The sequence below is a fragment of the Cydia amplana genome, chromosome 11 (genome assembly GCF_948474715.1).
Source record: "Cydia amplana chromosome 11, ilCydAmpl1.1, whole genome shotgun sequence".
Classification (NCBI taxonomy): Eukaryota; Metazoa; Arthropoda; class Insecta; order Lepidoptera; family Tortricidae; genus Cydia; species Cydia amplana.
Window position 1 is genome coordinate 12,594,791 of NC_086079.1, and position 121,896 is coordinate 12,716,686.

The following is a 121,896-nucleotide window of genomic DNA, read 5'->3' on the forward strand; positions in this document are numbered from 1 at the left end:
TTACCTGTGCATAAAGGTGATTGCGAAGCATAATTTCACGTTCTCTACAGGAACCTTCTAGGTGTAATTTAGCACGATAAACCGTCGTACAATGCTGTATTATTTCCTTGGTATTATAATATTCGTCGACAATGGCTTAATACGGTTTATTTTGTCGTCGTGGTTCAGGCTTTTGTACTGTAAACATCGTTTCTCTTTCTTTAATATTGTACAAAAATAATATAAGTCATAAGGGGAGTAAGTACCTGTTTGACTAACATGTGTACCTAGTATAAGTATATAAGGAGGGTTACAATTCTATTAAGATCTGATTTGATCTGATTTATTAGAAGACAGTAACCGAAATGTATACCTAGTTAACTCATGTAAATATTTGTTCCACTGTTTGAATGCACTCTTTTAAATGTACCTATTCGCATTTAATTTGCAACTGGATATTTATACAAGTACATTTAGGTTAATAGGCTTAAATAATTGTAAAATTAATGTTGTGTATTTATAAATTTAGTAACCTTTTCATTAATTAATCCCCTGTACTGTACATATTGTTTTTGTTCCAAGACATCGTGTTGGCAGTTTCAGGCATCCGTAATCATTTCCCTAATTAAAATAATAAAAATTGAACAAACGAAACTCTAACTTTTTCATTGAAGTAATTTCACCGACTCATTCGATGAAATTTGCTCATTTCTATTAAAAAAGTTCTTCGTAACTCTGGTAATTGGTACGCAGGGAATTTTACGTCTGAAACAGATGCCTTAATTCAAAAGCAAAACTTTTTACTTATAAAAATTTTAATTACCGAAGCATTTTTACAAAATTGATTATTCCGCACGTAACTTAAACAAGTACGAGGAAGAACGTAGACCTTCTCAAAAGGTTTAGATAATTTAAATTTTTGATAGGTATTTACCTTTATTACTTATTACAAATGGAGTTTTTTAATTGAAATTAATATTTTGTCTTGATCGCAAGAAGAAATTTCTTTTGAAAGTTAATAATATAATATACAGTTTTTGTGCTTTACCTTTCAATGTAACTACTAAACTAAATATTGACTAAGGTAATCAGCGTTTACAATCCTGTTTTTTATCATTTCATTTATAGCTGAGTATCTAGAAATTACAAACGAAAACAAATACTTTTCGAAAAAAAAAATCAAGAGATAAAATTCCCTAAATTTGTTATTTTCTTGAGCCGTATCGTGTAAATAGTGTAGATTTTCTACTTAACTTTGTTAAATTTAAATGGAAAACCAAGGAATGGAATAAAATACTGTTCCAATTAAAAGGCATCGGTCCTTCGATGTCCGTTTCTAACAAATGCCCCTTCGAGATTGTTTTACTACGCCTTCATTATATTTCAATTAGCTTTTTATTTAAAATTTAATGAAATTCTCTTCCCGATTACGAGAACTGCGTCGTCGAAAACAGCTACTGATTTATATATATTGAATTTACAGTAGGCAGAGAGTGCTCTGAGTTTAGAATTAATCTACGTAAAGTACTTTAATTTTCGGTTAAAATATTCATGTAAAACAGTCTGTATTATTGTCTGTAATACAAAACGAACAGTTTATTCTGTTCGCAACTTTACTTACATTATATAATATGTAAAAAACAAATGTGTCCTAGCTGATTTTTGTCCTAGCTGCAAATGTACCTACCACAAAATCATCTATATAAGAAATTAATAAGCAAACTTTAAACTTATTAAACTTAATATATATCCTTGAACCAGCTAGTTACAATTAGGTACCTACACATAAGTCGGAAAACGTTATTTTCTGTACAAATATTTATCCCAAACAGAGTTTGCCCTTGGTGAGCACAGAATTACCCCCAAAGCTACACAAAATAAGGTAAATTTAATTTTCCCTGAACGAATTGGGTCCTAAACTTTCTTTTAATAAATAAGTTTGAGGATATTTAATAAAAATTGTATAGGTATTTACATAACCTCCTTTTAACTTTATTTTTCAACTAAGAAAATGATAATATAAAAAATACCTTCGCAAAACGTCAATCGTGTGTCCTAAACTTTCTTTTAATCTACATAATAGTTTTACTTAGTTGAACTCAGAAAAGTAATATTATCACTTTTCTGAGTTCAACTAAGTAAAACTGTTAATATTAATTGACTTTCAAAAATATAGGAAATTAATGTATGTTCAGCAAATACATTCACCTTTATAATTTAAAGTTTTTACTAGTATTTAATACCTTTTACAAGTTTGTAACCTAAAACGGGAATTTACAAGTCAATTCATAAGCGGCTATGTCCCGTTTTAGTTAATAATCACCCCGGGTTTAGTAATTCTACTTGATTTTAACTCGTCACACACAAATACATATCCGAACCCGTTACATACGTAACAACATAGACTATGTAATCATTACACGTGCGAGGATTAAGTTACTTTGGGATATTTACCCATGGAATTCAAGTGGTAAATTTCCCAAGACCCTAACAGGAGCCCTTACTAATTTTGCGGAATACCGTCCTTTTCCCTGAGAGGTAACAGCGAGGTCATGGGAGGTCATCCGTCATTTTCAAGCGTCTTGCTCAGTGAAGTGGGAAATACATTTGGGAATATTCCCTTTAGAAATTATATATTAATAATATATAGTTTGTCAAAGAACTGTCTCGTTTCAAACATAGACAGAGAGAATCATACTATCTTTGTCTTACACTAGTAATAGCACCCAAAAGAAAAGGATGAGTATAGTTTTTTTTTGTTTTTATTTACTGACAAATTGGTTTGACCAACTATATTATAATTTCAAGCTACCGTGAAGATGGTACAAACAATAGTGTCAAAAAATCCAGAATTCATCATAACACACTAATAAAGTATAAGGCAGCACTGGTAGATAGGTATATACAGTGGTTCTTTACAATCTTGAGTAGATTGGTGGTTCACAATGATAACAAAGTAGGTAATATTTTTATTATTTCGATCGACAAATATTTTAATCACATATATTTTACATTCACAGTATTGTTTTTCATTGATAAATATTATGTTGGTATAAAAAAATACACGGTAAAATTTGTTTTTACTGTGCGACGGTTTTCGTCTGTTAACAAAATAACATATTTTTCAATTAGAGAGATATGGCAAAGTCCCTGCTTACGGTACGACTGAGTAATTAATTCTGGATACGGCTGCTATATCAACTAAGCTACCGAGACTTACTCACGATTTATTTTATAATATAAATGTTTCTCTGCAAACTTATTTTGTTTTTTTTTATCCTCAACGCTAAAACAGTAGAAACGAGTTTTACAGTATGTTAAAACATAAATCCCGGGAACGCTGGGACTATTACCTTTTCTCATCACTACATCCGTCTCATTAAGTTGATCGTTGTTTGTGTTGTCGCGCAAACGTACAGCTCTTGATTGTACTAGAGGCAACCCCACTTGTCTTGGAAGATAAATTACCAATCGAACACGAGTATTACAGGCGTGGTTTTGGACATTATACTCGTAAGCTATTATACGGTGACAAATGTTCAATAAATAGACTTATTTGGCACGTGTGTTTTTATTCTATTACGTAATAAGGTGATATTTTATTATGATATGAAACTGTGCTCTCAGGCACACAAATAGAGTTGAGCGAACAATTGCTTTGAATATTTTTTTAGGGTTCCGTACCCAAATGGTAAAAAACGGGACCCTATTACCCTTCGCTGTCCGTCCGTCCGGCCGTCTGTCACCAGGCTGTATCTCATGAACCGCGATAGCTAGACAGTTGAAATTTTCACAAATGATGTATCTCTGTTGCTGCTATAACAACAAATACTAAAAATAAAATAAAATAAATATTTAAGGGGTGCTCCCATACAACAAACACGATTTTTTTGCTCTATTTTTTGTTGATGGTACGGAACCCTCCGTGCGCGAGTCCGACTCGCACTTGGCCGGTTTTTTAGAATAAAGCAACATGAAAACTCTTCAGACTGTAAGTAAACAAAAACAGTAATGTTTGCTATTTTCTTTCCTAATAATAAGAAATCTGCTTCCGTTGTATCTACCTAATATAAGGATTTGTCAGCACAAATACGATTATCGGATTTAGGTAATATTACATTACTTTCGTGCATGAACTACGTGCATACCTATACGTAGGTCGGTACGTCTTTAGCTTCTACGGGGACTAACGTCAGGATGGATGATGTCATCCGCTGAATAGTTTGTAAAAAAAATAAAACGTTCTCCGATCTAGCTTAGGTCTAGAACTGGAACACTATAATACTCGTAATATAACCTGCCTGTTCCTATCTATATACAATATATATCACACGCGTGTAATTATGGCTCGTCAGCCCATAATGCCCGCGGTCAATGTCACAGTGCAAACGAAACCACAATATAATTTAAGCGCGTACGATAGAGATAGGAAATGGCAGGTCGAAGTACGAAATTTTTCGTGCTTAACGTTCTTACTTTAGACCAATAATTATATCACTTACTCACGTTTTTTTTCCTAGAACCGTTCCCGCAACGTACGTAACTAATGAACTTTAAATTTACGATCATACCGGCTCATTGTGCGGCGAATGTAATTTATTTACTACACCGTTCTTGGGGCAGTAAATTATAAATACTGGGCCGAGTGCTGTAAAACAATTCACCTTCTGTTATGATTATTTTATGCAGCAAATGCGCATATTGCATTTTAGACTTTGCGAAGGGTTGTGGCGACATTCTAGATTTATCCTTAAAATAAATCTTTGTCTGTTGCTTTGTATTTTTAGAAGATTATAAAATACATTGTTGAATTATTTAAGGAATTATAGTAAATAATTAATTTTTTTAATTTTATTTTATTTGACGACTGATCAAAGATCTTGCCTAGTGAGTCACTACACCCTCCCTAATGATGGTCCCGGGTTCGAATCTCGTTAATTTGTGTGATGAATACGGATATTTGTTCCTGACTCATGGGTGTGTTCTATGTATATGTATTTATCTATATACGTAAATATGTATATCGTCGCCTAGTACCAATAGTATGTATCCTTAAGCTTTCCTTAGTTTGGGGCTAGGCTTCGCCTCAAATTGTTACTCACGCCACTCGCCTTTTTTGACCTCTCTTAAACAACGGTTGCATAAAATACTATATCAATATTCCAGCCGGGTCTCTATTGTTTCGCAAATAGTTTTAAGCCATAAATGTATTGTTTGCCCGCATTTTCGTTAGTCATAATTCATTTGGTTCAGAAACGCGTCACTTTTCAGGATAAAACAAACCTAACCTAACCTAACCTATCTATAGGATAACCTAACGAAAATCCTGAAATGTTAAGGGTTTCAGTTTTATGACTAATGATAATATGACAAATAATACATTATGACTTAAAACTTTATGGGAAACAACGGGATCCCATTCCAGCCGCCTACACTCTAAAAAAAATTTGGTTGGCCCTATCAATATCTTGATAGTCGTAATCAAGCATCTTGATTCCATACGAGCCTAACAAGAACTTAGACACATCAAATAAGGTAATTCTGATTGCTATTACTATATCTATGTAACTGAACCAATTAAGATCTTGTTCAATATTTACACGAAAAATAATTATGCTAACTAATTGATCCTAGCAAGATCAACTAAGGGCTTGACAATTATTATCATGATAAGTTACTGTACCAACTAATACAAACAAGTCAGTTTAACTAAGATGTAGGTCAATATTAACATGAAGAATTACTGTATTAACTATTTGACCCAAATAAGTTCAACTAAGTACATGATTACCTCGACTAATGCACCTTATTAGCCTGAACTAAGATATTGTTAAATTTGAATCTCAATTGTTTAATCATTTCAACTAAGATGTAAATCAATGTTAACATGAAGAATTACTGTATCAACTATTTGACCCTAATAAGTTCAACTAAGAACATGATTGCATCGACTTATGCATCTTATTAGCCAGAACTAAGAAATTGTTAAATTTGAATCTCAATTGTTTAATCAGTTCAACTATGAAGCTTGTCTAGTACAATATACCATTCTTCATCAATTGTACTAGTACAATAAAACACAACAACAAACAACAAGCTTCATAGTTGAACTGATTAAACAATTGAGATTCAAATGTAACAAAGTAAAGTTTTATGAAAAGGGGGTAAATGAATAAAACAAAAAATATATATAATAAGATGTTATTTATTCATCTAAACATTTAGAAAACTAAACGTTTTACATTTACAAATCGAACTTTCTTTTACATACCTTACATATATATTATAATTAACATTTAAAACGGGCTACAAATATAAGGACCGTTTGGCGTACAACCGTCGATTTCCCCCTTATGGGTACCCGTTGGCGGCAGGCTCGGGGACGTCTGTCGCCTACACGAGGGTCCCTGGGATGGCCAATGCGCAAAAAATAGCGCACTCTTAGAGAAGTAAAGGGAAACAGTTCCTCCGAAGTCGAGTCCGCAGTTCGGACAGCCGCTGGCGGGGTTTCGGAAGCATGGTCCCGTTCGTTTCCCGTGCCTCGCCTTAAAGCCTTGAGGCGGCCAACAGGGGTTTTACTGGGTAGACCTGGGGTCTCATTAGTCCACAACAGGAATTCCCACATAACCATCCCGGCCCGTCCCCGCGTCTTTTATTCCCGTCGCCGCGATTATCACTTGCTCCATGTTGCACATACACTATTATACATTAGGTACACAAAGCAAAGGTAACACGTTCACTGTTCCAGGCTTGCCGTGAAATAAAGGCACAAGTAAAGTTTATTTCGTTGACGCGTACTTGAATGACTAAGTAGTTGAATGTTGAACGTCGAGGCTGAGACTGACTCCCCACTCGCACGGTCACAGGCGCCGCAGGGGCGCGGGCGGGGAGGACCGCGGGTGCACCGGCGCCCCCCTACTTATCTCTTGATTGAACGGATTAACTGATTATTTAATTTAATTATGAAGAAAATCGATTTAACAAATAATTCTTAATAGAATGGAATATTAGTTTCGTAATTAATACAATAACTTGATCATAATGGCATTGAATGTTTTATCTTCGTTGTTCTAAATATTATATGTTTAGTTGATTAAAATACCAAGTCTTATGTAAATCAACAAAGAGTAAATAATCACATAAACTATTAAAATGTTCATAACTATTAACATATTTATCTGTTTTAATTAATTTGTTAAGGATTGAATCAACCTACGTTACATAATTATGCCAACAAGTTAATGATAGATGCAAAGTATACAATTGTTAGGATTAATAACATACCTACTTTATTAGTTCAATCACAGATACACTTATTGTTTTAAGTAATCAGGTTTCTTTGATTTATATAAGATCGTTATTGTTATAATTAACTTAACGTCAACTAAGAGAAAACTGCTCTTAGTTGGTCTTCATTTTTTAGAGTGTATACACAAGTCGCCTTAAGAACTAAGAGCCATTCGATATCAAATCATAAAAAACAATTTGTTGTCAATTTAGATATGTAGGTACAAATAAGATCAGTATGCAGCAAAAAAGCAAACCCTCGTACGCCAGAAAACCCTTGGCTCAATAAACCCCCATTTGATAAGTAAATTCCGGTTGTTCTGTTGAAAACCTTTGTGTGTTCGTATTGTTATTACATATTTTCCTTTCATTTGATTATGAAAATGGAGGTAAGCACTGATACATTGTTATTAATTCAATGATAATGTGGTGAATTGTGTTTACCTACAACCTTTTTAGCGTTATTAAAATGAACGTTTGTATATATGGATATTTATATTCATAGTTGAACATGATGTCTTTTTTACCACCAAGATTTTTTCGTAATTTACGTAATTATGTTGGTGATAAAATATTATAACGACCACTGGATGTGTTTTCTTAAAATTTAAACTAAAGGAAAACTAAAAATACCTAATATCATCAAGCGAAAGATTCGAACTCCGGTCTGTCTTATGAACTGAGCTCCCGTGAATTGCCTTTGATTTATTTATTTTAGAATTAAAATTTCGCTACCGAACATCTCTGTAAGTATGCAATGTTTGAGCTCTAATTATTTAGACTAAAAGACTCAACAAATGTTAAAAGTTTTAAATACCTAAGTAAGTTTTCGACAGAATATATCAGTTTATTAATTTAATTATATCTTCATGCATCTTAGATATATGTCAAAACTTAAACAGAACTATAGTGTATTCCGCACTAAATTTTAGTAATAGCTAAGTAATAACTAAACCGCACAAAGTTAAGATTAAAATCTTGCACCAAATGCAGCTAAAACTGTATTTAATGCAATAAAATTAAGTTAGACGTAGCTTCATTTGCAACGCTTTGTAAAACTAAGTACTGTTTGAAACTAGGTCGTAATACAGATTCTACTAATCTGTGCTAATGCGCCCGCTGAGGATTTGTGTAAGTATTCGAAACTTTTACCAGGCAAAATAATGAATAGTATGGCTGAAATTCGATTTTAGTTTATTCACTATAGTTACGTAAGACTATTGGTTAACTACTTTGTAAGTTGGCTCAACCAAAATGCTGATTAAAAATTACTTACTCTTTTTTTGGTACATGCCAATTGCAGTCGAAAAAAAAGGAAGCGTGTTTTATATTTAATATTTTTTTTATTAATCACTTATTGATAGTAATAATAATTAATGAAGATAATTTATGAATTTTAAGTATATTTTATAGGCATTGAATCAACACCGTGCACCGCCAGCGCTAGTGCCAATCCCACTTGGATTAAATGCTTTCGCGCGGACACGCAAGAGCGCTGGTGGGTATGAAATCCCATCTAGCTACATAATCCTACAATTTTTTAGGAGCTTACAGGTTATTTTTGAATATTTTTTCCATAGCCTACAATATACTGTCGATAGCCCGATTTGAAATTTAACATACGTCTAGTATTACTGTTGACGTACCTATCTTCGTATGACGTCAATAGTAATATTATACTAGACGTAATATTTGACGTATCTTAAAATTTAAATCGGGCCGTGTCACTCATCACGGCTTAATGCTTTTTCCTGCTAGTCGCTACAAAAAAGGTTCAGTTTGTCCCGCCAACTTCTTCTTGGTTCTGCATGCTGCCCCGACTAACGAATAGTTTTTACCTACATCTGTTAATTTTTTATGTGGCTTCAACAGCCTAAAATCGCCTATTCTGTAGGTATAGTCGCATGTTTTAATTTATGACCTACTTTTGTACCTTGTCACAGTGAAAGTCGCTAGAGACCTAATGCTATTGTCACTGTGACAAGGTACAAAAATGGGTCATAAATTAAAACATGTGACTGTACTATTTAGATCATAAATCATAAACTGAGGTGTTATATATTTAAAATAACGTGACGAAGCCCTCCGGTGGTGAAGGCCAGAAGGTGTAACTACGTAAACAAAAACACAAATTTAATTGATAAAATGATTTGATTTGTTCCGAGATATGTGTACGTCGCACAAAAATATAATATATACAACAAACAAATATATAATATAATACAATATAAACAGCAGCTTGAACTTGACACTTAAAACAACGCTTGACTTGACACTTAACTCGAAAATAAAATTATTTTCAGGTATTCGTAAACATTGTTCGCTCTGATATATCTAATGGGGACGTCTAATATCAAACTAAAATTAAAACAATGACAACAACTAGCACAAAATTAACACTTCCCTTATTTTCCACTCAAATCTAAATCAACCCTCGATTAAACCGTTCTATTTTAAAGTGAATTCACCATACGGTTAAAAATAGTGAAGTAAGATGCCTTTTCTAGTCCGCTTGAGGCCGAGCTTAATTAGAACTGTAACAAAGAACTTAAGCCTCATGTCACATTCACGTGACTTCGAATCGCTGTAATTACTGCTTCACGGGGCTTAAACTGTGAACTATATTGGCCCTGGAAACCTTTATAGTGTTGAGGATTTCTATAGTTGAAGTTGGGGTTGGGACTCTTTGTTATGTGCAGTGCTCGTGAAATTTACAATGGTAGGAAAATTACAAAGGGCAGAAGGAAGATAATGTAAATGTAAATAAATGTAAATACCTATGTATTTCAAGCAACATAAACAAACATAAAAATTTAAAATTCAAATTCAAATACAAACTTAATTTAAAATATCGCTAAAAAGGGTAAGGGTTATAATGGATTGAACATTACGGCTAAAGTTTAAACAATTGTTTTGAAACGAAAATAATAATTGTTTCATAATCTGTGCTGTCAAAATCGCTGCCAACTTAGTTTGATCTAACTCTATCATATTGGGATCTCATGTTTTACTCTTTACCTACCTTAGTTGTCTAAATAATACTTTTTTTAAGTTGGTTTTTCTTTTTATCTAACATGGTTTTGTGTGAATTGTTAGTTATCTGTTTGTACCAATGACACAGCGATCGTCTTATGATGATTACGCATAACTAAGTTCAATACCTAAATGAAAGTTATTTTTGTGTTGACCTAGACTACCTTCATTCGACATACGTCAAAGTCATGACAATTAGGTATATACCTTTTTAATTAAACCGACCTAAAATGGCTTTATCAGATCAGATTGCTTTGAACCCTTAAAAACAATTATTTTGACTTTATTTATTTTATTGTATGGCATTGTGATACATATTTAATGATTGTGTATATACTTAGTGTCACCTTAAACGTTCTAAGAAATTTATTGTGGCAGTGCCTTACTTTATCACGTCAAAGTATGTGCTTTGTTAGCTTGATTCGACTACGAGGGGCGTTCAAAATATTCTCGGTATTGATATCTTACGACCTCTTCTAAAATTTCTTTCGTTACTGGCCGCTAAGGTTTATTCATTGACATTAAAAAAAAGTATAATTCGAACCGAGATAGTCTTTTGTTTTTCTGCAATTGCTGAACAAACATGAACATCCTGTGCGAATTGACAATGTTAACTAAATTAGAACATCGATGCGTGATAAAATTCTTGACAAAACAGGGTAAAAATCAAAAAACCATAAAAGAGGAAATGGATTGTGTTTACCGTGAGTCTGCTCCTTCTTTATCTACCATTCAAAAGTGGTCAAGCGAGTTTAAACGCGGAAGGGAGAGTATTGAAGATGACCCTAGACCTGGCCGGCCTGTAGTAGCTACTTCACAAGAAAATATTGATAAAGTGGAAAAACTTATATTGGAAGATGGTCGAGTGAAGGTAAAATCTATAGCACAAGTAACCAATCTCTCTATTGGTACCGTACATGATATTATACATGACCATCTTAATATGTCAAAAGTAAGTGCAAGATGGGTTCCGCGAATGCTGACTCGGCTTCAAAAAGACATGCGTGTAGCTTGTTGTTCCGATTTTATTGACCTGTGCGGTGAAAATCCTGATGAGGTGCTGCAAAGAATAGTTACTGGAGATGAAACCTGGGTTCATCATTATGACCCAGAGAGTAAACAAGAGTCCATGCAGTGGCACATTAAGGGTTCAGCTCATCCCAAGAAGTTGAAGGTCATCCCTTCAGCTGGCAAGGTCATGGCCACGATATTTTGGGATTGTGAAGGAGTATTACTAATCGATTATAAAGAAAAAGGTGTAAATATCACAGGACAGTACTACGCTAACATTCTACGTCAATTAAAGGATGTAATTAAAGAAAAGAGGCGAGGAAAGTTAACCAAAGGTATTCTGCTTCTGCATGACAACGCCCCCGTCCATACTGCTCATATTGCCAAGGCAGCTATTGTTGAACGTGGGTTTAAAACTGTTACTCACCCACCGTATAGTCCGGACTTAGCCCCCAGCGACTTCTTTTTGCTCCCCAATCTTAAAAAGGATCTGCGTGGAAATAAATTTTCTGACGATGAAGCATTGAAGGCGGCAGTGGAGGAGCATTTTTACACGAAAGATAAAAAATATTTTTACGAGGGATTAAAAAAAATAATTGATCGATCTTTTAAGTGTATGAACATAGGGGGGGAGTATATTGAAAAATAAAAATATCAAACTTTTCGTACTTGTTTGTTTTCATTCTCATACCGAGAATATTTTGAATACCCCTCGTACATCTGTGTTATACAGCTGCGTTTTTATGAAATGACTATTTAAGTACCTACAGATAACTTGCATACTGCATATTGCTGAATATCAAAAACGGAATTATTTTAAATTAAAAATGCTCAAAGTATCAACGGAATCGGGCAATTCGGCTAACATCCTCAAAAGAACGTGAACAAAAACTAATTCGCAATAAAATGTGAAACGTTTGTACGAAGCGTGCACCGTAAACACACCTGTCAGAGTGGTCACGAATTGAAAAGCAACTGCCGCGCCACATGCGAGTATGGGGAAAACATTAGCCGTTCCGCCTTTGGGGAAATTTCAGTTTTGTCGGGGCAATGAATTATGCAGCTGTTGCGCGGTCTTGATGAGTTATATTTTCGTTTGCTGATGTAGCAAAGGTCTTTTGTGGTTCTAATGAACCGGGGCTAATTGAAAATTTGCTGTTTGAGTCGTTTCATACCAGTTGCATAATTATACGAGTATATTCTTCTCGCACTCGTATTGTTTGATCCGCTGGACGATGACTCACGGATGTTCATTTTTTTTCAATGTATTAGTTATATTCATTAAATGATGGATGAAAGTCATACGATTACAACTTTTTTTTTTAAATTGAGCTAGTAAAATACTGTTTTCGTGATTTATAACTAATAACACTATGGCAATATGGCAATTAAGTACAAAATAACAAAATGTTTTTTAACCATTGAACATAACATTTTTTTTAAATCTAAGTGCAGATTGGAATTCACTTTTAATGTAACAATATTTGAAAAATGCTTAGGTACTAATTACTGGTAGTTAGGTATATAAAACATAGTCTAGACATAGGCTTGATATCTTAAATATGTATTTCAATTCGGTGCGACTTTATAATAATTATATTTTGATTCATTTTCAGCACAATAATACATTTTATTCTCATAAGTACATTTGGCAAAATACAATAAAATATAATAAATATAGCTGTACTCGTATATATGTATAACTTACAAAAATTAACTAATTTTTCCCAGATTAACGGCCAGGCTGCTCAGAAGGCTGGCCCTATTGTCAGCATAATGTTTTCAGACCGAAAACAAAGTAAAGGTTTTATGAAATGTGTAAAGACTTATCCTTTAATTATTCAGTAATGGACAAAACTATTATAACATGTCAAAACCATTTCCATAATTAAGTTTCGCTTCAAATTTATTTTCTAAAGCGCATTAATTGAATAACATCACAGCGCGCTTCATACAATCAAGCTTGCATCGACTGAGATTAAAATTGCATGCGATGCCGTGTGTAAAATGCATTATCTTTGAAGGCCTTAGTGTTTATTGTTTAAGCATACCTAGGCTTAATGTGAAAGTTGGATGAGGGAATTTACAGGTGAGTTAACAATAGCAATACTCACTAATTAATTACCTACTATAAGTTATTTAAGTTACATAACTAGAGCCTGATGACCCTACAGTCAAACTCATTGTTGAGTTTTGCGGGGCTATGACTATATTTAAGAATACCACTGTATTTTATTAAACAAATAAATATTATTAACCTTTAGAAATGATACTGCTCTGAAACTTTGCTCGGGGCTTACGTGATAAGATGTTAAAACTATTGTAGAGAAAAAAGAATAGGTACCTATGCCAAAGCCAACCAATAAAATACTCGGCCGTCAATGAATGATGACAAAGTGACGTCATAAATCAGTTTGTAAGGAATCTCACACTATTTGTCATTTTGACATGGTGCCATCATGATCAGGCTTTTATTTTGCTGACTCATCTTCGTGTCTTATCCGATTTTGAACACGACTATCCAAAACAAGGAGTGCATTTATATGTAGGTTAGAAACATGATAAACCCAGCAATTTCCGTAGTAGTAGTAGTAGTAAACTCTTTGTTGTACAAATATACATATTAAAAATAACATACAAGTAGTGAGAAGTACAAAGGCGACCTTATCCCTATGAGGGATCTCTTCCAGTTAACCTGTGAGTAGATGAGAGGAGAAAGTGAAAAGAGGGTGACGAATGCAGCAAAATGTACAACAAGGTACCAAAAAGGTAAAGGATATAAATACATACAAAATTTATAGGAAAAACAAACATAATATTACACAAAAAGAATGGGGAAAATACACTAATTAAAAATTGGAAAGAATTAGAAAAAAACCTCCTTTACCTATCGAAATTTTAAATCTGTGTAATGGGAATTTGTTAAGTGACAAAAGATTGGTCCATCGCGTCATTGTCGAGCACAAAGTGAGCACGAGAAAGAGGTTGTGCGTATTGTCAAAAATACAAATAACGTGTTATTTTCTAGCGTACCGTACAACCCGAGCGTGACTAGCAAGGTTGGTATTCCTACTTCTTACCACGCACAGGAGAATAAAAGCCCAATCACTTACCACAGATCTCATAAAAAGCAACATCGAACAACGTCATACTCTACGAGCACAGTTATGATTTTGTGAAATAATCATCTGGGGGCACGGCAGTGCCCCCGCCAAGTCGAGAAAAACAAAGAGATACGGCCGTACCATCCTTTTCTCGAAGCGATTCAGGCCATTTTCAACGTCCTGTAATTTTGTGCTGGCTGAAGCTAGAACCCTGAATTTTCAGTGATATATTTTAGCATATTTTAGATATATTCTCAAAAACATTAAATCGGAACTTGTAGTTTAAGAATTATTGTACGTCAAAGTTCCTTAGTTTCGACACTGTCACACTCACTTATTCACTCATGGGCCAAGTCATTATACGTATTACAAATTAAAGATATCTTATTGATACGGTTTTAACACCCCCTGGCACTGATTAAAATAACCGACTTGGTTTCACATTACATCTCAAAACTTTTTTATCGTAGAAGCGTTGCGAGACTTGCACATTTTTACATGTAATGTTTTTGATGGGATAAATTTGATGGAAGCCATTTTTAGTGTTCCGTATAAAACTTTGTTCACGAAACACTTATGGGATCACTTCGGTCTTGTTTCATCATCATCATCTTACTCGCGTTGTCCCGGTATTTTGCCACGGCTCATGGAAGCGTGGGGTCCGCTTGGCGACTAATCCCAGGAATTAGTACAGGCACTATAGTTTTTACGAAAGCGATTGCCATCTGACCTTTCAACCCTGAGGGTAAACTAGGCCAGTATTGGGATTAGTCCGGTTTCCTCACGATGTTTTCCTTCACCGAAAAGCGACTGGTAAATACTAAATATCAAATGATATTACGCACATAAGTTTCAAAAAACTCATTGGTACTAGCCGGGGTATGCGGGGCAAGCACTTCAGTCTTTTTTAAAAGAAGAATAACTGAGCTTCATCCAAGGGGGGCCTTGTTTTTTCCCCTGCTCTCGCCAGGCAATGGTAACTTACCAGGGATCCACGTGAACGCCTTTCATTGTTTATTTTTATTGCTCCGGCCAAATTCACACCCGAATGAATGTGAAGTAAAGCCGGGACGTTAATTAAGTTCTTGGCTTTTACGGGCGAGTCGCAGGCTGTAACTATAGCGCTCATTAAGGTACCGATGTAAGTATCGGAATTGTTTATGTGCCTTATTTGTGGGCAAAAATTGTAATTAGGTTTAAGGTGCGTGTTGCGGTCGTAAAAGTTCTTTATAATATTATACATATGTAGGTAATATACTGAGACTAGCTATACAGTTTTGAAAGCAACCTGCGACAATGCGTGAGAATAATTTTTAAAGATTCTGTTACCGACAGGGTGATTAACAATGTCCGTCTGGCTGTCTGTTTTTCACAGCGCTGTGCCTCAAGAACCGTGATGAATCAAACAGCTGAAATGTATATAATGTGTAATTCTATTGTCGTCAAGCAGATGTAGTCAGTAGAAAAAGGCGCCAAATTTGAAAAATGTAGGAGCGAAGGGATATCGTCCCATAGAAAATTGGAATTTCGCGCCTTTTTTTACTGACAAAATTTGCTTGACCAGCTATAACAATTAAGCGGGGCTCCCAAACAATAAAAATATAATAATTGGACAAGTGTGAATTAAGGAAAGACTAGCCAGACTAATTGCTTGAAAATTTGATTAACCTGCATTCTATAAGCAATTGGAATAACATATACCTACCCCTGAACTGCACTAATCACGTTTGCGAAGTAAATTGCACTATAATAATAGCGTGGGTATGGACTATAAATAAAAAAACAAAGGTCAGACTAAATGAGTCTTGTAACCGTCCATATTGTCCTAGTGCTTAAGTTTACCCATTGAAACTTATCGGTAACATTGTCTGAAGAGCTCCGTCCTGCCAAAGCATTTTTAAGGAATATCTGGATTAAACCTATTGTTCTCTATCAAGAACATAATTTTGCTTTAGGAAGTTTTGGACAGAAACCACACCTTATTAGAGACAAACATACATTATGTCAAACATTTTATCATAAAATGCTACACCAAAGTTTTTCTAAAAGTGGTCTTTGAACCAAGTTTTGTACTTAAAATAATAGTTGACAGTTATCAGAAGAACTGATAAGCCATGCAATATTCCATTAGATCCAATATAAAGCTGCCTAATTGATTTTCTTCTACAAACAACTACATATTTAGCTTTTTTTATTAGGAAGCAAATATGTGCTAAAAATACACCAATCAAAACAGCCTCTGTGAAAGCGTCCGCGAGGCGTTAAAGACTGGCGGAATTTCATAGAAGAGTTTCTTAAACATACATTTCGCCGCTTCGTAAAAACGGAACCCTAATAAAAAGTGTCCGTTCCCGTTCCTTTTCTGTCCGTCTGACAGCAGGCTGTACCGCGTCCACTATCACAGGTCGATTAATGAAATTTGAGACTGTTCGCTTCTAGTCGTAGGTACTTATATTAAATTAAATTAAATTATGACGACTGAGAAGAAATGTGATTCTCGCGGCAGTTTTTGCGGGTAATTGTTGCCGTTAAGGACATTACAACCCTAACTTTGAGTAAATAAACAAAAATTAAATAAAACTGCAAAATTGTACTCTCGGTGTGCAATTTCAAGGCGCACTTGGCCAAATTTTGTTCACGTGAGAGTATCGACGTTGGCACACATTCCCGCTGTTCCACTCAACGCAACATAATCGAATCATTATTTACAAGAGTCATTATCATGCGCGTAAATTTTTATCCAAACTCGTTTTACGGCGCAAATGAAAGGGCAAAATGGAACACGGGCCTTATTCTCAAACGTACATTTGGCGTCACAAAATGATAATGAAAACATAGTCTGGCAACCCAATTTTGTCAATAGTATACAGTACGGATATGATGGTCGTTCTTGTCTACGTGACAGTGTGATAAAACGGTGTCCGTCACTTTCTTTCCCACGGTGTTAAACAGTGACAGTTATTTTATCACGTGGATAAAGATGGATAAAGCTATCCATAATAGGCTGGCTGATCCCTTTGTTTGGGGTGATAGTTAATAAGTACTAGTGTAAGAAAAGAGTAAAGACAGTAGGTATGTATGTTGGATGCCGTTGTCGGCGGTGCCTTTCTCTAAAGCACGGACACAAATGGACAATTGGACATGGAATGGACACAATGAAATTTATTTTGTATCATATTACAAGCACTTAATTATTTAATTTTACTTACCAGGGGTCTAGTGGAGATGACAAACGTACATCGACAAACGCCAAATAAAACAAGCAACAACACTATCGGCACTCCCGGAGTGCACTCCGGGAGTGCCGATAGTTAAGTGAAAACTCACTTCACTATTTTACCGACGCCCGGTAACACGGTACATACGTTTAGCGGAGGTATTTTATTTATTTATTATATATTATTATCTCAAATAAGATCACACTTTTTCATTGACATGTTTATTTACATACTGCCATGACAACGTCAAATTATTTGAACATAGGTAAAGAGTCTTGAAAAGGAGTCCGCAACATAAATGTCAAATAACATTGAGTTTTTCTTTATTGATTTTAATGCCATCTAAATTATGAGTGGCCACCCTACGCCCCTTACGGTCACGTGATCGCCTTACGCTCAAAAAGTGCCCAGCGCCGCTAAAGAAGTGTTCACTTCAAAAAAATGTATCGGGGTGACAATGTCACGTGACTAATTTCGATTGGCATTTTCTATCAACGATTGTTATCTTGTGGCCTAGTGCCCAGCCCCGGTTTTCTGACTACAAATGAAAACAGGCCCTTCTTCGCTGTTGTTTGTCAATTTAATTCGGTATATTTAAAATGTCTATTATTATTTTAATTATTGTTGATCATTGTATACTTTATGTATGTAAATACTAAATAGGATGACAATGCAACATTATGTATAGCGTCAGTGAGCTGGTATTTTGTTTGTATTTCTGAATTTGTCCCCAAATCCAATTAGTCGTACACCGGCTCGCGGACGCCGGGGCTGTAATTAGCGAATTGCGGCATCGAAGGCATCGGTGTCGCTTTAGCTTAGCGCAAAAATACTCACTTTTTTTGTCATTTTTCCGGCTTTTATTAGGATTTTGCATTCAAAAATTTTGCATCTGGGGGCACGGCAGTGCCCCCGCCAAGTCGAGCGCGAAGCAAACACTGCCGTACCATCCTTTACTGGAACCATTTCGCCGCATTTTCAGGCCCCTATTTGAGAACCTCTGGATAAGACCAGAACGCAGAAATTTTCGTCATCCAGTAAGCTATAGTCACATACTTAAAATCCAAAATTTCAAGTCTGTAGGTCATTTAGTTCCGAAGTTAAGCGAAAGCAAAGTTTCGCATTTATGACACTCATTCATTCACTCACTCATGATCATCAGAATAGAATTAGTACTTCCCATAAACTCAGAGAGCTGAAATTTGGTACAGAGTTAGGGTTTAATGGCCACATAAAGGGTAAACCTAAAAATATTGCAATATCAGTCACGTTTTAAAGATCTGATAACTGCATAAGTAAGTTTGTAATCCCATATAAATATATGATATTACAAAGTTACTGTTGCAGTTCCTACAACTAGTAGGTAAAGTAAAGGTACAATACGATGTACGATGTGAGTATGAATGAAGATATGTTTAGTTATGATATGTGTATACATAGTATGGGTATGAGTACCCAAAAAGAAGGACTGCCTACAAAAAGAGATGAGATCCCATCAAAAACATTACATGTAAAAAGGTGCAAGTCCCGCAACGCTTTTACTACGAAAAAGTTTTGAGATGTAATGTGAAACCAAGTCGGTTATTTTAATCAGTGCCAGGGGGTGTTAAAACCGTATTAATAAGATATCTTTAATTTGTAATACATATAATGACTTGGCAATCGCACATAATGCTTTACTCGTACCGTACTCGTAAATATGTGTAATGCTCAAACTGCCATTAGCGCTAGCGTTATGTTCAATTATAATTATTTTTAATAGGTGACGATGATCCTTTTGTCATTATGCAGCCGTGCGATGGCCAAGTCATTATACGTATTACAAATTAAAGATATCTTATTGATACGGTTTTAACACCCCCTGCCACTGATTAAAATAACCGACTTGGTTTCACATTACATCTCAAAACTTTCTTGTAGTAAAAGCGTTGCGAGACTTGCACCTTTTTACATGTAATATTTTTGATGGGATTTCTTATACTTACCAGCCTCTGACAGCAACTCGTTCGAATTTAGGAGGTCAATTCAAACTTTAAAATGTTGTCATTTTGTTATTGTTCGTATTATTTAGTTCGTACGAAACGCTCGGGCGAATGATAACAAAATGAAGTCATTTTGATATCAATGTGTAAGTTGGAATTGGCCTCCAGGAATAAACATAAAAACATCTAAAGAAACATTCAAGGGTTCATACAAACAAACTTTCACGTTTATTCTTTCTAGGTAACTAGTAGCAAATATCACCGGTTGCATGGATTGTGCGCTTTCACATTGGTGTTTTATAGTGATTTATGTGCAAGTATTGTGACTGTATTGATAATATTTAATGCATATTCATATTTCAAGTTTCGGTTATATTCTCAATAAATAATTAGGTACAGGTACTCAGCCGTACGTAAATTGGCCCCAGTTTTGTATTTGGACGCAATTTATCGTATTTTATTTATGGTATTATGTTTGATACTGACATACTGTTAATACTCGTACCGCAAAGTACTTACATTATAGACTAATTTAAATTATGAACTGAAATGGGACGATTATTGTTCATTATTTCACAGACAATTGTATTATTCATAAAGCGCAACACACAAAGGCTTTATTGAAATTGTTGAAAATATAAAGAGAAAATATTTTTATGAATATGCATTGTAAGGATTTTATCATAATTTAAAGATCTTCGATTAAAATTACCGCTTAAAATATCAATGCAATAATATTTAATAAATAAAAATACAATATATTTTTTTGAATATTTAATTGTTCCCAGCTGTAGTAGAAAGTAAGTCATTAACCATTCATTCAGTCATTCGTCGTTATTGTCTTTTTTTATTTATTTTCCGAACAACCATTTCATAATATCTTCATTTCGCGGAACTTGAATTTTGTGGAAAACTGAGGAACGAATTAATAAAGAAGGAAATAGTTAAAACATTTTACAGTACATATATGGGGCTACTTTTCCGCACTAGTGCGTAAAATAGCACTTTTCGTGCGTATGTCGAAACTTTAAAGTGCCATAATTATGTACTGTAAAACGTTGTTCGATACACGTGCGAACACGTGCCCCATATGTACTGTAAATAACTATTTTAATATTACCATGTTCAATACTAAACTTATAAACACATAATAATACGTACTATAAATTGTTGAATTTAAATAGATTAAACTATCAACTGCCACAAAATTTCCTAGCAAACAAAGGGGTATTTTGTGCCCTTAGAATAGACAATCTATCTTACCCTTCGTCATTAAATACCATCTCGATTCATTGATCACAAAAGGTGACGAAGGGTTAAATCTGTATCGACATTTACGCGAGATTGGCGCGATGAGTAGAGGGCCTACCGCGAATCACGTTCGACGTGTTGCCTCTCTGTCGCACTTGTGAATTCGTACGTAAGTGTGACAGGGAGGCAACACGTCGAACGTGGTTCGCGGTAGGCCCTCAGAGCTGCTAAACCGTGATCTAACTAATTGATCTGAATCCAATCACTATTAATTATATTTTTCACTATAATTAAAAATAATTCATGTAAATTCCATTAGAGCTTTATTTATAGTAATGGAATCTGTAGAAAAACTCGTATTATCTTATTAAAAAAAAAACAACCGGGCCTCTTGGCGATTAATACCTAGATGACAAAAGTGAAGTACCATTATGGACGTTCTCTTTTTTTTTTAATACCACATCGGTGGCAAACAAGCATACGGGCCGCCTGATGGTAAGCAGTCACCGTAGCCTATGGACGCCTGCAACTCCAGAGGTGTTACATGCGCGTTGCCGATGCCGACCTTTTTAAAAACCTGTACACTCCTTTTTTGAAGAACCCCATACTGTAGACCCTCGGGAAAACCTCGGAAGGGAGCTCTAAGGAAGGCTAAATACAATTAAAAGTCTTATTAATATTGGTACTTTGGAAGTCTAAAATGATCTACTCGTACAATGTTGTAACATTGCATCCGTTGCATCATAATGAACAATTAACATGTTGAAAGTATTGGTGGTTGTTGTTGTATAAAGGCAACATGCGAATGTTTTAAATTGTGGATGTCATGGGAAAAACCGCATAGAATAGACAACGCTGTTCCTGAAAGTCGATGTTTTTTATACCTAGAAAAGCCCATAACTTAGATCTAGTTAAATTAATTAAAGATTATGTTTTACATACACATAATTATGATTACTATTTACAGTGTAGATCCTCACAGAATATTATGTGCCTAAGTAATATAGGTAGGTACATATGTATTCTTTTAATTAATCTTGGGTATGCATATTTTATTCATCGAAATGAATAGGTGTAAACGCTCTTATAATATATATGTAAACGCTCTTACACTAATACATGTTGACTTCAATATACATTTTTTTAAATTAGCCCATTAGTGTGTCCCACTGCTGAGCAAAGGCCTCCCCTCTTTCCCGCCACTTGACTCTGTCCAATGCACACTCCCGCCACTCCGCACAGAATGTATCAATCAAGGTTGTCCCGCCATCTTCTTTTATAATATACATAATTATATTAAATATGATTCTGATTATGATTTTTTTTTCGATGTCGACGTAATATAAATACTTTTAATTTATCAATATTTTTTCATCAGAAATGCTACTGAATGTACTGAACAAAGTAGTTATTTTGTTACCGAGATTCTATATTAGTGATTTAAAATAAAATATTCTATACGATGTGTACAAATTCTTGTTCACTCGAGATGCTTGGCATGCCTCATGAGAAACTCAGCGGCTCGATATCTGATCGGTATGCTGAATAACATAGCATCTCGATATTATTATATACCTATAGGTATTAGGTAGTTAGGTAAACAATGTCATCCCTACTATTAATAATACATATTATAAATACGTAAGTCTAAACGTAGCTAGCTGGTAAAACCATTGTCAGTATAACATAATAATCGAAAGAAGCAGGAATCATTAAAAAGAGAGAATGGGCGTTTTTTTTTGTCCCCTACACTTTTTTTTTAAATTTGGGATTTTATATGTTATTTCTACTCAGAATCACGAGCTCTTCCTATCCTAATAGGAGAAAAAAAGTGTCCCAAAATTTCCATACATTTTTCGATCTTTCCATTCCGCGACCGCCATATAAAGTCTATGAAAAATGGTGACGTAATGGAAATAAAAACCTTAAGACACTTTTTTTCTCCTATTAGGATAGAAAGAGCTCGTGATTCTGAGTAGAAATAACATAAAAAATCCCAAATTTAAAAAAAGTGTAGGCGACAACAAAAAAAAAATGCCCGAATACCTACTAAATATAAAAACACAATTTCTCCAAACAATAACAATTACAGTGAACAGCGTCTGCATTAGGCTTTAAATCCAAGTTTTTGTTTAATTTTTATTACTTAAATAGCTCCACAACAATAAGTCCATTACACTACAGGAGATTATCGAGGCTACACCAATTTAAACGAATAACTTACCATTTATGCTCTAATAAAATTGGAGCGTATTTTATCATTGTACCCGAAATTTTATTAACATTAAATGGCCTTTAACACAAACGTGTATTTTGATTACGTTAAGCTGGCTTACCTTTATTCACAAGTTTATTTTGTCGATGTGGGTAGTTCAATAATGTTACTGATACCCAATTATTTTTAACTAGCTACTTCCCGCGACTTTGTTTAAAAAAAAATCAAATGTTTTTTGATATTTCTAAAATAACTTACTAAAATCCTTCGAATAAATTCTATTACCATATTCCTTTACAATAGACAGCATTCACGCGACACCATAATTTATTAGCGTCTACACATGAGCATGAAACATCCTTGACGTCGCTACGATCGTGTTCAGCGCATTTATCAAAGCTACCCCAAGCAATTTCAGATAATCTAGCTCGCCCTGGCTAAACTTATTTACAATCAATTTCCTAGCCTATTAAAGTGGCGTTGAAAACAAGTGGATTATGCAACGGAGCGTACCTTGCTGTTAGATAACGTAGATGTTTAATAAGATGTATGCCATTAGTGGTAAATATGGAAATGATGAAATGGTGCTAAGACCATGAAAGATGCACTACTAGGTGCCACTGTTGGGCACGGTTGTCCTCTAAGTTTACATTTGGTACATGATGAAAATAATGAGAAAATCAGGTGAAACACCTCTACTTTTCTTGCGACACACCCGTTAAAAGGACCGCACGGCCTGCCGTTTGTTCAATGAGTGTCCTTCATCTGTGCTATCTAACTTGCCAGAGCGAGTCAGCGATAGTCAGAATGTGAAATAGAGAACTATCTGTTTTTAACAGCTATCTGGATTTCACCCTTCTTTCCCCCACGACTGAATATGGTATCTTTAGGAATTATGTATTTTATTGCTATCAATGGAAGAAAAATAAATACATCCTCCCATTTTCAGCATAAAGGATTACAATGCCTGCAAATGCCATTCTCTGAAAATAAAAGCCTTAAGCACGTAAACAGGTTAATTCTCCCGTAAAAGTACTCTATAAATCTACATTAGGTACAACCTATGGCCTATAAAACTAAAGGTCGTTGACGATGGCGTTGTTAAATATATCCATATAAAATGCTATATATAGGTATCTATGCTAATAATGCTTTTACGGTAACTTACCTACGAGTTTTTTTTCTACTTTTAAAACTCTCTCTTCTCTTCTCAGTCCTATACTCTTGCCAGAGTAGTCGTGGTCATTGAGATCGTTGGGGCTCAGAACCGTTTTTTTTTTGTAAAACCCTAAATAGCCCAATATTTTTAATAATTTATGCTCTTTACGTAGGACTGAATCATGTATTTAGGTCACAACTTCGTATTATTAGATAGTCCCATTAAAAATGAAATAATAATAAGCCAAAGAACGAAAAAAAGTAGTTATGATTGTACTTACACAGTTAACATAATTTATAATTTATGAACCTCCAGGTCTTTTTTATTGTACCTTTTGTTACAGTACATCTTTTGTATTGTATTTTTGATACGTTTATATGACTGTTTGGTTTTCTAAATAATAATAAAAAAAGTTATAATACCGCTATGTTTTGTATGAAGAAAAAACCGGTTCCGAGCCTTGGTTGTACGGCCTTTTTCATTGATTCCCGCCATGCTTCTCTATTTATTGCATTCCGCACGCAAAGATTTAATGGTGACCCGATGAGAACTTTAACTATAAAAACTAGGAGGACGTTTATTCGTCGAGTACTTTATTTAATTACAAATGTTTTATTTTGAAATGCAAAGTCGTATTTCTTATTAAATATAAGTAGTTACAGATTTTTTATTTTAGTAAACTTTATACTTATGATAAAGTTTCCACTTATCATCTATTGTCTTTCAATTCGCCGGTGCAGACATTTAGAAAAACAAACATGTTAAAGTGCAATAAAGACTCGAAACGACAAGTTCATAAACTGCAAATTGCTGAAAAGCACGCCACGTCTACCGCGATTTGCTATAAGTATAGACTAGCTTTGCCGTAAATAGCTTAGTCTAAAGCTAGTCAGGATAATGAGTGTGCTAGAGAAACAGTCTGAAAATATGTTATACGCCTGTAAATTGCTTATTTTGTAGTCTACTTACTTTAATTGTGTTTTGTTTTTAAATAGGTATTGATGTACGTCTAATTGCGATAAGCAGTGTTCTACGCGTATTTTATGCCGCAACACACGTGGTCGAATTATCCAAAATATTTGCGTTGCATTTCTTTTTTTATATCACAAATACGAACACGAATTACGCCATCAAAGCAGAAACCAATCGCTACAATATTGAGTTTTGTTTTTAATGCAGCTGAAGTTTAAAAAAGAGCTCATTACAAAAACGGTATGGTTAGCCAATGATATTATATAACCATAGATAGGTTATATTCGTACTCGAGGAGCACAAAAAGTACTTCCATATTTATTTCTGTACCTACGAAGAAATCTGTTATTTTTGATTAATTTTCTCATTCCATCCATCTTTGTCACACTCGTTGTTAAACATAACCTCGTATCTTTCTCTTTCGGTGTGCGGGAGCTCGTTAGCACGTGCACATTTCTCACTTGTCCAGCCGCGACTAAAGGCAACTTGTACAATTTGTCACAAGGTAAGCGCTTTAATTTTGGTACACCTATAACCTATCTTGAGTTATAAATCATTGATGCGTAGCACCCACTCACAACTACGAAATATAATATTAGAGAGAGATTGTAAAATGAAGCGCTATTTATAACAATATATCACTATGTCTTAGGCACTATAGTTTTGATCAAACCTAAGTTTAATATCAAACCTTCGCTTTTCTTAGCATCTCTATTCATGGAACAGATAGGTATCAGTTTCATGACAAGGTCATTATTCGAAGATTACACAGTTTCAGTCATTTAGCTTAAATTTCGCCGTTATAAATTATTAAATTAAATGCTTCTAACGCTGTACTGTGTCCTAAATGCATGTTTGATACTATTATTACATATAAAATTAAAAAGATAAAATGCTTATACACATTTTAACTTTTTAATTTCATAATCCGCTGCCGCTGTGGCCTAGCCTATACAAATTTTACCTTTCCTAACACTACACAACCTAACAGCTTATCAATAAATAATATTTTAAACAAGTATCGGCGTTTCACGCCGCGTCCGTTACATAAGCATCGCGTAGTATACTTATAGGTAGGTATGCATAGCGTGCCGCCGCGCGCGCCTATGAACGAAAGCCAAACCAGTCGATACTCGCCCTTCACGACGTAACTACGCGGCTCGCCTGCGCTCGCGCGGCCGTGTTTTGATTTACGTAAATCTGTAATTGTTATTAATTATACTAACGTTACTAATATGTTTGTGCTTGCGACTGTGCATATCAAGTAACTAATAAACTCACAAGTGTGTGATATAAACTAAACTATAGACCTAAGGCTTACTGACTAATCCGGTGGTTGTGTTTATAACCTTAAACCTACGTAGACTTATCTATCCTGTGCAGCGCCTTCTTAATTTTTATTTGGGGTATTTCTACCGTTCAATAATAGTGACTTTTTACATATGTTTCTTCATGTGCCTGCCTGTTTAATTAAATAAAGACAATATAAATAAACAGTGTTATCAGTTACTACGGAACCTCATCATCACCCCCTATACCGCCAAGAGCTGGCGTGTTAAATGACTAGTATTTTTGGTGCGTGTTTGTGAACTATACTGGGTCAACCAAATCTTGTCAGTAAATAGGAACAACAAAAACTATACTCATCCTTTTCTTTTGGGTGCTAGTACTAGTGTAAGACAAAGATAGTATGATTCTCTCTGTCTATGTTTGAAATCAAACGAACCTTTGACACACTATAACTTATTGAAAGTTAGTAATAATTTATAATGTAATACTATTGCTCTTAATAGTATGGGATTTCCACAAAAAAAAAACACCTAACAAAGCACCTAACGCCTGATAAAAAAAGCGGCCAAGTGCGAGTCGGACTCGCCCATGAAGGGTTCCGTATTTAGGCGATTTATGACGTACCTATAAAAAAAAAACTACTTACTAGATCTCGTTCAAACCAATTTTCGGTGGAAGTTTACATGGTAATGTACATCATATATTTTTTTTAGTTTTATCATTCTCTTATTTTAGAAGTTACAGGGGGGGGGACACACATTTTACCATTTTGGAAGTGTCTCTCGCGCAAACTATTCAGTATAGAAAAAAATGATATTAGTATAATGAATCCAAACTCGGTTTAGCAGTACTCAATCCTTTTTATTCCAATCATTAACACTCCAAATGTAGATGGACAAGCTTTCACAATTATTCTTCTACACCACGTACTCAACAACTCCTCTCCTTCAATTCTCTACCCAGAATGCCCCCCCCAGCGGCTGGGGCCCGGCCGCACAACCGATAAACTTTCTCACCGGTTGGTCAGCCGTGCTTGCACCTGATTGGCCGGTTTTGCAACCGACCAATCACGGCAGTCGCTGTGTTGTCATCATCAAATCTGATATTTAAAAGTATAAGAACTACTTTACACGATGCTACATGATAAACCATAGACAACGATTTGTTTTACAGTAAATACTTAAAACTGGTCTACACCATGCAACATAAGTGACAGCTAGCTGTATGTTTCTTAAAATAACCTACTCGTAATTAAAAATCATCACATTCGGCCATCCGTTCGAGTGCAACTCCCGGTGCATGGAGCTTATTACTAGCAAAGAAAGCCGAAAACTTGTTACATATTTATCGCAATTTACCACTTTACTATGAATTAAAATTACACTTAACAATAATCATCACATTCGGCCAATAATTACTTTTCATTTACAGTGGCCGATTGACACTGTTGTTGCAGTTTAGCCAAAGGGACATTATCGTCACTGTCGTAATCGGACGACTCCACAGAAGAATCACTTGATTTTTCTGCCGTGGTACTGGAGGATATAGTGTTTATCCACGGTCTGACTCGATCTGCGGCAACAACAGTTTCAAACGACTTACTTTTTTTGTTGAATCCTGGAACATTACTTATCTTGTACCTATCATTACCAAGAGCTTTTGTCACTTTGTAAGGTCCAATAAATTTAGACAATAGCTTACTACTATTACCTTTATTATAATAATTGGTACGTGTGATCTTAACTAGATCTCCCTCTTTGTAAACGGCAGCGGGTGCTCGACCACTGTCATGACGCAACTTTTGTTTTTGTTGAGCGGCCTCTATATTAGCGCTGACACTATTTCTGATTGATTGTATGTTTTCTACTGACTCGTCAGAACCGATACCGAGTTTATTAGCCAAACCATCTGGGAGCTTGCAGCCAAATAGAGCCTCCGATGCCGTTTTTTGAGTAGACGCACTAACAGTGTTATTTATACCCCACTGTATTTTACCCAGCCACGTGTCCCAGTCACGCTCATCCTTACCAGAATTGTGTTTTTTTAACGAATTTAAAATGGTCTGGTTGAAGCGTTCCGCCTGACCGTTTGACCTAGGGCACGCGACTGCGTTCAATACGTGTTTTATCCCATGTAGATCACAAAACTCTTTAAATGTCCTTGAAGTGAATGAGGTCCCTCGGTCAGATATGATTCGGGAAGGCAATCTAAAATCATAAAATATGCTTTCGAGAACCTTTATCGTACTTTTAGTTTTTGTATTCTTCACGGGTTTTACAAATACATATTTGGTATAACCATCAACCACAGTCAGAATGTAAGCGTTCCCCCTTTTACTTTTAGTAAACGGCCCCAGATGGTCGATGTGAACTGTATGGAAGGGGACGTCCACCTTCTGAATGGGGTATAAATGGCCAGCTTTCTGATTCTTAGCACTATCCTTATTATATGCGCACTGTATACATGAACGTACATACTTTTTTACAAATTTGCGCAATTTGGGGAACCAGTACTGTGCCTGAACTCTCTCAATCGTTTTTGTTTCACCTAAGTGTCCGATGTCATCATGATTTGCCCGACAGATCTGAAACCGGGCGGCACGAGGAACTACAAGACATAATTTGTCTTCTACCCGTCTGTAAACTTTGTGCTCCTTCACGACAAAGTTTTTCTTTATGTCCTTCGACTCCTCGTCATTGCCAGGTTTTAAAATCTTAACTATCCTTGCGATATCGGGGTCTGTCATTTGTAGAGTTAAAAGCCAATGCTGGTCAGTGTTAATTTGATAAACTGTCATTGTCGAGTTGTCGTTAAGGTCCGTTAAGTTAGTATTGCGGCTTAATGCGTCAACGTGTGCCATTTGAGCACCGGGTCTGTATTCAATATCAAATGTAAACTCGCTTATCTGAAGCCACCAACGGGCAATGCGTGGTACGAGATCGCGTTTGGTTAGTGTAGTCCTAATTGCATGACAGTCGGTCACTACTTTGAAGTTGGTCCCTAAAAGATAAACCCTAAACTTTTTTAAGGAGCATACTATGGCTAAGGTCTCTAACTCGTAAGAATGCAGGTGTCGTTCCTCGGGCGTAGTTTGTCTACTGAAGTACGCGACTGGCTTCAGTACTCGAGGGTTCTCCTGCCATTGTAATAATATACCACCTACGCCCAAGGAACTGGCATCTGTATGGAGTTCGGTGTCTAAATTAGGGTTGTAGAGGGCTAAAATCGGACGCTCAACTAGTTTATCTTGCAACAATGTAAATGCCCTCGATTCTATCTCAGACCACTGAAAAGGAACATCCTTTTTTAATAGATTGGTAAGAGGTCGCGCTATCTCACCGAAACCCTTAACAAATTTTCTGAAGTATCCTGCTAGCCCTAAAAATTGACGGACTTCATGGACAGATTTTGGAACTGGGAACTCCTTAACGGCCATAATTTTATGCTCGTCTGGACGTATTCCATTGGAGGAAATCTCATACCCCAAATATTTTATGACGTCATCAAAAAATGTACATTTCGACAGTTTTAGAGTCAATCCATATTCTCGCAAAAGTTTCAGAACCTCCTCTAGTCTTTGGAATCCCTGTTCAAAATCTTCCGATGGCACAAGAATGTCATCTAAATACGCTAATGCTGCATCAAAACGTTTTGAGCCAAGCATCTTATTTATGAGCCTCTGAAAAACCGCGGGCGCATTAGCGAGGCCAAACGGCATCCGTTTGAACTCGAAATGACCGTCTGGAGTCACAAATCCTGTGTAGCGACGACTTTCCTGTGCCATAGGAACCTGATAATAACCTGAGGCGAGATCTAACGAGGTAAAGAAACGATTACCGCTAAGATTGTTCAACTGGTCCTCTATAAGAGGGAGGGGAAAACAGTCCTTTCTAGTCTTATTATTTAATGCCCTGAAGTCTATGCACAAGCGCTGTTCTCCGGTCTTTTTCTTTACCATCAAAATGGGGCTTGCAAACTCAGATTCGGATTCCTGAATAATATCATTTTGTAGCAGCTCATCTATTATACCACGCACTTGCTCCCTTTCAGAAAAAGACAGTCGATAGGGTCGATACACTACAGGCCTATCATCGTTCAGGTCAATGGTCATCTCAACGTCTTTTGCGAGCCCTATTTCACTGAGGTTCATAGCGAAGCAGTCGCGGTACGATTGGAGCATGTTATAAAGTCTATCTACATTTTCATCGCTAACACCTTTTCCGACTTTAATTTCTGCGCGTTCTAACGGCTCCATAGTAGTCACGTCTTTGATTATTCGATTGACCCTACAAAACGATTTTTCTACAAAAGGCGCAGCTCGAGCTAATAAGGTATCGTTAGAAATTACCAATTTGTCGGGTCGACAATTCGTTATGACCAGGTGACCCTTCCCTTGTTCGATGTGGTAAACTCCCTGATGCAAGTGATACTCTCTGCCCGGTTCTGTACAAGTATACCCTTCCATGTAAACATCACCAGAGTAAGCACCGTCGTTAGTACATACTTCAACCAGTCCTACTACCTCGATCTCATTGGAGCCTACACTCACAAGCTTAATGCTATTATCTTGTCGGGGTAAGTCCGCCGTAGACGGGCTTTTGTAAAATAAAAGCTTGCGACAGTCTTTCAATACAGCCACGCCGGGCAACTCAGTAAAATCTTGGCCAACGAGAAGAGGGGCGCGTAAGAATCCATCTGGGACTACAAGTACTTCAACCCTAGCTTCGACTTCATCAAGTTTTAACGTAATAAAACTCTTGTATAGTGGAATCACCGAGCCTTCACCAAAGCCTATAATTGCAGGGAGTTCACTAAAACATTTCGACAAATTTAACGTTTGGGCCTCTGTTTCGCGCATAAGAGTGCTCTCACTACCAAAATCGACGTAGGACACGAAGGTTCTATCGTTGACTAAAACCTTCCTATAGAATTTGTCATTAGGATTGTTGGAGGTGGATATCGTCAAAGTTTTTCGTTCCCCGCTAATAGTTTTATTGTCGTTCGACTGTGGTGGGGTTAAGGGATTGAGTTTGCATGCTGCGGAATCGTGTCCCACCCTAAAACATTTTTGACATTTAACTAAAGGATTTGGGCACTTATAATAGGTATGTCCCTTCGCTCGACAGTTAAAACAGGTTACTCCTACCTCACTGGATTTGGACGTATGATTAGAAGCACGACTAGGCTGAAAATTATCATTGCGTTTCCTGACATATGATGGCATTTCAGTGGCTCTCTGAGAATTAAGAAAGTTCAGGAGGTCCTCCGGTTCTTTACAGTTCAACGCTTGCGCGCCATTCCTAACGGATTTGTCTACGATTCCATGTATCACACAGTCTACTGCTTTTTGGCCTTTAATCTCGCAGCGATTTAACAGAGTAAGTTTATCATAGAAATATTCACGCAAATTCTCGTTATATCGAGTGGTGCGTGCAAGCATTTCCTCCAGAAGCCGACCATAATTTTGCTCATTGGGGAATGCCTTTCGAAGTTTCACTTGCCACTCATCCCAGCTATAATTAACCGAAGGCAATGCCTCAAACCACTTTTTTGCAAGGCCAGCAAATTTTTGGAGAGCAAAATGTATGGTCTGCTTCTGATCCCACTCATATATACTAGAACACTCATTAACCTTCCTTAGCCAACTCTCCGTACTTTGTGCTTTGCTAGACGGGTCGAACTCTGGTATTACGTTGTTCATATGATTATTATTCAGATGATGCAATTTCACTTTATCACTTCCGCGAAGGGTAGACACAAGTTTAAGTACCTCGTCAACAGTCAAGCCCGCAATCGGTGGCTCGCCTACAAGTTGTGTCGTCGTCTGTTCAGGCTGCGACGTCGTCGGTCCTGGCAGCGATGTCTCCAGCTCAAACGGTGCCAAGTCCTGCGCTCCTGTTGTGATCTTACTTGGTTCGACCTCTTCAATTACCCACGCGGTTGCAGCGACATCATGTGCGGTTTTGCGAACCCGTTTAGCGGCGGACAGCGGCGGCCGGCCGTAACCTCCCTTCCGCTTACGACTCCGTCCCTTTTGCCTCGCGTCATCGCCGTCATTATCCATTATCTCGGAAAAGGAAAAATGAAGTTAATAATATTGCGAATAGCATAATTGAATTAATTGATAACGGATGTGATGAGACACACATGGCCTCCCTAAAGGTTTGGAGCATACATAGCTCCAGCAGACATACATGGCTTGTAATAACTAAGGAATATACATAGCTCCCTTCAGACGCACATGGCCTGTAATAATTATGGAACACACATAGCTCCCGACACACATGGCCTGTAATAATTAAGGAACATACATAGCTCCCTTCAGACACACATGGCCTGTAATAATTAAGGAACATACATAGCTCCCTTCAGACACACATGGCCTGTAATAATTAAGGAACATACATAGCTCCCTTCAGACACACATGGCCTGTAATAATAAAGGAACATACATAGCTCCCTTCAGACACACATGGCCTGTAATAACTATGGAATCAATCAATCAATAAGTTATTTGTATTATAAATGAATATTTCGCAACAATTTGAATCGATTTAGCTAATCCCCTATATAGGTAAGTATCGTTTGAATGTTAAATTAAGGTTTCGAATAAATTTAGAACTAAAAAACATTTAGTTATTTAGTTTAAGTTCAGTTCGAGTTGAGTTTTAGTTACTTTATTTTATTTTAGTAATTATAGTTATTTAGTGATTTTAGTAATTTTAGTGATTTTAGTGATTTTAGTGATTTTAGTAATTTTAGTAATTCTAGTGATTTTAGTTATTTGGTGATTTTAGTTATTTAGTGATTTTAGTTATTTAGTGATTTTTAGTGATTTTAGTAATTTTAGTAATTTTAGTAATTTTAGTAATTTTAGTAATTTTAGTAATTTTAGTAATTTTAGTAATTTTAGTAATTTTAGTAATTTTAGTAATTTTAGTAATTTTAGTAATTTTAGTAATTTTAGTAATTTTAGTAATTTTAGTAATTTTAGTAATTTTAGTAATTTTAGTAATTTTAGTAATTTTAGTAATTTTAGTAATTTTAGTAATTTTAGTAATTTTAGTAATTTTAGTAATTTTAGTAATTATAGTAATTTTAGTAATTTAGTGATTTTAGTTATTTAGTTATTTTAGTTTAGTTTCGTAAAGTTTTAGTAAAATTTAGTTAAGTTTAATTAAGTTAAGACAGAACTCTCCAACCAAAGTTATTAATGAAATTAAGTATCATCAGTGAGGTGAGGAGACAGACACTCCTCACTTCGACAAAGTCGTTCGGCTCAGCATTACTCCGAGGAATTATTACGGTTGGCACCACTTGACGCCCTTTTGCATGCACGACCACAGATAAGATAATGACTTGAATTTTGACAACCATAAATAGCCGAAAGGGATAGTGACATACATTAGAAAGGGATAGCACGATTCATCCCTGAATGAATCGCTGCCAAACTTCGGTCATGTAGGAAGTGTCCTTTCCGCACAGTAGTACCATTATTTATTCTGTGGTATCATATAATATATAATTATTTTAATAATTTAATACAATTAAATGCAATGCAATCTTGTTTAGTTTTATTTTATCTCATTTTTATTACTTTTACTTTTATCACGCATCTGTTACGATTAGGACAGATATGACCGCTAGGTGGCGCAGGCGCCACGCGCGGTCATAGCTAGTCACCAAAACTGATGTGGGACAGATGTACTTGTAGCTACTTGTTGCGACGCGACGAAATCGCGGAGTGAGCCACGCCTGACACAAGCCAGTTCGGCTACTTTATTGCTAAGACTGACTAAATTTGACTTAAATGAATATAGGGTTCAGTTTACATTATGCCTTCGTTGATCAATTTTGATGTTAATGGATTGTCACAGCCTGCGGCAATTGGTTTAACGTTGTATTTACTCATACTTGAACCGGATCGAATTGACGATCCTGTAATTAAGGTGAAATCAAAGAACCATTAATAAATATGAAAGGTTGTAGCAATCCGGTAAATCATAAGAATAACAGAACAATAAAATCACATTTCACAGTTTAACGAAATATTTTGAATGAAACTTTTCAGTAATGTACCTTATTGGCGCGTAGATAGTCCAACTTCTGAGTTATAATGAATCCAAACTCGGTTTAGCAGTACTCAATCCTTTTTATTCCAATCATTAACACTCCAAATGTAGATGGACAAGCTTTCACAATTATTCTTCTACACCACGTACTCAACAACTCCTCTCCTTCAATTCTCTACCCAGAATGCCCCCCCAGCGGCTGGGGCCCGGCCGCACAACCGATAAACTTTCTCACCGGTTGGTCAGCCGTGCTTGCACCTGATTGGCCGGTTTTGCAACCGACCAATCACGGCAGTCGCTGTGTTGTCATCATCAAATCTGATATTTAAAAGTATAAGAACTACTTTACACGATGCTACATGATAAACCATAGACAACGATTTGTTTTACAGTAAATACTTAAAACTGGTCTACACCATGCAACATAAGTGACAGCTAGCTGTATGTTTCTTAAAATAACCTACTCGTAATTAAAAATCATCACATTAGAAACCTCAATATCATTTTTGAAGACCTATCCATAGATACCCCACACGTATGGGTTTGATGAAAAAAAATTTTTTGAGTTTCAGTTCGAAGTATGGGGAACCCCAAAAATTTATTGTTTTTTTCTATTTTTGTGTGAAAATCTTAATGCGGTTCACAGAATACATCTACTTACCAAGTTTCAACAGTATAGTTCTTATAGTTTCGGAGAAAAGTGGCTGTGACATACGGACGGACAGACAGACGGACAGACGGACAGACAGACAGACAGACATGACGAATCTATAAGGGTTCCGTTTTTTGCCATTTGGCTACGGAACCCTAAAAAAAACTCGAGCGGCTAAAGCGGCTCGACTGCGACAGAGCGGAATGACTCCGTGTGGCCTAGGTATTATCATGCGGTATTTTTCGCTTTGTAAAGTATATTAGGGTTATAAAGGGTAAGTTTATTTTAGGGGTTTTTTTGCTAGTAAGGTTTGTTTAACACTTTCACTACCAGACAAAAAACGGCGCACTACCCCAGAAACCGGTCGTCTATAGCTGTGTATAAAACAACCCGCCCAGCGGGTTGTCCGGCATCTGAGCAAAGTTCACGAGCGCCCACCAGGCGGGTTCTCGGTAGTCAAAGTGTTAATTTTACGTGCTTAGCTAATCTTATTTTTAGTGCTTCAAGATCTTTACTTACTTTGTGAAATAAATTCATTTTATGAATTAAATATAAAATTCACATAATTAATTGTATAAACTATTATACTATTTACTATAATAGTTACTATTAAATAAATGTCTATTGACATGATTAATTTTCAAAAATAATTATCTATAATCTCACCACAATCACAATATACCTCTCATCTCACACAAAACCTCTATCTGATAAACTGCTTACACAATCTCTAAGTATATCCATTTACTTTTAGTCCCGTATTATAGAGACATTTACATAATATAAACTTAATTAGATTACCAAGAAACGGCTGTCTAGACTAGATATTATTACTAATAATCATAAAGTAGGTAAGTAGATAGCTGGAATTTTACGGTAGGTTTTTATATTCATAATTTTCACTTAATTCTCGTCATAAACCTGCATATCTGGGCAAGGCTTGCACGCTACGTGTGCCACGCCCTTCAGGATAAGACTTTCTTACTTAAATGTTGCTTTTAGGTTAAGGAAACTAATTTGGGCGTAGTAAATTTTTTATTTATTTACGTTTAATGGCGAGAGTTTTTTTTTAATTCTCTAGGTAAGTACAGGCTTTCACAGGGTGGCAACGCGTATATATGTATACGGCTAGGTGTACATACTGTACATAATTTAAGTATGTTTTATGTCTATTTCTATGCCATGAAATTTCCCCATTGAGTACCTAGCTAGAGTTTATTAAAAGGGAAATGGAAAAATAACCTGTAAGTCATTTTAGAGCTCCGCACAAAACTGTCCGCGGAGATCACTTCGGTCTTGTTTTTAACATGTGTTTATTTTCGCTTCTTAATATTTTAGTATTTATACTCTATACTGTATACATTGTTGTGGGTTGCTCTTTTTATATATCTACACAATACATAACAAAAATTGCTCAAAAGCCTTTTAAAAGCAAAATAGATTTTATTTATGCAATGTGAAATTGTTAAGTAGAAAATGCCCTTTACTGAGTACCGTGAAGTGAACAAGTATTCGGTCTTTTGAATATAAATACAGTTATATTCAATAAGTGTGCATAAAGGTTGAAAAACATTTATGTATGTTATCTGTTAACTCTTTAATATTTGTCATGGGAATTATTTGAATAAAAATGCGTTCAAACTAGCTGTTCCTATACTTTCCAAATACTTAACACTAACTTATTAATACACGCGTCTAAAAGTAACCTCTCCGTTGCAATTATTAGTCTTCAAAAATTCCCATTTTTAATATCACTCTTATTATCTTCAAAATATAGTGTATTTTTTACTGGCAACACGGGGAAACTTTGCAATAAGACCCATTTTGTTTCAGGTTAAGTCTCTTTAAAATTAACAGCACAAGTCAGATAGCGAGGAAATGAGTTGGCGTAGTTTATCTATTTTGTTTTATAAAAATTGTGTTTCTGCAGAACTAAGAAACAATAAGAAAAATGTTTACGGGAGATTCTAATCTTGAACGAAAGTCATTGTAATGTTCTCTTCGGTTACCTACCACGATAGTTCTCGCCTCGATTTCCATGAGGTCGGTGTAGAACATGTTAACTCTTCAGGACAAGAGAGCCAAAACAGAATTGTCACATTTTCACGCCAATACAACACACTTATGCAGACTTAGTTTAGGCAATACTAAAATTGCTGCAATAAATAAAATTAGCTTTTACTAAAATTATGGGAAAAAGGTCGTATCTTACTTATACAAACCTAACAATATTTTTGCATTTTAGATTCATATAGTCTCAAAATATTTACCATTATTTTGCGCCTAATATTTGCCTAGCAACAAACAGCAAAATATAATGTGTCAAATCTATTGACTAACTGACTAAACTTTAGTCACTAAACTGATAGAACAGAGCAGAATTTTTGTAGCAGTACCTATTTTAGACTATAGGTACGAGTAATCTAAGGCAAGTGTTCACATGAAAATGTCTTATCAGATAAAACTTAATTATTTAATTTATTAACTTAATTCGAAATGTACTTGGGAATGTAGCTTTAAAATTAACCGAGTTAAAAAAAATCACGGTGTATGACCTGTTATGCAGATTACTCCGTACTTACTTCAAAGTTATTAGTACCTACCTAATAAATTTGACCTGATACTAATTTGTTTTCATAAAACCCTCATATACTCGTACCTAATGCACTAAAGAAAAAATGAATTGTATAACCCTATTTTTATACGAAATAAAACGTCCCATAAAACCATTAAACTCTTTGATAACCTCGAATACGCCATTTCTTATTATTTGTTTGTCGTAGCGGACCAGATTACAATACCTAATACTATGTGAGATTCACCATGTCCGATCTAAAACGAGCAAGGCGTTAGAGTGCTTGTTCAGATATTGTGAACACCTTGGTCGCTCCGATATATCTGATGGCGACTGTACACACTTGTACATCAGTCTCGTATAAGTAGTTAACAATTGAAACTAGATTTAAAAATTGATTTTGTTAATCATGAACCGTGCATGAACAACCTAAATGGAGAATTACTTATTTTGGCCATTATTGGCCGCACCATTTTTCATCATCGAATATGCTAACGGACGTCATAATATTGGGTTGTTATTCGGCTTACATGTAGGTATATACCTACACCGTGTTTTTTTTTATTTCCGTTAATTTCAAGGGTGCATTCCTGAGCTTAAATTAAGTAACTTTCTCAAAGACACCTATATTCTAATTAACTCCATTTCGGAGATAATCAATAAAAATTATTTTTTCCTATAAGGCCTCTACAAGCGTGTACACTTGCCTACACGGAGTATATGTGATTTTATGTGACTAAAATATTGAGTAAAATCTACGTAATCACCAAATCTCTTTCTGCGAAAACGTTCAAACAACGTTACGGGTCGCGGACATTATCTACCATGTTACATTTTCATGAGTGGCGTACCTGCCTGAAAACTATTTAATCTATAGTCGCGGGTTATTTTAACAAATGGGCGTGCGGTGACTCGGCACGATGGATAAATGTTTCACTATATTATGAACCAGTTTTTGATTCATTCTCCTTTGACCTGTTTGAGTTACTTTGCCACAATACCTACAGTTTTAAGGTAAAGCAATATAAACTATGAAAAAGGGTATTTATATATCACGTCTCCAAAATTACTGTGTTTGAAACCCTCTCGCCGTCGTATAGGTACCTCGAGGACACGTCTGATGGTAATAAATAAAACGATATGTTAAAAAATCATTTTATTTTCAAAACAACCTGTACTCATGAAGTACAATAAAATTCACCTAGCGTCACATTTTTAACAATGAAAAAATTACAAGGTATTTTTACATAATTGATTCTACAATAGGGCGTAACGTATAAATATCTTAGTCGAAACTTATTTCCGATAAAATGGTTATTTTAAACAAAGAAATAATGTAGATATTTTACACTAGTATTTTTTACAATTATTTCGGCAATTGCAGGTCTGACAATACTTCAGATGAAGCTAAAACATTAAACAATTTTGACATATAGAGTTTCACAGATAATTCATTTTTTATTTACTATACTATTAATTTACTACAGCCAGAATAAGGATATGCTAGAAACCGTTAACATACGCATACGGCCAAGTACCAAAAGTAGCAGTTAAATATAATTATATTATTTCAAAAATATTAAAACATCAACAAATTACAAACCATTTGCATAAGTTGTTTCCTAATTGTGAACGGAATATTTTTCTGTAGGTATGTAGAGTAAAAAAACAATAATGAAATTGATCACGAATATTTCTAAAATGAGCTCCTAAGATAATTATATAATAAATGAACAGATTGTATAATATAGTTATAAAGTTTTATATAATTTATGTGGAGACAACATAAATTATATAAATCTTTTAAACTAAGATAAACCGTTTATGCGTCGAAAATTCTTATAAAACATTATCACAGTTGTTGTATTAAAAATAAATTAAATTAGAAGCACTTCAACTATTTTAATATTTTTTAACAAAACAATTAAATAAAACTCCTAGAAATATGCTTTTGAATTGTTTTCAATTTAATATTTAATGTCAAGTATTTTTCATATCATTTAACTTTATCTGGAAAACATGTAATACCGTTTGTCAGATTCAATTTAAATATGTGAGACTTACCTATCGTTCAATAAGTGACATTATATTACACTCAATATTTACAACTTTAAATACATGTTGAATTCCTGGTTTGCCAAACATTTTTATGAAAAGAAACCTATATTTACAATTCTACTTACTTAAATTTAAGATTGCTGACACATAAATATATTTTTCACTTCTTATGGTCGTCATAATGGATGAGTGAAGGTTGCATATAGATGTTTAAGGTCTAACTAGTGCAATTAAGTATTATTTCCTTTAAAAACCTATTAGGCCTTAGATAAGCCATAGAACCAATAGCCACAACCCGCCACATAGACACCACGGGAGGAGCCTAATTGCCGCTACCGTGGAGAACTATGCAATAACGGTAATTAGGTATGAAATTCCTCGCCAGAATATAACAACAATATTTTATAACAACTGGTAAATATGATGTTTGCTCGACTTGGCGGGGGCACTGCCGTGCCCCCAGATAAGTGATTGACAAGAAATGACAAAAATGAAACTGTTTTGTTTACATTACCTAATTAATAATAAAAATCTAATAATATCTAGGAAGTAACATCGGCTATTACATCATGTACCTTTTCAAGCAAGAACTCTTTATGAGCAAGTAGGAAAAAACAATAGAAATGGTGAGAAGAGAATTTGGCTATATGTTGTAGAGGTACACATTATTATGCAGATACAACTTACGTACCATATTTGTATCGTAAAAAGTAAACTATTATCAACAAAATTAGTTGTGTTCATTTTTACAAAAATGGAACTTTGACTAATGTTTTGACATCTAACTAAATTTTAATAATAATAAATTTGTGGTGAATAGCATTTATTCGACTTTTGCACAATTTTCAATGTCTTGTTAAAGTGAGAACAACTAAAACAAGCCTATTAAAATAGGCAATGACAATGGCAAAACAGCAAATTATAAGCAAAATGTAAGTGTTGTTTGTTTTTAATTGTAAAGGTAGGTAATTACTCGATATTCGTATATTGTCGATATGCTCCACATGGATTGCTTCAAGAAACGTCTCTGGGCGTTGTTTTTTAAGTTGTCCCCTACACATTTTTTTTTTTCAAATTTGGGATTTTTTATGTTATTTCTACTCAGAATCACGAGCTCTTTCTATCCTAATAGGAGAAAAAAAGTGTCCCAACATTTCCATACATTTTTCGATCTTTCCATTCCGCGACCGCCATACAAAGTCTATGAAAAATGTCGACGAAATGGAAATAAAAACCTTATGACACTTTTTTTCTCCTATTAGGATGGAAAGAGCTCGTGATTCTGAGTAGAAATAACATAAAAAATCCCAAATTTGAAAAAAAAGTGTAGGGGACAACTTAAAAAAAAAACGCCTCTCTGGCATTTACTAGTTACATTAAAAATATGTACAGTCTTCACAATTGTTCTTACGTTCTATATGAATCTATGAGTCTGTATCTATTATGTCGCTCTTGTATCATTTCGTTGATCGTTAATGTCTTTTAGGAATCGTAGCTTATCCGCTGTTCGGTACCTGGGACAATAAATATATTATTGTTAAAATTAACAATATCTAAAACCAATTTTCTTTAATAAATGTCATATACTAAGAAAAAAAGTATATATAGTAGTGTGTCTACTTAAAATATTTTCTGATAAGAATTTAATTTGTTCTAATACAAAAAAAATGTTGTTTATTAATAAATTTAGTAATGCATAACTAGGGTTAGGTGGGGTAAATATAAAACACGGGCAAAAATAAGACTAAGTTTTTAACCATATTTAATTACACAAACGGGTCTACCGCGATATAATTTCATTGTTTTTACCTTTAATTCCGACGTTCGCATATCGCGGTAGACCCGTTTGTGTAATTAAATATGTGTACAAAACGCGAGAGTTTAAAGTGTTATAAGTTTTAAACTTCTTATATTTCATTCCTAATTCAATTTAAAAAGCAGTCTACACACAAGGCTTCTTTTTACTTTACTTTACTAAGTTTAAAAAGAAGCCGTACCCTGTAGCCTTGTATTTACCTCACCTGATCCTAACTTTAACTTTGTCGGTTTATTTTTTATCGCATAGATTGTATTGAACTACAGTGTGCACTCAAGCTCCGTGAATTTTCACGTTGTGCGTGTTTTCGTGTAAGAGTTGACCGCCGCGTGAATGTTGGGGGTTAAGCGGGACTAGGGTGTGCACGACGGATCTGAAATGTATGGGAAGATCCGCGGATCCGGATCCAGATCCGGATAATTTCATAGATTTCGGATCCGGATTGCAAAGCCTAAGCGGGACTAAAGCCACGTATACTCATTATTGTTTAGAAACACGGTTTACAAACAATGTTTCGTAATCAGTACCTTACATGTTCTGAGAAACATTGTTTTGAAACAGTGTTTCTATACAAAAATGTTTATAGTGAATACGTGGCTTTAGGGCCGTTAAAATGTCTACAAATGATATTGTGACAGTATTGCAACACAATATTGCGTCAGACTGATTTAAAAATTTCTTGCAGTGCCTAAACAATTCACAGATATATTCAAATTCATAAATATTTTATGTTTCTTGTAATTTTATTAAACTACTTGAGCACCAGTAAAAATATAACAACAAAACTGTTAATCTCGTCTTACGTAACTTTGTACAAAGTGTATCCAAGAATTTTGAACTCGTGAAACTACATAAATACGAACTTACTTTAACTAAATTTCTAGTTTCTACGAACAACGACTTTACCTTTTTAGAGTAACTTTGTAGAGCAATTAAAGTTGGTTTGTTGACTTTAAAAGTAAATTTAGTAGGTATGTCGGGATCAAACGTTTGTAGCGAGTTATTTAATTCAACATTATTTTCAGCTTTGTAAAGTAAAAATGAGTAAATAATTTCTTTGTTCCGAAAATAATTTAAACTGCACGGAACTCAAATAATTATTTTTATTTCATCCATATTTTATACTGATGTTTTGGAATAAAGGGTTATAAGTGATAACATAATATATAATGTGAAAAAAATATTTAAAATACTTACTTGGATCGTTTTTTTCTTCTGACCGTGTCCACTGGTGTTGCCTCGACACATAGCACGATTAATTTGGAACTGCAAGAATAACTGTAAGGAAAAGATTATTATAAAGCCTTGATTATAAAAAAAAATCATTAGTTATTAGGTCGCTTCTGAATTATTTCGGCTCAACGGAAGTCTCGTAAAATCTCATCGTTACAAAAATATTTATACTAGCTAATTCCTAAAATTATAAAATATAATAACTATAAGGAAGAGATTATAAAGCCTATTCTTAAAAAAAAAACTAATAGACGCTTCTAAATTATTTCGGCTCAACGGAAGTAGTAAAGTGAGATGGCAGCTTCCATAACACAATGCTCCAGAAAATTGGTAGTCTGTTCGGAAAGAGAAGAGTCGTGGAATCTATTGGGCCCCATACGTTCCACGACTCTTCTCTTTCCGAATAGACTATCTATCCATAAGCCATCTTAATAAAAAAAAATCGTATGACATTTAAAATGACGATCTTCATTTTTTCAAACGGTTATTTTTAAATAATTTATCTTGTTTGTTTTTTTGAACAGCTAACAGAACTTTTTGCGCATGTGACTGGATCTCAGAAAATTCAAGAAAAGACTAAGAGAACATGTGCCGGAAATAAGGGCTCATTTAGACGGCGCGCGAACTCGCATGCGATTTTATTAGTTACATTGCGGGCCATTGAGGTTACAACAATTCAGCCGACTGACCGAATAACGCAATGTGATGAAACTCGCATGCGAGTTCGCGCGCCGTCTAAATGAGCCCTAAGAGTAAAAACGACACAAAAAAATTACTACATATGTCTCATCGTATCGTTCTATAAATTACAATTCTCGACGCGAGGTTACGTTGGGAAAATATAATAGGAGTGTTTGAAGATGTAAAATTAAATTAGCTCGTGTTTGCCTCTGGCTTGTTGTCAGAAGTACAAAGAGTAACGATGATATTGCGGCGTTGTAAGAATATTGTGTAAGTAGGACAGGGAACAGCGGTGCGCTGAAATATTGTGAAGGGCGAATGTATTTTTACAGTTACATTATGAATTTTGATAACATAATTGACATTAGCTGTATATGTATAGTGATATAATATATGTTTACTATAATTTATGACGTAAATTGATTTACGCTGATTTGTACTTACAAATTGACATTTTAGTCTCGTTTCGACATCACTAGCTAGTTTTCTCGTAGGTACTCAGCATGAGTACATCATAGTAAATTAATACTCAATTGAAAATGAGTAACAAGTTTTTAAAATCGGAATCTCACTTAAATATCACTTTTTTATCTACCTATACTAATGGAAAAAATATAGAGCAAGTACTTATACGAAAATTTAAAATATTGATTTCAGTAGTACGTAGGTATGAATAAATTAAAGGGTATAAATGTTTCTATACTAGCAAAAAGATAACGATTAATTATATATTAATCTTAATTTTTCAGTTGATTCTGTGCTAAGTATTCTCCCAACAACGAAAGTTACTTAAGTTACAGACGTTAATGTCAAATTTCAGACTGTTTATTAAAGACAATCGATATGCCTTGTCCTCGAAGGTTTATGGAGGGAAATTGGTAACTTGGTATTGACTCATTAAGAATTTATTCAATTAAAATCTTTAATTGCGTAACGTATATATACCCCAATTTCCTTTTCATTTCCCGCATATATATATATTTTTTTAAAATTATAAATGGGCTTACTCATGGCCACAGACTAGCCGAGGCGAAGACGTGGCCTACGATAGAGCGAGCCTGCCCAGAAGGTGCCTGTTCACCCTATATATATCATACCATATCTATGTATATATCACTGGTTCGCAGTTGTTTTAAAATGAAAACCAAACAAACAACAACACTAGATTGTTCATACTACGACGGAAATGTAGCGTAGTGTAGTATTAACATATTAGTATGATGCCATTATCGTCAGGTGACAAGCAAAAAGTCACTAATTACTATAAAATATTTAAACAAAAATCAACCTTCTTTTCGTACTAATATGGTTCACTATGGCTATGAACTTGTGGTGGTACTTAGTGACTTTTGCTTGTCACCTGACGTTATAAATTTATAATAAAGCTCCGCGCAGTTTGCGTCCACTCCACGCGGATTCCGCCATGTCTGAAAGGGGCCTTTAACCTTTCAAGTTAGAAAAACACTCACGTTTCTTGGTCCAGCAGTTTGTTTGAGCGCAGTGACGAGGCCAGCCCGAACTTATCCGGACTGCCGCTGTGCCAGGCGTCGCAGTACGCGTCCATTGCGGGCTCGCCATTAGGACTGGCGCCGTGCCACACAGCTTTGGTTGGCCTGAAAGCAATGGAATATGTATTTTCTCTTATATTTAATTATTGTCTAAAATCGGGCTGGACACTGCTCCAGAAACAATAAAAAGAACAATGGGATTACGCCTAGGCGATGGGATTAACTAGAGTGTCCAGCAAGGTGCTATGGATATTCACTTAACTTTACTGCACGATCAAAATTGTACAAATAGCGGACTTAATGGCTTATGGCATGGTCTAAATAAACGTGGAGATGAAGTACGAATCACGAATCAATATATCATCAACAATAATATATTGTTATATTTATACATTTACAAATATAAAAAAATATATAAAATAAAACATTTATAATTTATTTTACATTTTTTTATCATAAATTTGAAAGTGAATGAAGCCAAAGAATGTCTGATCATCTTAGCAAGTGGAACGTTATAATTTCTACTCTGTTTGAATTTTGAATATTGGACCCAGATTAAGTAACGAAATAGCCTTATGTTGATTATTAGTTGAAAATAATGAGCGAGCCGAGCAATACATTCAAGCAGGTTTGAAATCATACTTAATTTAAATATGGCTATTGATTCTTACAGAACGTGGAAAGAAAGAATGGTTGAACAGTAAATAAGCACTTAGAATAACAAAAATATCTTGATCTGAAAAAAAATATAATAAAATTGTAAGGTGCCTCACCAGCCAGAGTCCATAAGCACGTTTTTCCCACTGAAGCTGTAGATCTTAGGCGCGTGCGCAAACAAAGCACCAGATCCGTCGAACATTTCTCCCCAAGAGTTGAAGAGCACGTCGCCACGGGTGTTGACCACCGGGATCCCACGGTCCACCCAGCTCACGATCGAATCCATGGTTTGAACCCTTGATAAAAAAATGTGAACTTAACGGTTTTGAATGATTCACGGTTAGTTTCACTAGACTTATATCGACCGGGATAACCGGGACCGGGGGTGTATGTAACTGCGTCGAAATATCCGGAGCTCGAAACAACACAAAAGGTAATCACGGTTCATATCCCGGTTGATATATCCAAGTCCAATGTGAACTGAGGCAAATCGTTGCCCTCAAATAACAAAAAACCTGATATATGTATAGGTATATCAATCGGTAACAAAATGTCGTAAAATTAAACCTTTTAATTTTATTATTTATTCCAAACCACCAACAATTAACATTATTTATGTAACAGTGGTTTACGCTTAATCAAATGATTTGTAGAATAACAAATCCAAACATTACGCCTACTATCCTGATGTAAATCTTCCAGCAGGAAATGGATCCAAAGTGGAAAAGCCATTAGCACTACAGGCTCTATAGCGAAGCCACAATGTCGGGCGGAACTGAGAATATTCAATATTTTCGTTTACAGAATTTTGCACATTTGAGTCCGGCGAGTGATACGTATTGATACAGAATTATTGAATTGTGTAATTGTTTCCAGTGGGGTTTTAACTACTTGTTTGCTGCCCTAACTGTGGTTGGAATAACTTGGCATGAATCTATCAATAGTATTTATTGTTTTGTGTTATAGAGATCATATTTTAATTGTTTGTATTTGCTTGAATTGTTACTAAAGTTTTTGTTTTTCTTCTTATTTCTTCTTATTCTTGTATTTTGTATTCCAAAAGTATTTTTATTATTACTGTTTTCCTCGATGTTGTTTTAACGTGTTTTGTGTAAAAATGTCCTGTTATATTTGTTTATTTATTTTTCATTTAAAGTGATATATTTGAAGGTAAAAAGCTAGAAAAATATGACCACATATTTTTTAAGTATACCTGGAAGATATGAATGCTGTGAATGTGCCGCCAAGCCCGGCCCTCTGGCCTTGTCGGAGGCACTCGTAGTTGGTCCCCCGAACGCCGTGCATGTCACCCGTGTGAGGTTCGTTCAGCGCCGCCAGTCGCAACTAAAGAAGTTCACAGTATTATTACTATTGATATGTTTTCGTAATTTCAATAACAGGATTCTTTTGTATTATCCTCGTCACAAAACAAGTTGTGCAATATACATAGTTTACGCATCGGAGTTTTTTCACTGTCTACAAACATACTTACTAGCGCTGCTACACAGTTTTCCCGACCCTGATCCTTACGATAAAAATTATTATGCGTATGCGGTAAAGTAATATATGCGGCACTTATCAGCCACTCAATTTTAATGTCTGTGGCAAACCTGCAGGTGTATTATGGATCGCTTTATCCACGTGATAAAAGAACTGTCACTTTTTAACTCCACGGGATAGAAAGTGACGTTTTATCACGCTGTCACGTAGACAAAAACGGCACAAAATGGCATGGCATTTATTAACATAATATACCTACTTGGTATAATTTTTAATCCAAAATTAATAATTCTATATCCTCTGTAGTTGTCTCATTAATACCATTCGGTTGTTTCCCATGAAATTAAATTGCGGCCTAACAACCTATATTATCACTATAATTATTCCATTCTTATTAAAATTAGACCGTTTTTTTTTTCAATGATCGGCGGGTATATTATTATCTGCACGTGTTTCTAATTACATACAAGAGTAGTGAGCAGCAAGAATTAAAAACATTTTAAGAATCGTTTTTCAAATTATAAACGTAATTATTAATTTGTCCAAATAATCACCTCGGGTTAAAAGGACTCCTGACCTCCCTTATACTTAAACTTACTTTGCCGTTGTTTATTTTACATAGGTAGTTAATCAAACAGCCAATAGCCACTTATTAAAAGCATCATTAGAATCGGGTGAGGCTACAAATTTTGAGAGTATAAGCAATACAATAAAGAATAGGTATACGGATAATATGGTGTGCCAAAAATAATTAGCCCACGTCATTATTTTCCATACATAGGTATTAACGTTTTTGAACGAGTTAAAACAAGATGAAGTAAATTCTTGATACAAATTTTCAATAAATAAAATATACTCACAACTGGTCCTTCGCCCGCCGGGTTCTTATGGTGTACTAAACTAGATGTTTCTAGAACGTTCTGTAGCGGCACTCTGGTTGGTCCATTCGTCATTGGAGCTTGTATCGCTAGCAGTGAACCCATCTGTTGACAAAAAAACATTTTTTTATTATTGTGAGCCTATTGTATCCCACTGTTGGGCAAAGGCCTCCCCCCTCTTCCTCCATTCATCCCGGTTCCGAGCTATATCTGGCCAGTCACTCAAAAAGGAGTCCAAGTTATCCCGCCATCGCCGACGAGGTCTGCCGGATCCGCGGTTTTTTTTAAATTAATTTATTTATCGAAAAAAAAAACTTACAGGGTATTTATTACATATTTATGTTCCGCCAAACTGAGGACAGTTTGCTGGCGGAGAAAGGGCTCTCTATCATTTTGTGGTCTACCCACTTAACTTACCACTTAAATCTAAAAGTTTTGCTTGCAGCTTTTTCTTAAATATTTGCTTACTGCTAGACTTATCTACTGTTGGACTTAATTGGTTAAGTATTTTAGGAATCATATGTTTGCGCGTGCGTTTGACTCGTGGGGCACCCACTCCGTGGTTATCTTGGCCCACAAGTCATATAACCAATAGTTTTGAATTATAAATGTGGTAAAAATTGTTACGAGTAAAGTGGATACCTACTATTTCTACGTCACATTTCATTATATTCGAGTAAGGTACTTGTACTGTAAATGGAAATGAGGCAGGGTAGATGTAACATGTCGCAGCGTTATGTCGACCGCTCTCACCAATTATATAACCGCAAGCGTTAATTAACTATTTATTAAAACCACTTTTACCACTTCACCGTATTAGCACCATAGTAATGGGTTTTAAACATTTATACTAAGTTGTTATGCATGAACTGGAAATTCATGCGATGTGAAACGATTATTACTTTAAATCGTAACTATTATAAAGTAATACATCAAACGTAAACACGAAGTGCCAATTTTATTATGATACCGTACTTAGAAATGTTCCAACTGATTCTTATTTTTTCAGTCTATATCAAAGCAAACAAAACGGTTGTAAAAAATAACCCCATAGGTGTTACTTTTTTTAAATGAACAAGTAAGAATCAATTGTAATCATCCAATACCTACCTACTTTAAATTATAATTAATAAACATGTCGTAATAAAATGCACTCTGCTACCATGGATTAAGAGTCACCAGAACCCGTTGCCAAAAGGCCGCTCCCACACAATCAAAGTTACGCCCTAATTTGTAAACGACATGCTGAAATAATAATATATTATGCTACTTGAATATTCATACCAAATTTATGTCATTCTTAATTATAAAATCATTAGCGTAACTTCTCCGTTGTTTTCGACTCCGTTGGCTTGGCTACCTCGAAAGGACGGTTTAAGATCGGGTAGACAAAAGGGCCTACTTGGGTCAACCAACTGGACGCCGTCCTGTTGGTCATCCTAAATGTCGTTGGGCGGACAGAGTGGAGGCAGATCTCCGTGAGCGTCGGCGAAAGCTGGCGTGATACCGCTCTGGACCGAGCAAAGTGGCGTGCTCTTGTGTTGGAGTGGAGGTCAAGACTCATTTTCATCATCTGGTCATCGTGCCAGCCAAGTAAGTAAGTAAGTAAGTAGCGTAACTTCGATTAAATGGCAGCGGGTAGGTTCTTGAGACTCTTAACAAGTCAAAACTCGCTTACCGCTACATATTGCCATCCATTGTTGACTCGGACAAGCAGCGCCTGCTCCTGAATGACGTATGCCAGTGTGCCCAGTTGGCTGTTTCTACCTAACTGAGAAGAAATAAAACGGATTACTTTTCATTGGCTGCAGTTTAAGTTTAGTTAATAGCCCAGTGGTTTAGTCGCTAAAAATACGCCTGCAAAAGTTACACGTTTATCCGCTTTGAATTGAAATTTGTTAAAGTTATTTTTTTTATAAAACTAGTAACTCAATTTTGCACCATATTGATATTTGAAGTCGAATTCTTTTATTATGTACCAGGTCATACTCAAGAAATGTAGAAAAAATGTAGCAAAAGGTCAAAGAACTTTTAGTGGACATAATTTCAATCTATCATTTGCCAGATTAATATTGCACGGGGCTCTCAATCATTTTAACGCTTTGATTCTATCAAATAATGGAAAAAAATTAAACAAATTACAAACATTTACTAAAGTGATACATTACAATAAAAGTTTTTGGAAACTACTCAAAGACACGCTACCGTCACTAAGTGTAATTCCATAACAAATTATTTCTATATATAAACCTCAAGCAAATCCTTGATTGATTTCCGTAATTGTCAGGAAACCATAAGCAATCACGGATATTAATATACGTGTGAGGGTTTAGGGTGACTAAACTACACACAATAATGCGTCACTTGAATTAGAGCAAACTTAGGCAGAGCTATTATATAGGTACAGTCAAGTGTAAAAATATGGGTAAGTATAGACAACTTACTCAAAAATATGTCCCATAATTCTTAATTTACTGACAAGAGCTATAGGACATATTTTTGAGATGATTTGTGCACCCATATTTTTACACTGGATTGTACTACGGCTCGCTTAGCTGTTATATTCTTATAAATACTTTTGTTCACAATATTAAGGAAAGAAAATGAATGAAATGAAATATTCGAGATATTTGACCCAATAAAGCAATAACAAAGTATCTGGCCGGCACGAGCAAGTTTAATTCGATAAAATGACAAAATTTTCTAAAATTGGAACTAAATTAATTTCATGCGATACCAAACCTTAAAGTAAATTGATCGTTTGTATCCAATATGTCTCAATGGATAAGTATTTTATTGAAATGAATTGCGTATCGTTAATCATGATGGTACTTACTCTCAGAAGAGATTCCGTTGTCTTAAATATGATAGTTCCTACGATAGTCCGTCCATCTTCGTCGTCCTCGAACTCGCCGTTGTCCCCAAGGGGGTCCAAGCCATCACGAAGGCCTGCGAGGTACAAAATGTTCTCTCTAAACTCATAAATATTTTTCGTTATTACTTCGATATTACACTTAAGTTTTCTGGTTTATACTATTTGACAACGGAAACTTTTAGCGAAATTGAAAATCGTCCGAGTTCTGTTATATGTTTCTCAGAATATTTCATGGTTCTTGTTTATTTCGAAGTGCAGCATATGATTTTATTGGGAATGCAATATAAAATGTACAAAGATTTAACTTATCTAAATTTTATTTTATTGTGTACCTACGTTACTCAATATGTCTATAATGTTTCGTTTCTCAAAGTAAAAATAAAGTATTATTAATTTAGAAATTGATCAATTATTTATACTATTTTATTATGCGTTTTAATATTTTTAATTATTTAAAAAAAAAAAAAAAAAATGCGTTTATTTCGGACAGCGTATCCATATTACAAAAACTAGACAACACAAATAAATTTACAAAACACACAAACAAATCAACATGCATTTAAAAGACATACCGTATGATTCTGGTCGGTACTGCAAACCCATTTGGTTCAATATTCTAAGTGTGTGGAGAGAATCACGCTGTTTTCCTGTAAAAAATGTAGTTGAAGGAAACGTCGACATATTTAATTAACCACTAATTATAATAACTTTACTACGGTAAATTTAAAACTATAACATGTAAATACCACAAAACATTATTATATATCGGTTTGCGATGTATGTTGTACCAGCTCTTAGCTTCAAACATATGCCGTCATGAAGAGAGCATACATCAACTTGTCATGTTTGTAAAAGCTACAATTGTGCTAAAAGTCATGCTTTATGTTAGGTTACATGGAACCATATTCTTCAAAATTTGTTGAGGTTCTAGCCATATAAAAATAAGAGTAAGTGTCATATAAGTTTTTTTTCTACGGTTAATGTGCAGCGTAGAATTTTCGATTAAAATCTCATTACATATCGTTCAAACCAGGCCTATAGCGTTATCCATTATTGGAACGTTATTGCTAATTCCATCTCTAGAGCAATCGCACTTACCTGTACCGGGTTCCCGGCGATTAATCCCTGGGCTATCGGTCAACATGTCAGGTAGTTCGTTCAAATATCCCGGCGGCCCCGGGGGACCAGGCGGGCCAGGCGGGCCGGGTACCGGCATGTACTTGGTGTTAGGGACCGGCGCAACGGCAGGCCCCGGCGGGCCTCTCGGACCCTCCTTGCCCGGCGTGCCATCGTAGCCCCGATCGCCTTTTTCACCTTTTATCTTTAGGAAAACAAATAGGCTGTTGTAGCTTGGCATGAAAAGTTTAGATTTATTTGTTTAACTTTTAGGGAAAAGGACCTGCCTGATCTTTAATGATGTAAATGGTTACATAATTGCAAAATTGGTATTTTCTACACACAGATTAGACAGAAAATATGCTCAGTGTATTTTAAGTAATTCTATATTACCGCATGTAAAATTGTACAATGCATGATGTTAAACCGTCATGTGGGACAGAGAAACCGAAAGTAATATTACCTAAATTAATCAAAAATGTCAGAATATTCTTACAGCTGAGATTCGAGTTCTTTGAAAACTTTTTATTTTCTTAAGGCAACTCGTAGGTATTCCTAAATAAATATAAATTTAACTTCACAAAATCATCTAAATTATATGACATCTTCAAATTATATATCTGATGACAAAGTCCATCAAAAGTGACTTATAAATAAATATTAAATACGAGGGTGGAATAAATCGGCCTAGTCCCTAGCGGCGCGTCATTGTTTTGTTTTTTGTTCCGCTAGGCCATTTGTCGTGAGTGATTACCTTGCCGAGGTCGAGCGGGCTGAGGCCAGGGTCGCCTTTTTCACCTTTCTGCCCTTGAGGTCCTGGCTGGCCCGTGGCGCCAGGTGGTCCCTGTAAAGATTATCTCGGTTGACACATCTAATTTAAGCTAACATAAGGCGCAGAACACACGGCGCGGCGGTCACAAATGCTTTACAAATACGAACATTTAATATACTCTGTTATAATTATGTTACCGTAAACACTCGTCGTTAGTGAAAACGCGGTTTTTCTAATTAAATCTAGTGTTCCGTATCGCCTCAGTGACTAATACCATAATGCTGCGAGATTAGTAATGAATTGGTAATAGGTACATAAATGCTGTGTGAATATTAAAGTGATTACAATCTATCCGGTGGCGAATGCACTAGTCCCAAAACGCACTATTAGTCAATACACTCTAATTTCGAAAGCCCCTCTTCTCATAAGAAACTAGGCCCAAAATACCATATTTCCAAAAAGGCTCATTCTCGATTTACACGAGAACCATTGAGAACTAGTCCCAAAATACACCTTTCCCAAAATACCCCAAATTGTGTTCACCTGTGCGTGGCGTAATACTTTATTCTCATAATGCGTAGGTCTCAAAACACTCTAGTTCCAAAATACCCTATTTTTTTGGAATGTCTCTTTGTGACTGCTTTCAGCCGTAATCATTACCCGTTTGATGCCTAAAATATTTTTTTCAAAAATAGGATTTACGTATTTAATTATTATTTTGAGCTATACAGGGTGTAATCGTTAAGTGTTGCTCGGCGATAGTTCCGTAAATATAGCAGATATCAGAAAATTTCAAATTGATATCGAAAGTGCATATAGTGAAAGTGAAGGGCAATATACACACGAGTGTTTTAATGCCTGTGTTGATAAAGCAGTGTATGGAACTATCATAATTAGGTGGGCGAGAAACTACCCTCATTTATGGCATTATTTAATTATTTAATGCCATAAATGAGGGTAGTTTCTCGCCCACCTAATTATGATAGTTCCATACACTGCTTTATCAACACAGGCATTAAAACACTCGTGTGTATATTGCCCTTCACTTTCACTATATGCACTTTCGATATCAATTTGAAATTTTCTGATATCTGCTATATTTACGGAACTATCGCCGAGCAACACTTAACGATTACACCCTGTATAGCTCAAAATAATAATTAAATAAATCCTATTTTTGAAAAAAAAATTTTAGGCATCAAACGGGTAATGATTACGGCTGAAAGCAGTCACAAAGAGACATTCCAAAAAAATAGGGTATTTTGGAACTAGAGTGTTTTGAGACCTACGCATTATGAGAATAAAGTATTACGCCACGCACAGGTGAACACAATTTGGGGTATTTTGGGAAAGGTGTATTTTGGGACTAGTTCTCAATGGTTCTCGTGTAAATCGAGAATGAGCCTTTTTGGAAATATGGTATTTTGGGCCTAGTTTCTTATGAGAAGAGGGGCTTTCGAAATTAGAGTGTATTGACTAATAGTGCGTTTTGGGACTAGTGCATTCGCCACCGGATAGATTACAATAATGATGATTGAATTATTTTGAGGGATTAAAATAATAATTAACATAATGAAATGAGCGGGTGATTACAATATTCATTTGTTATATATAGCACGACACAGTCCGCTTAAAATAACATGATTTCATCCTTAATTACTCGTATTGAACTTTGAGCCGTGTACATATAGATTAATGTAATATTTAGTTGATTGATACTGAAGTACCCTGCAGCGTATTTCTGTGCCACAAATCGAATATACCTTAAGTAATCGAATATACCACCAATCGTTCAGAGCGTAATATGCCCAGGGCGATTCGTGGTATAAGTAGGTACCTATTCGAATAAGTTGTCTATCGAACAAACTACCTGAACTTGTAAGGGTAACATTCCATTTCTGACCGCAGCTAACTGACCGCAGCTGACTGGTACTGAACACGTCGCTGTTACTGTTAATTTCCATAGTAAAATGAACAGTAGTGCAGCGCGGTTGGAAATGGACTGTCACCTTAAATTTCAATTGAGACGCATGACTTAAATGTAATTACATTAATAAATTACGCACGGCTAACAGGAACAACTAGAATTGAGGTAAAAAAATCTCACTTTATACCATTGTTTTCTATATATTTATATATTCAACCTGTATCCGCTGAGTACATATAGGCCACTTCTTTATTACATCACTCCTCGGTCCTGTGCTAATCTAAATCAGTGAATGCTTGTCGTTCTGCAGATTATCGTTCTTTTATCTTGCTAAATGTCAACATTTCTAAAGCAATATTAGTATAATCCTTACCGTCCAGCCAGGTAGTCCGATATCGCCTGAGGTGCCATCCGTGCCGGGAGAACCCGGAGGCCCAGGGGCTCCCGGTGGCCCCCTAGGGCCTGGAGGCCCCGGGTGTCCTCGCTTGCCTCGTGGCCCTGTTTCGCCTTTCTCGCCCTGAGATGAAATACGTAGTATTAAATGTGCAGTACAGTCGCGGCCAAATAGTGAAAGTGCCCAAGTAACACTTTTTGTTACCATAAAATAAGGATATCTTCCGACATATTTGCCACTTTGGCTGTTATTATCTATTTGATGTTGACTATTAGAATTAATCTGAATTAATAAATTAACATTTTTTTTACAAAGCTGAAGTTTACTTCGTGTTGAATTTTGTTACCGAAAAAAGCATTCAATATTTAAAAAATAAAAATTCATAGTTAAAAGTAGAAAGTTCTTTATAAATATCATTTTTTTAACTCTAATAAGCAAATTGTGCACGCTTGTTGTAGATTCTTCCTAGAATTTCTCCCTTTACTGCTCTTTTAACACAGAATTTGATCTTATCAAATTTTCCAAGAGAACGCTCTTGAACAAATTTTCTACTAAACTTCTATTTGCTACGAAAAGCCCAGACTTTTTAGATGTTAAATTGCTGCTGCTTGCAATATTAAGTGTCAAAAATATGGCTATGGCGGATAGAATATATTAATAAAATTAATAAATAATATTAAAATTAACTTTACTTAAATAACTCGTAAAACTAAACAAAGCCTACTACTACTCTTAATCTAAACTAACAACTAACAAATTCAAAACCTATTCACAGAATTCGTGCGCGCCCCTCCAGATGCAAAGGAGCCCATCACGCTCGCCGCGTTGCCACGTTTAACCGCGATGGTCAACCTTTGCACAAGGAACGACCCGGAGCGAGGGTCATGACCACCACTATTAATAATAAAGGATCTTATTAGATCCTAGTATTCGAACAATTCACAAATTAAGTCCAAAAGTAAACTTTAGGTAGATTTTTTGGTTAAATTTTGTAAAATTAAGTTTACTGTAATGAACTTTTCATCAAGCTGATTATTCACTGTTAATTTATTATCATACCTATTAGAAAAGCCTGATTTAAACAAAAACAAAATCAGTTTAAAACCCAGAAAATCAAATGTGTATATAAAAAAATATCATTATTACGAATATAAAATTCTGGAAAATGAAATGCTATGAATTATGGTATAAACCAGATGTTATTTACCTTTGTCCAAACAGAGGCTTCCTCCTTCGAAAGAGCCACCGGGCCGGGTGGGCCAGCTTCGCCCCTTTCCCCTTTCGGCCCTGTAAGGCCAGGAAGTCCTTGCGTCCCGGGCAGACCTGATGGTCCGATGTCGCCGCGCTCTCCTGGCTTCCCGTCGTTTCCAGGGAAACCTTGTGGGCCTTCCATGCCCCTTGTGCCTTTCTCACCCTATTTAAAATTTCAAACATTGAATATCAAATCCATCAGTTTATTGATTTTATGTAACTAACATTTGAATATTTAATAGTCCATTCATATTTTATAGAGATATAATTATGTTGTTCTCAGCTTAAAGTTCAGGTGGATTTGTAAGTTATTTGATTCCATTTTCTATCAAGTGAGCTATAAATTATAGCGTTACTGTTTAACATTACCACTAGTTCAAAACTTTAACTTGTGCCATATCTCTAATGGGAATATTATAAATTTTAGAAATGTCTTATACTTTATTCTTAGACATTTCGTAGCTTATAATGCTCATAATTCATAATATATAATTTGTGAAGTCATGCGCTGCTGATTTCGTGTTACCTCACAATTGTCAGGTCAATGTTCTAAGCTATAATTTTCCGGAAGCTACGGATGACATCGAAAATTACCCTCTTTATTTAAAAAACAATAATCTATTTGAGCTAATAGTTGTTTTGTTTTGTGTGTTACGTACGTGTTTTTAATGCGGGCTTTATACAGCTGACCTCACAAAATAATAGATGTAATCAATACCTATCACTTTACTTGTCATATACGTTAAAACTATCCAACATTTCTGTCGCTTGAAATGTTTGTTATACGTAATTCAATTGTTTGTCAACAATGGGATTTTAATGCTACATTAATTAGGTTATCGGTATTGTATTATTTTATTATACGAGAGGCATAAAAAAGGTAAGTTGCGTGGGTTCATTTATGAACGGGCTTGGATTGCTTTCAATATGGAAGGCCTATCAGTGAAAGAACTGAAATAAAAAGCAATAGCTCATTACAAAAAAAATGGAATCATAAAAGTGAAATAATATACCTACAGTACCTTAACTGAAGCATATTGAATAATGTTTCATTTCACTTAATCGAGATGATAAAAAGATGCCTGCTACATGCAACTGAAGAATTTCATTTTATTTTTATGAGATAAAATATATAGGTATATTAAGTATTGCCTGTAAAAATACATTATTGGTTCTTGTTCTCGTTCAAGACCTCATTTTATAAACACATTTGTTAAGTGGGCGTTTTTTTTGTTGTCCCCTACACTTTTTTTTTTCAAATTTGGGATTTTTTATGTTATTTCTACTCAGAATCACGAGCTCTTTCTATCCTAATAGGAGAAAAAAAGTGTCCTAAGTTTTTATTTCCATTCCGTCACCATTTTTCATAGACTTTGTATGGCGGTCGCGAAATGGAAAGATCGAAAAATGTATGGAAATTTTGGGACACTTTTTTTCGCCTATTACGATAGAAAGAGCTCGTGATTCTGAGTAGAAATAACATAAAAAATCCCAAATATGAAAAAAAAAGTGTAGGAGACAACAAAAAAAAACGCCCAAGTACAATGTAACAAATCTAACCCGCCAATAGTGTTCAAAGGGGTTCTTACCATTGGCTAAGTTTACGTTGATCGTGCTAAAGTAGCCGATTAACACCTAAAACTTGTAACTTTTCGCTTTATATTATGGGGTTCAGGCCGTAGACATTGTTTTATATTTTCATAGGGTGAGGTGAACCAAGGTGAGGCCGATAAGTCAGGTGTTATCGTCAGGTTACGTAATCTGTACGTCAAAATGTGTTAGTTGATATCGTGGTTACTGATGTTATTGTGTAGTCGCATTAGTTATGGTGGGTACTAGGTGTTTATTTACCTGTAAGATTAATTATACTAAACTATTTCATTAAACTAAAGCTCGATTTGTGAAGTAAATAGAAATTAAGTGCCTCTTAAATTAAAGTTTATGTTAATCTATTTACAGCGTTGTTCAGTATGACCTTATCTTATCAGCACTATGACATAAAAACATTATAAAATTATAAAATTATAAGGACACTTAGAATCTGGAGATTTTATATCCACACTATGAGCCAACTTACCATCAGTTGCTTTGATTTAGTTTGCTTTATACAAGGCCATAAAACGGGTACGACTTAGTAAAATGCTAAAATTTACATCGACAAGGAAGTAATTACCTTTTCACCCCTCTCCCCCTTTACCGCCTTCACGAGCGCTGCTACTTCTCGGGGGCCTGCGAACATTACGTATACATAACAATTTATATTTCCCCCCCAAATATCACTATTTTATAATAGATGGAGCACATAGGACTAACGTTTAACTCACAAAGTGTAAATAAATAAATATTATGGAACATTCTTACACAGATTGACATATAAAACTTATCCCATAGTCTCACAGTACAGCAGCTTAAGCAGTTATACATCACTCAACGGGAGGCCGATTCGAGCGAACCATCAGCCGTAAAAGTGCATGGCGAATTTATAAATGAATTCATTCATAATTTCTCCATGCAATTTTGCAGCTCACTGTAAATTGGTATTTTCTGCGAGACGCACAGGTGAATTATAGCAAAATTACATAAAATTTAAGTTCAAATTGGGTGACGGGAGGCATGCAATCTTACACGACGAAATGCGCAAAGATTTACTGAGACGATCTTAGTTAAAAAGGCATAAAATCGTGTGATACAATTTCTGGTGAATGTAAAAAGAAGATGAAATATTTGAAATGCGTTGCTAGTTACAAGTACAACCCAGTATAATGAGCGGTGAAGGCGAATCTTCAAGATGAAATCTGGAATTCCCGCTAAGAAAACTCAAACTTGCATCGTGCTCAACGTTTTCAATGAAAATGGAACCTTAATTTGTGGAAACAGAGCACAAAACCTAGCCGACAAACAAAACTGAGAAATACAAGAGGCTTACAAAGGAAATGGTCTTGTTCTGTTATGGAAAACGTATAAAATACAACAAGAGTTATTCGTTACACAAACAAGTGTTACCTAAGAACCTAATGTACCGGTAACCGACATCATTATTTCAGAATTTTAAAATGAGATTTTGTATTGAGTAAAACGGGACTCACTGGAAAAGGTTTCTTTAACGGAAAAGCCTATTGATTATAGCCTGATGCTTGGCTCCACTCAAGATCGTGGTTAATATATTAAATAAATAGCATAAATAGATTGGTTAAGTATATTTGTACTTCATTTTTGTCGAATATCCTCATACTCTTAAATACTCGTAAATCCATCGCTACGCCTTGCGTACTAGCGCTCTGCTGTACTCGTATGTCTAGGAATGTATTCTGAAATAGCTTTGACACTAAATAAACTGTTGCAAAGCTGGCTACACGACGCGGTATGCATCCAATAACAGGAGATAAGATAAAATCAGAGACAGGTAAGGTAAAAAGATAGACCTTGCAGATGTTATGTATGTGTTCTATCGACTTTATTATAATTTCATTGTGATCGGTCACCTCTAGCTACCACATACCGTACCATATAGCTTAGAACTAGCAATCGTTGTACTTGTACCTAGTTACTACACACTACACACAACTACTGTAGTTGGACTTAATAAAATTAAAAATTATTCGTTATATATAATGATTTCTATTCATTTATTACACAATTATTTTGCAAAACTACCTGCGCCTAAAACGTAATGCCATTATTTTTTTCTTTCTTTGTATCATAAATAGACGTAGATACTAACGAGATATCAAAACGCTATAAAATTTTGCTACAACCTCAGCTAAGCACTACGCTACGCTGTGATAAGCGCTACGTAGTTACGCTAATAGTTACGAGTATAAGGACCACTTCTTTGTCTAAAGATAGACAGACTTTATTAATAAACTAGTCTCTTATAAAATCTAGGAAATGCGCAAGTTTTGTTCTACCACTAAACGGGAGGAGTTTCTCATTTCTTACCAGTTTGTCAAACAAAATATGCTAAGGAAAATATGTTTTTCTATTTTCAATTTCTTTTGCACATAGACGTAAATGGGTTGGATTATTAGTAGCTATGCTTTTATGTTTGCGCAAGTTGGCTAGATTTTTTGCACGTTTCATCGTACTTTTTTGTGGACATTACTGCATTGTGAACAGCAAAGACAAAATGATTTTGTATAGGTAAACATTGTTGTGAGAACTGGAAGGTAAATGAAGGGTTTTATTGTCTTACAAGTTTTTAATTAAGGTTTTAAACTGACCATTCGTGTGCCAAATAATTTAAATCTGTTTAGCAATTTTTAGATAAGTAATTAAGTAACAAACTTTCGAACAAACAATCTTACATTCATAATATCGTCGGTATACTTCCAAAACATGATAACTGACAAAATAGTCAAAAATGAGTTATATATACAGTTTTGTTCAAATTTTATTGTTTTATATATATATATGTGGCATTTTTTAATTTATATTTATTATTTAGAAAGTTAGAGAGTGTAAAAACGTACTAAAAGACAAGAAATAAAATATAATGTGCACGTAAAAAATAATAAGGGCATTTAAAACTACATATTTCATAAAACTGGTCACGTAACCTTTACATTATTTGCCTGAATGTAACTATAATTAAGAACCTAGTTACAGCAACTGGTAAAACTCTATAACATTATTCATTACTATTTACCTGTAGACATTTCTTTTAAGACGTTGTATAGTTTACTACTAGATAGTATTAAGTTCACTTAAAACTGATTAAAATATGCTCATTAATCGCAAGAAAATCAGCAATATACGTTTTTTGCAGTTATTTAATTAATAAGGAGCGTATTGTGCCTATTTTTCTTCACTAATGGAGGGAAAATTCAAAAATTGCAAGAAGAATTCACTTATAATTGTTTACCTGTAAATAATAACACGTTGCATGTCATTTATTACTTTTTATTGCTACGTTAGTTTTTAGAATTTACTTATAATGCCGTGTAAAAAGATCTTTTTCATTTTTCTCATTATTTTCTATCATTGATATTCATTTTTTATATAATTTTTACGTAATCCACAAAAGTTAGTCCATTTTGTGTACAGGTAAAACATGATAACTAACACATCCCATTTTATTGTCGGCCAATATTTTACATTTTCCGAATTTAAAATATCAATTTTACCAATTTAAGGCAATAATAACATCCCAAAAATTTCATGTATAGAACTAAATTAGTAAAAAAGCGTTTCTAAATTCCCATATTTGAGGGTCAAAGTTTCAACTCGTGTTTTCTCGAAACTACGCTCAATTGTTAAGTAAAGTGCTTAATTAAGTAAATCTAACTTACTACTGCTTGCAGTACCCGTTGCTATTGAATTGTCAATAATGGCAGGTGCAGGGGGCCCGGGCGGGCCAGGAGTTCCTTGGGCACCTGTTATAGTAAATGATTTCATAATATTAAAGATAAAAATGCAACTGTCTTATCAGTTTTTGAATAATAAAGATATGAAAACTTAGCTTTCATACGCAGATAACTTAAAGGTAAGAATATTATAGTTAATGACGACTAAGTACTTCAATAACGATTTTCGCGGCGTTGCCATGGGGGATGTCAGTCTCTTTTATTTACTAGACTGCGATAACAGAAAAACATAGATATAAAAGGGACATGTGATGTTAATCCAAGTATAAAAATCTCGAAATAAACAACAAAAACAAATGCCAAATACGAATAAAAGAATATAGTTCGACAAATTGAATAAAAATAAGACCTGTGAACTATGTCAAACAGCAATGGAACTTGTAACTACGGAATAACAAAACTCATTTTCAGAAAATAACGTCATTTGCAGAAAAACAAAATGTCTCTGCAGAATAAAGAACAAAAGTTACGTTCGAAGGCAATAAAAGTCGAGCAACCTGTACGTTTGACACTTCAAAAGGTCCGGCGTAAAAAATAAAGATTTTCCAAATCGTTGCAATATAGCCCTAAAATCTTGCAAACGAGTTCCCCGCGCATAAATAAGGGTCATAGTGTAACATAAAATTTGATGGTTGAGTTAGTTTGTTACCTTTCTCTCCCTTTTCTGCTGGCCGGCCGTGAGGGCCAGGTAGACCGGGCGTGCCATCGCGTCCGGGCTGTCCGCGCTCGCCTTTCGCTCCATGAGGGCCCCTCAGCCCCACATAACCCTAGTAACACAGTTATAAGCTCACGGGTTGAAGTAACATAACGTCCGTTACGAGGGTCAAGCCGGCGCTTATTGCGTTAGCCCCGAATTTATTCTACGCGTACCTACTAAATTAGCGAGGGTCGTAAGAGATTTTATTTTAATTTCGCTTCTCGTGACAAAGTGTTTTATGAAGGACCGGTTAATCTTATTTTACAAAATCGACATACAACTGAAGTCTTGTAAGTGGACCGTACCACAAGTAACAGGAACATTATTGAAGTTACGAGTTTCACTTTAAACGCTTGCTTAATGATATTGTTATTTATATATTTAAAATTAAAAAAGGATGTTTCTATTTGAGTGTAAACTATCGTAAAATGTTTTCAAAGCCCAAACAAAAATGTTAACGCATTTACCAGCGTTACGTAATTTCACATAGTAAATAATAGTAGTTTATGTGACTGCTACATAACGAAAGGCATTAAAACACGAGTGTGGGTTTAAGAAACGAACGTTAGTGAGTATCTTAATATGATCACACGAGTGTTTTAAGCCTAATTATGTACAGTTACATACACTACTTTATCTAAACACATACTTAAAACTAATTAAAAGATAAAAAAGATAAACTGTACGTCAAATGGCGGTGAATAAAAACTTTTTTCACGCATGTCACGCATCCATAGTTTTTTTTTATGCTCTAGAATTATTCAGTATGCTTCGTTTAACTAGAGTTCACCGAGAGATAGACTACCCTCCTTTTTCTACCTGTAGTATATCTCGCACATGATATATTGTCGCGGCGGCGTACTCGTGTTAAGCCTACAGGTGTGTTGGAGATTTAATATTATCTATCTAATCATCACACAAGTACACTTACCCGTTCTCCTTTGTCGCCCTTGGACCCGTGTAATCCCCTCTCCCCTTTGTTACCCGGATAACCCCGGTCGCCTTGGGGGCCTGGGGGTCCCATAGGTCCTCTCTCGGTCTGTAGACCGGTTACGGTTAATCCGGTTGATTCCTGACAAATCAGAATAGAAATGATTATGTTGTAACTATTTTAAACCTCACTATGACTATAGTATGTCTCGCCTTGGCGGGGGCACGGCCGTGCCTCCAGATTATGACAAGGCAAAAATATGTAGGTACTTAAATTATTTAGAATACTTATTTCGGAATTGTCAAAAATGCAATCTACGCAAGAAAAGTGTGATTTTCAGATTTTGTTAATTAAATTGAATTCTGTTAGAAAATTGATACAATAAACATGCTTATTTTGTAATATTTTTTCAGTTAAGTGTAATTTTTTAAATATCTAATATTTAAAGATTCTATTTATTACCTTACAGAATAAAAATACATTTACACAAAATATATTTATGTTTGATAATACTATATTTAATTTACCATGATAGCTGCTGCGGGTCCAGGAGGTCCAGGGGGTCCTTGTGGACCGGCGGATCCATCCACTCCTGGCTCCCCTTTTGGCCCGGGCTGACCTTCTGGGCCAGAAGGGCCAATATCTCCCCTCTCTCCTCTGTCACCTTTTGGCCCTATTGGGCCTGGAGGACCTGGATCACCCATTTGTCCCTGTCAAGGAATAAAATACATTTGTCAATAAGGTAATTTTAATAATTATTTGTAATGTTTATAATCGCCTATAAATAAATTTATAGTTATTGTATAAAACAAAGACGCTTCCCGTTGTCTGTCCCTATGTATGCTTAAGGGGCCCACTGATTAACAGTCCGCCGGACGGCCTGTCAGTTAGAACAAAAAGTTGACAGTTCCGAACAACTGACAGGCCGATACTGTCCGGCGGACTGTTAATCAGTGGGCCGCTTAAGATCTTTAAAACTATGCAACGGATTTTATTGCGTTTTTTTTAAATAGATAGAGTGATTCAAGAGGAAGGTTTATGTATAATTTGTTAACCCGTGCAAAGCCGGGGTGGGTCGCTAGTTACAAATAAATCAATGTGAATAATCTTACCGTTTTACCCGGTGCGCCGGTGGTGCCATCCGCGCCTGTTGGCCCTTGAGGGCCCGGGGCGCCCTTTAGGCCGGGCACCGTCGACAGTAGCCGAGACAAGTCATTCACTGTGCACTTGCATTGGCCGGACAAGGGGATCTGGTTTAAATATATATTCACATTGAAAACATAAGGATGGTATAGGTATACTACAGTGAACTGGACACAGATACTGGACATCTTCTTAAAGAAAATACTTTATCCGAGGTTATGATTTATGATTATCGCATCGCGTGATATTTTGGTATAAAACAAACGAATTTTTCTGTTGTTTGGACAGTAACGGATAAGTACTTACAGTACGAGTAAGAAGTAATTAAGAAATAAGTAATAAGTACAGTGGTTTAGTTTCTTAAGTTTTGTACATATTATTGTATTACTGCCTTTTCTATTACAATGTTGATTGAAAATATAATTAATTTAATAGGCTTTGGAAGGAAACTACTCGTAAAGTTAAATATTATTTGATTCCACGAAATTGTTCGGCGTAATTAGCATTATAATACAATTTCTAGAAACCCATTGAAACAGTTATATAATATGTGGGTTAAGGTCGTGCAAAGGAGATTAGTTTAATATGCATAGACAGACAGAATATATTACTGTAAAATGTATACTAATGAGCGGAAAGCAAAATACATAAATGGAATGATATGCTGCAATTGTTACTAATTTTATAATACCGGGTTTCCTTTTATTAAAAACCATAAATGAAAAATAATTACTTAAATTTTTATTTTTTATTATCCTTTAAGATATTTATTATGAGAACAAAAAGGGTTTATTTCAATAATATAAATACGTAGGTACATACAAAACTTAAGAACTAAAACCCGTTCTGAGCCATGCCGGGTCCAAAGGTCCCCAACACTTGCAGCGTTACCCCGCTGTATGGCGATGGAGACCTGTTGGACAGGCCATGACTCAGAACGGGGGTCATTCAATAAATTATAATGTCGTTTATTATAACCACCTTTCATCTTCTTTCTTTCTTTTTCTTTCTTTCATCTTTGATCTCTATGTAGATACGAATGAATATTATTTATATTATTAAATTGTCATGGAAATTGTATGAAAGTAATACTACCTAGGTAATATAGGTATCTATAATTTATTACTTACAAGCGCCCCTTTCTCTCCGGTTTCCGCGAAGTCTGTAAAATTAATAAATCCTTTAGTCGAGGAATACTTTTATTACTCTTTCTGAGTCAAAATGATAATTTATACGAATAATGGAGGAATCTCATTCTTATACTACTTATTAATGACGCACGTCTACTTATTAAGAATTTTTCACCAAGTTAAAATGATAAGTACTCTGAAGTTCTTCCTACAATTCAAATATCTTTATAATCTAACTGCACCTACAGTAAGTGCCTTGACGTTAATACCTATACGTTTCCATATTATCTAGCTCCAAAGAAAAGTGGATTCCTAAATACCTATGTTATGGAACTGATTGTACGTACGTAGCTAATAAGTACCATACTATCGGAAGCTCTGATATGCCAAAGAGTCTAGTACTATTGACTGGTAGCATCTATAAATATTATAAATCACCTTTTACGTTAGATTTGTATCTGATTTGATTTCAATTAGTGTGCTCAACAAATACATATTTTATTAAAGCTCAAGCAGTAATTTATTGACAGCGGCATAACAATTTTCAAACATGCGACAAATTATTGACGGAAACCTTTTACATATTCATTAAATTATATTTATATGTATCTTTCCAGCAGTACCCTCGACCCAATTTCTTTGATCGGTATAATTATAACTTCCTGTACTTATATAAAATTTTCTTTTATATATCATAATATGAACACCAGTACTGAACCATTTGATGTGTTGTTAAATATGAACGTTTCTTTCTGTTTATTTTTTCCGGCTTAATTTTTTTCTCCGTCAGAGTTTTGATTTAAGTATTTACATGACTGGCGAGGCGTGCATTGGTGACAACTTATAAAATATATTACATTAGGTACACATCAAAGAATGTATCGAGCCGTGTTCAAAAGCCCACGGACACGTGCATAACTTTGAGTATGACATTTTTATGAACATACGACGTTGTCATGGTATAATAATATACTCCGCCTGGTACTCTCTTCCGAGATTCGCGAATGACCTAACTGTCACTTGCCTACGTCATCATGCTGTTTACAGGTTCTCAAACTTTAAAATGTGGGAGAATTTTAACCAACGGTGAAAATTATTTTAACGGCATTAATCTTAAGTTATTCATGTAGAAACATAGTAAAATAAAACAAATGTATACTGCCCTTTTCACCCCTACTCTTACAGTTCCGAATAGAACAGCCAACCATTTTCGTAACAAAACATTAATTACCAAGCTTACGACGTGAAAAGTTTGGAAAACACTGCGACTGCTGACACTGAGCGAGAAGGAAATAACAATTAACACGCGTTCGACAAGGATGACGGTCAGGGACAAAATGGCGGATTGTCAAATGTGACAGCGCTATCCTGTGTTGCCAGTAGTGTAAACAGAATTACCCGAACGTCTGAAATTTCTTTCGTGAATCGGAAGATATTGCTAACGAATAATTAAAAATGACGTGTTATTGTAAAATTTAAGATAAAATACAAATAAATGAAAATTATAAAATTATAAAGAAATATTTTAACTTATTAACCATAGATATAATGTACCCATGTAACATGTTATGTTGAAATAAAGTGGCAATGTTATTGTGACGTAGGCAAGTGACACTCTGGGAAGAGAAGACCATGTTTTATTAGACCACGGACGTTGTTGACTTGTACACTGCGATATCGAGAGCAGAGCTACGAATGCGTACCGAATTCCTCGCCACGCATACTTGAGCCTTTATGTACAAATTGTATTCGCGCTGTGCCAGGTCAGATTGAGTGGGGTAATCCTTAGTGGAGAGAAAAATGAAACGATCTACTTACGTGGAGACGAATGGGATATGACGGGTAATCGGTTTTCATCTGGGTTTACCTGTAAAATAACAAATCCTTATTAAGTTATTATTTATAGACATGTATAGTAGATTATTGATATCAGAGTAGTTTAGGTGTCGTTAGGTACTCTATGAGTAAGTTTTTTTCAGCAATTAAACACTGTTTTTGAAGTAGGTTAGTATCAATTTCAAGAAATATTTTGGCATAATATCGATTTAAATCAGCTTTTTTTAAAGATTATTTTACTAAAATAATGAGAAAAAAAGAAGGATTATTGCCATACCTATATCCATACCTACTTACTTACATATAAATTCAAGTCACCTGATGAACAATATATGAACCTTTCCAATTATATATTATGCAGCCCTATTGTCTACATAATGGGCCGTACAATATAATGTACAGTTTCTATGAACTATTGTCTTGCTTAAGCTCACTATTATGCTAAGGATTCTCAGAAGGTAGGATATCTGTCTGCTACCTATCTACACAGACGTGTAGAGCTATGTGTGTATGGACGATAGACGTAGGCACTTAAACTAACTCAGTATTTTAGTGATTACTAAACCTAATCAATACTCTGGGCCCGATTCAGATTTTGAAATAGACATCTGTTAGATATCTTTTAGACATCGCCAAGATACGATAACGATATGTTTAAGATCTATATAACCTGTCAAATTTGACATCTCCGCGATTCTGGAGATACTCTTGAACGATTTCCACAAGATATGACTTAGAGATCCAATTCACATCTAATAGATATCTAACTCTATCTAACGTAAAAGTGACATTGGTTGCTCGAATTGCACTGCAAAAGAGAACTAGTTGAAATCTAAACTATAACGTATCTAGAGTGGATCTAGTACGTGTCGTCTCTTGTGAATATTTTGAAGTTCGAATTGCACATTCTTGCAGTCTTGCACATTATTACAAATCGTACAAGAAATACATACATCTACTTCTAGAAGTTCTAGATAAAGACTTCCTCTGAGAATCTTTACAACCTTCAATCTGGCGGTTTACTTGATTTTGAATAAGAGTCTTATTTTGATTAAAATCACTGGTTATGAATTTGATCTGGATTTGTTATTGACATGATCTTTCAGCTGTCAACAGTAATTTCTGATGATTTCTGGTTGAAGAAATGTCACTTGACTATTGACAGATTATTCATAACCAGTTATGGCAATCAGAATATGGCACCATTTTCCGGTATACCGGTTCCAATGTAATAAGACTAATAAGTTGTCTGCAAACTACGTGTCCCGTCCAATGTCACTTAAGCCTGAAACTATCTGTGAGCTATATGAATGATCTTGATTTTTTTTGCGGATTTCCTCATTTCAGACTCGGCAACCATCTGTTCTACGAAAAACTTGTCCCGCCCACTGTCGCTTAAGCCTGAGAGCCTGATCTGTGGGCTAGAAACGACTTTGATTTCTTTGCTTATTTTCTATAAATAAGTTAGTCAAATAACTCCCACGAGTTGTAACGGAAGCAAACATATTATTACCTATCAAACTGTTGCATTACCAAATTGGTTGACGATAGACCTTTGCATAGATAGATAGATAGATAGATTTATTTATTGGTACTGATCATACACTGTCAACATGGGTTAATATTTACAATGAGATTCAAGTGAATTACAATTAATGATTTCATAGTAGGTATATAAAACTTCAATTAAATTTCAATTCAAAAAATAAGGTAAGAAACGGCCCAAAATCCTTAATTCCCACTTTATGCTATACCTTCAGAACCCCAGCTACTTGCAAAATCAAGAGGTATAGAGGTAATTTCTAAATAATACCTACCTCAGACAAAAGCATAATATTTGTCCCATTTTCTAACCATCTTCAAAACAAAATTTCTTGTTTTAATTGCCTGTTATACTTAATGTTAAAACATTTTCTTCTATAACTTTTTACTTGAAAGGTAGGTATTCGTAAATAGGCATGATTCCTCTCCAATAAATCTAAACGATTAATGATGAAGCTGCTTCCAGCCCTCAATTTTCTTTGATCCCAGTCGTAATGAATGAAATGAGATACCTTTATTGATGTTCACTTATAAATATAAAATGGAAATTATTTTAATGAATATTGAACTCCCGTACACCTTCAACGTAAAGTGTAAAAAATGGTATACAAGGTAAGTAATTATTACGAAATAAAAGAAATCTACATAATCTACTTACACAAAATGTTAGTTCTATTTTTGTTGAAATTCTTAGTACCATTAAATTTGATCTGTATAATAATTCAATGCGTATAAGGTGACGGCACCAATCATGGAACAAACAATTTGCAATATGTCAATGTGAATATTACTCGTATTATTTATCATTTATTTCTTATCACAAATAAATAACAGATGAGGGTACATATTTCTTATAACATTCCAGTCAAAAACAGGAAGCGCTGGTGGCCTAGCGGTAAGAGCGTGCGACTTGCAATCCGGAGGTCGCGGGTTCAAACCCCGGCTCCTACCAATGAGTTTCTCGGAACTTATGTACGAAATATCATTTGATATTTACCAGTCGCTTTTCGGTGAAGGAAAACATCGTGAGGAAACAGGACTAATCCCAATAAGGCCTAGTTTACCCTCTGGGTTGGAACGTCAGATGGCAGTCGCTTTCGTAAAAACTAGTACCTACGCCAATTCCTGGGATTAGTTGCCAAGCGGACCCCAGGCTCCCATGAGCGTGGCCAAAATGCCGGGACAACGCGAGGAAGGATTCCAGTCAAAAACAGCCGTTCTACTCAGAGAGATATACAGGGTGGAAAGATAAGTCGGGCCCTGGAGGGAAACTACCTTAAATCCTTAAGCTGGCTCATTTTACTTAAAGGCGACATTCCTTTACTTTTAAAAAGAAACAAAATTGCATTCAAAGATTTTCTAAAACTCGCTTGTCTCGCCCGGGAATCGAACCGACTAAAAATTCCAAAAAATAAAAACTCGCAATTTTATTCTACTAGTCGATACAGTTAATGTTAAAGATAACATTTCTCCAAGAAACATTAGATCTTACACTCGTCTGTCGTACAAAATAGCCATAAAATCTAATATTTTAGTACTCAATATTTTTTTAGGCAAGCCAAACTGAAGAAAAAAAGAAAAATACTTTAAATGCAGTTTTGTTTCTTTTTAAAAATAAAGGAATGTCTCCTTTAAGTAAAATGAGCCAGCTTAAGGATTTAAGGTAGTTTCCCTCCAGGGCCCGACTTATCTTTCCACCCTGTATAAAAAACTACATCATTACATTACAGTGGCAAAGGTAACAATAACAACGCATATTATACCGTGAGTATGTTCACGGCAGCAGTTACACTTAAAACAATGTAGCATTCACCGTTACATCACATAACACTCCAGTCAAGTGGCTGTAAAGCGATGCAGTGCAACCAATTCCGCAGTCGACTTGCAGCATTTGACACGGGCGCGAGAACAATCGATATTCGGGATTATTCGTGTTATGTGCGGATCATCGGAGCGTTAATTGCTGGCAGACGTGTATTGAATATGATGAATTATATCAATAGTTAGTGTAAGGCCTGAATGGACGCTCGAGTTGGGCGTGCAGCGGGGCAGGGCGTGCGGCGTGCATGTTAAACAAATGCAAACGTATAGGAGCGGCCTTAGTACACGCTGCTCAAATTACTTGTGAGCCCGACGCCACGCTGCACGCCCCGCCGAACGCTCCTCTTCGAGCGTCCACTCAGGCCTTACACTTAGAGAGGTGTTATATTGAACTTAGTTACTACTGCATAGCTGCAGTATGCTTACTTAGTATGGACATCATTATTGGTCGTAGAACCGATTGCCGCTGGGACAAAATGGTTTTGAAGGACCTCGTACCAGAAAACGGACCATACGAAAGCCTTTCATAAAGCGGAGTACCGAGTCAAATTACAGACTTTTTATGTGAGCAGCGCACGACAGGTTGTTAAAAAGATATTAGGTACCTATAGGGGAGACTTATATCTAGCAATCTTTCGGCTGACTGAGAATAATAATCTACCATTTTATTCTAGTAGACGCATAATAATTATCAATAATATAGTAATGTATAATAATATTATTTTAGATTTTTATATATCATGTTGTTCATAGTGTGCGATATAATGAAAATACGAGTATATACCTACCTACATATTTATAATTACCTACTCCGCTATGTCGCGCTAACTTTAATAGTATTCACAAGCATTCAGTCAAAGGAAAAGCCATATAACAATACTCAACCAATATATTTACTTAAGCGCCGAACTAAATAATCATCAATAAAGCTCGGTAGCTATTATTATACTATCGTACCTGAAGGTATTGATTTAGTGTAACATAAATAGCAATAGCCTGTAAAGTTCTCGTTTTAACCCGTTGAAACCACCACGGCAATAAGTACGCTCTCAGAGGCAAAAATCAATTTGTTATGCCGGCTGCAGGAGCAGCTTAAAAGGTTTCTGGCGTGGATACAAAAAGAAAGCATGTATTTTGTGCACAGTATTTATTCCTGGACAAGGAACATCCTCCATATCCTCGTTTATTTTCAGTTGGACCGGTGAGCTAAATTTGTTTTGTTTACCTGTTCTTTAAGACATACCTATGTCCTTTTTCTAGCATGTAAAAAAACGTAAAACTTATTCCATGATCCTTCAAGGGACTTTCTGAGGGCCTACCGCGAACCACGTTCGATGTGTTGCCTCTCTGTCGCACTTGTAAATTCGTACGTAAGTGTGACAGGGAGGCAACACTCGAACGTGGTTCGCGGTAGGCCTTCTGAACTCTGAATCGTCTGCATTTGCACCATAAAGTAAACAACAACAATGATATTTACATTCGGTAACTAACAATCATATGCTTGTCTCTTAAATTTCTATGACATTTTTTTTCGCTCAAATGTAAGGCTTTTGTAAGTATCAGAATGTATCCAGAATGTACTACACGCGTATTATGGACGTCACTAATCGCGCTTGACACGACATTATACAGCACTGGTCTTTTACTCATGAGCGTTGTAAGAAAGTGTTGTTATACGTGCAATGAGTAAATGCAACGATGATACTCGTACGCCAGCTTGTTACTGCAATACCAAGTAAACATTGACTTATATTTATAAAGACGGCCCGTTACGTACGTTACGGGCACTAAGAATCGTGCTAGTTCAGACTGAACGATTGGCTCGAATTCGTGTGCGTGACACCGCTGTACTGGCCCCATTCTTAGTGGTAAAAATTAAAATTGCACATTATGTGTGATGACCGGTGCTGTTTGTAAACGGTGTAGTCTGTGCGTTAAATAAAGCAAGAATGCAGAAACCAAAAAGCCATAATTTCAATTAATTGTGATTATATTGAGAATTTGAAAGTTACAGCTGTCTTTGATATTGTTAGTTGTTTCGCACTTTTCGCGCTACAGTTAATCGTAAAACAATGCCTAAGTAACTAATGTTTATTCGCCAATCCGAGTAAAAGTTGTAAGTAAGGTACTTAGTTAAAACATTTAACAGTAGGTATTTATCTAAACTTAGGCTTAAGTCCCGCTAACGCTTTTAAAGGATTTCATTCCAGAGTTTTTACATTAGTGAAGCCTTGGAAATATCAATTTTACAATTCAATTTTACCTCTCGCTCGCATTTTTTTATGTTGTATATTAATCAAGAATCTGTATAAGTTTAACATAGGTACATTTCAGCAACACTTCATCTATATTTCCAAACAGTTTCAGTAAGAGTTTCTCACAATAAATTTATATAAATCAACACTTTAAAAATTTACATTAAAAATACATTAAAATAAATTTATATAGCATATAAATCCACAAATAACATCGAAAGGTCGGCTATCATTCCACGGCAGGTAAACGAACCTGCTTTCATATTTAATGCAAGACTCATTTGAATAGTTTCTTGATATTCTTATCTAGGCTTGTAGGCGAGGCACGCTTCCGAGCACTCTGTTCAAGTCTAGATAGTCGCGAAACATATAAATAATTCATACGTGCCGTGTCGATATTGGAACAATCCGCTCGAGTATGCCTTTTCGGGTGTTTTCGGATTAAGGAGAAGCGAGTGAATCCCTGATATGCGGGAAAGCGATCTTATTCTCGTAAGGGGTATCGCTAGAATTGAATTTGATTTCCACGTCTCATTGGAAATATTTCAGAGTAGGAATATAACCGAAAAATAAAAGCAAGCAATTAATTATCAAAAGCGGTATTTAAACAGCATATTACTCAAGCATACAGTTAAAATAAAATAAGTATTAAATTAGTATAGTCATATTTATATGTTTAAATTTTAAGATTTTTAAGTTTTATTAATTACTAGCACAATTGGGTACTTTCTTCTACTTAAAACAAATTATTTCACACCGTGCACGAAATAAAGCACCCAATAATTATTAGATAGATAGCAGTTATTTTAAAACACAATTTATATTTAATTAATCGGATGAAAGTGTAAAAAGTAGGTAAGTTGACTGTGACGTCACTACACACGTTTTCATACAAATTCCATATTAGCAAATCGTTCTAAAAAGAAGCTGATTTGTCTAGTAGGAAAGTAGCAAATTAACGTTGTCATTAATACAACATAAGACATAGCATTTTTTTCTTATCCAATTACTCAAATGCTTACCTAACCTCACGAACACACGATTCATCTCCAACCGAGGTGATCGATCTTATTTTTTCATTCTACTGAAAGGCTATCATTAAGCACTCCCCTTTAATATCTAGAATATCCCAGCCCCACACATTGCTTCCCATGAACGACTTCACGCCGTATTACATTATACAGCATAGTTGTTTATTTTTCGTGAAAATACTCGGACTGAAGGGATAACCAAGTTTCGCCGAAAGATTCTCATGTCAATTTCGGTTTGAAGTGAGGGGAGTTTTCCTGTGGAGGCTCTGTATTTTAAGTGGGATATCTATGGCTAATGGATTCTATACAATGTAGGTACATAGTACCTACGATTTTTATTGATAGATATAATGTACATACTTAAAATAGCCATAACAAATTTGTAACAAGAGAGAGTAAGCGTCCCTATCCGTCTATTTACGTACTTATTTATCGAGCGACGTTAGAAAGACATTTATGCTTCATCTTATCATTGAAGAACGATCCAAGATTACTGATTATGAAAACGTGAAGCCTTTTATTAATAAACACCTGGAATCTAAAACACAGGTACGGATATTTTTTACTAAAAAAAGCTGCGCACGATAGATGTTCTTAAAATAACCCCTATGAGTTAGAACGGTAACAAGTCAGAGATTTGCTAGCTATGCAGATGTTCTGAATCCTAATATTTTCTTGATAATGTTGAAAACCCAATACCGATTTCAAATACTCTCAGAAATACATAAATGTAACAAACATTATGTACACATGGCCTATAAACATGCATTGCAAATACCATGCTGATTAGCTTCCGGCCGTTTGTCGGATCGTTTCCGGTTGATTTATTATGCGGTAAGTGTAATGAGCCAATCTTTCATTAACGAGGTTTTCGAATATCATAGTTTCCTGTAAACAACCGTTATCTCAGAGAAATCATAAGTACATCATAAGAAAAATATTATGTTTATATCTTATCTTAATATATGAAGTCAGTCTTCAACACAAAATATTTTTGAAGTGAAAACTTCTTTAGCGGCGCTGGGAACTTTTTGAGGTGGGGAAAAAATGATAAACTCGAGACAGCGTAAGGCGATCACGTGACCGTAAGGGGCATAAGGTGGCCACTCATAATTTAGCTGGCATTTAAATCAATAAAGAAAAACTCAATGTTATTTGACATTTATACTTTTCAAGACTCTTTACCTATGTTCAAATAATTTGACGTTGTCATGGTAGTATGTAAATAAACATGTCAATGAAAAATGTGATCTTATTTGAGAATGATAATAATATATAATAAATAAATAGAATACCTCCGCTAAACGTATGTATCGTGTTACCGGGCGTCGGTAACATAGCGAGGTGAGTTTTCACTTCTATCGGCACTCCCGGAGTGCAACCGTTGTTGCTTGTTTTCACACATTCTATACAGTACACCTGTACATGTACAATTTATATATGAATATGAACAACAATAACAACATTTCAATTATAGTAGTGGAGTAAATATTATTCTGCAAAAGATCTACGTTAACACACACACACACACACACACAAGCAATAAAATGGTGGACGGAAAGAGGCGTAAAGCACATATAAATATTAGGCTCATAAATAAAACAAATACTAATACCAAATGTAAGTACCGATGAAACATAATTATGTTTTCAATCATGTAGAAAACGTGAATACGTAATGACTGGAAAATGTTGTCGCTAAATAATATTAATCAATTCAGTCATTATCATTATTTAACACTACTGGCTGTTACCCGCGACTTTCTATAAAATATTTTTTTTGTTGGTTGTTGTATAATTATATTTTACATGAACATCAACAACTGAAAAAAAAATCTCTTGCGCGTAGACAGTAAAATAAATTAAGCGTATTAGAGAAGCAACATCTCCGTGTGGTACAGATAAATGATATAGATCTTTATACAGGTAAAGTTGGCCGATCATTGGCAAATTCGTGTCTCAACCTAATTAAGTATTTCATTATGTTAAATAATCTTTAGGCCGTTGAACTATTATTACTACGTAGAACCGGCACAGAGAACGAGTATTTTGCGCCGTGAGTTGTTGACGGCCGGCAACAAACTGGAACTGGAAGCGGAGCGTCAATCTCGCGACCTAAACGCGTAAGCGCCATGAATTTCGCGCCGCTTACGACGTTTTGGTAGCGTCGTACAGGTTGCGATTGCGACAATTTCATTGGACAACGATATATATAATATACAAATACATAAATATCTGTGCTCATCACACAAATAAATGCCCTTACCGGGATACCTTCTCTATAGTAATGCTAACTCAATGTTTCAAGTAGATTAAAATATTTGCCGCGTCCCTTATATCTTGGACCGTAGAAAAACGTTCAGTTCTGAGTGATACACAAAAAGGAAACTTAACGATGCCAGTCACGAAAGCCGTTACACTAAAATCAGTAAAGCCACACTGATTTTAATAAATTATTAGTGTTCTACCGTTACTGATCGTATTTTACACGCGTTTTTAAATTATGAGGATGGTGTTATTTGTGTTATAAATTTTGGTATTACAATTGATGTTTGATAATAACTGGTATGAATGAATAGTGTCAAGTAATACAAATTACATTCATAAATTTATTTATTTATAAATAAAAAGAAGCCAAGCAACATCACTTGGTAGTTGTGGAGGACCATTTTGAAATGACAGAATTAAAGGTGTAATTCACAGTTTTTTATTTTATTTATTATAATCCCAATCAAGGAATTCACAATAATGATTTAGGTAAGTATTGAAAATATTATGTAGATGGTAAAATAAGAAATAGCTCTTAAGCTACTATTTCCATCTTGCATATAATATTGTAGGTATCCAAACAAGGACGCCGTATTGAATAAACAAATGGTAACATTATTCAAATGGAGTAGTAAAGGAGCCCGATTCAGATTTAACAACTTGTTACGTTTTTAATCTTAATTTGATACGATATTGAAGATCGCTCACGCTGATTGACGCATGCGAAATGAAGTAAATGTCGTGCGTGAGATGCACGCCAATCACCAAGATACATTTATACCTCTAAATAAGTTTACATTTTATTTTTATCCATGTATCTGTTTTTTTTTTAAACTATAATAATATTATTATATTATTATAGTTTTTTATGTAATTCGACATTAAACATACAATATATCTCTAAGTAATTGTAATACGTTAATTAGTTGCTGTTAGTTGTATTTTACAATTTTATTGTTGATGTATTTTTTTTTGCTTGTATGTAAATTCAATGTTGAATGTTTGCTGAATAAATGTTGAAGTTTGAAGTTTGAAGATGGTCATCAATATCGTATTAAAACGGGCTCAAGACGTATAGAGACTGCTCGGAAAGAGAAGAGTCGTGGAATGTATTGTGCTCCATACATTCCACGACTCTTCTCTTTCCGCACAGACTCTACGAGAAGCAATTACTGAAATCATAAAAAAAACCTTCGATTGGATACAATGTGTACGTATAAAGTGTACAATCGATCTGCTAGCCAGTTCGGGAAAGGTCTGCTTTTAATGGCCTCCTCGAAGATGCGTCCTGTGGTATATCTTAACCGAAATCCGATATAAATGGATTGTGCTCGTGTCAACTTGTCCTTTTGGTGCGACTGTTGAGATAGTGACTTCTAAATGTTAATATTTCCAAGCAAATATCGAGAAATAAAAATATTTGCGATAAAAATACCGAGGTCAAAAGAAATAAGTAGGTAAATTAATTATTTTTTATAAATCTTATAATTTTCATATACTACTCTTATAATACTTATATAGGTTTTATCTACTGTCAGGGTACCTTTTGATTTCTCCATTTAATATAATTAAAAATAAAACGTAGTGAGATTCGGAAATACTATTCTCAATAAAATTCGTGTCGTTGTACAAAATTATTTCACTCATTTCACCTAAGTAAGTACCACTCGTTTGAAATCACTCACTTGTTCAACTTGTAACACACGTAACTATTATGTGAGTCTTTTTTGCAACCTGATGTTAAACAAATTGGAATGTGAAATTAAAACACAGTAACTTTCATGAATTTTCTCTCAAGGCATTGCACAGATTATAAAAAAAGATAAGGTAAAGCGGAATAAGCGTTTCCTTTCGTGTTGAACCCTAGAAAGTAAAATTTGTATGCTGACCGCAATCTGGGTAAAACTCGTTCGTGTAATAGCGCATTTTAATTAACAGGACTCACGAAGTTTATAATTTGTATTCAAAACCAAGGCTCAATTTGATTTCGGTATAAAATTGCATCTCCATTTTTCTGCTGTTTAAACAGTTAACTGAAACAAGTTGGTAACTTCAATAAAAGAAGCCCCTAATCATTTTAGACTCCAGATTCTTGGTTGTGAATTTATATTGTAACATTTATTAATTCATTTTTACTTACATTTTATAATTTAAGAATAAGTGGTCCATGAAAGTTATTACTAGCACTAGTGCAACATTTTTTTCCTTATAAAACTATTCACAAGTGTAGTAGCAGTAGTTCACCACTGTTCATTTTAACTAAACGTTGAAAATCAAGATTCTAAATTCTTCTTGCCCCTACCTAATCTTAGGTTGGCGTAGATAAGTCATCTTTGAAACATTTTCACGAAAGTTAAAACTTTTAACTTCGAATAAATTCTTAATGGCTGACGTGCCACTGACTCGACTAAAATTAACCTGAACTAAGCAGGTATTATCAGTTTTCAACGGTGATTTATTACACCAGAGAATAAAACCTTTTTCATTGAGTTAAGCTCTAAATTTTACAATCTAAAAGCCCTAACGTGTATAATTTTACTCTTAAGTTATATTTTGTAACAAATGAATATTAATTTCGTTGAAGTAAACGTAAAGTTAAACACGACACATTACTATGTGAAATATTTTTCGAAGTCGATTAAATATTTCAAATTTGTCAAAGGGAACGTGTCGTAAAATACTCGTAAATGATAGTATTATCTTTGCCTTTTGATGTCATTGAACACTCCATCGTAGTTAATTTAAATAGGTACCTATGTATAGCTTATCTTGTTTCAGTCTTAGGCTGCCAAAAATTTAAGGCTTTCGCTGCCGCGCCGGGCACATGTGAGCGATTTTAGTACCTATGCAAAATAAAAACGTGGCGTTCAAGATAATGTTTAAATTAAATGTGTTAACACGGGTTAACAAATTATACATAAACCTTCCTCTTGAATCACTCTATCTATTAAAAAAAAATTGCATCAAAATCCGTTGCGTAGTTTTAAAGATCTAAGCATACATACAGACAGACAGACAGGGAACTGACTTTGTTTCATACTATGTGTAGTGATTTATAATTTTAGACGTATTAAATAAAGATCTGAAACGTATTCGTGGGCATGTGATTTCGTTTATCAAATCTAAAAGTGTAAAATTTAGTAGAACAGTTAAGCTATTTATAAGCACAAAAATAGCCAAGGGAATATTATATACTTAACTAATAAAGCGCCACTTTGAATTCATACCCGTAATACCGCGGCCATCATTTTCCATTATACTTTTTCTCTTGTGCCATCATACTGCTGGTTAAATTTTTAGACAGCGGCAGGCTAAAATTCCATCCGAATTTTTAAGCATCAATGTTCAGAATACATAATCCCAGCGGGTTGCATGCCTTGCCAATGTGCCAACGTTTATTATTTGGCAGCAAACTTATCGCTTTAGACCACCAGGCTCGTTGCTTTTGGTTGTTTATGTTGTCAGTCAGGAGAATATCCTAGCGAGTAATAAAGAGAGGTTAGCGAGAAAATAACGAACCCAAAAAGAACTTTACAACGAAATATCATGGGGTGCAAAGTGCTCCTTGATCAAGACTTTTTGCGGCGGTGTAGTTCTTTTTTAAACAAACCACCGTTAGTCGTACACCAAAACAAATATCCTGTCAAAAACACAAAGATATTTTCTTAGTTACTCATAATAATTGGCTCAAATTACTTATAATTTTTTTAATGTTACTTACGACTCTACAAATAAAAAGTAGTTATAATATTTGAACGTGACTATATTGCACAATATTAATCTTCTTAAACTAACGCATATTTTTCTCTTTGACCAGAAAGCTGAAATTATTTCAGAGAATCTTCTAGACTGCCTTTTTTTCCAGCTACAGTATAAGCTATAAATTCCCGCGGTGCGACAAAAAGGAAATGAAGTGTGGGCAAAAAAGAGACACGAGATACTAGAGGTATAAACTAACATGAATTTGTTTCGTTCCTTAGGCACTCGTCTTAGCGTGGCTTCTGCTTCAAGAACCGTGTTAGATTTTTTATTACTCTTTATAGTTTGCAACTTTATTTTTGCAAGATCTGCATTTCAAAGGGTTCACTACTTTCAAAGTGAGACTCGCTCGTAGTTTAGAGTTTGTGACGGAAAAAGAAGTGTGTAATTTGACACACACAAAGCCGTATGCTGGTTTAAATGGTGCATTTCTGTTTGTCAGAGACGAAGTGACAACAAAGCTTCAGTTTGTGTTGTTTCGCATTATATTATTATATCTTACGCGAGCTTGAATGACGTCGAACACATGATATTAAATGAATATTGGGAGATGATTCTTATAAAGAAGCAAGCACAGTTGTGTTTAAAATATCATAATCTTTAAGATTGTGTTTTTATCATCTAATCTGTATACATAAAGTTACCTACATAAAGCATTATAGTGATATTAATGTACTCGTAAATAAATAAGTACCTATTCATTTATATTTGTCAGAAATGATATATCGCTCTTAGCCGCCGACTAAACTGGCTCGACACCTAGGTCACACCTCGACGCCATTTTATTTATTTTTAGTACCGTTCGTAACAATTAAAAAGTACTAGTGAGATTACTGTGCTGTAACACAATCAAATAAAGGATTCCACCTTGTAATGAGAGAAAATAAGTTGAAATTTCGTAAGTACCTTTATAATGGCGTTCTAAAAGTTTTCATAAAAGACAGATAAAATTTTGTGTCTGATTCGGAACGTTATTTTCTCAAATTTTAAAGTTTCTATGACTCCAATGAGTGTTACCATGTATATAAAAATTGTATGTCATACAATTTGCGACAAATTATATTAAAGATTTTTTTTCTTCGTTATGATGTTGTTGTAGAACACAATAAACATATTTCGTATACACTGTACTTCCATGTTAGCGTTCAACATTGAATAATATTTTTTTCTTTGAAGGAATCTAATCATTTAAGTCATTAATTTTAAAATTAGTTCAACAAAGAATACTTACAGCACGATGCGTGACGTAAGACGTTCTGCCCTGCAGCCTCGCACTGATCTTCGCCGGAGAATCCTCATCTTCCCTCCTAGGGTCGAACCAGCCAAACGCTGCCCCCACCACCAGCACAGCGCCCAACACCATCAGCGCCAAAAAACCCCCAATGGCTGCTTTCGTCGCTTGAGATATCACCATAGCCATTTTGAAGAGCACTTATCACCTCAACGCCATTATTTGATTCTAGTTCAATCTTGAGACTCTAAAGTTCGCACTGTTTTGTTTGGTTTTGACATTTTTTGGACACTTGTTTTGAAGAAACACGCATTGGTTGTTTTTCTAAGGGTTACATCTGAAACGGCCGAAGGCCGTTAAAGACATCTGAAACGTTTCCCGTAGGTATTTATCTATTTTATTCTAAATAAAGGCATAAACGACCTTACTCTTATTCGGTTTTACCTGTTTTTGACAGTAGCGAATAACTTCAAAAGCTAAATATATCAAAGGATCATAACATCGATGAACAGGAAGGATATTTTCTGTTTATGTACTTTGTATGACCCTTTCTATTTCTGTTAAACTGTTTTATGCCAATTCATGAACGACCGCACTGTTTGCGTACCAATACAAAGAGGCCGGAAGGACAGAGCTGACGTCGAGCTATTGAATGCAAGCAAGGAATACGATAACCCAGATACCCGTTATATAGGGTAAATAGGCGTTTAAACGTGACAAAGAAGACTCTATGCGACGTAACGTAATTGTATGATACATAATAACCCCTGATAAGAGAAACCATTGTTTCTGATTGTATTTCATAAGCTCAGTCGACAGGGGGTGTTATTGTCTGTAAGCGGTTTGGTTTCATGGGAAATGATTAATTGAATACCCTCATCTGCTTTGATTTGTTTCACTTTAGTGATGGTGTAATTTACGTCATTTGTTAACTTTCATTAATAAATTTAATTTTGAGTTGTAGCACTCAACAGAGACACCTTTCACTTATATTAAATGAATTGTTTAGGCTGATTTAGACGGCGCACGAATTCGCATGCGATTTTAGTTACATTGCGGACTGTTGGTTACGTCCAATTCAACCGACCGATCAAAACCCGCAATGTAATGAAACTCGCAGTTCTCGCATCGTCTAAATGAGCCCTTATTATGAAACTTTCTTTTTATCAGTATTCTCCTTTTGCTTTACGTAACGTCAGCCGGGCTATCACATGATTGGCGCGACAGTATCTCGCGGCGAGATAGACTACCTGTCCCTCTTTTATTAACACAGTTAGAAAAAGACGGATAGTCTATCTCGCCGCGAGATACTGTCGCGGTAATCATGTGCTAGGGGTGCAGGCGTGGCTCACTCCACGATTTCGTCGCGTCGCAACAAGTACCTACTAGTACATCCGTCCCACACCAATTTTGGTGGCTAGCCATAGCCCGCGGGTGGCACTTGCGCCACCTAGCGGTTATATCTGTCGTAATCGTAACAGACGCGTTTTGTTAGAGAGTGAATCTCTGTACCAAGTACTATGATTTATTCTGTGGTAACGTGTAGATTAATGCCATGAGAGTCTGAGGTTGAAATATGCAACAAACTTTTTTATGAAACAGACGCAAAGGGATTATGTTTTTTATAGGAATACCCTATCTACCTTTGTAATTAATCTTCACATAAAAACTTTACGAAACCCCAACTCAGAGTGGAGGCGTAAAATGGTATCAGAACTTTTTAGGTATTTAAGACAGAAGGTTCGCAATGGATTTTGTTGGATTAGTATGGAATTTTACCATTAAAAGGTGTGTTTGAATTTAAATTTTCCAGATAAAATTATATTTGCGAAGGGATAAACTGAGGAACTCGTAAATAAAGTACATCAAAATGGAAATTTACTTTTGAAAGAAAAAACTTGATATACCTATACTTCATTTTGTTGTACTAATCAAATTTCGTCAGCGTTATCTGCGTTTTATGTTAAACTAAAAACATCTTCCGTGTAAAAGTTATTAAGACTACGTTACAACTATAAACCTTCAATTAATTCCTCATAATTGTCGTTTACGGGTCATTTGCAAATTTATTGTATATTTGTCTAATTTTTTCTTAACATTCTCAGTTTCGTAACGAAAATTAACCATACAAAAATGCAAATTTGTATAGCTAACATTCGTAACTAAACTGAGAAAATTAAGAAAAAATTAGATTAAGTTTCCTTAATTTTCTCAGTTTCGACATCCAATCGTTTAACATTTACTTTTAATTTGACTTATTTTAATTTCAATGTTCGAACTTTTACATTATAATAAGTAAGGTACTTATTTCCTAAGAAAACATAACTTCAACCATTCGCTGTTATGTACCTATATGATTTTATTCTCAAATGGGCTCGTACGTTTATGTTATCGCGGTAGGAGGGGTTTTACAAAACGTTATCCTGGGCTTAATAAAGCTAATTAGGGCGGGAATTATGTGACGCGTGACGACACTGATACCTGGAAAATGGTAAAGGCAGGAGTAACAAAATAACAAACAAAAAAATATACGTAGATTATGTTATCCTTTGAGACTGAATTGCGAGGACGCTCGTGAGCCTTAGCAAGTTTTATAATAGGTACAATGTAATATTAGCTGTACCGAATACATCTTTTATAAATACTTACGCACCATTTAGGTAGGTAGTTAGATATTGTAAGTAGGGGGAGCCCGGGAGACATAAAAAGTGCCTGTGTATATGTCACCGTACAATTGTAAACACTCGTCATATTATAATCTCGCTAGTTACATTATAAACTGACGGTAGGGAGATTATAATTTAACCTAACCTAACCTACGTTAGATTATAAACTAACGGGTTCACAATCTTACGGTGTCATATACAAGCGTTGTGGACCTATTTATATTTATATTTATACAAACTTATCATTACTTGAAATCGTGAACTAGTTTACATATATATCTTTAATAAAATACAATTAGCTTAAAAACTAGGTCTTTGTTATGACAAGACACTCAGCTGCTTACGTACGAGGCTCTAATTCGAGTAGCTTCTTAATGTTACGAACCTTTTCAAACAAGGAAATCCAAACTTCAAATGCTAAGTCATTGGAGCGGATTACTTGAGTTTGTGTTCCAAGTTAGTTGATCCCTGCATGATTTTTATATAATTTAGCAAAGGCAATAGCTTGAAACGCTCACAGAGGGCTTCCGATTGCCCTAGAAAAATCTGCAGGGAGAGAAAACATTTGTTTCCCTTTTATGAAACCTACTTACAGTTAAGTTTACTTTTATTAAGGCATTCTGCTGTCGTGTTTTCGCTCCCATTTTACTTTCATTGTATTTTGTTATTGTTTGTTTGCCATGATGATGGTAAAGAAAATATTTTTTATTAACAGTAAAGAAAAAAATGTTCTTAAAATAGGTACCAGGTTGAGTTCTAGTGTTGAATTTGTAAAATGAAAACATGAATAAAAAGCGGCCAAGTGCGAGTCGGACTCGCCCATGAAGGGTTCCGTATTTAGGCGATTTATGACGTATAAAAAAAAACTACTTACTAGATCTCGTTCAAACCAATTTTCGGTGGAAGTTTACATGGTAATGTACATCATATATTTTTTTTAGTTTTATCATTCTCTTATTTTAGAAGTTACAGGGGGGGGGACACACATTTTAGAATAGAATAGAATAGAATAGAATAGAAATAATTTTATTCGTGAGCACAAACACAAAATAGAAACAGATATAACAGATATAACAGAGATATAACAAGAGATGACAAGAGATATAACAGAGAATAAAAGGATAAAGTGCCACGAAATGGTCTCATCTCAGCATGTTGCTGGCGACTTCCAGCGCTGATCTTCCGATGAGACCATCCGGTGAAACAATCACGACAGGTAACATGAATACAAAACAAAATTAATATATAACATACAAAAGACAAAGACAGCAAAAAGATAAAAATACATTACAATAAATTACTATGTACAATGTTGGGTCGAACCCGTCTTGGCCGTGCATTACGCCTGACAGCTAGCGCCATGCGGCAACTATGCAGACTAAACTAAAAACTAAATGAAGAAGACAGGTCGATTTCATGAGCAACATCAATATTTTATCGATCTCACAGATTTAACTACGTACAAACAGACAACTGATGGCAATTTCTAAAGTAATGTGCCACTTTGGAAGTGTCTCTCACGCAAACTATTTAGTTTAGAAAAAAATGATATTAGAAACCTCAATATCATTTTTGAAGACCTATCCATAGATACCGCACACGTATGGGTTTGATGAAAAAAAAATTTTTGAGTTTCAGTTCGAAGTATGGGGAACCCCAAAAATTTATTGTTTTTTTTCTATTTTTGTGTGAAAATCTTAATGCGGTTCACAGAATACATCTACTTACCAAGTTTCAACAGTATAGTTCTTATAGTTTCGGAGAAAAGTGGCTGTGACATACGGACGGACAGACAGACGGACAGACGGACAGACAGACAGACAGACAGACAGACAGACAGACATGACGAATCTATAAGGGTTCCGTTTTTTGCCATTTGGCTACGGAACCCTAAAAATGTTGCTCGTATAAGCGGTATTGCTTTTCTACACTTTTTAATTATTTATCTTTAGTCAATAAAGTTTTGATCAAGCCTCAAAATATGCACCTATCAATAAAATACATATCTTTGAAATTCTGCAGAAAAATTTTCAATAAGTTATTTTCTATTGGAATAGATAAAAAAACGACAATAACTACTACTATGCTGCCAGCTCCAAAGACTCGTACCTAACATTACAGCGACAAACGCGCCATCCAAAAACATGAAAAAACCGCCATAATCTATTTTATGCGACTTGTTCTATACGTTAACACAATAAAGTACAATATAAAGGACAGTTTTTGCACGGGATTAAGAATAAAGCGGGGCTTTGAGAATATTTCTTCATAAGCAGTGGTTATTATAGCTTTCTGTATTACTTAGGCTGGTGTTACTGTCCTTTTGTCTCGTCTTTTTATTTGTGGCTTATTGTAACCAGTGCTTAATCGTTCTTTGTATTTGTTTAACGGCTTTGTTCTTGTTTTGAATACAAGATGTGGATATTTGCATATATATATGTCTAAAACCTTTAAACGAGCAATTCTTGCATATTTATATATTTATTTATATATATATATATCAATGATCTCGGAAACGGCTCTAACGATTTCGATGAAATTTGGTATATGGGGGTTTTCGGGGGTGAAAAATCGATCTAGCTAGGTCTTATCTCTGGGTAAACGCTCATTTTTGAGTTTTTATATGTTTCCCGAGCTTTGCTCGGTGTCCCAGATATTATTGTATTATGTATGAAAAATACGTTTCATTATTATAATTATATTATTATGACGCGTATTTATTTTCTTAAAGTTGCACACAGCATAAATTAACTCATCTATCCATTTTTTACCTACCTACATGTTATGCGTGAGGTGTATTATTTATAATTTTTGATGACAGTGATTATTATGTATGTCAGTAGTAATAATAATCGTAGAAATTTACAAGAAAAGTCTCTGCTCTATATCTCTGCTGTTTTAATAGTTAAATATATCTAGCCTGATGCATAAACTTTCATGTATTGGATGGGTTTCAAATACTAATGTTTCTTATAAACTTATGCCTTTATTACAAGGATATATTTTTTACTTGAATGGGGTAAATCTAGAACGATGTATTATTGACCCTACGTTTTCTTGAACGGATACAGTTGTTTATTTAGACTTGGCCGTTATTTGTTTGTTTGTACAACGAGACCAAATAAAATTCTGGATTCGAAAGTGGATTGGATTCGATCGTCAGAATTGCACCTGAACTACAAATTCAGGAAGACGATCAATTTAAAAGGTTCATTCCCATGAAATTGGTAAGTATTGTGACTAAACATGTACCTAGCTTTGTGTATCACCTTGTTATGGACTAGATAATGTAAACTCATGTTATGTACTAATGTAAAGACTGCCAAAACACTTAATTAATTACTTAATCTGTGTGCTAGATATACAAACAGCCAAAATCATTTATAAAACCAATTAATTTATAGCACGTGATCAAACGTGTCAATATTAGATCTTCTATTTTTGAATTAAAATTGAATCTCAACATTGTAATTGAAACATCCTCGTTCTTAAATCAAATTAAAATAGAAAAGGATACAAAGGAAATCGAGGTGATATCGACCAGGGGGCCGATTTTTGAATTTCGTTACTCGAAAATCGGTAGAAAACGGCGAAATGGTGATTTTTGAAATACGAGCGATAGAAATTTGGAATCTAGTGGTATTGGCCGCTCATTTCCAATTCTATTAGTGGAATTTACATGCCTACTAGTACTAGATATTACTGAACGAAATACACGAAATCGAGCGGTCGAATTTCAAAAATCGGCCCCCTGTGTGAAGTGATTACATCAGACCATCGAAAAGTTAATAGAGCGTCTCTTTTCAATAGTACTTGTACAAACGCTCTTTTATATTGAAAGATCTGTCTTTTGCTTCTTTTTAGGCTTCCAATGAAATGGCCGATTAACAATTTTAAACAGAGTTTTCGAGTCTCAAGTATAAAATAGTCTACTCTAATTTTATTGTAAATAAATCAATTAATAAAAGAGTCGCGTTGAACACCTTCTGGTACACAAAATTATAACTCGTTTCCGTGTAAACCAATATTTCAAGGGATAAGATGAACATATGTGTCATTTTTTATTATATAAATAACTACCTTATGTCAACTGTAAAAAGTTTTGCTAAGTTAAACATTTGTATTTCTCTTTTATCCTAAGCAAAAGTTCTCAGTACGCTCTTGTAAATGTACAAAATGGCCTAATATTGAGTTTTTAATTTTCATAAATCTATCAATTGTCAAGAACGTAAAATTAATCAACTTATTATCAATAACGTACAGCATGCATATACAATATACACAGTTTTAGAAATTATAACGGACGTTTCCTGCCATCAATCTACCTAGCTTTTTCCGGTCTTTTTTTGTAGTAATAGTATTTTTCTGGGATTTTTTTACTCATAGGTACAGCAGTGCTGGACTGTTATCGGTAACATAGGAAAGTGTAAATATTATTTGCCCCTAATCTATAATATTCCAACACAAAATTTTATTTTTTGTTTCATGTCGGTTTCATCGCAACACTGCTTATTGCCGAAAAACATTTAATCCTACCCCAATAAGTTTGGATTTGGCCTCCTTATGTCGTAATAAAAAATGTACAAGGCATGGAACGCCCAAACCCGAATTTTCACCGGCGTATTCGGCATTCATAGATTTAATTCATAATATAATATAAATTTATGTTTCTTTTTCAAAAAAGCACAAATCAAAATTTTTAATTTTATTAGATTTATAATAAAATAAGTCCTGTCGTACAATAAATACTACCAATTTCCTCTCGTACCACAAAACTTGAAAACAATTGACTTTTTATCAAAATATTGGCTCAAAAGCACGCATTCGTTCACAATAGAAACGGATGTCACAATTCATTTTAAGTGTGCTTCGATGTAAATGCACACGGTTGTAGGCTGCAGAGCAAACTAATTGGTATTAGTTGGGTGCGCCAATACCTCTGTTATGTTTGAGTTTAGTCATTTGTTTATTCCGTTTTCACGGCTTTGGATATCAGATTTCCACGAAGTTTTGAATCTATTTCGATTGTACCGGAGAACCAACAGGACAAATATGATTCCGTAGTAATTACAAAATGTATGTAAAGAAGTCGATAGACAATTTTGGAATTGGTCTCAAAGTCTCAATGCGTTCAAACCAAGGGATTTATTTCGAGTTTTTCTGAATTATAATCTAACATTGAGCCGATCTAAACTTTTTAGTTGAGAAAATTGTTACAAAAGAAAATTACATCTCTGAACAAGACTAAAACGATGTGTCAGCATTGCTGACCCTCCAACATGGACCCTAAAACTGTCATCTACACAAACAGGGAACTCGTAAAAGTCGACACCATTCGGACAATCGATTGGTGGCAGGGATCGTTACGGTCAACAGTGTGGCTATAATTTACTTTCTTATCTGTAGCCCGATCCTTCCAGCGTCTTGGATGCTATCTGTACTTGGGATTACGAGTGCTTTTCTTGGAAAAAGGGGCATTCGCGAAGAATTGGACGATGCAAATTTCGGACGGATTGTTGGGAGCAGAGCTGCGGATGCTACTGTGAATTTAGATCTTGAATTTCGTCCTTTTTTACCCAGTTTATATTCTAGTTGGCAATGATTAATGCGTTTTTTATTTATTTTCAATACTTCTAAAAACGGTATTTACCTTGTAATTAATTTCTAGTTGTTGTTGAGAGAACTAACATTATCTGTTACGTAATCTGGGGGCACGGCAGTGCCCCGCCAAGTCGAGCAATTACTTTTTTCCCTACGCCACCACCACTCCAATTTACCCTGCTTAATTGTAGCAGTCAATTTTATTTGTGGCAACTCCTTTCTGCCTACTAGATGACTGTTATTTAACTTTTAAATAAACGATTACCTTTTTCCTTCTTCCTCGCGTTATCCCGGCATTTGCCACGGCTCATGGGAGCCTGGGGTCCGCTTGACAACTAATCGCAAGAATTGACGTAGGCTCTAGTTTTTACGAAAGCGACTGCCATCTGACCTTCCAACCCAGAGGGGAAACTACACCTTATTGGGATTAGTCCGGTTTCCTCATGATGTTTTCCTTCACCGAAAAGGAACTGGTAAATATCAAATGATATTTCGTACAAAAGTTCCGAAAAACTCATTGGTACGAGCCGGGGTTTGAACCCGCGACCTCCGGATTAAAAGTCGCTCGCTCTTACCGCTAGGCCACCAGCGCATAAACACATAGCGCATAAATAAACGATTACATTCGAATAATTAAAGTTTCGGTTCTTGAAACATTTGTAGTGTATAGAACTATACATGCTTATATACGTGTATTTCAATGCTATATAATCAATGATCTTATGAATAAAGAGTAGTCTTATTTAGAATCTGGTTGTGTCAATACACCTCCCGACATCCATCCTCATATGGCGACCCTGCCATCGCAGCGCTTTGCGCGCTGCCTATCGCGACGTCCGCGACCGTGACTACCGCGCGCGAGAGTGTTACATTTATTTATCAAGGACTAAATCTTTGGCTGTGAAAAACAAAATTAAAGACGGTGCTCGACATGGGACTCATTGCAAATATGAAATTATAAGTGTGGAACGAAGATGGGGTCTTCGCAAACAAAAGAAGAGGTCGTTATAGCCCAGAATGCTGCCGGGGGCTCCAGCAACAGCGCCGAGGTGGTTAAGAGTATAAATACCACAAATATTCTGCTCGTCGTGGTGGTATGCATCTTTGGTATCATATGCTTGGGTGCTGCATACTACTTTTATAGAAGATGCCACAAAAGGTGGATACGTGAGGAGATTCGCGGGCACGCATTGAGGAGCTCGATTTTTCGCCGGACGCCGAAATCGGAAAACGAGGTTTAACTACGTGCGTGTTTGAACTTTTGTAGCGGAATACGGACTATATACAGCTCAATGAACAAAAGCGTCGAAATAAAAAGTGCAGTGTAAAGTGTAGTGCGCGTTGTAACCGTCTGTGCCATGTGTAGCCGTCTGTACCTACTCACCGGACAATGAGTAAGATTAGAACTTAATTGGTTTATAATTAGCATATCACGTAGCAATAGCTTAAGGCGAATATATGTTTTAATTTTAATTATGAATTAGTATGGCAGATGAATTATTAGATTTAATTAAGCAGCTAACTGTTATAAGACAATATTTAATTAAAATCGGTCCTAAGAGAAGAGTAGGACAAATTGTTAAAAATAAGTTGATTGAAGCACAAGCTGTGCATGCTGATTATTCTACTTTTTTGGATAGTTTAGAAGAAATTGAGGAGAGCATAAAAAACGACGATCTTATAACTATAAAGAAATTTTGTAGCCAGTTTGATGCATTGTATGCAGAAATTTTAGAATTGTGTAGTGATACTAATATGTCCGAGATGGAGAAGTTTAACTTAAAAACGGCTTTGAGTTTATTACCAGTAATGAAAGATGATATTAATGAAATTCAGAATTTAATTGACGGTATTGAGTATTATCAATCACTTCTCGATAACGATTCAAAAATGAAACTGGTAACCTTCGTCTTAAAAAGTAGGCTTTCTCAGTCAGCTAAACTAAAGCTGCTACCAGAATATACTACCGTTGACGCTTTAATCACGGATATGAAAAATGAGCTTTTACCAAAAAAGTCAGTGCCATGTTTACAAAAACAACTTTTAAGTTTAAAACAAAACGAAATGTCTATCGATGACTATGGTAAACAATTAGCAGAAATGTTTGTCGATCTTACTTTGTCGCAGGCGGGTGATAATGCCGATAATTATAAGGTATTGCGACCCTTAAATGAACGCCAGGCTATTCAGAGCTTCGCTGATGGGCTGCGAAATCGCAGACTCAGCACTATAATCGCTGCGCGGAATTTTACCACCCTAAAAGATGCAGTTCAAGCTGCCATAGATTACGACCGGTCCACTCCAAGTACGTCTGAAGGGATTTTGACAATGGCACGTAATCATAATTATAATTCGAGATATTTCAGAGGCCCATCATCCTCATACTCTAGGGGACACCGTGGAAGGTCGTACTCAACACGCGGCCATCAACCGGCAAGGTACGGGTTCAGTAGCCGACAGCGAGGCACGGGACGTGGCTTCCAACCTGCGGCTGCCCGAGGAGCAACGAGGCCTTACCAGCAGAATAGAGGTAGGTCCCAATTCTATTCCAACAGAGCTAGGAACAATGGGATACGCAGTCAACAGCAAGTACATGTAATGACGGATAGTAACGTGTCGAATAGTAACGAGAATCAGTTTTTTCGTGACTGAAGAATATATTTTAATTAACAGCAATAAGAAACATAGTTATGTAGAATTATCTTTTGGTAACGGTATTTCGACTCAATATTTAATTGATACGGGTTCTACCATATGTGCTATAAAATATAAGTACATACATAATCAGAATATTCCAATCCATAACGATAATGTAGTAGTCAGCGGATTAGGCGGCAAAGTCCAACCTATCGGATATGTTTACTTAGACCTTAATTATGGAGATCATAGCCTTAATCAAAAGTTTTATGTTTTCAATTCTTTGCCATGTACGGCTGGCGGCATCTTAGGACATGACTTTTTCAGAAAGTACACGTCAACTATAGACTACTATGATAGCACTTTGACTTTAAGGAATGGCTTAGATTGTAAAATAATATTACCGCTATTTATAGAGGATAGCAACCGTTTGACGGTACCGGCTAGGTCGGAATCTATACGTTACATAAAGACGAATATGGAAGAGGAATGTGTGGTGTGCGCGAATGAGATTCAACCCGGATTGTTTATGGCTAGTGCATTAGTGAAACCTAACAATGGAAAGATACCTATTCGTTTGCTTAATACGACTGAAAATGATTTGACTATTAACAAATTAAACCCGACTATTCACAAAGCAAGTGATTACGATGTATGTATGTTTGGCGAAACGCATAAAAATGCGGAACGGGTTAAAAAGATGTTTTCTTATTTAAAAATTAGTCACTTAAATAGAGAGGAACAAATTTCTATTGAGAAATTGTGTGCTAAATACTGCGATATTTTTTATTTGCCAGGGGACAAATTAACGACAACGAACATTTATAAGCATAAAATTACTTTAAAACAGGATGTACAACCAGTGTACTCTAAACCGTATAGGCTGCCACATTCCCAACAAGGTGAAGTACAAAGACAGTTAGATAGTATGTTGGATCAAGGTATTATAGAGCCGTGTAGAAGCGAGTGGTCAAGCCCAATATTACTAGTGCCTAAAAAATCGGATAGCAGTGGAAACAAGAAATGGCGATTAGTAGTGGACTACCGTAAACTTAATGATTGTATTACATAAATGTAGGTATTTTTCATTAGGTCGAATATCTACTACTCGTTAAAAAAAAAATTGATTGAATTAATAAATAATATAGCTTAACATCTTTAAGCAACTCAAACCTACTAAGTGTTTTATTGCGTTTTTGAAAACAAAATACAAAGTCTACATTAGGTATATTAGAATATTAGAATAAACAAAATCCGTGATGCGTCAAATATTTTATTACACCTATTACGGGCTCCCATTCTATTTGAAAGACAAAGTTACTCTGCGGCTAACGTTTCCTCTCAAAGTTTACGAAGTTCGCGATAGGATATCCTGCACTTAGCCGAGAATGATAAAGACTCACCGCGGAATAAAACTTGGTGTCTTTATAAATAGGTACCAAACGGGATAAGGTTTAATAACATGATTATATTTAGAAAAACATGATTTCAAATTAGCTTGTATTAATTTAGTAGCATAATACGGAGTATTTCTTAACTCTTAGCTTAATTTTGCGAGGTGAAGAAGGCATTTGACTGACTAGTCAAATCAGTTTATTTTTTAAAACAGTCAAAACGATTAGCCACTATTTAATCTATACGAGTAGGTACCTATAAATCACCCAATGACTTCACGGTCAAATTACAGGCTCTTTATAGTTTTTTTCCGATTTATTAAATACATTTTTTATCAAAAAATAGCGGTCTACGCTTGATTCGCAATAATTTTCTGATACTTTATTTCGTTCTTGGTGTGTGTTTTTTTTAAATAAAACAGTCAACATCCTGCAACTTTGAAAAAAAAAATGGTTTTCCCATGGAAAACTTCACAATCTGATTAGACAATTTTATTTAGCGGTTCCTAGGTTGATCCCATAGAAAAATGTTGCTCAGTATGACCTATATTCGACTCGTCAAATATAGCTAATGGTTGGTAAAACCACGTGTCACATTAATATTTATTAATATTATTACAGCAAACAAAAGAGCTCGCACTTAAAACGTTTTAAATAATGCTAAATGAAATAAAAAATTAATGCAAAAAAAACAAATAGGTAACAATAAAATAGGTAACTGCGACAGCAGTTATTAAGCTTATAAAATAACCATCTCGAAGAAAACGGTTACATTAAAATGTCAAAAGCACTCAAAGTTAAATAATTAAGCACTCAAAGTGTTCTTACTTTTAAGGGTCGTTCACAGGAAAATCTGGCGGATTTCTGTCCTAAAACTGTTATGAGGTGTGTTTTTATAAACCGCGGATATTATGACAGGCATTCGGGTTTATTCGCGGTGTAATCTGTTTTACGTGACAGATATTACTGGATGAGGGGAACAAAAACCGGCTTGAAATGTGTATTTGGTATTCTGTAGGGTGGAGTTAGGTCCACTTGAAAAAATACAAATGTATAATAATGTGGTTGTGTTTATATACACATTAGGAATAAATATACTAGTATTGTGTAATATGATAAGTCCAGTTGTATTTTGAGAATAAAGTTTTAAGTAATGACATTTAATTGATCGAACGTTATAATGGAAATGTATTACTGCTACTTTGAGACACAGTCAAGTATACAAACCAAACATTAAGTCTCAAAATTCTATTTTAACCCGTATTTCTCCCTGCAAAGCTCTCACAAACGGATATGTCAAAACATAAACTGCAAACATACAGACGTTCACTGAACGGTATTTTATTGAGCTACTTAAGATGCCAAACGGCAAGTATGTTACGTGCAACTTCGCGGTAAGAAGGAGTTCAAACTCAAAACGACCAGAATTCACAGAAGTGTCTTGTTGCTGATAGACGGGCCGTATGCTTGTTTGCACCCGATGTGGTATAAAAATACTTCACTGACGAATCATAAATTACGGGCTATTTGGTTGACATTTTGTATTTGAATTAAATATTAAAAATCCGTGGTTTTGTCAAATATTCATAAATTTAGGTAAATATATTTTGAGAGCTTTATGCACCGTATTTTTATTGAATTTGGTTAACATCAGGGTATGAATAGAAAACTAAATGACATTGTAGTAAATCAAAAAATATTTCTCTATTTTACAAAAAGTAATTTAATGTTGCATATAGCGTTGTTGCAACACGGGCATTACATTGAACTCAACCAAACAATTGAAAACTGTGACACATCAATGTCATTTCGAACATCGATCGTCCGAGATAGTACCTTGAGTTTAGTAGCAAAGGTATGAACTCGTACTAAACACTGAAATAAATAAACACTAATCAATACGTTTTACGTAGGTATAATAGCTAATGTAGTAATTATAGCTATTACTACTAACAAATTTCATTTAATAGCTCGTTGAAAATGATTGTTGTTTGACTTTACGCGTGTCATTATGTTCCTATCGATTTCTGTTGGAAGAAATAATTGAACACACAAGAACAATTGCGAATGGATAAAAATTTACATAAAATGTATTTTTAGTGCTCCGTAGTGCTAATTTAAACTTAAAGAAAGGAACCTATTATTTATTATTTTGATGGTATTCAAGGAAAATCAGCATCATCATCATCATCATCAGGCTATATTAGTCCACTGCTGGACATAGCCCTCCCCTAAAGAGCGCCAAAGCGCCCTGTCTTCAGCTTGCCGCATCCAGCATCTGCCTGCAGTCTTTCGCAGATCGTCATCCCACCTGGTCGGAGGGCGCCCTACACTACGTTTGCCGAGTCGCGGTCTCCACTCAAGAACACGTTTACCCCAGCGGTTGTCGGTTCTTCGTGAGATATGGCCAGCCCACTGCCACTTCAGCTTGCTAATTCTTTGAGCTATGTCGGTAACTTTGGTTCTGTGTCGGATGTATTCGTTACGAATCCTATCCTTCAGAGAAACCCCGAGCATAGCTCTCTCCATAGCTCGCTGAGCGACTTTGAACTGGTGGACCAACCCTACTGTGAGAGTCCATGTCTCGGCTCCGTAGGTCATGACGGGTAGGACGCACTGATTGAAAACTTTTGTTTTCAAGCATTGCGGTATGGATGACGAGAAGACTCGGCGAAGTTTCCCGAACGCTGCCCAGCCCAGCTGGATCCTCCTCTTGGCCTCCTTCTCGAAATTGTTTCTACCTAACTGTAGACTCTGCCCAAGGTAAGTGTATTCGGAAACGATTTCGAGAAGGTGACCATGTACGACTATCGGTATTGGATCAATGTGGCCATGAACACCTCGATATAACGATAGTCTATTTGGCATCGCTGTAGGGATTCCAGAACAGCCCAGGTGTCGACAGAGTCAAAGGCCTTCTCATAGTCCACAAAAGCTAGACACAGGGGCTGATTATATTCTTCGGACTTCTGTATAATCTGCCTCACTGTGTGAATGTGGTCTATCCTCCGCCATGGTGCCATATCCTCCGCGAAACCCTGCCTGCTCTGGCGGCTGAAACTCGTCGAGTCTCCTGGCGAGACGATTCGTGACCACTCGTGAGAACAGCTTATAGACGTGGCTCAGGAGCGAGATGGGTCTGTAATTTTTAAGGAGAGTTTTGTCTCCCTTCTTAAAAAACAGCACCACCAAACTCCCGCTCCACGTCTTTTGAGTTCTCCCACTGGCGGCGTTGAAGAGATTCTGTATTTCCTGTATAACAGGGGCTCCTGCAGCTTTCAAAAGCTCTGATGTTATTCCGTCCTCACCGGGGGCTTTTCCATTTTTAAGCTGCCTCAGAGCTTGCACGATCTCGTCTCGTCAAGGAAAATATCCGAGTTAAAAATTAGTGTTTTTTTTTTTTTACTTTTAACGCCCAAATTTTTCAATAAACAGCGGATAAACAAATATATAGGCGATCCAGAATAGCAATTTCTACTTCCAGGTTATAAATAATGTAAATACATTACCACCATTGACCAAATAATCTTTCTATAACAAGCAAATATTTTGTAAGCTAACCAGTAATTGAGTCTTCGTCTCGCTGTCAATTTTAATCTTTAATGAGACAAAGGTTAGACATTTTGCAATGTCTATTTACGATTTCAATTATTTCCAGGCATTCGATAACTATAAGAACAAAAGCTATACAATCGCCCTATAGCTGGCGCGTGTCAAGTAGATGTACGAGTATTATTTGAAGAACTTGCGTGTTTGAAAACCAACTAGGGAATATCACCGCGCGACGTTTGTTAGTTATTCTTTATTTAACCTTGTCCGTATATTCTTTTGTATTATTTGTTAGTCCAGTTGAATGCCTCAGTACAATGATTTCAAACCTACGTCTTATGTATTATGTGTATTTATAACTACGATTCTTGCTATTTTTGCCAAATACAAAGTCGTAAACCTAAAGAAAAACATATGTTCATTAAATAAAATGACGCTGGCTTTAAATACACATACCTACTTTTATTTTTATCGTCATTAAAGCAAATCATTTTGCTGACTTCATATCTAGCATGTAACGTATTTATAACTGACTTCTGTAACACAGGTCTTTACCTAGCTCAGAAGTCAGGGACTTCAAAACCCACTTTGTAACTTGTTTTTTGTCAATACAAATATTTTATTTTTATTTTTTTATTATAGCGGTTAACGATTTATCTGACAGAGCCCTTGAAGCCTACTTGCAAAAAATATATATATTTGTATGAATGTTTTAAATAGGTACATCAGGAATTTAGCTCTCGATATTTTTAACGGATAAGCAAAACCTCAATCGCATGATTAGGAACCATGAAAATCACATATTTATCAGAGTCATTAAATCACCATTCCACGAGGGAACAATAACGCAGTGCTTGTTTACCATATACATTGAAAAACAATAAAAACCACATTAAACAAATAACAATCACGAAGTAATAAAACAGAAATATGTGTGTAATAATACGAATCGTAAACGGGGTGAACCATGTTGTCTTTGTGTCGAATTTTTCGCTCGCTCGAGCATATGTTGTATTATTTTTTATAGGAAATCTGTTATCCTCGTTCCTCTCAATGAATTTTTTGAACGTTATTATAAGTATAGGGCTAATGCAGTTGAAATAGCATCGTTTTATAAACAAATTCAAACCGAAAATATGTATATATATATGTATATATTAGTTATGGAATTTGTTCATTTTAATTTGATGCAAATGAGCAATAATAGTGTCTATTTTATCTTCTACCAAGATGCTGAATTGGATAAGAAAAAACGGAAAGACAACTCTGGGCTGTGACGCAGAACCTGAGGGTAGAACCGAAATAAGCGGTAAGAGGATATAAAGAGGTAGCAAGATTATCTGATACTTACTTCTTGAAATATGATTTTTTTGCCCGAAATACTGCTACCGGATTTAAGTTTTTTTAGGGTATTTGGGTCTGTATTGCTTATAAATTATGTTAAATTTGACTAAGATTCTCAAGCCTATTGATGTCAAGTTCTCTTTACCAGATTATCTAAAATCAGGACAAAGAGTACTGAAAATGCTACGCAAGTATTTCTATTACGTACAATTTCATTTCACTTGCTTCCGAAAATAGTTTTTCAAAATTCTCTCGCAGTGCAAATATATCCATTGACCCGAACAGTGCTAGCGCACAGTGCAGGTGCGTTATTGCAGTTTTCGGATTTTTGCCAAATGTGTTAGTTTATTTTCAATGATTTTTATCCTTGTTTGTTTTTAAATTACTACTTTACGTTAACAATAATACGTTACTTTAAAAATGATAAATATAAATAAATATTAGGGGACATTTTACACAGATCAACCTAGCCCTAAACTAAGCAAAGCTTGTACTATGGGTACTAGGCGACGATATACATACTTATATGGATAAATACATAGTTATATACATAGAAAACACCCATGACTCAGGAACAAATGTTTGTGTTCATCACACAAATAATACAAATATGCCCTTACCGGGATTCGAATCCAGGACCATCGGCTTCACAGGCCTCGCTACCCACTTAGGCCAGACTGGTCGTCGAACAATGTGTTCTGCAGTTTAGTTATTTCATTATCTTTCAATAAAACAATGATCTAAATGTCTCAATTTGTACACGTTATTATTTACTTAAATGGCACTTAATCGCGTATAATCAAGTTTAAGTAGGTATTTCTTTAATACCGTGGGCTGTGAAGACAATTGAAACGCCGTACGTAATTTCAAAACTTAAATTATACCGGGATTAAGTCATGGAGGCCAATTAAAACTTATATTTAACATCATAATTATATCTAACATAATTATGTAATTTTGTTATCATTCGCCCGTGTGTCATGCTTACACCAGTACAATTCAGTACATGTACGTACAAGTATGAGCGAAATGCACGCGCTAATGATAATTAAAATGACATTATTTTGATGTCAGTGTAACAGAACAATTCGACTTTCAGTTATCCGATCTGTTTCCGATATGATACTTATCTGTCAGTGTCAAAATCAAAAGTGACGGGTTGGTTGCAGAAAAGTCACTTTTGACACTGACAGATCGGAAACAGATCGAATAAATAAAACTCTAATTGGCCTGTACGTTCAAATTGGCTTCCTGTTTGAGTAAATAATAATGTAAAACTTCCAATAGTTCCAATTAACATACAGATATTAAATTGGTATGGATAAACCGCCAATACCATCATCCATTAGTAAACATGTTGTTAAAAGCAATGCATCTAAATATGTGTCAAATATATCAGGTCGTAAATATTTCAAAAGGGTGCTTTTTGTTTAAAAGCCGCAAACCATTCACGTCATAGTCGCACCAATATATTTAATGGGACCCTTTTGTACATAACTATACGTAGGTACTACGTTTGTGGCTTGATTTAAAATATTCTGATAATTTTTCAACTGTAGGTACAAATAATTGTAATATTTTTTTTAGTAAAAGTACGACAATACGCTAATATCTGCATAAGCTAAAACTTACTCTACTTGTTAACATTAAGTTACAATTAAAGACTACTGTACCGTTATGTGATTTTGACACAAAGTGTAGGTGTAGATTTTGATGAAAATTGATAGGCGAACTAAGTACCTTCGACATAGGTTTTCACAGTGCAAAGTACAATAATTGGCAGTAAGATTTTATGCCAAATATGAATGAGTACCTAACCTAGCGGTGTATGTACCTTATGTATTGTAATATGTATGCATGTATGTTTTAATACTGTATTGTATAGAACACTCCAGTTCATATATAGAACTAAATACTCAGCATAAAGGCTAACGTATCCATTTAAGGGATCGCTTTCAGTTAACATTTGATGATAGTGTTTTTCCAGTTACATCCAAAAAAGCCTTGGGACCGCTATCCAACCTAAACCCAATATTTAACGTGATCACTATTGCAAAACCGAACGCCATGTCCTTAAAAGCCCAGACAGGAAACTAGGTTTCATTGATTACTTCGCAAGCACTAGAAATGATAATTGGTACGTACTAAGACTCGAACTTACGACCTCCAGTAAGTAAGGCATGCGACTTATAGTCACGCAGTCACACAACAACTAAATAAGAACCTATGTTAAGAAATACCAAACTTTCTTAAAATGAATTATCTTACCTATTTATCTAAAATCAACACCATTCATTAATTTAGAGAAATATCAACATGTTATGTTATGAGACTTAAGACGAATACCTAAGTTATTTATTACTTCAATTGGTATAAATTAGGCTATATGGATAAATATTCCCGAATTGATTAAATATTAATATGAAATTTAGCTAAAATGATGTCCATTAAGTTAAGAATCAACTTATTAACATAAGTGATTTTTTATATATATTTCATAGCACCAACCCAAATCAGGAAACGACTTAAAAATCCTTCAAACTTACAGCCTTAATTTAACTTTGGGTTGAATTCGTGTGCTGCTATCTTAACAGGCTATTTGTTCCAAATGGTTAACGCTCACCGAATAAAACAAAATAGACCTTAAGTAAGAACGTTTGCGGGTAACATTTTACGACCACCCTAAAACGCTACCTGTGCTTAGAAAAACAATCACGGCATAATAAATAAAAGTATGCCCAAAGTCACGCTTCACAACACACACAAGAGTACACTGTGCACGGTTGTTTTTTTTTAATATTTTATTTGAAGGCTCGAGATCTCAGCTGGCTCGAGCCGCGCGAGACAGTCTCGTAGCTCGTAGCTGTGCGTCCGACTCGCAACGTCGCTACGGCGGCACTGGCTACGCGGGGTACTACAATCCGCGCTACAGTTTAGATTACTCCGTAGCACAGATTTCGACAATCGATTATATCACACAATTTATAGAAAACCATGAATATAAATCTGATTATAGAATAATAATTTACTTAATTTGAATATGAACAAAGCTCGGATTTAATTATTTTCTTCTTTCGGTGCCATCATGCGAGAGGATGAATCTTGAAATGTTGTTGTCTGGCTTTATTAAATAGAAACCTGTCATAACTACTTTTTGGTTTGTTTATTCTGATCAAGTGTTATTAAGATAGGTACCCAACGATTACCTAATCAACCATTAGCAAAATTAACACCTGTGCAAATAGAATATATACTTACTCTTACAGCTTAGGTGTAAAAGGGCATATGTTACGTGGAACTTACACCATTTTTCACCTTCACTGCGCGAGACTTGTACACTTCTTCACTAGGGCTACAGAAATAAATATATATTCTTGGCATTAATTTGCTTGCTTGCGACGCTAGTAAGATGATGACCCCAGTTAAGTGTCCCACGGCTGGGCAACAGACTAACTACTTTCCTAAAATCCGACACTGTCGAGATTGTAGATTTTGTATTCATAGTAAGTATATATTTATCTTTGCTTCATTTTATTTACTTTCCATTCCTGCTATGCCAATGTTTTTATTTCAGCATTTTTACGAGACCTAAAAAGATTAGAAGAACATATTTTCATGATACCTACCATTTAAGAAAATAAGAAAGATTTCTTTTGGAAACAATGAAAACCTTCTTCAGTATTAATAATCATTCGCCTTTGTAATTCGTACTAATTTTATGTTATTTTTAATATGCCTTTTTGTACAATACAGAGTTTACTATGTACTACTACTACTACTAGTAGTCGTACTTATTTAAATATTTTAAATTACAACTGTTGAGTTATTTTTTTTTTAATTGCTCTCTAACGCCATTTTAATTTAGGTATCACAGTAATTGTAAATGCCTTTTGATTTTTCTTATTTTTTTCTTATAAGCATCTTCGTGACATAATTCTCATTTTTAGGGTTCCGTACCCAAAGAGTAAAAACGGGACCCTATTACTAAGACTCCGCTGTCCGTCCGTCCGTCCGTCTGTCACCAGGCTGTATCTCACGAACCGTGATAGCTAGACAGTTGAAATTTTGTATGTAAATGATGTATTTCTGTTGCCGCTATAACAACAAATACTAAGAACAGAATAAAATAAAGATTTAAGTGGGGCTCCCATACAACAAACGTGATTTTTGGCCAAAGTTAAGCAACGTCGGGCAGGGTCAGTACTTGGATGGGTGACCGTTTTTTTGCTTGTTTGCTTTTTGCTTGTTTTGCTCTATTTTTTTGTTGATGGTGCGGAACCCTCCGTGCGCGAGTCCGACTCGCACTTGGCCGGGTTTTTTTCTGAGTCACGAGCTTAAATAAGAGCTTTCCTTTTACAAAAATCCAGATCATTATAACTGGAATGTAATACTGGATGTCTGAACTGTGGATCCCATTACAAAGGTCAGCCTGGAATTACGCAAAACAAGAAAGATTGCTCGAGCAAATGGAATAACTGAATAAAATATCAAGTATTTTGTTAAAATTACATCGGAACTCTGAAATAATATGAGGAATTTGAATGTATTTATCAATTTTACTTAGGTATTTGAAGTACTTCTTAGCTTGGGAAAATGAGTCGGGCCAAGGTAACTCTGCATGTCTTTTGCAATGATAGAGTCAGGCAATGCCATGATTATTTACATAAGTGTTAACTTTAGATATGCCGTGTGATGGCCGGCTTTTAGAATAGCGCCAACCCTCACATGGGATAAGGGTGTCGTACGAGGCGACTAAGTCCACAAACGAAGCAAAAAGCTGTTTCGTCACAGGGGAGATGGACCTCTTAGCATTGGCTTGCAATCCATCTAGGAGAAGGATACTCCCAAAATTAAATCCCGGTATGGAGTTACCGTAAGGCGCGAGTAGGGTCCAACCTGAAATAAGCGGCAGATTCCTGCAGCCGACCTGCCTCCACACGTATTGGCTCGCCTTTCCTGTGGGATAAGACATAGTGAAGCCGAGAGGGTAATGCAGGTGCTGGGCATCCCTGCGTTTCCTTAATTCCGTCCCAGGCGGTGTTAAGTCTGGAGAGGTCATTGTCTCTCCGATTTGCACCATAAATCGTCTGCAATAGACGCAAAGGCCAATTGAACTTTAGATAGCAGCAACTAGAATATAACTATAGTTATAAACAAATACTCATAACTACGGAGATGATTTCATTTGTTACGAAGTTTATTTTTTGTTTCATGAATTCGTTACATTAAATAAAAATGTTTACGATATATAAAAGAATACTGTTGCAAATGATTATTCACTTCAGATACCAGATGAACCAGAATAAATATGTGGATTGAAATTCTACACACAGGTTTTTAACATGTTGTACTGAGAATGTTTCAAACTTTCTGCCATTAAGTAAGTAGTTCTTAAAATTACTTATTGTTTTTGTAATATTAATCAATCAATCAATCAATAGAGCTCTTTAATATAAAAGTGAAACATCTTCGACATGATTATTTATAATAATACCTAAAATATGCGGTTTTCTGATCCTTTTATTCTCGCTCTCTTCTCTTTGAACGAAAGCACCCTCGAATCGAAAACTTAAATCAATGTACCCAAACCCCAATGCTGACAAACCTCAAAGGTAATTAGTTTAATAAGTACCGTGTTAACTAAATAGGTAACCTAAAATTTCCAATGATTATATTTTGCCAAAGAAAAATAATTATGCCGTTTCAAATAGAATTGGCACCTATGGCAACAAGGATTTAAATTGAGTTTGTTGAAGAATGGAATTCATTTGTGGGTCACAAAATAAAAGTCTAAAGATAAAAATGTTTGTATGAACTCTTGTTTTCATAATAACTCACATTTTATAGAAGACGGGATTGCGAAATTTATTTATTTTATTTATTATTGTTTTAACGTCGGTAAATAAAGGTAATAAAATAAATTTCGCGATAGATCTGTCTATAAATGTGAGTTAATATGAAAGTGAGTGAGTGAGTGTTCAAAACGCGAAAGTTTTAAAAATATTAAACTCATGTTTTGTTATTGTAATCAAATATCTATGAAAACCATACAAAAGTAAGCCCATTTATTCAATGGTAGTATGTCTCACAACAGTTTAAATTCGAAAAATAAGCCCGTTTGAAAACACACTCCTCATTGTAAATGTGTTATTAATACACTGTATGAAAATAGGGTTGTGCTTAAAATGGCTCGAAATGACGCAGGGCTACTTTTTATTACCGTGTGCCTACGTACAACGCGTACTGTATCTACATACTTAGAAGCCTAAGTAGTCAGTCGGTCAATGTGTGGTTTTAAAAGATTTTTTAAGGCCAGTATGATGTTACGCAAGTCTTTACTTGCGTAACATCATACCGGCCTTAAAAAACCATACTCACTCACCCACTTAACCATTACTCACTCTTTAGTGAGTAATGGTTAACAAAGGGTCATACGCACATATTAGATACACTTGGAATTGTAAGCGTGCATACCGTGGGCTCCGTACGTGTCCCCAGTTGGAGGTCGATTCTAATTTAACAATTTGTTGTGGTTTTAATAAAAACCACATACTGGCATCTTTTGAGCGTCGGTGTCTTGTCAGCACTGTGGAACATGGCGTCGCTGCGCAGCTGCACAAACGCTCGAGCAGCAGCCATAGAGTTGAATACTGGCCCTAATACGACCATGCCGTTTGGTGATTTGCGCGCATCTCATGCACGACTTTCACTTCATTTCGCATGCATCAATCAGCGTGAGCGTACATCAAGGTCGAATCAAAATAAGATCAAAAAGGTAACAAGCTAACAAGTATACTTAAATATGAATCGGGCTCCTAGTTGAAGTCCCCAAGGATCTTCACCGCTGGTCGTATGCTGCCGTCATCCAACGGGTCTAAGATCTTATCCAGATCCATCTCCACCTTAATGGGGGCATTATCACGCTGCGTTACCTGGAAAGAAAATTCTACAAGCTTTTTAAGGTAGAAAGGGTACTAAAATCTTGCATACAAATAACTGAATACAAAACTTGTCAGTAATTAGGCGACCAGGACTTCTATTGCAATCTTGCTCTTCACGAAGTCTGCCGCGACACTCCGTTTCTGGACCGAAACAATGCTAAATGCAACGCGATTGCACCAAACTTTGGGCCAGTTTTAACCGATTTAAAAGTTGCCTGTTAAAAGTTATAACGAAATGGATTCTCGGGGTTTGTTTGCTGCGTCCTGACTAGTATTAATGGACTACTTTTTGAGTAGCGGAGTTTTTCGTACATTGAAAATAATTGATTATAAAGATTAAAGAAAATGATACCAATATAAATAGGTACTGCAGTAAGCACTAAGGTTTGAATTGTTTGCTAGTTAGTACATACGTCGTCTAGTGATAGTATAGAGTAGATCGGGGACAATTGAAAGAAGATATGATTGAATTAATTCAATTTTTTGGATACGTATGACGCATTGCGAAACTCGGGGCAGACGGTAAATCTGTTTGGAATCCAGACTAAGAGCAATAGAGCGTACGAGCACAGTGGTCGTGTTAAAAATCCATTTAAAAAGCGGCCAAGTGCGAGTCGGACTCGCCCATGAAGGGTTCCGTATTTAGGCGATTTATGACGTATAAAAAAAAACTACTTACTAGATCTCGTTCAAACCAATTTTCGGTGGAAGTTTACATAGTAATGTACATCATATATTTTTTTTAGTTTTATCATTCTCTTATTTTAGAAGTTACAGGGGGGGGGGACACATATTTTACCACTTTGGAAGTGTCTCTCGCGCAAACTATTCAGTTTAGAAAAAAATGATATTAGAAACCTCAATATCATTTTTGAAGACCTATCCATAGATAACCCACACGTATGGGTTTGATGAAAAAAAAAATTTTGAGTTTCAGTTCGAAGGGGAGCCCCAAAAATTTATTGTTTTTTTTTCTATTTTTGTGTGAAAATCTTAATGCGGTTCACAGAATACATCTACTTACCAAGTTTCAACAGTATAGTTCTTATAGTTTCGGAGAAAAGTGGCTGTGACATACGGACGGACAGACAGACGGACAGACGGACAGACAGACAGACATGACGAATCTATAAGGGTTCCGTTTTTTGCCATTTGGCTACGGAACCCTAAAAATTGGGTAAAGTTTTTATAATTTTGATTTTTTTATTTACCTAAATATTTATATTTTTGTATATTTTTTAGAAAAGATTATAGGATCAAGGTTTACCACTCAATTTACGGATCAAATCGAGTCACCAATACAATTGTGGTCCAATAAAACATTCATGGAGGCGCGTGTCAGTGGCGACGATAAATAATGCTTTATCGTGGACGCCGTACGTATCGTGTGTCGAGCTGACGGCCGCGCTGAGGGCGTCCAGACAATACAATCGTGTGAAATACATAAGCCTGTAATCGGAAATAAGATGAGGCTTTAAATATTATGGTTTGAATACGTTCACAATCGTGGGAACTTACGACTTTATAGCCAGGAAGTGGTGCAAAAAGTACGAGTACGGCTGGCTGTGCTTAGAAAAACAATACACTCTTTTTTTGGGCAGTCGTGTAAAAATATTGTGGTTTGTGCCTACAAGGTGATACATTTTAATGTAGTAGAAGAGGAAACATTTAAGCAGGAGTTAAAAGGGAAGATCTTGATGAACTTGAGGTTTTTTTTTACATTGGGGAACTCCTAAAGTTTAAAACGTAGTCTAAGCCGACGGGCATGTATCAGAAATACTGTGGAAGAAAGAGGTATGCCTGGATCGTTGCAAGTAAAAATCCGTGATCTCTGCATACCACTTCGAAAAACAAGCCTACATATATTATACATACACTTCTGATATTGCTGTCGCTATGCTCTATTTACTCGCGAGAATCAACTTACTTGCTCGGCTCAAAATCAGCTCCTGAGCAAAATCTTAGTTTGCTCGCTTGGTTCACAAAAAACTATTGTAACTCTCTCTTTAGAGCAATTAGTTCAAATAAAAAGCAAGATGTCTCTGTGTGATCTTTTAGAAAAAAAGTATTGGCTAAAGTTTCGTAGAAAATTAAAAAAGTTCTCAAAGTGCACGACGTACGAGTATAAAACGTGCGGGTTCAGACGTTTTCTTTAAGACGGAAAAAGTTTCACTCCATTTTTTTTCCTGTACATGTAGCTTGTCATTTGAGTTAGAAACTTTGCTAAATTACATGCTTTTAATTCGTTTCAATTAGAACAAGGAAAACTGTAACTTGGGTTACACAGAAAAAATCTAAAAAGTCATTAATATTAATGTTTTTTTTAATTGGATTTCGGTAAAACACAAGGAGGAGCTACGCATAAAATGCCAGTTGTCAACGATATGCCAGGACCAAATGCTTGCATACTTCGGACACCTCTCACGTCGCTCTCCTGATAGCCTGGAAAGAGTAATAATGATGGGCAAAGTTGGAGGCTCGAGACCTCAGGCCCCTCGCCCTACGAGATGGTGTTCTCAAATTACGGCACCTATGCAATTAAAACTGCACGAGGCCATGCGCTTGGCGGGGAACAGAACCCTATAGAGGAACCTGGTCTTCAATAGAAGGACATGATGTCACGATCCTCAGTATTGAGGGACCGACTGAAGAAGAAGAAAACACAAGGTTTCCTAACCCGTAATGGAGGGTATTTTTAATATTTTTATTATTGAAATAATAGATTATAAAATGGCAAACCAGACAAAAAGATTGCAAAAAGCAAACAAGGGAGTCTTAAATCAGAGATCTATTCTGATAGTAATTTCTTGTTATCAAATGGATATAGGTTGATCTGTCAGCCAGAAACGAGACATTTTCAATGTTGACAGGTGATAGATTATTCGCTGCTTTCTTTTCTAGTTGCAGAAATGCCGCTGTTGACAATAAGTGACAGATCATACATACTCGTACCCATAACCGTTTGTTAAAAAAATAATAGACTCCCAAGTTAGACTGGGACCAAGCTAACTATGCACTGACTTTGATGTGACAAAGTGTGGAAGTAGGTACTTACTTATACTGACAAGTTTTATATAAATTGAAATTTAATGGATAAAAACCGGCTTTTTCGGTATTAGTATGCTAGTAGTAGCTTTAGTAAGAACAGTTACGATGAGTCCAACATATTTTGATAACCAGGTATATAATCTTACATAATGCTATACAAAAAATATTTCATTATAATAAAAATAGCACTCTCACACTACACCCAGCGGAAATGAATTAACAAAAATCCCAAAGACAACTTTGCTCATATAAAGTTTTCTTTGGCTTTCGAATTGAAAACTGCATTTTTCAGAGGGCTTGCAAACTCGGCTTAAAAGCTACGAGTCAGGGACAACGGAGTGATCTTTGTGAACCCTATGGTTATTGTTATAGGGGCTAGTTTTGCGTTGAACAGGATTGGGCAGCTAGTTTATAGTGACGTGCCTTAGGAGTTATTCCTGTTCTTGGGAATACTGTATACGATTCATTATTTTATCATTGAGTAGTACTTTATGCCAAGGCGAAATACTAAGCATGCCTTTTATTTACCTATGCTATGAACATTAAATTAGTATTGGTATACTAGGCTATATAATGATACTCCCCCGTTACGTTTTACGGTCTCTTAGCCTTAGTCAGTAGTGAGTCTGCCTAAGAATAGGAGGTCCCGGGTTCGAATCCTGGTAAGGACATTTATTTGTGTGTTTGTATCACAAATATTGTTCCTGAGTTATGGATGCTTTTCTATTGTACTTATATAACTAGGTATATACTAAGTATAAAAACATATTACTGACCACGACTCAAATGTCACCCTGTATATATCGTCGTCTAATACCCACAACACAAGCCTCAATAAGCTTACTGTGTAGTGGGACTAAGTTGACCTACAGATCAAAATGTAAAATTGTCCTGTAATATGTACCTATTTTTTTTTTAATACAGGAAAAATTTACAGGTAACAATTAGGGTTTCTAATACCAGGATACCGCAATACCGCGATGCATTAAGTATACACTGTTCGTATCGTGGGGTGACAAGTAAAAGTCACTAACTAATATCCTTGAAATTATTGGACAATAAACCATGTTACAAGTGTAATAAAGTGCATTGTTAATTTAATTTTTCGATAGTACTTAGCGAGTTTTACTTGTCACCCGACGATATATGTCCCCATGAGTTTAGGATTATTACAGTTATTCCTGTAGTGGGCGGAATAATATTTTAAGCAACCGTTGTTTAAGAGGGGTCAAAAAAGGCGAGTGGCGTGAGTAACAATTTGAGGCGAAGCCGAAAATTGTTAATTAAATAAAGACGCCACGAGTATTTTTTGACTCGGTTAAACAACGTTGCATACAATACTGCCACGAGTATTTTTTGACTCGGTTAAACAACGTTGCATACAATACTTTTTCTACGACCAAGTACTTACTTTGAAATAAAATTGTAAATTTAACAAATATTTTTACTTCAAGAAGTAGCAAAAATGGAGGGTACGGGCGGTAAAAGAATGAAAGAATGAATGAAATAAAAAAACATGTCTATGGTTCACTTATTTGTCAGAAATGACATTTAAAATAAGGTTTGCAACACTGTATTTCATTCAATATTTTTTAAGTGGTCATTACACGAAGTATCGTAAAATCGCCAAAAAGATACTGCGTGTAAGCACAAATTCTTTTTTGGGAATAGACTAAAGACCTGTCTTGACAGCTATAAGGTAGGGTTTTAAAGGTGTGTGCACGACCCTTTAAATGACAAATAAAAGTACCGGAGTAGAAAAAATCTGTAACACCAGCATCCCTACAAGTGTAGCGCGGATGCGGGAAATGAGTTCGGTACGGCGACCGCTGCGGCGAGGGGTAATGTGCGGTGGTGTCCGTACCTTGCTAAAATTAGTGCCAGTAATTTCAAAATAAGTTGAATTTTCCACAGTTTAAACGCCGAAATAGTTTTAGTTTGCATGGACATTTTGAAACTAATATTTAGCGTTGTTGAAACAGGTAGGTATCTCCATAACTGGATGCAGTTATTCAATACTATGCCAGCGAGCAAAATACGAATAATTATTGAAAACAAACTAGTTTATACGCCCGTTTACTAAAGAGCATCGGAAAATAAGAAAGCTTCCAGACATATTTAGACATAGACATCCTTTATTGGTAATGATAAATTACAGGTCACAACTGAATCTTGTGCCAATAAACTCGAATTTGTACAAGCGTTTTATGGTTTGCTATCGTTTCTGATTAAACACAGTTATAACACTTCTGCTAGATAATTATCATTAATGTACACATTAATGTACAAATTGAAAAATAATTGGTAATAAGACATTATTTACATATTATTTACGTCTTACAGAAGCTTTGTTAATAAAATTACAGATAAATTTGTAATTTAGATCCAATAAAGTAATCACTAATTCTACTCTGTCGGTAAACTCTGTTTTTTAAGCAGAGTAGGTACTTATTGAATTTAACGGAAGGAGGATTTTTCATTGCAGTAAATTATGCAAATGGCCGAAATGAAGTTCTAATCTTTTGCGGAATAATTAAATTTTAATTAATTCGCCGTTCAATAAGGAAAAAGTGGGCTTTAGATAAAAAAAAGCTTCATTTGCAAATTAAAACTTCTGGGGTTTTAGCCACTGCCTTTTTGTAGCGTTATATGCCAGCATGTCATTAAAATTGCAAAATTCATAGGATAATTATAAATTTAATTTACTTCAATGAATTATTTCTGCAAAAGACAATCAATATCTACTTGTTAGAACGAAATATACTTAAATATACAAAGTATATCTGCAACATGTAATGATTTATGGTACTTTCGGGTATTCTTCCCATATTTCCGCGAACAATATTTACAAGCCGATGCTTGCTTTATATTGTAAAAAATAAAGCATCCATTAATCAATTTGTCAGTATTCATGTCGTGTGACACGATATTTTCACGATAACATATTTTTCAACCGTGACACCGTTTTACACATTCATAATACACGGTTCAATGAAATTTTAAACTAGCAGCACGTGAGAAAAACAAATGCTGTATTATTGCATGACTGGCGAAAAGAGTGGTTATTTTTTTCTAATTGAGCAGGTCATTTACTTTTTAGCAAACTTCATGCACTTATTTCTTAAATTCGCTTTCAGTTGAAGTGGTCAATGATATAATACAAATATGTTTAAAAATATACACTCTAGAACAATGAAACAGATTCATTAATACCTAGATTAGTTCATTGAAACCACCCGTGCATATGCACCTACACTTTCCAGAATTTTAAAAATGTTCAATCAAAAATTCAATAAACAAGTAAAAACACTCAACTTTGTTAAACATCCTTCCAGTCATTGTTCTGAAATTATTACCTACTTAGTTAAATATCATTTGAGTTAAGTATTAGTTAGGAATAAGATAGGGATTATCTTTTTATATCAATCACGTCGTCAAAGTAACTTGCGTGGAGCTTTTTAGGTATAATTGACAAGAAAATCTCTGACGGATTGGTATAAATTTCCCCAAGACATTCCAAAGACGAATGCAGAGGCACGATTCGTCTTTAAATAACCGTTTGATTTTCTGCACGAGATTAAGAATAAATAAATTTTGGTTGCAAAAAATTATTGCATATAACCATAACATAATAAATAATAATGTGCAAATAATACTTGTAACTGATCAAGAGTAACTTTATAATTAACTGCTTAATTTTTTTTATAAATATTAAATCAGTGTACCTACCTGACTGATTTGAAGCACCTGCTATGTACTAATATTATGTTGTAAAAGGTATCGATAAATAATAAAATATTTCTATCGTTAAAAAATCCCAGTATTCACGATATTACTCCGGATAATAGTCCTGATTTAGTTCCTTAAATCCACAGAAGGCAAAACAAAATGCAACTCGAACTTAATGTCCAACGAAATTATTCACGTCACATTCTGCGAAGACTTTCCATTCATTCGCGTGTGTCCGTCGGTGCGCGGCGGGTCTTAAAAGACTTGTCAACGAACTGATACAAAGCCTATGATTGATGTGCTATTTGAGAGGGAACAAAGTGAAAGTGTCACTTATGTTACATGTAACGGTTTATTCCCTTATATTACATGTAAGGGTTATTTAAGGGATATTATATGTACTTGCAAACGTCTACAGATTTAGCTTTTCGATATGTTTCATTTTAATTTATGTTTATTTATCATCCTTTTATATCAGTATTTGCATGTTTATACTTTATAGTACCTTTTTTTATGCCTAAAGGGACTAAAATTTATATGTGGTACCAGTTTTTAAACACAAATTAGACACAATATTAGAAAGCAAGATAATTGTTTTCAGGGTTTCTGGAAATTCTTCCACTAAGGGGTCGAAAATTCAATCAATAAGAGGTTGAAAACTTGTATTATATGTTTCGAAATGGCGAACATTGGCATATGAGACTTAAGTGCCAGTAGGGTCTACATAAGACACTTACATAAGACCATTGTGAGTTCGCTGTGATAATTACTCAAAGAAGTATTTTCTAAATTTTTTTTTCATTCTTGAAACTTATAAAGCTTATCGCGAGGTCTAAAGCTCACAGAGCCACTAGTTTTAAATTACGACAACCAAAATAAAATTTCACGCGAACAAAGGCACGGGCAACAGCTAGGGTTAAATAAATCTAGACAGGGAATCCTTGAATGCCTTATTTTAGAACCAACAGAAGCAGCATTAAATAATAAACAGGGACAGCGCCAGAATACGCAGGTGTTTATTCTCGGTACAACGAAATTTATTAACAAAACAGTGCTCCAAATGATATACTATAGTTTCAACTAGAGTCTGTTCGGAAAGAGAAGAGTCGTGGAATTTATCGGGCCCCCTACATTCCACGACTCTTCTCTTTCCGCACAGACTCTAGCACGGTTACTACGAGTTGGCAATTGACATTGACGTTACTCTACCGTCTGCGTGAACTAGACCATCTCGCTCGCAACTATGTAATGTGCAATAGAGGGAATGCAATCGAGTTTACGCAGACACAAATTATTTAGAAACCTGCATAGTAACAAATGAGTAAAATTTGTTGATAACAAATATAATAAATGCAATTATTTTAATTATTTATATCATTGAGCGAACTTTTCGCAGTCTCGGTCATTCTAAAAGGGATCCGAATGCATAATCACTACATAGTAGGTATAAAACAAAGTCGCTTCCCGCTGTCTGTCTGTCTATGTATGCTTAGATCTTTAAAACTACGAGTGATTCAAGAGGAAGGTTTATGTATAATTTGTTAACCCGTGCAAAGCCGGGCGGGTCGCTAGTTATGTTATAAATTCAAGTACCTATCACAAGTTGAATACAAACTACGGATAATAAAATTATGAGCTACAAAGTATAAACAATAGGAATATATCAAGTTCCCTATAGTAAACAGTACCCAAACATAATAAGATCGCATGGGCTCTTTGTTAACATATTTATGCGCTGCAATACCAGCTTGCGAAATTTATTGCGTAATAACAATTTAATGACGGAAATGATGCCGTACAAGGCATAATATATTAAAATTAACGTCCGGAGAAGATGAAGGGATGCCCCAAATAAATTACCGAGGAATACCGGGCCTTTGGTTTTGTAAATAATCATGTTATAATCAAGTTCCTACGTGAGGCGGCTGTATTATATATATTAATTAACTGATTATTAATAAACTGAAGCATAAATTAATTTTGTATTAAGCAGAAACGTCTGCGAACGATGCTATTAAGCTTCGAAATAAATTAAAAGTGGAAAAATTCACTGTCTTGGGTGGGACTTGAACCCACGACCACTGGATCACTAGTACAGTGCTCTTCCATCTGAGCTACCAAGACCGTATCAATTCAGCGAATATTTCCACTATATATGAGCCCTAGGGAGGCTCTTGCAGTAGATGTCGCTATGAGCCTCCCGAATTTTTCCACTTTTAATTTATTTCGAAACTGAAGCATACTTATTAAATTAATTTTACGGAAGTTACAGGCTAGTGATTAATAGCTATATTAATAACGCGAGTAAACAGTATACTGAAATACAAATCATTGGATTTAGATTCTAACACACAATCTCTAGTTATTAAAAAAATGCTATTGATATAATAGTTGGTCAAACCAATTTGTCAGTAAATAAAAACAAAAAACTATACTCATGCTTTTCTTTTGGGTGCTAATACTAGTGTAAGACAAAGATAGTATGATTATCTCTGTTTATGTTTTAAATGAGACAGTCCTTTGACAAACTATATAATATGTGCTGATTAGTGCACGAGAAATGTATTGAGAGTCATGTCATTAGGCACTCACGCTTATTGGTGCAAATCACAGAACAAGTTAGAATGGCGATGCGAGCAGGGTACGTGTCGCCGCCGGTTTGAGCAAACGCTCGCATGCTACTCGCCCGCGCTGACCGAAAAACGAAGTAAACATGCCTTTTGCGCCACAATAACCTTCAGATTAAGAAGCCAGACATCAAATCTGTCTAAAGGAGGCGTATCCATTCACCGCGCACACAAGTTTTTACTACCGTTGCGCGAGTGTTAGTAAATGTGGAGAGCAACGAGCGGCGACACCGGTTCCGATACTAACTGCGCGCGATAGCCATTCTAACCTCTTTAATATGTTCTGTGGTGCAAATCGTACCTATCTATGTGGTATCATAATAGCTGGTTTAGCACAGGAGTGCCGCGACAGTATTTCGCCCGCGAAATAGACTACCCGTCTTTTTATAACTGTATTAAATAGAGAGACGGGTAGTTTATCTCGCGCGCGATATACCTAATATCGCGGAACTCCTTTGCTAAGCCTACAGTACCATAAATTGTAAAATCAGGACATCGCTCATGTGTTTATAATTATGATACTGTTAGTATGGTAACTGAAATAGGTAACTATAGTTATTTGTTTTACAAGGTGCAAAGTTGTTGTTAGTATTGATGCCCGAGCAAGCGAAAGAGTCCAAAATTCAACCACGAGCGTAGCGAGCGTTGCGAGGGTTTCAAAGCAGGGTTAAACAAAATTTCCCCCAAATGAAACAAAAAAAAAATTCACCACACCAACCCGAATAAAATATTAACTGCAAGATATCAAACAAAACCAAACCAAATCAAATCCAAATTTGCTATGAGTTTTTGAACAATCATAAGAGCCTTTACCAGATGGCGTAGTGAAAATTATATTTCTTAAAACAAGACTGAATTTTTTGCTGAATCTTGTCCGGGTTGCCCCAGATCCGAGTTTGCTCATTAGCCTTGTATCCAGCTTGTATGGAGCTCACAGGCTTACTGTTCGACTTGTATTTTACATACTTATGCGGGTTGCCTTTGCTCAACTGCATTTTGTATTTTGTGCTTGGTTTATACGAGAATGAAGTAACTTATGTATAGCACTAGTTTATAACTATGTCTAACTAAACATACTGTATCGGTACTTACACGTAGTAATAGTTAAACTTCCAGTTCAAGTGCATAGAACCGAGCCACCACCATCATAGCAACCAGCAACCATATTAATATACCTCTGTAACTAACATACTATGGATCGAACTTGGTCTGAATTAAATGATTTATTATTATTATTATAGAAACCAATTGTGCCAACTAAGCTCTAAGCATTTACTTGCAATAGATATCCACGAAATAAATATAGGTACTAACTTGTTCTTGTTTATCTATGGTGTGTGAGACGATAGACAAGTAGGCTGATGAAAAGTCCTTTGCTATGTTGTTAAAAGGTAAATTAAATGCAATATTAAAATACATACGTTTAATTTTAATTTAGTACCTAATAAGTAGTACTTACGTGATAAAGAGACTTTCAAGTAGGAATCACATTACTACGAGTATAAAACTATTTCATTACAATGGCCATGAATGCGGCATAGCTGTGAATGCTTATTCTGATGTAGAATTGTTATTGAAATGGCAGTACGCCTTGCAGCAAAATTAACATTTAATAATAAGATATTTTTTAACAAGCTTTTATTAAGTCGACCTGTATGTAACTATGTAATGGAATCTTGCAAGTTAAATTTGATCCACTTCCCGGTTTCCAATTGAGCTGAAATTTGGCATACACATGTAAGTGGGGTGACAATGCAATATTATGGTACCATCAAGCTGATCTAATGATGGAGACTGGAGGTGGCCATAGGAATTCTGTGATGAAACAACGCAACCTAATTGTGTTAGGGGTTTTTAGATTTGTCTCGATGAGTATTAGTTGTCTGTCGTAAGAAAAGTACAGTCAGCGATAAAAGCTTGTACCAAAACTGAAATTTTTGTCAAAAACGTATTTCATTTTCTTGTCTCATGCTCAACACATGATCACATGCTCCCAATTCCGGTTTATGATTTGACATCGATTGTCCACGATTAAATTTTATTAAAATAAATATGTACATAGAATAGTAGCGTTAGCTCGTGAACGTCATATAGGCAAGGGAAGCTAGAGAATTCCTAGGAAGCAGCAGGGCGTGCAGGCTTGGCGCTGCTCCTAACAATGCCTAACTTCTATCAGCTTACTGCAAATTTAGCGAGCATATTGTAGGTTTATAGGATGGCGGGTTGTCTATGCGAAATCAAAGTTAAGGTAACCTGATAAAGTGATAAAACTAATGTTATTTTGATTTTGTTATACATATTAGGTATGGCCCAGACAAGTAAATATAAGAATCAGATTTATTCAGGACGCTTATACAACGAAATTTTACAAAAACATGTCATAAAAAAGGTTTAAAGCGTCAAATAAAAGGTTTCCACTCAGCTTGGTTTACGTATTTTATGAAAACCTTGACGATGGTCTTCCGTGGAAACCCTAGGTAAACGGTAACTTAGTCTTCCGGTATGGCTCGATGTGCATATAAAAGAAATTTCATAGAAATACACACAGTACTAATTCACACAACTATATTTCAAAAAAAAATTCCAAATAGCAGGTAATAGTGGAACAATTTGTTAGTATAAAGAAGATGAGCCTGATGATATTCTAGCAAATACTTTTAATGGTGATGACGCGTATATTTTTCGTATTAAGATACGAATGTCCTGCGCACGCAATTACAAATGTAATCACGAGGTAATTTATATATCTAATCTCATCTATTTTCCGTCCGTTCCCGTAATAATTCCTTGCAATCGCCAACTATTATCTGCAAGGATACAGGGACACGTGATTATAGCCCGTTTTGTTTCGGATATCTTCGTTACACATCGGCAATTGTCGCCCTAACTCTCTGAAGACACCGAATAGTAGAATAGAGTAGGTAGGCTTGATGTCAAAGTGATTTGAGATTGAGAGTTTAAAACGGAAGTGTCTTCAGATTTTACTGAAGTCTAGGAAGACTTCGATTTCAGTACGATATACCTAATTAATGACGACGATTGTGACGATTGTCACATTCTCCATACACATTGGGGACATCAACTTTACTGGAGCAATGCTGCAATGTTAACTTGCCATATTTCTTGATTATTTTTGTCGCTAACACTGCGTACGGAAATAAGTACTTAGGTACTTAAGTTTTCACAGGTACCTAGGATCGATCACTGTCATAATTTTGTGTGTATCATTTTTTTAGGTTTTAAAGAACTCTGACATATTTTGTCGTGATTTTATGGTAATACTGACCAAAATATATGGTAGTTTCTTATTTTTTATAAAGGTACCAATATACTACGAGTACCTATATTAAAAGAAATTGAAAAATTCGGATATTTTTTAAGCAGCCAAAAACTATAATAAATAAAATATGAACTCTTACTTATTCTAACATGTACAATTGTACATACATGTACTAGCGCAAGCTAGGCGCACGGGCGAATGATAACAAAAAGACTTATTTAAGTTTAAATTGATCTTTATTTCTTTAGAATCGATGTCTTGAGAAAAGAGTACAACTAGCTTAGACATCTCAGTAAAAAGCAAAGTTTTTTCAACGTTATAAAAGACTTGCCATTTATTTTAAACATTCCAGAGGCACCCTCTGACACAAGCGTACTCTGTCGCATTAACGCTGCGAATGCAAGAATTTCTACGATAATGGAGCAATAAATTCAAACACCGGCCCTCGACCGTTTTCTATCACAGTCTGGCGACGGTACAGAGGGCCTGCCGCGAACCACGTTCGACGTGGTGCCTCTCTGTTGCACTTGTAAATTCGTACGTAAGTGTGACAGGGAGGCAACACGTCGACCATGGTTCGCGGTAGGCCCTCAGAAATAAAAGGTATCTATCTATTAAGGGAATCGTGACTACGTATTGAACATGCCAGCCCAAGTAGGTACTCAGTTATTTCGCCGTGTGAGTTAACTTAATATGCTTGCCTACCTTCAGAATTTTACCGATGTTAGTTATTCGTACGATGTTTTTTTTCAACCCCATCCTGTTTTTACACATAGTACATAGGTCAAATTGACCTACAAGATTTGATAACCTGACAGAAGAATACCTGCTGGACAGATGCAAGTAAATAAAAATATAGGTACTTAGTTACTATGACATTTGACTACGACTACAATGAAAAAGGTTAAAAATTACGTCGATAGTTTGTATTGCATGTTTTCAATGAACGAATAATTAAGTTTTAAAAATCTGACACTATTTATATGTATGTGCAAAAATTCTACACGGAGAGAACCATTAAAATAATAATTTGTAAACATGCAAAATATGATGGTTAGGCACCCGTACATTTAGTTATTTCTAGTGTAGTAAATAACTAAATGTACGGGCATTTAGTTATTTACTACACTAGAAATAATTGTAATAAAAACTAATCTACATAAAATACTTAACTTACTTTACTTTATATTTTGCGAATCTATGTTTTACACTTATTACTAACCTACCTACTACCATCTTAATTTTAAAACACGCTGACAAAGCAAAATTTCGGCTGAGCATGCAGCCCAAGTTTCCACCATGTCGTTAAGCGGGAAATACTTAGGTTGAAATAGCTATAATTACTTGAGAAGTAGCCTGCAGCTGCGCTCACAAGTTCTTACGCTTCTTATGCAGCCCCTATATTCTCATTTGTTGAACAAGCTTGAGCAATTCGAGTCTTAGACCAACAACTGTAAAGTGACCTCAACACTAAAATAAATATGCGTAACCCGCAGGTTTAATTTACTGGTTGCCTCGGCGACTAAGCTCGGCAAGTCGGTCGCAACAACACCCCAGCCTGCGGTCTAAAAGCAAAAGTTGCTCATCACAAAATAAGCATTTTATTTGATGGGTAAGTTTTTGTGGAGTATCAGATTCCTATTGGGAATCGTATAATTTACAGTCATGAATATTGCAAACTTTGTGCAAAGTTGGTGTGAGAAATGGCACGTTCCTTTTAGTTTTTTTATTGTTTTTTTTTATGTAGATAAATATTTTGTTTATAGTGCTGTCTTTTAGATGCATTAATATTATTATCGCGCTGATAACGAAGCTCTAAAATATCTAAAGCTCTCTCGTGTAATAAGGCTTGTCATGTGATCAAGCAATCATGCTAAAGCCTGTACACAAAATGAATTGAACATGTAAACATAGTGAATCTTCATTAGGGTGACGATACTTTGTACGAGTATCGAGAAAAAAAAGTATTAATAATACTCTTAACTCCACATGGCTTTCTTTATTTTGTTCTGAAATAGTAACCTACTTATGTGCCAAATTGGTACTCATTTGCTAATGATTATGTGATTTTCAATAATCTCATACAAACATTAAAATACAAACTAAACCAAAAGTAAAAGCGGCCAAGTGCGAGTCGGACTCGCCCATAAAGGGTTCCGTATTTAGGCGATTTAAGACGTATAAAAAAAAACTACTTACTAGATCTCGTTCAAACCAATTTTCGGTGGAAGTTTACATGGTAATGTACATCATATATTTTTTTTAGTTTTATCATTCTCTTATTTTAGAAGTTACAGGGGGGGGGACACACATTTTACCACTTTGGAAGTGTCTCTCGCGCAAACTATTCAGTTTAGAAAAAAATGATATTAGAAACCTCAATATCATTTTTGAAGACCTATCTATAGATACCCCACACGTATGGGTTTAATGAAAAAAATTTTTTTGAGTTTCAGTTCGAAGTATGGGGAACCCCAAAAATTTATTGTTTTTTTTCTATTTTTGTGTGAAAATCTTAATGCGGTTCACAGAATACATCAGTCTACTTACCAAGTTTCAACAGTATAGTTCTTATAGTTTCGGAGAAAAGTGGCTGTGACATACGGACGGACAGACAGACGGACAGACGGACAGACGGACAGACAGACAGACAGACAGACAGACAGACAGACAGACATGACGAATCTATAAGGGTTCCGTTTTTTGCCATTTGGCTACGGAACCCTAAAAATGTCGAGTTTCGAGATAAGACGTTGAAAGAGCCATTATAAACTTCTCCAAAGCAGAATTATTGATGGGTTAATTTATTTTCATACATTTTTGTACGGCAGAATTGTTTCATCTAAGTGGTGTTGCTCTAACTATCGGTATGGATAATTTCTATGGAAAGACCAAAGCTGATTTATTATTTAGCTCAATATTCACTACATGAACCGTATTATCCAACTCACAATACGCCGCATTAAAACAACAATCGAAATGGAAACCAGTGTTCGTCCGAAACTGTTTATTTTTACGCCATTACATAAGATTTATTGCCGCTCGGCCCATTATCTTTGCCAAAACTACGGACTTTGGTTGCACAGCAAAACGACGAATAAAAGACTTCGGCCATTTGTAAATTTAGATTCCGAGGGTCTTTTCCAAGCTACTATCACTGAAAGTCGCTCCATCTGTCCTTTTCAGACTTTGTTTGAAGAAGGGTTGAAAGACTGAAACAGTTATATCGTGCCTCTATTTAAAGAAAGTTGTAGTGAAGTTTTATCGTGTCAGTGATAGAAGGGTGAAACTACTACATTTATTTTTGTGATATAGAATTTGAGCTTATTAGGTTAATTTTGAGACTGTTAGAAATATGAAATTATATGGAAAGCGGAATGTCAGTAACGGTTTCAGGTTAACCGGCAATATTATTACGAGTTTACGTACATTCTTGTGAAAGTGTTTCTTGTGTTAAGTACCTAGTTTTTGATGCACAGTTGCACACCCTAAGTATATAGTGCATATAGAGGAAAAAATCAAAGGTACAAATTAGAAGGTTTTCAAAACATTGAGATATGTAGATATGTCTCTTTATGTAGCACATTGACACTGTAACAGATATTATT

The 121,896-nt window shown here is 35.3% G+C and overlaps 1 protein-coding gene, 1 non-coding gene and 1 pseudogene across 2 annotated transcripts; all 3 read right to left on the minus strand.

Annotated features, from left to right (window-relative positions):
- Positions 1 to 41,232: 41,232 nt before the first annotated feature.
- LOC134652124 (collagen alpha-1(XVIII) chain-like) lies at positions 41,233 to 101,558 on the minus strand. Its single transcript, XM_063507292.1, has 23 exons — positions 101,358 to 101,558; positions 81,473 to 81,809; positions 67,549 to 67,597; positions 65,731 to 65,762; positions 64,570 to 64,707; positions 63,985 to 64,167; positions 63,458 to 63,598; positions 62,479 to 62,596; positions 61,755 to 61,838; positions 58,640 to 58,695; positions 56,423 to 56,629; positions 55,195 to 55,338; positions 52,877 to 52,966; positions 52,105 to 52,327; positions 51,579 to 51,653; positions 50,968 to 51,080; positions 49,810 to 49,902; positions 48,114 to 48,236; positions 46,967 to 47,097; positions 45,870 to 46,049; positions 45,058 to 45,201; positions 42,872 to 42,952; positions 41,233 to 41,372 (listed from the first exon to the last, which is right to left on the minus strand). The coding sequence occupies exons 2-23, from the start codon at positions 81,659 to 81,661 to the stop codon at positions 41,300 to 41,302; spliced, it is 2,667 nt and encodes an 888-aa protein (XP_063363362.1). The 5' UTR covers positions 81,662 to 81,809; positions 101,358 to 101,558; the 3' UTR covers positions 41,233 to 41,299.
- Positions 95,960 to 105,332, minus strand: LOC134652328 (uncharacterized; annotated as a pseudogene).
- A 9,100-nt stretch (positions 105,333 to 114,432) lies between these two features.
- Positions 114,433 to 114,505, minus strand: Trnat-agu (transfer RNA threonine (anticodon AGU)). Its single transcript has one exon. It is a non-coding gene; the product is annotated as a tRNA-Thr (tRNA).
- Positions 114,506 to 121,896: the final 7,391 nt, after the last annotated feature.

Coding starts and splice junctions, on each gene's coding strand:
- LOC134652124 (XM_063507292.1), bottom strand. CDS start 81,661: ATGGCTATGGTGATATCTCAAGCGACGAAAGCAGCCATTGGGGGTTTT. Junction 62,597..63,457: donor AGGGCGACAAAGGAGAACGG/GTAAGTGTACTT, acceptor CTGTGTTACTAG/GGTTATGTGGGGCTGAGGGG. Junction 51,081..51,578: donor GTACCGACCAGAATCATACG/GTATGTCTTTTA, acceptor TGTACCTCGCAG/GCCTTCGTGATGGCTTGGAC.